The sequence below is a fragment of the Mytilus trossulus genome, chromosome 1 (genome assembly GCF_036588685.1).
Source record: "Mytilus trossulus isolate FHL-02 chromosome 1, PNRI_Mtr1.1.1.hap1, whole genome shotgun sequence".
Lineage (NCBI taxonomy): Eukaryota > Metazoa > Mollusca > Bivalvia > Mytilida > Mytilidae > Mytilus > Mytilus trossulus.
In genome coordinates, this window is record NC_086373.1 from 80,654,233 (window position 1) to 80,798,411 (window position 144,179).

The 144,179-nt window shown below is 32.2% G+C and overlaps 7 protein-coding genes across 12 annotated transcripts; 5 read left to right on the plus strand and 2 right to left on the minus strand.

Moving 5' to 3' along the window:
* Positions 1–12,166: 12,166 nt before the first annotated feature.
* Positions 12,167–72,215, plus strand: LOC134686734 (protein phosphatase 1H-like). 4 transcript variants are annotated; one of them, XM_063546446.1, is made up of 12 exons: positions 12,167–12,270; positions 52,958–53,195; positions 53,819–53,954; positions 55,349–55,447; positions 56,249–56,392; positions 56,929–57,041; positions 60,766–60,850; positions 61,583–61,701; positions 62,246–62,309; positions 63,873–63,980; positions 65,520–65,665; positions 68,746–72,215. In XM_063546446.1, the coding sequence occupies exons 1-12, from the start codon at positions 12,264–12,266 to the stop codon at positions 68,888–68,890; spliced, it is 1,404 nt and encodes a 467-aa protein (XP_063402516.1). In that variant the 5' UTR covers positions 12,167–12,263; the 3' UTR covers positions 68,891–72,215. The 4 variants fall into 4 exon arrangements, with proteins under 4 accessions (XP_063402516.1, XP_063402542.1, XP_063402533.1 ...); XM_063546472.1 differs by lacking the exon at positions 12,167–12,270 and adding an exon at positions 51,143–51,182 and having other exon boundaries at positions 68,746–72,214; XM_063546463.1 differs by lacking the exon at positions 12,167–12,270 and adding an exon at positions 51,145–51,440 and having other exon boundaries at positions 68,746–72,214.
* Positions 13,760–16,181, plus strand: LOC134698405 (3-[(3aS,4S,7aS)-7a-methyl-1,5-dioxo-octahydro-1H-inden-4-yl]propanoyl:CoA ligase-like). The gene is made up of 3 exons (XM_063560489.1): positions 13,760–14,877; positions 15,285–15,365; positions 15,402–16,181. The coding sequence occupies exons 1-3, from the start codon at positions 13,953–13,955 to the stop codon at positions 16,127–16,129; spliced, it is 1,734 nt and encodes a 577-aa protein (XP_063416559.1). The 5' UTR covers positions 13,760–13,952; the 3' UTR covers positions 16,130–16,181.
* Positions 36,560–43,873, plus strand: LOC134686725 (uncharacterized). Its single transcript, XM_063546434.1, has one exon. It carries the CDS (start codon positions 36,598–36,600, stop codon positions 43,723–43,725), a length of 7,128 nt encoding a protein of 2,375 aa, XP_063402504.1. The 5' UTR covers positions 36,560–36,597; the 3' UTR covers positions 43,726–43,873.
* Positions 72,216–77,149: 4,934 nt separating the features above from the next.
* LOC134686752 (WD repeat-containing protein 82-like) lies at positions 77,150–93,733 on the minus strand. Its single transcript, XM_063546485.1, has 9 exons — positions 93,520–93,733; positions 92,275–92,372; positions 91,671–91,737; positions 87,647–87,746; positions 87,160–87,276; positions 86,600–86,755; positions 85,964–86,033; positions 79,388–79,530; positions 77,150–78,465 (listed from the first exon to the last, which is right to left on the minus strand). Exons 1-9 carry the CDS (start codon positions 93,678–93,680, stop codon positions 78,436–78,438), a joined length of 942 nt encoding a protein of 313 aa, XP_063402555.1. The 5' UTR covers positions 93,681–93,733; the 3' UTR covers positions 77,150–78,435.
* Positions 93,734–94,124: 391 nt separating this feature from the next.
* LOC134686759 (glycerate kinase-like) lies at positions 94,125–109,381 on the plus strand. Of its 2 annotated transcripts, none has more exons than XM_063546498.1 (5): positions 94,125–94,228; positions 99,546–99,977; positions 103,074–103,225; positions 104,214–104,389; positions 107,776–109,381. In XM_063546498.1, exons 1-5 carry the CDS (start codon positions 94,221–94,223, stop codon positions 108,694–108,696), a joined length of 1,689 nt encoding a protein of 562 aa, XP_063402568.1. In that variant the 5' UTR covers positions 94,125–94,220; the 3' UTR covers positions 108,697–109,381. The 2 variants fall into 2 exon arrangements, with proteins under 2 accessions (XP_063402568.1, XP_063402577.1); XM_063546507.1 differs by having other exon boundaries at positions 94,155–94,270.
* A 3,755-nt stretch (positions 109,382–113,136) lies between these two features.
* On the minus strand, positions 113,137–120,029 carry LOC134686775 (UBX domain-containing protein 6-like). Of its 2 annotated transcripts, none has more exons than XM_063546542.1 (3): positions 119,693–120,029; positions 117,722–118,035; positions 113,137–116,114 (listed from the first exon to the last, which is right to left on the minus strand). In XM_063546542.1, the coding sequence occupies exons 2-3, from the start codon at positions 117,969–117,971 to the stop codon at positions 115,009–115,011; spliced, it is 1,356 nt and encodes a 451-aa protein (XP_063402612.1). In that variant the 5' UTR covers positions 117,972–118,035; positions 119,693–120,029; the 3' UTR covers positions 113,137–115,008. The 2 variants fall into 2 exon arrangements, with proteins under 2 accessions (XP_063402612.1, XP_063402602.1); XM_063546532.1 differs by having other exon boundaries at positions 119,697–120,028.
* Positions 120,030–120,215: 186 nt separating this feature from the next.
* LOC134686769 (acid phosphatase type 7-like) lies at positions 120,216–128,430 on the plus strand. Its single transcript, XM_063546518.1, has 2 exons — positions 120,216–120,574; positions 124,334–128,430. The coding sequence occupies exons 1-2, from the start codon at positions 120,350–120,352 to the stop codon at positions 125,663–125,665; spliced, it is 1,557 nt and encodes a 518-aa protein (XP_063402588.1). The 5' UTR covers positions 120,216–120,349; the 3' UTR covers positions 125,666–128,430.
* Positions 128,431–144,179: the final 15,749 nt, after the last annotated feature.

The window sequence follows — 144,179 nt, forward strand, 5'->3', positions numbered from 1 at the left end:
TATGTTATTGTTAATCCTTTAATACTAACAATATTGCAGAATCTACCTTCCATTAAGAATGTTGCTAAAATTTGCCTAAGTTTTGCCATTTGGAAAATATGCATAAATGTTTAGAGAACAGCTGATAATTTATTCTAACATGATGTCCTTATTACGCTTTGTTAACAAAGCCGTGTTCTAATGAGCACAAAAAATATGTTTGACACATGCGCACGGACTTTTTATATTAACGTTATTTCCATCGTTATCCTTTTAAATATTTACTATTAAGCAGCTAACATTAACTTTTATTATATATTTTTATCAAACAACATATATTTACCCTGCTCGTAGATTTTAAACTTATCAAATATGTTCTGTAATATGCAGACTCCTCGGGAGGAAACGGAAACAGCCAAACATTCTTACAGTATTTTCGTACGCTTCGACTTATAAATACATTGTATTTGTCGTGTTAGAATCGAAATAATTCCTTCATGTCATGCTCTATGCTCATTTTAACATGGGTAATGCCTACCCATGTTAAAATGAGCATAGAGCATGACATGAAGGAATTATTTCTTAATTGAAAGCATAATTGTTGTTAAGTGAATACCATTTTCAATTTTGTTACTTTTAACAAAGTAAGCCATTTGACTGTTTCTTATCATTTTCTATATCTAGACTATGCTGGAATTTAGTTAAGCAAGTTTTTTTACTCATCATTTATTGTGCTGGAGTGCTTGAATTGTCATATATTTCTATATATATTATATTAACTCTTTTGTGCAACTTTACAATTATAATCTATTTAAGATAAAAGTAAAGTATTTTTGATATAAATTGCAAAAGTACCATTTATCAGGTTTGTTATAGGTGACTTCGCAAAATTATTTTAGGAATATTTTTTATTTGTTGACAATAAATGTGCAATATATGCCTGTATATTGGTAGCACATCGTTGTCTGTATCGTTCGAAGGCACTTGGCTTCTGGACCATTACTTTAGTATAAGTGAATAGAATTCTATGAAATTTAAACACATGGTTAATTACCACAAAAGGAAGGTTGGGATTGCTTTTGGGGTTGTGGTCTTAACAGTTTAGGAATTAGGGGCCCAAATAAGCATTTTTCTAGTTTCCAGACAATATCTTGTGGAACAGTGTATGGATCTCTCTGAAATTATACCAAAAGGTTCCATACCAGAAAGGGATGGTTAGGATTGGCTTTGTTGTGTGTGTGGGGGGGGGGGGAGCGGTTATGGCTCAAAACGTTTAGGAATTGGGGGCAAAAAAAGCGGAAAAACAAGGGTGTTCTGGTAAATGGACCATATCTTTAAAACTTTTAGTTAAATGTAAAAGTTTGATTACCTCCTTCACACTGCTTTTAAACTTTGAACTGGGTAATAGTGGATGCAAACTTCATTGGAAATTTTAGATTTTGACCAAATCTTGAGTGAAAGAATTGAGTTTCTTTGAAAAAAATTGGGGGGAGTGCACTTGTTTTGAAATTAAATGACCAGAGTAATTTAATTTGATTTCTAGCCATATATCATTCTCATAATTGCTTGATATCAATTTGAGTTTTTCAATTTCAATGTAATACTAAGTAAACTAACAAATATGATGAGGTTTTTTTTTAACCAAGAAAGATATCTAGCAAAATTTGGTCCTCAAAACTTTTTAACCTTTTTCATGTATGATAAATATTTCTTTTGTTTGGTTCATTCTGTTTATCTACATCAACAGAAGAGCAAACTTAATACGAGACTTCTGCTCTGTGAATTAGAAGTTTTGCTAAATTTGACTTCCATTGTGTTGTTGCAAAGTGCCTCAGGTTACATTCTCATTTCCTTGTCCGTTTTATCAAGTTATTTATAATGCAGAAAACATCATGGAAACTAGAAGTACAACATGTATATAAGCCATAGCTAATCAGAAAAAAGTAGTTTCTGTGATTTCTGCTGGTCATCATTGACCTAAATGCTAAAATTACTAATGGCAATGTCAGAATTTCATATCATATTGCAGGATAGGACAACCAAATTAGGGGATTTGTGGTATTACTTATTCATATCAAAATCCATTCAGTATGACACAAGTTATTTCCCTATATTCAGTGGTCATTTTAAACAACTTTCAATTGATGAAATATGACTGTGTTTGATTTCTATGTCATTATTGTGTTGATTATACCTGTAACATCTTGTCTTTTGTTATATGTTTTATTTGAATTTGTATGATATGTTATGGGTTTTTATACCAAAAAATTCAAACATTTTGGTCATATATTGGTATCACGTCGTCATCAGCATCGTCCGAAGACTGATTGTTTCTGGATAATAGCATTTGAATAAGTAAAAAGAAATCAATAAAATGTTAACACAATGTTTATAACCTCAAAAGGAAGCTTGGGATTGATTTTGGGAGTTATGATCCCAAAGGTTTAGGAATTAGGGGCCCAAATGGGCCAAAAACAGCATTTATTTAGTTTCAGGACAAACAGTTGTGTATTAGTATTTCAATTGTTCTGAAATTGTACCAAAATGTTTAATACCATAAGTTGAAGGTTGGGATTTATTTTGTGGGGTTATTGGGAAAAACAGTAGGAATTAAGGGTCAAACTCAAGCAATTTTGTCGAGCCTTCGACTTTTGTCAAAAAAGCGAGACTAAGCGATTCTACATTCTGTCAGCGGCGGCGGCGTCCACAAATATTCACTCTGTGGTTAAAGTTTTTGAAATTTTAATAACTTTCTTAAACTGTACTGGATTACTACCAAACATGGACAGAAGCTTGTTTATGATCATAAGATAGTATCCAGAAGTAAATTTTGTAAAAATAAAATTCCATTTTTTCCGTATTTTACTTATAAATGGACTTAAGTTTTTCTGCCTGAAACATTACATTCACTCTGTGGTTAAAGTTTTGAAACTTTGATAACTTTCTTAAACTATCCTGGGTTTGTACCAAACTTGGACAGAAGCTTGTTTATGATCAAAAGATAGTATACAGAAGAAATTTTTTTTTTTAAATTAATCCATTTTTTCCGTAAATTTCTTTTAAATGGACTTAGATTTTCTGCCAGGAAACAACACATTCACTCTGTGGTTAAATAATAAAAAAAAATAATAACTTTCTTATACTATTTTTAATTTGTATCAAACTTGGACAGAAGTTTGTTTATGATCAAAAGCTAGTATCTAGAAGGAAATTTTGTTAATATTTTGTACCCGTGTATCTGTATTTTACTTATAAATGGACTTAGTTTTTCTTCCAGTTAACATTACATACTGTCTGCAGTTAAAGTTTTTAAAACATTAATTAGATTCATAAACTATTTTGGATTTTTACAAAATTTGGACAAAAGCTTCGTACAATCAAAAGATAGTATCGAGAGGAATATTTTCATTGATTTTTTTTCTCATTGTTGAGCCTGCGATTTTCAGCAAAAGTAGGCGAGACACTGGGTTCCGCGGAACCCTTACAAATTTTTCTATTTTTAAGACAATAACTTGTGTGTAACTGTATGGATCTCTCTGACATTGTACCACAAGTTTCCATATAACACAGGGAAGGCTGAGATTCAGTTTGGGGTTAATTTTCAGAATATGTAGGAATAAAGGGCCAAAAAAAAGCCATTTTCTAGTTTACAGACATTAACTTGTGTTTAAGGAGGCTCGCAGGTATAAGATTTTCCGAAAAAAAAACAACTTTAATTTTTCATTACAAATTTTATTTCCTACCTTAAGTAGTTGTTACTTTATCATATGATCCAAAATTTATTCCGAAAAATCAATTCGTGTTGGCCCCAGGTGACTTTTAAAATGTTGATATCACTGAAAAAGCTCAAAATTATCTCCCTTTGGTGCAAAAATGCCATTTTTTGGCATTAAAATTGAAATATCTTTGTTAACTCATCAGTGACCTATATTTTTTATTGTTGTTTTCGAATAAGCTGTACATAAACTTAATAATTGTAAAATTTAAGCAATTTCTGTAATTTAGTTCTTTTTAGCTCACCTGGCCCGAAGGGCCAAGTGAGCTTTTCTCATCACTTGGCGTCCGTCGTCGTCCTGCGTCCGGCGTTAACTTTTACAAAAATCTTCTCCTCTGAAACTACTGGGCCAAATTTAACCAAACTTGGCCACAATCATCATTGGAGTATCTAGTTCAAAAATTGTGTATGGTGACCCAGCCAACCAACCAAGATGGCCGCCATGGCTAAAAATAGAACATAGGGGTATAATGCAGTTTTTGGCTTATAACTCAAAAACCAAAGCATTTAGAGCAATCTGACATGGGGAAAAAATTGTTTATCAGGTTAAGATCTATCTGCCCTGAAATTTTAAGATGAATCTGACATTCCGTTGTTAGGTTGCTGCCCCTGAATTGGTAATTTTAAGGAAATTTTGTTGTTTTTGGTTATTATCTTGAATATTATTTTAGATAGAGATAAACTGTAAACATCAATAATGTTCAGCAAATTAAGATCTAGAAATAAGTCATCATGACCAAAATGGTCAGTTGACCACTTTAGGAGTTATTGCCCTTTATAGCCAATTTTTAACCATTTTTCGTAAATCTTAGTTATCTTTTAGAAAAATCTTCTCCTTTGAAACTACTGGGCAAAATTAATTGAAACTTGGCCACAATCACCATTGGGGTATCTAGTTTGAAAATTGTGTCCGATGACCCGGCCAACCAACCAAGATGGCCACCACGTCTAAAAAAAGAACATAGGGGTAAAATGCAGTTTTTGGCTTATAACTCAAAAACCAAAGCATTAAGAGTAAATCTGACATGAAGTAAAATTGTTGATCTGGTCAAGATCTATCTGCCCTGGAATTTTCAGATGAATTGGATTATCGGTTGTTAGGTTGCTGCCCATGAATTGGTAATTTTGAGGACATTTTGCTGTTTTTTTTGTTTTTATCTTGAATATTATTATTGATAGTGATAAACTGTAAACAGCAATAATGTACAGCAAAGTAAGAACTAAAAATAAGTCAACATGACCAAAATAGTCAATTGACCCCCTAAGGAGTTATTGCCCTTCATAGTAAATTTTTAATAATTTTCACAAAATTTGTAGATTTTCACTAACATTTTCCACAGAAACTACTGTTATAGATAGAGATAATTGTAAGCAGCAAAAATGTTTAGTAAAGTAAGATCTACAAACACATCACCATCACCAAAACACAATTTTGTCATGAATCCATCTGTGTACAATGTTTAATATTAACATAGACCAAGGTGAGCGACACAGGCTCTTTAGAGCCTCTAGTTTTATTTTGATATTACCGATATTTTTTCCTATTAGTTCAACAGAAAAAAAAGGAAATTAACAAAAATGTATGCTTCTTTCGAAGGCAGATAGTGAGCGTAAATGAACGAATAAATCTGACATGAAGTAAAATTGTTGATCTGGTCAAGATCTATCTGCCCTGGAATTTTCAGACGAATCAGACAATCCGTTGTTGGGCTGCTGCCCCTGAATTTGTAATTTTGAGGAAATTTGGCTGTTTTTGGTTATTATCTTGAATATTATTATAGATAGAGATAAACTGTAAACAGCAATTATGTTCAGCAAAGTAAGATTTACAAATAAGTCAACATGACCGAAATGGTCAGTTGACCCCTTTAGGAGTTATTGCACTTTATAGTCAATTTTGAACCATTTTTCGTAAATCTTAGTTATCTTTTACAAAAATCTTCTCCTCTGAAACTACTTGGCCAAATTAATCCAATCTTGGCCACAATCATCTTTGGGGTATCTAGTTTTAAAAATGTGTGGCGTGACCCGGTCAACCAACCAAGATGGCCGCCACGGCTAAAAATAGAACATAGGGGTAAAATGCAGTTTTTGGCTTATAACTCAAAAACCAAAGCATTTAGTGGAAATCTGACATGGCGTAAAAATGTTTATCAGGTCAAGATCTATCTGCCCTGAAATTTTCAGACGAATCGGACTACTCGTTGTTGGGTTGCTGCCCCTGAATTAGTAATTTTGAGGAAATTTTGCTGTTTTTGGTTATTATCTTGAATATTATTATAGATAGAGATAAACTGTAAACAGCAATTATGTTCAGCAAAGTAAGATTTACAAATAAGTCAACATGACCGAAATGGTCAGTTGACCCCTTTAAGAGTTATTGCCCTTTATAGTCAATTTTGAACCATTTTTCGTAAATCTTAGTTATCTTTTACAAAAATCTTCTCCTCTGAAACTACTTGGCCAAATTAATCCAATCTTGGCCACAATCATCTTTGGGGTATCTAGTTTTAAAAATGTGTGGCGTGACCCGGTCAACCAACCAAGATGGCCGCCACGGCTAAAAATAGAATATGGGGGTAAAATGCAGTTTTTGGCTTATAACTCAAAAAACAAAGCAATTACAGCAAATCTGAAAATGGTCAATTGACCCACTAAGGAGTAATTGTCCTTTATAGTCAATTTTTAACGATTTTCATAAAATTTGTAAATTTTTATTAACATTTTCCACTGAAACTACTGGGCCAAGTTCATTATAGATAGAGATAATTGTAAGCAGCAAGACTGTTTAGTAAAGTAAGATTTACAAACACATCACCATCACCAAAACACAATTTTGTCATGAATCCATCTGCTTCCTTTGTTTAATATTCACATAGACTAAGGTGAGCGACACAGGCTCTTTAGAGCCTCTAGTTTTATTTAATTTTTCTTTTAAGAATAAGTTAAAGTTCGTTTATAGAAAAATATAGGTACATCCTATATTGAATAAAAAAAATGATTTAGACCCGCGATCCCCCTTAAGTGTATGAAACTCTATAAATTTTTACAACAAGATTCAATACCACTTAAATAAGGTAGGGTTCTATTTTGGGGGTTAGGGTCCCAATAGTTTAATTAAGAAATAGGGGCAAAGAGGAGGGTCCAAAATAATCATTTTTGTAGTTTTTAAACAATAACTTATGTTTAAGTGTATGAATCTCTCTGAAATTTTACCACAAGTTTCCATACCATGAAGGGATAGTAAGTATCGACTTTGGGGGGTTATGGTTTGGAATTAGGGGCAAAAAGGAGAAAACTAGGTATTTTTGGTACATGGACAATTAAGACAATTTAAAAGCAGCGTAAGGGAGGTAATTCAAGACATTTATGATACAATGTTGGTTTTGTTCGGATTTACCTCCCTTATACTACTTTTATATTATGTATAAAGAAATGTCAGGTTTTGGACACATAGCCAAAAAAAATGGGTGGGAGTTGTTTTCATTTTGAACCAGATTTTTGTGACAAAAATGTCGGTTATTGATATGGGGATGTACGGCGGGCGGTCGGTCAGGCGGTTAGTCGGTCGGGCGGGCGGCAATCAAAAGTTGTCCGTGCATTAACTCATGAACTGTTCAACCAAAGCTTTTAAAATTTTAATATGTTGTTACTGACAACTAAGTGAAGGTCAAGTTCAATAATGGCGAATTTGACTTTTAGTGTTCAGGTGTTATGGTTCTTAAAAGATTGAAAAATGGAGTTTCCAGTCGTGTCCGTGCATTTACGCATGAACTGTTCTACCAAAGCTTCCAAAATTTTAATATGTTGTTACTGATGACAAAATGGAGGTCAAGTTCAATAATGACGATTTTGACTTTTACCGTTCAGGAGTTATGGTTCTTGAAAGATTGAAAAATGGAGTTTCCAGTCGTGTCCGTGCATTTACGCATGAATTGTTCTACCATAACTTCCCAAATTTTAATATGTTGTTACTGATAACAAAATGGAGATCAAGTTCAATAATGACCATTTTGACTTTTACCGTTCAGGAGTTATGGTTCTTGAAAGATTGAAAAATGGTGTTTCCAGTCGTGTCCGTGCATTTTCTCATGAACCATTCAACCAAAGCTTTTGAAATTTTTATATGTTGTTACTGATGACGAAATAGAGGTCAAGTACAATAATGACGATTTTGACTTTTACCGTTCAGGAGTTATGGTTCTTGAAAGATCGTAAAATGGCGTTTCCATTCACGTTGTTGCATTTACTTATGAACCATTCAATCTAAGCTTTTCAAATTTTAATATGTTGATACTGATGACAAAATAGAGGTCAAATTTGATATTGACGATTTTCACTTTCACCATTCATCAGTAATGGTTCTTGTGATATTGCCAGGACACAAATAAATGTCAATAAATCCGGTTTGCTGTCGTTGTGACAGCCTCTTGTTTTTCTTTCAAATTAATCAAATTCCAAATTTTTGAAAAGTTACAAGAAGAAATCTTTAATTGCACAATATTGCGCAATAGATTTTTGAGATCTTGACATTTGTTTTGTGTCAGAAACTCATATTATATCAAAAATTTGATCACAATCCAAATTCAGAGCTGTATCAAGCTTGAATGTTGTGTCCATACTTGCCCCAACTGTTCAGGGTTTGACTTCTGTGGTCGTATAAAACTGTGCCCTGCAGAGCACCTGGTTTTAGGACCTAATGTAACCTTATAGGGAGTCTCAGGTTATGATGCAGTTATAGATAGACATATATGCTTTGATGGGCTGATTTGCAATATGATTTTATTTCAAGATATAACATATTTTTCATAGGTTTAATTGTATCATGATTAAAATGACTTAAGAAAATAAAAATACAAGACAAGTGTTTGATTTAGATTCAATTGCTAACTATAGCTATGTGAGAACCGTTTAATGTCTGGCCTTGTTATTTTTTACAAAAATCTTCTCCTCTAAAAGTACTGCTCAAAATTTATTTAAAGTTGGCCACAATCATTATAATTGTATACTGTATAGATTTTCAAATTTGTGCAATGGCTGTGTCTGTAAATAGACATGAATGATATGGGTAAAGATGAACATAGGAGAATAAATTGCACATTTTGGCTATCATCTTGAAAGTAGTTTTAAATAAAGAAAATCTTACAGTGGCACAGGCAGGGATATTGAGAATGTTCAGACTTACCTGCAAACTATCTATTTATGTCAAAACTTTTAGATGAATTCTTAAAGGAGTAATTGGCTTTAAAGAGAGGAGAAAGATACTTTTAAAAAAAGACATTCAAAGTTCACTCATAAGTCGAAAATAAACTGACATGCCATGGCTATAATAGAAGAGGAAAAAAAAACTGACAACACAACATAGAAAACTAAAGAATGAGCGACATGAACCCCACCAAACCCTAAAATCTTAGGTGCTCATGTATTCTTTTTTTCCGCTTTTGCTGATTATTTTGAAAAACTATTATACATAGAAACACTTATTAATTAGAAAAAGTCACCAGCAAGACAAGATCTACAGATAAGTCAATCTAATGTATTCGGTAATAACTGTCCTTTCCTGGATTTAGATATTTCGGTTTTAAACGGGGAAACTACACCCTAACATTTACGACGAAAGAGGCGATTTTTCGTTCCCTATTGTTAATTTTCCATTTTTAGATGGTGATGTTCCTTTGGCACCATCTTACTGTGTTTATATTTCACAACTTGTTCGCTATGCCCGTGTCTGTTGTGACGTTTTTGATTTTAACGAACGCAACCTATGTATTACTGGTAAATTATTAAACCAGGGATATCGTTACCATTAATTACTTGAAACCTTTACACAAATTTTTCATAGATATAAAGATTTGGTTTTGAAGTTTGGTTGTACCTGTAGAAAACTTATTTCAAACGGGATAGCACATCCTAATTTTTACGGAAATGTTGTAAATGAAAGGTCACCGTACGGCCTTCAACAAATAAGCAAACAATAGATATGATATACAGGAAAAACGACAACCAGTGCATCACAGACTGTAGACTTTATATGTCGTTACCACAATTAGTTATATCGTTCTTTCATACAATCCAGGTCCAAAGAAAATAAGATGACACATATGACGAAATATGTGTTCCAAAAAGATTAGCAATTCCAGCTTTTACAAATACGCCAACCGTGCGATTTTATGAATATCATGTTCGGGAATATGAGTCCACGAAATATGGAGAAAGTAAACAGCACTTCCAATAACGATTGCACTTGTCAGAACTTTAAAAAGTTAGATAAACATGATAAATCTTCGAAATTTGTTCCAATGTTTTAACAAAAGAAAACTTGTTAATGTTTGTATCATTTTGGTCTTTTGTGGATAGTTGTCTCATTGGCAATCATACCACATCTTCTTTTTTATATTTACTATTATGGGGAAAATGATGATTTTATTGTAAGTTCTTTTGACTTGTGTAGAACAGGTCTTGATACTGTTATTTGATTTCAAAACCGTTAGTTTTTTTTTCTATTTTGTTTTAGCTCCGATTCTGACTGAGACCAATGGTGATATATTATAATGATAATTATATTATACTTGTATTGTAATGTCTCAATGTTGACCTAATTATTATACAGCCCTTTTAAAAAAAAGTGTTGGAATATTGGGTTTTCGGACTAACGGGTTGTCGGAAAAATGGGCTGTGGGACTAATGAGCTGTCGGAATAATGGCGTGAAACATTTGAGCTTTACTTGGCTGTTGACGGTGACCTTACATTTCAGGAAAATAGATGTAAGAAGTTGTGGTCTAAGTGCTTATGAGACAACTCTCTTGTAAATATGTATACTATACATTTTGGGTCCCTACACTCTTATGTCAGAATTACATTAACACAACGAACCAAAACATTCAAATTTAAAAAAAAATGAAGAATTTTTAAATTCTCTCATGCCAATCCAGACCAGTCTCATCATCATACATGTACATTGCATTTCCACCTTTTTTTGTCGAGCCTGCGAAATTTATTAATAAAGCGAGACATACTGATAATAGATTACGGCGTCGGGTTCAACATTTAGATACAGACTTTTGTTTAAGTTTGTTTGAGACATCAGTACCTTTGTCAGCCCTTCATATAATTTCATGAAATTGGACAGAAGTTGTTTATGACCAAAAGACAATATCCAGAGTGAATGTTTGAAAATATTTTTTTTCATTTCAGTCCATTTGTTTATTAGTAAATAGACTTTTTTTTTACAATTAACAAGTAGATTCAGTCTCGGGATAAAGTTTTGCTGAAGTTTTTGAACGGCTTTTTAAAATGTCTGAAGCAAATGTTTGAAAATATATATTTTGCTTCATTTCAAATGATACAAAATAGTATATTTCTGATGAATGGACTTTTAATATAACCAGTTCACATTTACAGAAAGTATTGGATTATATTTGTTGACATAACAAAGTTAACCTTCATGGATTGTTATGGAAATTAGATAGAAGCTCATCTTAAAAACCAAGAAATAACGTATCAGATTTTTTTTATTCTGTAGTTTACTGATAAATGCTTTATATTTTTAGTTAACACTACACTTTAACGCTGACAGCGGCGGCATAACATTTGAGAGAGAAAGGGTTCCGTTTTTTATTATACTAGTAACATGTATTCCTTTTCGGTTATCGTCATTATAAAAAAAAATCTGTGTTCATATCTATATCCATTTTGCTATTTTGCAGATATAAATATGTTTTTAAACCAAATGGCTTTCTTTTAATTGTTTATATCGTTCTTTTCTCATTGCATGTTTAAAACTGTAAGGCACCACTATTTAGGTTATGTTCGGTAATTGTTCCTTTTTTGACTATCGTATCATACTCATTTTCATAGTAATAATAACATTTGCAAAAGCTATTTCTATTCTATATACTAGTAACTATTGGAAACAATTCTAATGGGATTTAGAACCGTTCTGTGTTGTTGCATACCCGAAATTTGATTGTTCAAGTTCCAATTTTATGTTTATTTTTCATCTGTTGATTTCGAGGTTTTGACAATTTAGGCATCCAAAGCCTATAGAAAAAAATTATTCGTAGACTTAAAATATTGGTTAGTACCCAAGAAAGCCATGCAAATTGTTATCCAACGTCGGAACTTAAATATTGAATCCCCGCCGGCACAGTATCAAATTATCTGACAAGGTTTTTTTTTAATAAAATTACCTTTCCCATATCAATATCATGAAAGAGTGCTGTTTTTTTTTTAATTAAGAGCTACTGATAGATTTAGAAAGTTTTAAGTGGCCTCGAAATCAAAAAAAGAAAAATATAATATTTCAACCGGAGTTATCATAATTGGACAAACAAGCACTCCCTGCCAAAAACGCGGACGTGACAGAAGACACCTTTTTTCAAAAATAGTAGCGTCAACAGTAAACATTGGTATACAATTTATTGTCTAGATGTTTTTGTTCATAAATCACCAACAGATGGTTTGGTCCAGATATGTCTGATTGTTCTGTTGAAATAACTTGTTGTACATATGAACTGTAAGTACATAGCACGCAATTTTCTTTTATTTTACTCGAAAGTCAGTGTGAAAGGAGGTCAAAGTTGGAGAAATTTACCAAAGTCGTTTTTTCAAGGTGTTGTAAAAGCGTATCTGCAAACTTAAATATGCCCTGTCTACCACGACGGTAGCGAGATATGATATATGTGTCATTAAAATTATCACTGATTTCAATCCTTTCCTGAAAACCCCTTGTTGGCTAAAAATTCGGCGTCTGTTGTACCCCAAAGTATGCAAGGCGACGGCCATCTTTTGTTTAACGATCGCTTTGCGACAGGTTTATAGCGTTCGTGATTGTACGACTATCGCAAAGTACGACTGTTTTATGAAACGGAATTTTAGCGTTACGTTTGGTTAACGTTCAAACGTACGCTAACGATCGTTTTATGAAACGGCAGCCTGATTACATGTAAAATGGTAACGATTCGGAATGCTGTTTTTTCTGGCAATACACAATACACAAATAAATCCTTCCCGATGTTGATGTATATTATCTGTGGTCACTAAGTGACTCTTCAATTGTACCTTCTTGATAGTGTGAAATATATATTGTTTCTTTCTGATAAAACAAAAATGTTTTGTCTATTAAGGGGGCTCCTGGGTATAAATGATTTTTTTCTTCTTCTAATAATGTTATTTAAGTAACAAAAACTCAAATCAAAACACATGTTGGATGTCAAATACGCACTTTCATGGACAAATATTGTAAAACAATATTGAGATATTAACATTTGTCGTCGACCAGTTGAATATATATATAGCGTATATTGGCGAGTGTGAATACCGTCCGGTCAACTTTTTTTGCTCAAAAATAATCATTTTTCCTCTTTTTTTTATTTTCATAAAATATAATTTAATATCTTTCAGGTTTACAAATATTAAACAAATCTATCCGATAACAAAAAAGTTCTGACTCTTTATATGTCGTCCGGTCAACCGTCCTGTCACTATCCGGGCAATCATCCTGTCATTAGTGCAACCCACAATTTTTGTGTTTTTGCCTAATATCTGAAAATCTGTAATAGACCAGAAAACTTTAAAAGGCTAAAATGATCAACAAGACAAGATCGTCATGGCTGACATCTTTTAGTTGACTCACGATTTGAAATATGATTTTTAGTCATTAATTGTTCCCATCAGATGAAAGAAAAGCAATGATTAATTTCACAAATCGTCCTTAATTGATCTGATTACATGTAAAATGGTAACGATTCGGAATGCTGTTTTTTCCGGCAATACAAAATACACAAATAAATCCTTGCCGATTTTGATGTATATCTGTGGTCACTAAGTGGCTTTTCAATTGTACCTTCTTGATAGTGTGAAATATATATTGTTTCTTTCTGATAAAACAAAAATAATGGTTTGTCTATTCATTTTAAAAATGTAGCTTAACTATAAATTACTTGTGCATCATTATAATAATGTTATTTAAGTAACAAAAACTCGATCAAAACACATGTTGGATACGCACTTTCCTGCTTGTTCGGCCTCAGTTTAACCTTTTGCATCGTAAGTGTGGTATTTTAATAAGATGTCGCAGTTATTATTAGTGCAAAGCCATACACATATTGCATGTCAGTCATGGGGTGAAAGACCTTGAAGAATAACAAGATTCCATGCATGTGCATGCATTCGATACTCTATAATTAGTTGAAGCACATGAAGAAGACGAATTCACTTATATGTGTCATTTTAAGCTTCGGATGTTTTAAGAGAATGGAGCAGAGCAACGAAAAGCAGAGTTATGCATTCACACCAGAAACTTGTGATTTTCAATATCAAGCTCTTCCTAATATTCTGAGAGACAATGCAAAAATATTTCCAGATCGTGAGGCTGTTGTTTTCCTATCAACAACCGGTGAAAGAACTTCCATTAAATATCAAGAACTTTATGATCAAGCTAAATTCTTTGCCAAAGGACTTTTGGAGACGGGAATAAAAAGAAACGATGTTGTCGCAATTTCGAACAAAAACTGTGTAGAATGGGTTATCAGTTCACTGGGAGTACAAATGGCAGGTGGCATGCCATTACATTTCTTTTTTAAGCGTCTGGACGGATCTGATTTACTGGAGACACTTCATGGAATTCAAAAATGTACGACATTAATTATCGACCCAGGTGATCAGGACAAAAATGTTGACATATGCAGAAAATTTGCATGTAATTTCCAACCAGAAGTAAGCAGTTCCATATCAAGTAAGGTTTTGGTGGATTTATACCAGGTCTTGCTGCTGCAACATTCTCACAACGGAATAAAATGTTCTTCTGTTGCAAACATAATAGAAAGGGGGAGAATTGCATTGATCACTCTTCCTTTGATATCACCAGATGACATTGCAGCAATTTTTCTTACTTCTGGTAGTACTGGAATCCCAAAGGCAGTTCCTCAAACACATCTTTCATTGGTACGAAGTTTGTATGGTTTTGGAAAACACATGGAGCTTGACCCTGGCGCAAGATATTACAACGATCGCCCCTTTAGCTGGACAGGTGGCTACCCTGGCGTAAACATAGTTCACAAGACCACGCGAATTACTGCAAGTGATGTAATGCACAGGGACTCGGTTAGCAGATTAAAATTTTGTAAATCAATGTTTTTAATTTATTTTTTATTATTTCCTGTCTATTTGCATTACTATATTAACGTATTTAAAGTTGCCATCACTATTTTCTTTGTTTTCTGGCAATGTGCAGTTTACTATCCATATCCATATACTAAAAAAAACTAGGTTTTTTCAGTATATGGATATGGATAGTAAACTGCACATTTTTTTCAGTATATGGATATGGATAGTAAACTGCACATTGCCAGAAAACAAAGAAATAGTGATGGCAACTTTAAATACGTTAATATAGTAATGCAAATAGACAGGAAATAATAAAAAATAAATTAAAAACATTGATTTACAAAATTTTAATCTGCTAACCGAGTCCCTGTGATGCAATGGCCTTAAAAACGATTGACGATATTAACAGATTCACTGCAAAAGCGCTTGAAGCAGAAAATTGCACAGCGGCGCTAATTATTACCCCTTGTTTACATGATATGATGCATACCAAATTACCGCCATGTAAGCAATGGCCGTTATAAGTGATTGCTACAGGAGGTTTGCCAGTTGAATCATCATGTACAAAGGCGGCAGGAGTTATTGCTGACAAGGTTGTTGTGATGTATGGAACAACTGAATTTGGACTTGGCTCCGCCATGCAAGTTTCTAGTCCAAACGATTTTGAAGATTACGCAATTGGATATCCAACTCCAGGGGTTGAACTGAAAAAAGTAGATGATGATGGAAACATCGTACCAAAGGGAACTTCCGGAGAAATATACTTCCGCAGCAGAGATCGTTTTCAAGGTTACTTGAATAATAAGGGAAAAAGTGCCTTATGTTCGGATAAAGCCGGGTGGTATAAAACTGATGACATTGGAGTAATGAGAGAAAATGGTATCTTTATTGTCAACGGGCGCAAATCCGATATGATGATTATTGGTGGGCTTCTAGTCACCCCTTTGTGTGTTGAAAACATCATTAAAAAGCACCCTAATGTCATTGACGCTTATGTCTATCCAGTCCATGATGACAAAATGTTCCAACGTATATATGCAGCCGTTGTTGTTCAACCAGAAGGGACACTAAGTGATGAAGCTATAAGAAATTATATTGTGCAACAGCAATCTGGAAACCTAGATTCATTTCTGGAAAAACGTTATATTCCAGAACACTTCTTCTTTTACAAAGAATTACCACACACCCACAACGGAAAGTTAGACCGAAAAACTACTGCTTTGATGATAGAATTGTCAACTAAAGCTGAAGGGAGCACTTCAAACTGACTTGGTTAATTATAGTCATATTTTTTTTTAAATCATTATATTTAAGTAGTTAGTAATAATCATTAAATACCCCTTACTTCTTAATATGCTTTGATTTTTATTTTAAAATGAAACATTTAGTTTGTTTAACTTTAATCATCCTTTTCGGTTCTCCCTGGTCGTCTACAGCGCATTACGTGTCTTGCTCGGATTACTGTTTGTTTTTCTATCTCTAACAATTTTCAACAAAAAATAACTTGAATTCAAAAGATGATTAGAAATGTAACACGTCACGTATAGATGTGCGTAATGGTTGAAAATATTTGGTGGCTGTTTGAACCATTCATTTACAGCAATGCTGAGAATTTTGCATTTGTCTTACATACACATACATTACAAAGCTTTTTCCATACATTCGATGAAAGTTAAAAAATGTCTCACCATAGTTTATCATCACCATAGTTTATCATCACCATAGTTTATCGCTCTTTTTCAGTCTTTGTATGTGGTCAAATGTGTCCCTATATCACCTTGATTTCTACTGCAGTTTTCTCGTAGCCTCATATTATATATTGAGGTAATGCAGATTTTACAAATTTTACTTAATTGAGAAGTTGTCCCTAAAATATGAATTGCCGTTATGAAGTTACTCGAAGTTTAAAAAAAATGCTGAATCACCAGTTTTCGATTGGTTGAAATCTTTTGAAGTTCTGTCCCAAGTCAAGAAACTTTCTCCAGCAGTTTTCGAATATCATATCATAATGTGTTTTTTTATTTGGATGATTTTGTTTTACATGCAGAACTTTTTTTTATTTCTAGTTTGATTTTATTTGTCTAGATCCTACAAACTATTGTGAATACAAGACACCCTTATTTTTATATAAATCTCAGTGCGGCATTCTTGAGTCAACATATAGCAGCTTGAAGTAGTGCATAGGGCAATGACACATCATTTGATGGATATTTTCTGTAGCCTTGAGTTAACATAGAGGTACATTAACAAATACAATGAACTATATATCCCATGAACTTGAATGTTTTGTATAAACAGTGGGTTATATTTACTAGTATTTTGAGTTTTCAAGGTACATGAAAAATGGGTAATAATGCTTAGACATATACCTTCTCAGTTTTATCGATAAAATATTCTGAATTACCGACGCTAGTTAAAAATTGTAATTAAAATGATGGAAAATCGCACTGAGTGATTAAATGAGTACAAAGGAATAGCAAAAATACCCATTGCATTTTTTAACATCAATTGATTATCATAATCAATTTAAATTTAAAGTGTGTTTAGTACAAAAAATTAAAAAAAATAAACATTTCCTATTGCAAAACCTGAGTTTATTTGAAATGCATTTTATGCACAAGACTGTTTTGGCGTTCCATAGTATGTATGAAACATATGTGCATGTGACGTCATCTTTCAATTTAAAAACAAGGTATACCGAAAGTAGAAATTGACTTCTGGGAAATCAGCTGTTGATAACAATAATACTGAGTTTTACTGACCAAGGAGATAGGTCTACACGAAGTTTTCGGTAAGATATCATAATTTAAAAAATGCCAATTGGAGCAGGGAGATAAAATGAAAATAACTCAGTTCGTCAGATATAATGGTATGCATCATAAATAAATATGATATTTGATATACTAGTAGGCCTAGATATAAAAAGGTCAAAGAACGTAAGTGCAAATATACAGTTGCAATACACTGTGCCACATATCTTTATTGATCTTTATTCCTAACTCACGAGACAGCTAGAGAGGAAGTCAATAAACATGATCAAACATTAATCAAACAAAAACAAAGAAAAGAGAATAACTGTAAATAATAATTATGATAAGAGGACATGGAGATTTCAAACTAAGATGTTCAACATATTGATTAGTGGTGATTAAGATTCACGTGAGATATATGCACGATTAGGGAGCTACCATTTGATTTTTATGGGGGGGGGGCTAGGATGAAATTTGAAAAAAATAGGCAGGACAGGAGTTTTGAGTAAAAAAAAAAGGCAGGATCTTGGCAAAAAAAATAAAGCAGGATGACAATTTGGGTAAAAAAAAGTCAGGATAAACTAGTAAAAAAAAAGGCAGGACCGAATAGAGTAAAAAATAAAAAGGCAGGACAGAGATTACAAAGTTCTAAAAATAAAGCAGGACAAAATTTTTCATCCTAGCCCCCCATAAAAATCAAATGGTAGCTCCCTTATCTGGATGGGGTTTTAATACAGAATAGAGAATAATAGGCATAAAAGCAAGAGGTTCTCAAGCCTGAATCGCTCACCCGTCATTCAGAGGAGATTTTTAAATGTAAGCAAACTTTGTTGATCAAATAAAATTGTGTAAAATTGTCTTTACAGGGCAATGAATCCTAAAGGGGTCAATTGACTATTTTGGTAATGTAACTGTTTTTGTAGATCTTCCTTTGCTGAACATTATTGCTGCGGTTTACAGTTTATATCTATCTATATAAAGATATTCAAAATAATAACAAAAAAACTGCAACCCAGATTCGTCTGAAAAGTTCAGGGCTGACAGATGTTGACCTATTGAACAATTTTACCCCATGTCAGATTTGCTCTAAAAGCTTTAGTTTTTAGATAATTAGCCAAAACTACATTTGACCCTATGTTCTATTTTTGCAATGGCGGCCATGATTGTCTATCATCGGATCAAAACTTTGGATGCAATTTATAAACAAGTTACCCTAAGGAACATTTTGTTAAAGTTTGAAGGTATTTGGTCTAGTTGTTATACATGTTATAGAGTCGAAGTTATGTAAATGTTAGCAAACTTGATTTTGGTCATATTATTTTTTTTGTAGATCTTACTTTGCTGAGCATTATTGCTAATTACAGTTTATATTTACCTATAATAATATTCAAGATAATAACAAAAAACTGCAAAATTTGCTTAAAACTACAAATTTAGTGGCAGCAACCCAACAATGGGTTGTTCCATTCGTCTGAAAATTTATGGGATGATAGATATCTATCAATTGAATAATTTTACCCCATGTCAGATTTGCTCTAACAGTTTTTAGTACAGAATAAATAATGTGCCGTGCTAGGATATAAATACTAAAGAATAAGTGACAAAAACTGGAATGAAGAAAATTGCCTAAAATGAAATAGAAAACCCATTTCCAGACCCTCATGTCAATAAACTTGACTGTCCGAAGAGACGAAGCAAGTTACAAGAGGAGGAATACCTTTTAATAGTTTTATCTATTATACTAAGGTTCGCCAAAATGAATTGAAAAATATTGCCACAAACTCTTCTCTGAGTTCAGTCAAACTGGTGCATCTAGGAAAGTTTGAAGGCATGGCAGGACCTAAATAATTAAAAGTTGTAGGTAGTTTTATGTTCCGCAAATCAAAAACTTACCTGGGTTTTGCTTTGTTTTTCTTTCCATTTTGCAGAGGACAGGAAAATAAACTAACACACGATTTTCATTTGGTATACGGTCCACTCAGTTACACAGTTTAATCACCTACTGTTTACAGGTGTCTATTGCTCATCTATTGTCGATTCAAATCAATACAACGCAAAACATTTATTTTACAAGGGGGGGTCTTCTAAAAAATCTCTCTCAACTTATTAGGGCCCCGACTAAAAGTCGGGTCGCCCTATAGTGATCAGTCTGTCTGTCCGTCCGTCTGTCCGTCCGTCCGTAACACTTTCGTGTCCCCTCCATATCTAGAGAACCATTATGATTTCATACTTAATACTTAAAATGATTATCAACCAACACCAGAGGGTGTGTCATGTTGTATGTACAACTTTCTAGGTCAAAGGTCAAGGTCAAAAACTTTGGTTTTAGTTGACAACCCCCTGTCCTGTGGTGAAGATCGTGTCCGCTCCATATCTAGATAACCGTTATGATTTCAAAGTTTATACTTGACATCCATTTCAACAACCACCAGAGGGCGTGTCATGATGTATGTACAACTTCCTAGGTCAAAGGTCAAGGTCAAAAACTTTGGTTTAGAGTTGACAACCCCATGTCCTGTGGGATTGTGTCCGCTCCAAATCTAGATAACCGTTATGATTTCAAAGTTTATACTTGACATCCATTTTAACAACCACCAGAGGGCGTGTCATGATGTATGTTCAACTTCCTAGGTCAAAGGTCAAGGTCAAAAATTTTGGTTTAGAGTTGACAACCCCATGTCCTGTGGGATTGTGTCCGCTCCAAATCTAGATAACCGTTATGATTTCAAAGTTTATACTTGACATCCATTTTAACCAACACCAGAGGGTGTGTCATGATGTATGTACCACTTCCTAGGTCAAAGGTCTGTCTGTCTGTCTGTTGGTCTGTCCATCGCTAACAAATTTGATCCACACTATATTTTGAGAGGACATGTACAGCTGTTATTATTTCATACTTTATACCTGACAAACATTTTCAACTTAACATATATATAAACCAACACCAGAGAATGTGTCATAATGTATGCATCCTAGGTCTAAGGTCAGTCTGTCAGTCTGTCCATCCGTTTGTTGTTCTTAACAAATTGTGTCCGCTCTACCTCTCAAGAACCGTTAATATTTCATACTTTATACTTGGTGGGTCATAATATATTGAAGGCATAATTCTAAAAATATGTGACAAATATCAATTGGGCAGCACCTTTAAACATATTGTTCAAACATCAATCCATACATCCAGAAGTCACCTTAGAGTAGTCAACAATTAGTTCACATCATGCAGTCATATCACTATTATACTATGAAAGTAAGATGAGAATATTTATCAGTTTTAACTTAAAATCTTAGATTGAAATCTCACATGAGACTCCTTAGAGTAGTCAACAATTAGTTCACATCATGCAGTCATATCACTATTATACTATGAAATAGTACTATCACTATTACCCCACGTTATAGACAGCGGGGCCCACAGAGATGGCTTCCATCTCAATGATATCTAGTTAATTGAGAATTGATTGAGAATGGAAATGAGGAATATGTGAAAGAGACAACAACTCGACCAAAGAGCAGATTATAACTGGGGACCATGCACCAATGGGTCTTCAACGCAGCGAGAAAATCCCGAACCCGTGGGTGATCCTCAGCTGGGCCCTAGATAAAAATGTGTACTAGTTTAGTGAAAATGGACGTCATACTAAACTCCAAATCATATGTATAAATGAACTAAAGTTAAAAAAACATACAAGACTAACAAAGGCCAGCGGCTCCTGACTTTGGACAGGCACAAATATGCGGCGGGGTTTACATATTTTGTGAGACCTCAACCCATCCCTATAAAGGCAAGAGTTTATTTTAACACCTTCTTCAGGAATATGAAAAAAAATGAACAGCAAAATCCAGTAGTTTTTTTGATATTCTGAAACTTAAAATGCATTTAAATTTTATATATTTTTTGTTTCAGCTTTAACTTTAAGCGTGTTATTTAATGACACTTCAGTTTGTAAAGACCTGTGAATTTATGGTATGTATAGTAGTTTTAATTGTCAACAGGGTGTAAAAGCGTTGACCCAATAATTTTGTGTGCACGGTAAACGCTTTTACAACCCTATGAAATTGATAAAAGAAGCATTCAATACTAATAATAATACTTTTTCGCTATGATTATGGAAACAGGATTACTATCAAGTTTTTATTTTATTAACCAGGGCACTTTATTGTGGAAACGTGTGTTATCATCAATGTTACAATATATTTTCAAATGAAGGTTAATTTCAGAATGACGTAAGATTGCTGTTAGCCAATTAAAATAATGTATTACAAGGAAACATACAGCTAATGTAATTACCCAAATATACGCGTACTGGTAGCTATAGCATGAATAGATGTATAACCAATTATAAAAAAAAATGACTCGATAGGAACACAATTTATAGCCGTCAATGATTAATTTTTCCGAAGTTAGGTTGAAAATAATAATTTTCTAAAAATTCATTAATGTTAGAAGATTTTTCACCAAAACTTAAAACGAGCTAAAATATGGTGTACATACAAGACTTTTTTGTGTAAAGTCTTTAAGAGGAGGCCTAAATTTCTGCTTGGTGTTATTTATAAAAAAAAAGTCAATTGCTCGAGGAACTTATTAATTACCTCACATTTCTTTACTAAAGGGTAAGTTTTTAAAATTTGGAATTTTGAAAACTTAAACACATATCATCATTTTCATAACAGTGCAGACGGACCATTTCTCTGCGCGCCCAGGTTCGTTTGCAACACCCACTAATCATATCGTACTTGTTATAGACGTATTTAAATTGTGTGCTCGCCAAAAATTATAAACGCCTTATTCAAATAATACAATAACACTAGCAGAGGACTAAACCTTGTGTGTATTTTAATTTTGAATGTCCAGTGCACGATGTGGTGACAATATCGCCGATATTGTCAACTTCGTCCATGATTTTATACCTGCTATCAACATTGTCTATATCGTCACCTTTCCTGTCTATACCGATGACATCGCCGACATCGTAACGACATTGTCTACATAGTCTCCCTTTCTTGTCTACATCGTTGGCATCGCCAAAATCGTGATGTTGACAATATCTTCTACATCATCCCTCTTTCCTATCTATATCGTTGTCGTAGCTGACATCGTGATATTGACAACATCGTGACGACATCGTCTACATCGTCCCCCTTTCATGACTACATCGTTTACATCGCCAACATCATAACGAAATCGTCTACATCGTCCCTCTTTCCTGTATACATCGTTGATATCGCCAACATCGTCTACATCGTCCCCCTTAACTGTCTATAACGTTGAAATCGCCAACATCGTGGCGATATCGTCTACATCTTCCTCTTTCCTGTCCCCTTTCCTGCCTTCATCATTGATATCAACAACATCGTGATGTTGATAACATCTTGACGACATCGTCTACATCGTCCCGCTTTCCTGACTACATCATTGACATCGCCAACATCGTGACGATATTGTCCATCTTTCTTGTACCCTCTCCTGTTTTATTCGTTGATATCGCCGACATCGTGATGTTGACAACTTCGTAACACCATCGTCTACATGGCCCCCTTTCTTGTCTTCATCGTTGACATTGCCGCCATTGTGATGTTGACAACATCGTGACGACATCGTCTACATCATCCATTTTCCCTGTCCCCCTTTCCAGTCCACATCATTAATATCGCCGACATCATGATGTTGATAACATCATGACGTGTTGATAACATCATGACGACATCGTCTATATCGTCACTCTTTCCTGTCTTCATCGTCAATATCGCCGATATCGTGATGTTGACAACATAATGACGACATCTTCTACGTCGTTCCCTTTTACTGTTTTCATCGTTGACATCGCCGAAATTGCGATGTTGACAACATCGTGACGACATTGTCTACATCGCCGACAACGTGATGTTGACAACATTGTGACTACATTGTCTATATCGTCCTCCTTTCCTGTGTGAATCGTTCACATCGCCAACGTCGTGATGTTAACATACATCGTGACGACATTATCTTCATCGTTTTCTTTTTGTCCACATCGTCTTATTAAAATTGATAAATTAACTTATAATATACAAAACTATTTCCGTATTAATTTCAAAACCAATAATTTTAAAAACTGGATGAGTTGACGGGGTTAACTTTCTGTAGTTATTCAAGTATTTAGTATTGTAATTTTCATTCATTTTGTAAGTGATTTTACAACAAGTTTTTAGTTTTTTTAGTGTCTGCGCCAACGTGACCCAGGATTTTTTTTATTTCAATGCCATGAGAACTGTTTTTGTATATTTTTATCCGGGTCACGTAAGCGCACCCTGATAAATTTTAAGAAACAATGGTCAAAAAACGTTATTTTCCCTTCTTTTTACGTTTTTGGTGCCCTTTCACCCCCTCACCTCAACCATATTAAGAAGCTAATGGTTTTGAAGTTCATCAAAAAAAATTCAAACATAAGGGACTATTTTATAAGTAGCTTTCCAAAACAAAATTTAGAAAATGAGGAAATAGGGGGACGGAGTACGGGCCTTCTCGTGCCTTGTCAGTTGCAGATTTAAGTAATTTATTCATTAAAGCATCTTCTTCTTCCAGGTAAGATACCGGATTCATTGCTGAATGTTAATGGTTCCGCGCGAAAACTTTACGCAGTGTCGGGCAACACAGAAAGATTTCTCTTGGCTATTTACAAATTACATTTAAAACGTTCGCAAAAAAAATATACAATTAAAATTATTTACAACTGGTTTTCCTACTTCCTTTCAGAGCATGCCTTCAGGGCAGCTCTGAATCCCTCAACGGTGTTGGTCGCTGTAACTGTTGTTGGTAGGTTGTTCCAGTCCCTGATTGTCCTCGGGAAGAAAGATTGGCCATAGGTGTCTGTACTTGTTCTTTCTTGGAAGAAGCGGTTTTTACCTCTGGTCCGGTTATCATTCGGGGTCAAATATTGGTGACGGTCTATATCAATAAGTTCATGCTGGATCTTGAATAGCATGCACAATCTATTTGTGCATATCATGAATAGCATATCATGAATAATGTCATAAACTAATAAATGTATAATATGTCAAAGCAGTTGGTTGTTTGTATTAAAACCAAAAAGGTTTTAGTTTATCAATGCTGTGATAGGCTACACAAACAAGCTCGTAAGTCCAATAGTATTCCAGATCTGAATAAGTATAAAAAGCAAAGAAATAATGTGAATAATTTAAAACGATACACAAAAGATCAATTTTACTTAAACGCAAATAGTTTGTTGGACGAGTTTGCATCTGGTAATTCTAAATCGTATTGGTCATTAATGAAAAAATTAACTAAGACATCGGGTAATTCTACTCATATCACTCAACTTAAAAATGAAAATGACGAATTAGTCACTGAAAATTACGATAAAGCATGTCTTTTGAATAAGTATTTTTGTTCCATATCTACTATAAATGAAAATAATGATAAATCTCCGGAATTTCTGACTAGGTCAAATTCTAAAATAGATATTTTCTTTATAAACTCAAATCAAGTCATTGATATTTTGCAGACTTTAAAATTGGGAAAAGCATCAGGTAATGACTCAATTAGTCACCAAATGCTAAAAAAGACAAGTTATACTGTCAGTGTACCCTTATCATTGTTATTTAATTTGTCATTTGAAAAGGCAGAGTTTCCTAGTCAATGGAAAACAGCTATTGTCATGCAGTTATTCAAAACCGGAGACAAATCAATGGTTTCCAATTATAGACCAATCTCATTATTATCAGCAGTGGGTAAAGTTTTTGAAAGAATTGTGTTTAAAAATGTATTTAATCACTTAATAGCAAACAGTTTATTATACAAATTTCAATCAGGTTTTATTCCAGGTCATTCTACCGTTCACCAGCTAATAGAAATTTACTATAGGATATGCATGTCACTTGATGATCGCTGTATAACATCTCTTATATTATGTGATATCTCGAAAGCTTTTGATAGGGTATGGCATAGTGGCCTCTTAATAAAACTAAAAGTGTATGGTATGGATGGAAATCTTTATAAATGGTTTGAAAGTTATATTTCAAATAGAAAACAAAGCGTTTTTGTTTCAAATGCCTATTCGCCTTTTGATAATACTAATGCAGGAGTTCCGCAAGGCTCTGTATTAGGTCCCCTACTATTTCTTATTTATGTAAATGACATAGCTGATAATTTGACAAGTCTAACTCGATTGTTTGCTGATGATACATCTCTTTCTTATTCCAGCAATAACCCTTACACTATAGAGGATGTCTTAAACAGCGATTTAGAACAAATTTCAGTATGGTCTAAAGATTGGCTTATTAACTTTAACCCTAATAAGACAAAGGCTATGATATTCTCCTGCCATACTTCTCCAGATGATATTGAAATAGAATTTCAAAACCAATTAGTAGAATTTGTCTCCTGTCATAAACACTTAGGGATTTCTTTTGATTCCAATGGTAAATTCCATACACATATAGAAAATATTTTAAAGTGTGCAAGCACAAGATTAAATGTTCTTAAAAAATTGAAATATGTATTGAATAGAAATTATCTTGCTCGTATATATTTAACTTTTATAAGACCCGTTATGGAATATGCATGTGAGTTATGGGATGGTTGTACTCAACAAGAAGCCGACAATTTAGAACATGTTCAGTTAGAAGCAGGGCGGTTAGTAACTGGGTTGCCCGTGTTTGCTAGTCGGGAAGCTATATATTTTGAAACTGGCTGGCAATTGCTTGTGGACAGAAGAAAATCCAGAAAGCTCAATATGTTCTATTCTTTACATAATGGGACTGCCCCTGATTATCTCTGTGATTTAATGCCCCCACTTGTTGGTCAAGTATCTAACTACGATTTGCGAAACAGTAATAATTATGTAGTACCCGGTTATAGACTAGACATAACTAGAAAATCCTTTTTCCCATCCACTACTATTGAATGGAATAGCCTTCCCCCCGACATACGTACGTCCAAAAACATAAATATTTTTAAACGAAAGATGAAGGCCAAATTGATACAGCCACCTTCCTATTTTAGTTGTTGTGATAGAAAACTTAATATCATTCATACACGTTTGAGACATATGTGCAGTTCTTTAAATTCAGATTTACATCATGTTAATATTAAACCAAGTCCCGCATGCAGCTGTGGCCACCCTGTTGAGGATAGTATACACTATTTTTTAGAGTGCGCTCTTCACAACGAAGCAAGGGAAATACTATTTTCAAAATTAGAAAGCATACCCAACTATATCAGTCCTATTCAGGACCGATAACTCTGTCGATAGATATTATCGGGTAAACAATATTGTTAAAACCAGACCAATCGTATTATACGTCTCTGTTGGAATGTATACAATAACTTTTTTTTACGCAATTTAAACTTTATATCGATGCATTGCCTGGATTAAGCTTTAAATATTGAATTAAAAAATAAATAATAATAAAATCATATTCAATGATCGAAATTCATTTAAATTAAAATTTGAATCAGAATATTTCTTTGAAATAATTATAGAAACAAATAAATATTTGAATGCCTTTTAAGCAATAAATATTTTTTTAAAGAAATTTTCATAATATTCATATTTTCCTGAAGTTTATTATGAACCATACTTCTTCTGATTTGACACGGGAAGATTTGTACATTTATGAAAACATTTGTATATCACAAAATTTAAACTCTGGTAAAACATGTATACACACTGACAGGATGTTGAATGTCACCTGGTTGCTTTTGGTTTGCACGTCTACCTGACAATATATTATGATGTAACATTATAATCCAAGTTAGATTTCACCTGTTCGGTCAACGAATCAAATTTTGAAGGTATAGAATATTTATATATTATAAATTAATTGGACATTATTTTTATTTCTCTTAGGATGAAATTTTTTTATGTTTTTGTTTTAATTTAATAGAACACAGCAATCTGATTGGTCGAATTCATCTGGTTACCTGTTTATTTATACTAGTTACCAGAAACCAGAAAAATCTGACCATTGGGATTGCTCAGTTTTATTAGTTTCCTTAGTAAACCGGAAGTTTAGTCCTTCCAAATTCAATGGTCCGGAAAAAGGTCAATAATTCTCATCTCAAGTGTGTTATACTGTTTGAGGGGTATTCTCAAGGTACGTGAGAGTGGTTTCATTGTAAAGATAATTCAATTACCGACAGACTGGTGTACTTTTATTCGTGAAAGGGGCAAGGGAAAGTAATAAAATATTGGTTGAAGCGAACCAATTGAAAATCCCCGTTAGCTACCTTGTGTTTTTTTTGTACTGGTATGGATAGTAAACCCCATATTGACAGAAACAAGTGCCTGTGCTCGTTCTGTCAATAAACGTCGTGTTATATTAAATATGATCGCAATTTTAACCGAAAATGTGTATATCGAAAGGAGTCATGACCACTGACCCAAAGGAAATGAAATATTTTTAAAAGAGTTAGGAATGGGGTTCCTCCTAGAGTAATCGTAGGAACATCGGTAATAAGATACGAAGTGAAATGCCTTATCTCACTCTGAGTCTCTGGTGTGACTGTTGTGGAAAGTAAACTTGAAATTGATAGTACGAAAATAAAACACAACGAGTACATTGTTCATACACTTGTATCCGGGATTGAGTATTTTGTAACTTCAGATTACGTAAATTACATTTTACATGTGCAGTTGAATTAGTTTTGAAAAATAAAATTATCAAGCTACATGTATACATGTGTCAATGAAAACAATGGCAATCTTCTTCTTCTGGTATTCTTTTTCTACCTCGTTGGGACAACCTCAATTGAGTAGAATTTTCTTTCTTCAATATCTACAGACAACAATAATCCGTCATCACAATAATGTCAATAATATCCATCACCACAATAATGTCGATAATATTCATCACAACAATAATGTCGATAATATCCATCACCACATTTATATACACTATATATAATATAACTCGTCTAAACATCAACCCAACAATGTTAGATCTGTAAATTTGCTTTCGCAAATTTTTAGTTCTTCCCTCGCCGGGATTCGAACCCATGCTACTGTGATATCGTGACACCAAATCGCCTGCAATGCATCCGTCCCGCTAGACCGCACGACCACCTGGGCTCTACAAAAATAGAGCTTTCGCTGGCCGTGTGTTACCTTTCCACGTCAGTTTTAATCTAGCAGCGTACTGCAGTACATGATATATAAATTATAAGGCATGAAGATGTTATATATATATATATGTGCACCATTGGTTTTTGATGGCAATCGTATCCCTCAGAGCAATCTGATCTTTGATTACCTGTATAAGCATGATTTTTTTATGGAAAGAGTCAATCAAATGGTTTACCTTTGTTTCACTATCAATGTTGACATTCTTTCCTCTTAATGGCTGAACATGCATGTCTTTTCAAAATTATATGAGAGTTTGGTGCTTCCAAATGTTGAATATGGTGCTGGTATTTGAGGTTGCAAAAACTTTTCTTTTATAAATGCCATCCATAATAGAGCTTGCAGATTTTTTCTTGGAGTGGGTAAATATACTCCAAATGCTGCAGTTGCAGGGGATATGGGGTGCATACCTATCTTTCCAAAACAATGGCAATGCTTAATTCGGCTATGGTGCCGTTTGAACAATATGAGTTCTGAGCGTTTAAACAGAAAAATTTTCATATGGGCAGACATTATGAGTAAAAAACATAAGTGTATAAAAAATTGGATTTTTTATGTAAGGAAAACGTTTTCTGAGTATAATGGAGAACATTTGTGTGTCATTACAGATTATGTTGATAGTACCTCAGTTGTCAATACTGTTATGTCTAAAATGTTTAGTAAATATGTCGAACAGTGGCAAGGCAATTTACAATCAGAGATAGCTTTATCTGGTAAAGGTGGTAACAAACTTCGTACATATAATCTATTTAAGAACAGTTTTGAAACGGAAACTTATTGTAAAATTCCAATGCCATTTTCGCAAAGGAGTTCTTTTGCCAAATTTTGATGTGGTGTAGCACCACTAAGAATAGAAACGGGGAGATTTGAAAAATTAATTTTAAAAGATCGAGTATGTGATAATTGTATGAATATTTTAGAAGATGAAGCCCATGTTATTTTATCGTGTCCTTTGTATGATGATTTTAGAACAAAATTATTTGATGAAGCAACACATTTTAATAGTGATTTTATGTCTTACGATGATAAACAGAAATTAGTGTTTTTATTTACAGATAATAATATGATTCGTAGCTGTGCCAAAGCCTGTAATCTTATTTTAAATAGACGTAGACATGTTTTATACTGTAAATAATGTTAATGTCAATATGTTTTATAATAGATGCATTCTTTATATAATTTTAAATGTTACTAGAACACACCCGCGATATTGCGGGTCCGTGACTGAATAAAAGTATATAACTATGCGTATGCCTTATTTTAGTATTTGTATTGTCATCTGATGCACAGTTTTCTCTGCTTTCAAAATCTGTCTGTTTGAACCCGTCGACCTGGAACTTATCAATTATTGATAATATTAATAATTTGGAAAACAAAAGAGCCTGGAATAGAGTATTTTTTACTCAACAGTATACAGCAATATTCTAAATACACCGTTTGATGGTGTGCCTGTCAAATGCGGACATACAGATAAGGTAATAGGTAACAGGTGAATATACTATTGGTACCGGTGTCGGACTCGATCCGGAACTTCTTAATTATTGGCAATATTAATTACGTGGAAAACAAAGGGACCTGGAGTGGTGTAATTTTTAATCAACACCATTGTACTATATTAGTTGTATATAAAGTTGAATTCTTTGATTCATCGTTTTTACGTGATGACGGCTGACAAATTGGACCTCGTAATTTTAGTATTATAGATAGTCTCTTGTAATGCTGTACAGAATGGCTCTCTTTTTATATTTATATATCTTTACATTTAATGTAATGTTGTATTATTGAGAGATGAAACTTAAATGAAATATTGAATTGAATTGAAATGCATAGTTTTGTGCGTAACCCATCTCTAGCCATGGGGCTAACTGATTGAAGATCACCACAAAGTCAAACGGTTTACTTGTAGGTTAATTAAACTGATTGCTTAAAGCGAATTTGAACTTCACTTTTCACTACCATTAATGATTAGACAAAATAAATCAGATATATTTTGTTTATCTAATAGCAATTCCCCTTTTCAAGAGATGTTTTTCATACAACGGAGAATAACTTTAATATGTAGACCCACAGAAAAAAAAAATGAATTACAGGCGGTTGGGTTTAACATCCTCATCCTTTTTTTAGCTCACCTGGTCGAAAAGATTCACCCATCATTGCTGATATGGCTAAAACAGAACATAGAGGTAAAATTCAAGTTTTGTCTTTTATCTTCATACCACTGCAGGTAGACAAGATCTGTCAGGTGGTTTAAAAAATCGATAACACATACTTGCAAATAATCGTCATTCAACTCCTTATTAAAGATAATGTCCTATTAATAGATTTTCCCAAATCGTTTGCGTTTTGGGAAACTTACGCATCAGCGGCATTGTTCCAATACCATTGACCAGACCAACAGGAAGTCGATTATTGCCTCCGCCTACCGCACTCGGTTTCATATTTCCTATTTTACAAACTAACTGGTATCTGCTTGTATTCCGCTACACTCGAACAAAGTGTTGTAGTCAGACGGTAACCAGTTTACATACTTTATTTTATTTACAACACAAATGTTGACCTGTCCATAGAAAGGCTTGTATAGTTCGCGTTTTTATTCTCCAAAATTGGACCTTCCAGAGGGGGTGCGGACTATAGAGTACAATAAGCAAGAAATAAGAGAACAAGTTCAATATCGCGGCGAGGTGGTTTGTTTACGTTCCGCCATCTTTGTTATTGATATTGTAGAGGGCGCTCTCATCATTTTTCAAACTTATAATTTTAACTCATCCATTAATAAGTTATTTCTATTTAATATCAAATTAAAACTGATAAATATAAAAACTAAACCTTTCATTACAAATTTCTCGTTTCTTTTCAATGCATTGAAATAAACTGGTATCTACCGTAAACCAGCTTAGAATTTGTAAACTACAAAACGTAATCGGTCATTGTTCATTCCGTTTTGGTGTTTCATACCGACTTATATGGCTTGTATAAGCTTAAGACCCATCAAACATTAATGTGATAGGTATATAAAAGACTGTTTTACAAAAGGATGGAACTGTTTACTTTCAAAGTCGTGTTATGGTGATATCTTTCATGTACGGATTTCGACTCTCACCGGTTAATTTCTTCTTTGATATGTGCTGTTTAAACTTCCTGTTTAAACACCGCAAGTTTCAAAATTGTTTTTTTCAAGTGAACTAAACTTATTTTAACAATCATGAAGCGTTCTAGAATCATTTTCAAGCACTTTCTACTTCTGTTTGATGATGGAAAACAGGTTTTCTCAAGAAAATAGCGCAAACGATCGCAGAGAATTTGAAATGTACAATTCAAGTCGGCACCTGGTAAAATCGGCACCTATTTGAAGTCAATGTGGATTCCAATTTTATTTTTTATAATATTTTCTATTCAATTAATTAATAACTTTTACCAAATACATAGTTTATATGTTGTTGTGTATAAAGGTAAACAACGAAACCCTTACCCAAGCTGTTGTTTTAACAATGAGACAATTAGAAAAATAAAATGGAAAACTATCAGTCCCTTTCAATAAATCAAACTTTCATGCCAAATAATTAGCAAATTTAAGGTGTTTTTTTGTTTGTTTTGGAAAGTTTAAACAGCATTAACCCAACAATCCTGTAAAATGCCGAACTGGTTAAAAAAAATGCATAAAAAATGTCCAATACCTCATATATATGATTAAAAATACACATTTAGTTGAGGAAAATAAATATATAAAATATGTACACGAACCCTCAAAAATGTGAAAGTTAATATTTTAAGACATTCCTTTCCTTCCTTCTTTTTATACGACCGCAAAAATTGAAAAATCTTTAGTCGTATATTGGTATCACGTTGGCGTCGTCGTCGTCGTCGTCCGAAGACATTTGGTTTTCGCACTCTTACTTTAGTTTAAAAAGTAAATAGAAATCTATGAAATTTTAACACAAGGTTTATGACCACAAAAGAAAGGTTGGGATTGATTTTGGGAGTGTGTTTGTTCCAACAGTTTAGGAATTAGGGGCCAAAAACGGGCCCAAATAAGCATTATTCTTTGCTTTCGCACAATTACTTAGTATAACTAAATAGAAATCGATGAAATTTTATAACACAAGGTTTATGACCACAAAAAGAAGGTTGGGAATGATTTTGGGAGTTTTGGACCCAACAGTTTAGAAATGAGGGGCCAAAATAAGCATTTTCTTGGTTTTCGCACAAAAACTTTAGTTTAAGTAAATAGACATCTATGAAATTTTTACACAAGGTGTATGACCAATAAAAAAGGTTGCGATTGATTTTTGGAGTTTTTGTTCCAACAGTTAGGAATAAGGGGCCAAAAAGGGCCCAAATAAGCATTTTTCTTGGTTTTTGCACCATAACTTTGGTATAAGTAAATAGAAATCTATGAAATATAAACACAAGGATTATTATCATAAAAGGAAGGTTGGGATTGGTTTTAGGAGTTTTAATCCCAACAGTTTAGGAATAAGGGGCCCAAAAGGGTCCAAAACTAAATTTGTTTGATTTCATAAAAAGTTGTATAATTGGGGTTCTTTGATATGCCGAATCTAACTGTGTATGTAGATTCTTAATTTTTTGTCCAGTTTCCAAGTTTGTCTACATTAAGGTCCAACGGGTCCAAACTTAAACTTTTAACAAAAATTGAATCCTTGGGTTCTTTGATATGCTGAATCTAAAAATGTACTTAGATTTTTTATTATTGGCCCAGTTTTCAAGTTTGTCCAAATCGGGGTCCAAAATTAAACTTTGTTTGATTTCATCAAAAATTGAATAATTGATTGATTTATTGTTGGTTGCTTTACGCCGCATTAGCATAAAAAGGGTATATCAAGGCGAAATTGAATAATTGGGGTTCATTATATGCCAAATCTAACTGTGTATGTAGATACTTAATTTTTGGTCCCGTTTTTAAATTTGTCAACTTTAAAGTCCAAAGGGCCCAAAATTAAACTAAGTTTGAGTTTAACAAAAATTGAATTATTATGCTTCTTTGATATGCTGAATCTAAAAATGTACTTAGATTTTTGATTATGGGGCCAGTTTTCAAGTTGGTCCAAATCAGGTTCCAAAATTATTAAAAGCAAGAAATTTTCAATTGCACAGTATTCAACAATAGCAAGAAATCCTCAATTGCATAATATTGCGCAATAGCAAGAAATCTTCAATTGCACAGTATTGTACAATAGCAACTATTTTCAAATGCACAGTATTGCGCAATAGCAAGACATATCTTCAAATGTAGTCTTGATCTATTCATTTGTCTGAAAAAAAAACCCAACCAGTTGTCATCTTCGCTTCACACACACACATATACGAATATCCATTAAATGCTAACGAGACATTTTGCATTTTAAAACTAATTATGATATGTGAAAATTAAAACTTACATAAAAAATATCCCAATATAAGAGACAGTGGCGTCATTTTTCCTCAGAGCTCTAAGCTCTTTGATTTACCTTTTACTTTTTAAAAGACTATTGCTGAAATCATCAGTTGACCCTTTATAGGAGTTTTTCCTTTTTATAACTCAACTTCTGCCTTTAAAATAAGTGAACTTGGCCGAAATCGTTATAGTATATCATAGATATGAGGTTTGGTATTTTGTACAAATGACGAGCACATCGCCTACGAAAAACCGTTCAGTGACGCTCGATTAAAAAAATAAAACCAAATAAAGTACTTAATAGAAGAGTCGTTGCCCAGGAATGAAAATTTCTAACTTTTTTAACGATAATGGCTACAGAATCTTTAAATAGCAAGTCAATAATGATATTAGTGAAATCGTTGGTCAAGAAGTAAGTTCTTAAAAGACAATATTTACTATATATTTTGGGGCTCAACATTTTAAAAACTTTAATCGATAGATAGAAACTGTATAAAGTAAAAATAACATGACAAACATTATAATTATTTTTTTAGGAAGAAGACATTGATTGAAAAGACGACTCCATGAATTTCTTCAGAAGAATCGTGAAGCACATAAAGGGTGAGGAAAATGCGACACAAGAAATTGATGAAACTCGATATAACGACCCTTGTACTCCTTCAATCACAACACAGTACTACAGGAGGTCAAGAAATACTTCAGATGAGGCTTTGATTAATGCACGTAGGGTGTCTTGCGTCCCGGGTGATAATGATGTTCATGGGATATCCCTAGATCACACTTTAAAAGTTGCCGAATCTTCCAAAACTACATCTCGTACCGGTACGTCTGATTTATATGATCTCGATTGGTCTCAAATTCTCATTAAAGAAAACTCCAATGAAGATACACTAAAAAATGGTAAAAGCACTGCATCTGGACGCACAAATTATGTTTCAAGTAATGTGGATAATAGTTATGACATGGGATATGGAGCATTTGAAAATGACAAAACTAACATAGAAGATCTTAGGCATTCAGAGTCAATACTTACTTCGTCCCAAAATGACACACCAAAACAATTAACAACTATAAAAGATGCAGTTGAAAACAAAGAGCGCGATAAATTTGTTAAACTGTTAGATGCAACAACGTCTACGAAAACGAATGTCGAAAGTTTTCATGATCGTTTCAAAAGATCAGTTCCCCAAGAAAACCAAATAGACGAAATACCAGGGGAAACAAAGTCATATATATCAACTGGTGGTAGAATATCAAATGACATCAACTGGACATTTCAGACAGAAAGAAAAACTCATAAATTGACAGAAAGACCGAATGAGGTGACGTATCATTTACCAACAGAAACAGATCGTGGTGACGAAATCCCTTTAAAGAATGTTCCACTTGTGAATAATGATAATGTTACAAGTTCAACAAATGTCAAGCTGTTGAAAGAAACTGAAGAAACAGGAATGAAATATCCTTTGAACTTAAAATCTTCTAGATCGAAGGAAAATGTTGAATTAGAATCAAGGTTGAACTGCAGAGGAGAACATGAAGTGTTCTCTAGCAATGACAATTTACCTAACACATTCTATGATCAACTCTGGTATTCCACTTCAAAACAGAATGTATCTGATGAACGGACTAGTACATGGAAAGAGAAAGAAATTATTGCAGGCATTGGAAGGTTGAAAAATGACATGGATTTATCTTATGGAAGGAAGCAATCAAATGTGAAGAAAGCTAATGAAATATCTGATTTGAATATAAAATCCGATAATACAGAAAGGAACAAACACGTCAGGAAGATGTATTCACAAAATGAACTCGTCAGCCAACTGAAAACGGAAGAAGACGATTTCACTACAACCAATGTTGAACATTCAAGTCATTACATTTCCGCCCAAGACACCAACAGTTGTATCAGCTCACAGGATGATCATTCATTGGAGACTGAAATAAAACTTAACACATGCGTAGATATGTTTAAAAAGTTAGATTGTCGTTTTGAAACGACAGAAGTAGAGGATGTTACAAAGACTTCATGTGACGCTAATAGTTGTATCGAAAACAATGCTGTTCAGTATCAAGAAACAATTGTTGATATGTCAGGAGTAAACACGAGAGAAGTTGGAGTTGGAATGATTAATGGCAGAAAAATATCTCAAAAGGAAGAATATTGTGTTAAACCGAAAGTAAACATGCGTGATTCTACTACCACTGATCGTCTTGAAAAAAGATCGCAAATGTCACTAGGCAAGACTTGTAATGAAGTAATGGATTTAGAATTTTCTAAACTCGCCATAAGGGACGTTGTTGCTACTAGTGATCTTAATGCTAACATTCAGCCGCCTACTGAACATTCACAGCTTGATTTTGATCATGAGAGGGATACTGGTCATAGCACTTTAAAAGAAGAATTAGATCTAAATGAACATGGTGCAGTTACTTTAGGTAGAGGAAATATAAACAGCGGTGCGGATAAAATGGTAAAAAGCGTCAAAGACAATTTAATAGAAAGGGAAATATCTACTGAAAATGCATTATACAAAAATGGTTTCGAAATAAGCAGCACCATTGAAATGAAAGAACCAGAACACAAAATTTTTAAAGAAGAAAGTTCTAAAAATCCAAAGCAAAACACGTTGGCACAACAATCTAATACTACCAAAACGAACTATCTAAGTATTGTAGCCAGTTCTGAAAGTGAAAGTAAAAGCTCACAGATTAAGCAAGAAATAACACCATTTAAAGGCAATGATCAACAAAGCGATGTATCTGGCATGTTGAATAGTGCATGTAGAAAGCAAAAGTCAATTGAAGAGGTTTTGACTGCGGAAAGTGATGTTCATGCTGGCCCTCGTGTCAAGGAACAGTCAAGCTTGAATAAAGCTTATACAAAACCACACTTGAATGCAATGTCTGTTGACATAGAAATGAAAAAGCAAATGGAGAAATTTGATCTGCGAAACGAATCCGTAAATAAATCTAAACAGGATCAACAACCTAAAAATAATATTTCCGCTCAAGACACTCAAACTAATATCAGCCCACTGGATCAAATTTCCTGTAAAACTAGACAAAAACCATTTTCCATGAGAGATGAAATACACCGAACTGTACTACAACCGTGTAAAGAAGTGGTGAATAAAACAAATCGCTATTTGACAACTGAGAACGTCGCAAAACCTAAACATGATGCCAGCAGTTGTATTGAAACACCTTCTGTCGGGTGTCAAGAGATATCAAGATCATCTAATATAAGTGAAAAAGGTTTTCGAGTGAACATTGATGGTATAATCTATCAAAATCATGAATGCAATAGTTTATCGAATTCGAAACCATATGATGTATCCAATCAGAAGTTATGGGTTGAGGACTTAACGAACATGTCAAGTGGTCAGGTGTCTAAACACGTATCTGAATTTAAAATATCTACCGATGAACGGAAGAATGTTATTGCGTCTTGTGATCATGACAGTACTGTACAAACGTCTGTTGTACAAAAACCAAAAGGTAGCTGTCTGGAGTATAAAAGACTGAAAACAAAGCCATCAACAGCAGAATCGACTGTTCAGAAGGAGCCTGCATCTACAGTTACTATCACTTCAGAAAGTGTAAATATAGTTAAAAAAACTGAAAAGAAAAAGAATTCTGAAAAGGACGAACCAATAAAGAAAGAAACAACTACTGAAAATGTTAGGAAGCCTCAAAAATTAATTCTTGAAATTTTCAATTGTGATAAGTTTGACTATCAAAGGTTTTTAGAAGATAGAATAGGAATTCCGGTTGAATATACTATTGAAGACATTATTAAGAAACAAAATAGTATAAATCTTATTGTCAAATTTCCAAGTAAAACATCGAGCAGAAAAGTCACTGAAATATTGCATTTGAGTAACCGTAAGTGCAAGACTATGGTTATGTGTTATGTTTACGAAGAAAAAAGTACAACAAACAAAATGCAGAGAAAGGTGAAAACAGAAGCATCACGCAAAAATAGTTGTGAAAAATATGTCACTAGGGGAACAACACCAGAAAAGCAGAAAAAGCCAACAGATCAGAGTCGGAATCAAACGAAACCCTTGTCAGCAACAAAATCAACTGCTATCAAAATTGACAAACAGAGAACCGATACCAATTTCGAAAGCGCAGCAAGCGGTAATCATGCAAACATAAAAACATCTAATGGTGGAAAGTGTGATATGTTTTACGATTTAGTTGACGAACAAAGCGTCCAAAAGAATACCAAAATAGAACCTGAAATCAAAACTCAGATTTTCGAAAAGTCAAGCACAACAAATGTGCAAAAACAAAAATGTATATCCATTAATCAAACTGTCACAACCAAAAGAGGAAAACAATTAAAAGAAAAAACAGATAATGAAAATAATGTTGGAATTAAAAATTCCATGAACCTGACTGAGGCAAAGTCGAAATCCGGACATGTTGACACAGGAGCAACCTTACACACGAAATGTCCATCTGATGAAATAAAAGTTAAACAAAACATGGATATAAGTGAGGCACATAGTGAAACTACACTTAACACGCCCTTGACTGTTAAACTCGCTGACAAAAATAAAATTAAGAATCAATACCCTTCGGTTAATGCTGTGGCAGAAAAGAAAGTGATTGCCCTAGGTCAAGGCAATAACAAATGCAAACCACAATGTATAGAAATCGAAATCTATAACCTTTCAAAGAGAGAATCGAATTTAGAACATTTTTTGAATTTCCGACTTCAAAAGAAATTTGAATTTAGCATCAAGAGTACGGAAGAATTGCAAAATGTTATTTTTCTGTCTGTGGAATTCCCCAGCACAAATTCTTCAAGGAAAGCTATGGTTTTACTCGAGAAGAGTAACACACTGACTGGAACCAACATTAAATGTCATATCGATCAGAAAAGAAAACAGGAGATTCAACAAAAGTTGCGAAACAAAAGGCTATCGGATATGGCAAGCCAACACGCAGACGTTGCAAAACAATATATTGACAATCACGATACACAACTTAAAGAATTGACAGAATGTTTAGGCAAGTTTACGGATAAGAAACCCAAATTTCAATCAATAGACAACTTTAATAAAAAGAAGAAAGAGAAGGAAACATTAACTTCAAAAAAGAAAGAAATGGAAAGTCAAAAATCTGAATTTCTATTTTTTATAAAGTCATTCCTCTGCAAGTTAGAAAAACTTCAAAACTCTTCCTTTGATGAACAGGAATTGTTGGAGCTCGAAACCTGTTTTAAATCTGAGTGTAACAGATTTGCCGCTGCACTTCCCATATATGCATGCAGAACAGGAATTTGTACAACGATTAATACAGATCAAACATCCGTTATTTTAGGTGAGACAGGATCAGGAAAAAGTACACAAGTCGTTCAGTATCTTTATCAAACAGGCTTGTATTCAGAAGGAATTATTATTTGCACCCAACCCAGAAAAGTAGCTGCAATTAGTCTGGCAACTAGAGTGGCAAAGGAGATGTCTTCAAACGTAGGTAACTTGGTAGGATATCAAGTCGGTATGAACTCCAAAAAATCAAAAGATACCAAAATCCTATACGTCACAGACCATGTACTTCTAAATGAATGCCTGAGAGATCCCAATCTAACATTGTTTTCTTGCATAATTATCGATGAAGCTCATGAAAGAAGCATATTCACTGATCTTTTACTAGGAATGATAAAGAAATGTCTGCCGTCTAGGCCAGACTTGCGTGTTGTAGTAACATCTGCTACCATCGACCCAGATGTTTTTGTTCGTTTTTTCGGTGAATGTCCGGTATTGTCTGTTTCCGGTAGAACTTTTCCTGTCGACGTGGAGTGGTCAGAAGAAGCATTTGATGATAATTATGAAAAAAGGACATTAGAGAAAGCTATCGATGTCCACCTAAGAGAAGACAAAGGAGATATATTAGTTTTCCTAACGTCTCCATTAGAAGTAGAAAAAAGTTGCAAACAATTTGAAGAAAAACTTCGAAACTATCATGATTTTATATGCCTTCCTTTACATGGAAAATTACAAGCAAACGAACAACAACGAGTGTTTACCCCTGCACCACATGGAAAACGAAAAATTGTATTTGCCACTAACAGTGCTGAAACTTCCATTACGATACCAGGAATCAAGTACGTTGTAGATTCCGGTCGAATAAAGGAAATGCAATTTGATCCTAAAAAGAACATAAGTTCATTGGTTGTTACATTGGTGACACAAAGCTCTGCAAATCAAAGAAGTGGTAGAGCTGGAAGAACCGCTCCTGGAAAATGTTTTAGGCTTTATTCAGAGAGCGAATATAAAGAAATGAATGTATGTTCTACTCCAGAAATATTACGTGTTAATTTAGGACAGGCAATTCTAAAGCTAATGGAATTGGGTGTTGATCCTATTTCATTTGATTTCGTAGAATCACCTCCAAGGGATCAACTGACAAATGCTATGGAAACGCTTGTGTCAATTGGTGCAGTAGCAGATGGGATACTGACAGACGTTGGAAAATGGATTGCAAAGTTACCTTTTGATCCTATATTTGGAGCATTTATACACGATGCAATTGAATGTCATGTTGGTATCGAAGCTCTAATCTTGACGGCTTGTTGTGGCTCTGGAGGGTCGCTCTTTTACCGATCTGGTAATCTAGAAGAGAAAACAAATGCGGATAAAATGAAAATTAGATTTTCTCATTTAGGTGGCGATGTCATGACAATGTTAAATGCATATAGAGAATGGCATATCCAACCGGAGAATTCTAAGGGTAAATGGTGTGCAAAGAACTATGTAAATGGGAAAACAATAAAAGCCGTGAGAGAAACTGCTACCGAAGTGCTTTCAATTCTTCGCAAGGAATTACAAATCAAGTTGGAATTTAAGTTAAGTGATCCAGAAAAAGTCGACCTCATGTTACAAAAAATGATTTTCAAAACTTTCAAGCACAATATATGTCACTATTTAGGACACGAGCGAGCTGGTTATCATGTCATACATAAAGCACACGATGTTTGTCTATTTCCATCTTCATCCTTGCCTTCTCTGGGACTGAAGCCAGAATGGTTAGTCATTGAACAAGTTTTACATATAAATCGAGACTATTGTGTCAATGCTACACCAGTACCAGTTGAGTGGATTGAGGAAGGATTAGAGGAAGGTTGGCTGAAACCGTTTGATATGGAACGAGTTGAAAAACAAAAGGTAATGTGTCTTGGTGCGTACGGAATGGGAGAACAAACTTTCAGAGATTTTGTTGGACCTCGCTATGCAAAACTAAAGGACTTCGAGACACAGCTTAAGGAGATTGCGGATGGAAGTTTTGTAATACTTGATACAGATGGTAAAACGGGCGAAATTTGTCTGTATTCTACAAAATATGTAACGCCAGTATTGATTCAGCACGTCGACAACGCATTGAACGCATTGAGAAGAAAATTCCAGGATGAAAAAAGTGAACAGTATTTGAGTTCTTCAAATCAAGGAACTCGTATCGTTATATCAGCCGGTTGTAATGTAGCAGATGTTCTCATGCCAGACGAGTTTAAAACAGTCATAATAGTCGGTGATCCTCTCAACACGCAGTGGCTTACTGAAGAAGATATAAGAAATGAGTTTGAGTTATATGGCCACATTGAATACATTGAGAAGTTTTATTTTACCAAGAACAAGAGAAATTGGGGAAAAATTACCTTTACGACTACTACAGAAGCTGAATATGCAGTAGAAGAAACAAAAGAAGAAGAGATTCGTGCTCTACCAACTGGAAATGCAAGACTCCAAAATGAACATCGTTTTCGTGTGAAATTCGAATGGTGTCGTCGTAAATCTAAAGGGTCTGCCTTTGTAGAATTTAGCGAACAAAGAATTGCTTATCATATACTCCAAGACTGCAGAGCATTGATGATAGGAGGAACCAAAGCAAAACTTAATCACAGTAAAAGAGGAGGAAGTCAGATATTTATCAACAATTTAAACAGATTTGTGAATGAAGCGGTATTGAGACATAGCATTGTTACGAACTTTGATATTGATGATGATCATATTGTTGCAGCTTCATTCATTCGCGAGAGAGTTCAGACGTCAAGAGCAGAACTAGACTTAATCCAACAACGACTCCGTGCCCATCTACAAATGCATGTTAAGGAAGGAAAATATGATCTTTTTGTAAAACCACCCAAAGATCAAGATTTCACCTTTCTTGCCTTTGCCTCTTTTTCAAAGATAGAAGAAGGACAAAATGCAAGTGCGTATGTGCAGGAAAATTTTAGACCAAATGAGGAAATTATAAATACATCTATAACGCTTCAAGCCTCAATACTTGTTTACAGAGCCATATTTGAAAAATGTAACGACGTACTATTTAAAGCTATTACTACTTTGAATCAACAAGAAGGGATCGAAATTCGCCATAAAATATTAAGAAACGGAAACTGTAAACTTGATATGAATTGCGATCATGTTGACACATTACGAAGGGTCAGACGAAAACTTGACAAAATTGTTCAGGGCAAAAGAATGACAAAACAAGACTTTCCAAATATACAGGAACTTTTCACGAGAGCCGGGAAGTATGAAATACGGAATATCATGTCACGGACAAGCTCGTTGATAATAGACGATTATCGCATACTTGAAATATCGATTTACGGCGAAAAGGAGCAGCAAAACGACACGTTTACATTTTTAAAAGAGTACTTGTATAAATTGAGTCAAGGCATTAACCGAAATTTATCTCTGAAAGGTGCAGATAAGCCATTCGGTGTTATAAAAGAAATGTTTTTACGATTTGGTATAGATCTAGGAAAAATGAAACGTGATATCAGAGGTCTTAACCGTTTACAGATTAATTTACGTCATCATAGTATAGATATAAACGGCACGTCTGAAGCTGTTGAAAAGACAGTGGTCGAAATAAATGGTGTGATTGATCATTTGAGAGAAATGCAAAACTGTGAGCACATTGAGAACGAAGAACACCAATGTGCTATCTGCTTCATGGAAATAGAAGATGGGGAAATGTACCGTTTAGAATCTTGCGGTCACCCTTTCTGTAAGACTTGCATTGTTCCACAACTTGAATCAGCAGTTGGAAACAGTGACTTTCCCTTGGAATGCTGCAAAGAGAGTTGTGGTGAATTATGGTCATGGAAAGACATTACAAAATTATCATTGCAATCAGGAATGACAATTAACAACGTAGTCAATCGAGCCACTAGTTCTTATATTGCAAGAAATTCAAAGAAATATAAATATTGTACTTCGCCAGAATGTCCTAGTGTTTATCGCGTGACAAAAATGATCAATGAATTCAGTTGTGGTGAGTGCGGGGTGAGGATTTGTACAGCTTGCCACGCCCAGTCCCATGATGGTCTATCATGTGACAATATGAAAGAATTAAAGGAGGATACTTCTGGAATAGCAATATGGCTAAGAAAAGATCCCAAAAATCGTAAACTTTGTCCCGGCTGCGGTTTACCAATTGAAAGGTCATTTGGATGCGACCATATGGAATGTACCAAGTGTCGTAGACATTTTTGCTGGGTATGTCTAGCACATTTTAGTTCTAGTGGGGATTGTTATGCTCACCTTCGTAATATACATGGTGGGTATGGAGGATGATACTAATTTGTGTATTAACTGTTATTGTGCAAACTCTGTCTGTGTGGTATTTTCAGAGATCAAAATCAGTAAACGTATTTCAACAGCAGAGGAGAGTTATGACATAATTATTGTAACCAGAGATCTATATAAAATGTGACATCTGGTATTTTTTGGGCACTGTTGTAGAAAGTGTCTTCTGTAAAATTTACATTCATGATTTTGTGTCTTTATGAGGTTTGTTTTTAGCGCAAAGATATTCATCCCGAAAAATTGCTATTTACGCAGTGTGGTAAAATGCTTTATATTGTCATTTTCGAAATTCGTGGGAAGGTATAAGTTTGCATAAGAGGCATGGCGAATTTCCCCTGTATTCATTTTTCTCTAACTGCCGGGTTAAAAGCGAAAAGTATCTTGAACGTTTTGGAATTTTGAATTCTAACGTTGGACGAAATAAATTACAAAGTCTTTTTAAACAAGTTTATCATATTAAAGACAATTTTGAAACAAAATATGCAAATCTTAAGGGAATGTCTTTTGCGTAAATTTCGGCATTTCAAAGACAACAATATAAACCAAAATGAATTTGAAATTGAATTTGCAACACAGAACACATGCAGCAGATCTTCCGATTTTGGAAAAAAACCCAAATATTATTATATTATTATTATTTATTTTTAAGTACATTGTGTGACTTTGACTTCAGTCTTTTCCCACCTGTCTGATTTAGTCAAAACTGTTCGGAAATACTCCCTGCTGTTTAAAACTGCAAAGTACAGACATAAAGCTGCGATATTGTCAATTTAAGTAAATATTGAAAGACTATTTTATTTTTTTTTATTTTGTGAAACGAGTTCATGGGGAATGTCACCATATACTTGCTCAATCATTTTGAGGGTTTTACGGATAGGAGTCTGATGCAACTAAATTTTACCACATTTGGTAATTGGGAAATTTCTGTTTTTTTTTAAAAACACCGGTTACTTGAAATCACTTTGAAGAAGTGGGTAATTGAGTGGATTCTATTTCATGTTCGAATTTGCTTTTTGTCCTAAATATTTTTTCAAATTTTTCTATTTTCTATTTGTCTTAAACTTTTCCTTTTTGTTTTTTATTTGACTTCTTGTCTGTCGCTATCGTTTTGAATTGCTTTTTCCATCTTAATGTTGATTTCTGTCTGATGCTTTTCGTATGATTAAATTGTGTTCAAAACATTTCCTACATAATACCATGATTGTTTACTATTTTTTTGATGTTTTTCTCACGTGGATAATATAATGAAAAATACGATAAACATTGAATGTTTAAGAGTTCTAGGGTAAATAAACTAATATTGAAAATTCGTATGAACAATAAAATTGTTATCACAAAATTCAGTGTAGTTAGCTAATAGATATTTTTTATTCAGGAGTTTTTGTGCGGAAATTTGGTTGTTCCTACCTGTGAATTTTGTATTTGACAATTTTAACATTTTTATAATTGTACCACGAACAGTTGAATGAAAGAAATAAGTTACAGCAATCTTAAAAATATGTGTCCACGATTAATAAAACGCAAGGAATGCATTTGTTACTTAAAAGGTCGATAAAACATTTAAAAACAATCAAGAACATTTGGCCTAGAGACGACGTGTTTTTTTTTTAAATTCCAATTTCAATTAAAGATTTTGTTTAACTTGAACCTAAACATCAAACATTTAATTTAGGTCAATTTTCAAACGATCAGAAAAGCTTAATATCTGATAGTTTGTCGTACATATGTTGATTTCAAATATAAAATAAAAAATTAAAAGAGTATTATAATGATTTATAAGAAGAGGGTTGATTTAAATAAACCTTGAATTTCAGCATATAAGTGCCTGGGTGTCATAATTATGATCAGTTATTAATTGCTTTTGTTTTTTGTAATAAATTATGAAAATAACTAACACATCATGTCTTGTTTGATGAACGCCAGATATTGACTAATTAAGTTGACTAGCGCATTCAGAAACAGAGACCAAACCATAGAACACAAACGATCAATATAATACTAATGTCCGTTGTATATTAACATTATTAATGTTTTAACGTTAACAACAACATTTCTTTGTTTCTAGCAGATAAGCAATGTGCAGTTTTATATCTATATAAGTTTACTGAAAAATCCGTCGTTATAAGTACGATGTCCTTGACCTCATTTTTGTATGATTCAACGACTTTTGAAAAAAACAATTTTTTTTGTCTTATGAATTTTTCTCTTATTATGAGATAAAAAGATAGTCATATACTGTATAAAAGTATCCTTGAAACGTCTGCATGTCCATCATACAGGATTCACTTGACCTCAACCTCATTTTATGGATCAGTGATCAAGGATTAAGTTCGTGATTATAGGTCCGTTTTTCAAATGAAGTATATGTGGTGTGGGAATAACTATAAAGGGTATATGTCAGTCGGGCAGGATTCAGCTGACCTTGACCTCATTTTTATGGTTCATTGGTCGTTCAAGTTTTTGTATTTTGGTCTGTTTTTAAAGTACATGTACTATAAGCAGTAGGTAAACTATATTTGATGTATGAAAATTAATTGTTGTAATGTTTCTAGCATTTATCATCTGACCTTCATCTCATTTTTATGTTTCATATGTCACTGTATTATTTTTCGGTTTTGGTCTGTTTTTCAATTATAAGCAAAAGGTCAAATATATTTTGTGCATAACAAATTGTAAGGAATATAAAATGTCTTTCTGACAGCATATGTCTAACCTGAGTTTATATGATGCTTTTTAATGCTTTTTTTCTTCAAGACTTTCAACATAAAAACAATGGTCAGTAAAGCAAGCGAGACATTTCAGTGTGTGGACTCTTGTTGCTTTTCAAAAGCTAACGATCTATAAAATTCGGCACCGTACCCGAAATTCGAAAACAGCCTGAGTCTTTTTTATCAACAATAAAAGAATGAATATTTTTTGGTCGAATTTACCTTATGGATTCGTAACATATATTTATTTGTATATTCAGGTGAGTTAGAAAATTTCATGATACATCATAAGAAGGACGAAAATTATCCTACGGTCCCAAACAAAGATATACACGACGAGTTGGAAAATGTATACACCATAACAAGGGCTTAAATGATCCTACGGTCCAAAAAAAAAGAGGAAACTTTACAATAGAGAACGATAGTTCTTGTCTTTTGACATAAAGGAGTAGGTTCAGTAAGACCCCTTTTTGGCCCAAAAATAAAGCAGGTTTACAAAATTTTGAAAATGTAATCATTGAGCTATTTACCGGAAAGTAGAATGCTTCTGCTACATAAATACAGAGACATTTAGTATACATATCTCTGATAAATATGGGCTGGTTTTGACGATACAATGTACATATATCGGGTACTAGCATCATTTAGTAATCAAAATGACTGAAATCTGCACAATTTTAGCATTTTAGTTAAATTTTAGACGGTTTCCGTCTTAAATGAAAGTGGCCGCATTCGAGTTCATTCATAATATTGAAATGCAAGTTGTATTTGGTGATAATACATAACATATATAAAGGTGGATGATAAACACGGATGCGGCCACTTTCATTTTTGACAAAAACCATCTGAGAAGTGACGTTTTTTGGAATATTTGACAGATTTTTCATATTTAAGCTTGAATTGGGGCGGTTTTAATGACTAAAGCAGTTAAAATCTGTCTCAAACACTAATTTAATCAATTGAAATGGACACATAAGTGTTTAAAAAGTCCCAAATCTTTCGTTAGATGAACTTGACATTTGAGGCCAAAATCGGTCCTCACCGGACCTACTCCTTTTTCTAGAGATTGTTTTGTTATTGAAAAAATGAAATATCCAAATCTTGGAAAAGGAATGTTATTGCTGTTAATATTACATTTATCTAGAGGAAATGTCCTAGGTTAAATTAATCAGTTTAGTGAGAGATAGTTGGAATTTTTAGGGATGGGGAAAAAAAGCACCAAGCCGGTAACGTTGAGCGTTATTGAATTTGTCAATTATTAAATGAAATTTAGACGGATCTTTACTGAGTTTGACCAGAGACATATTATATACACAGTATAGTATGTCTCTTGTTTGTGTATATATGCATCTGGGTTAACCAAGTAATTATATGTTAAATTTTTAAATGGTGGTGCTTCTGAGTGGAATTTTCATTTAATGTGGCTTCTGCCATTATTCTTCTGAACTACTCGATTGTATCTGACAGTGACGGATCCAGAGGGGGCGTAGAGGGCGTACGCCCTCCTTTGCTTGGACTTTTTTTGTTGTTAACTGATTTATCAGACAAGACTTCGAGAACTTTGCCATTTCCCGTGTATCTATTTTTTATTCTTTTCTATAATGATATGTTTGCTGGTATTTACTGATTTATGTCAAACTCATGTGATTCGCTAGTGTGTCGTTGACCAGTTCGCCGTAAAAACGTCACTAAGTCATTTTGAAATTCAAATTACAATAACACATGGATAGACTGAGGATTGAGCAAGAACGTATTGACTTCTATTTCACAATTCACGAGACAGAAAGTTATACTCTAGTCTATTTCACTTTTATGATACAAATTTCCACAGCAATATTATTTACCTACGAAAACATGTTTAACCCCAAACGCCCCAGCCTATTTTAACTAGAAATAACATAGCTGAATGATGATCCCTAGTCAGTATAAGCTCTAGATAGATTTTAAGTCTAAGGAACGAACTATTAAAAATTTGTTTGAGGAGGCAGTCTGAGATATATATTTGAAAAAAAAGAATCTGACTCTGGTTTTTGCCTTTTAAGAACAAAAACTCTGGCCGTATCTGGATTGAAAACAATAATCTTGCTATTAGAAATGAAAGTTTCCAACAGTAGTATTTAGCATTGAATAAACATTATGAAATGAAAAACGGGTGTATTTTTTTTGGGGGGGGTAGGTGTTTTCATGTGTGATATGTTAAATACTTTTTTTAAGACCAAACTGCAAACGGCTGCTGGATGTGGCCTTTATGTCTCTATTTGTCGACCGTCATTCATGAACTCGTTGTTATTTTAGACTCAATCGTAGCCTTTGGATAATTTGGAACCCCTCACTTCCCTTAATTTTGTTGGGTAAGACATATCAACCAAACATTTGGATAAAAATTGCTTGTGTGTCTTTCTAAACTCGTGTCGGTCGTATTGTAAATTTCATTGAATAGCAGTGGAGGATCAGAACTTTTCCTAAGAAAAAGGGGGGCGCTCCAGTCATGCTTCAACAATGATTCCCTATATTATCAACCAAATTTTCCCCACAAAAGGGGGGGCCTGGCCCCCCAGCCCCCCCCCCCCTGGATCCGCTATGAATAGGCCGGCGTATATCTGGTTTACAAAAAAAGAAACATATGAGGTTATTCTAACTTAACATACAACAAACGAGAATTTTCCATGTCTATTTTTTACTGACAATTCCCACATGAATACTGCAGAACATTGCTTGGGATCCATACTATCATTTTATGATAGACAATTAATAGGAAGAATACAGAATAAAAAATGTCCAACCCTTACACTTTACAGCAACTATAAAATATGAATGCCCAAATTAGAAACCGTTTAAAATGTGCATTTTACACTTATTTGATGTTTTCTAGCTCCTAAAAGGTCCCAGAACTTTTTCGCCTCGCTCAGTTCGGCAATCTTTAAAAATTTCGTTCACTTTCTAAAATCCTGGATCCGCACCTGGTATCGAATGATACGTCGTCCTGTAAATAGCCATACCAACAAGTAATGGCCAGTAATTTCTATTTCTTAAAAGAACGAAATACACAAAAGAAAATACAATCTAATACGTTTATACTACTAATAAAACTTGAAAATGAGTTCATATCATATGACATTTTTTTTTAATTCCAAACAAAGACGGATGTACAGATACCGTTGAAAGATACAATACAGTTCAGTGGCGTAGCTGGGTCATTTTTACGTGTACACCCGAACCTTGGCGAGGGGTATGAGGTTTCCCAACCGCTCAATGATAAAGCACCTGCTGGTAGTGGGTTCGAAAGGGACGACGCCCGCGAAAGCTATGAGAATGAGATACCAGATACCGTAATGATTCCTGTCAGTAAAAAATCATTGATAGCACCATACTTTTGAATGTAAATGGTTTATTTGTTTTTGGTTAAATTTTGTAATTTGTTAACTTTATAATCATCGTGTTAACCTGGAAGCTAGCATAATGGTCATTGGTTTTAGAGAAAACGTCCAAACTAATATTACTTTAAAATAAGTTTAAAGGGTGCAGTGAGTGAGCATACAATCGACAAAAACACCTTTTAATGAACACTAAGAGGTGCAATATGAAAAATTATGGAACACCTAGGATTTCTTCCCACAAAAAGTGAATCAAAATATATCGTTGATTTAAAGGGATTTAAAAAAAAATCTTAAATTTTCTTTTGATATTTTTTTCTTGATCTGGAATATTTCACGACAATCTATGAAGGTTTATAAATAGAGCATGTAAAACAATTAATTGCGTAAAGAAAAGTCCGGCTATCTGTCTATCAGAAAAGAACAGAAAAATGAACGAAAACAAATGCTTTCCAAATTTTAGCTTTATAGACATTAGTCATAGAAAAAGCTTCTTTGGCATTTTCATAAAATTCGATGAAGGTTCGACAAGTAGTTAATGTAATTGAGAAATAACTAAATGTAAGCCCAAACTGCGACCACTTATTAATTGCAGAAAGAAATACATTTTGTCCTTAAAATGCAGGAAAATTGAAGATATAATTGCAATCTAAATATTGACGCCGCTTTGTCTCTCTTTTGGGACATAAATCACAGGGTCGACAAAAATACAAACAGAATTTCAAATCTGAGCAGATAGTGAATTGCTTTAAATATAAGAAAAGTACGTAGAATTCATAGTTGATTTAGACTTTTACAAAAGATTCGAACAAATATATTAAATGATCTATTTGAGAAAAATTAGTCCCTTTTTATTCAAAATTTCAATCCATTGAAAAAAGAAGCACAAGGCTGATGTGCTTTTGACCAGCTTTCTTATTCTAGGTCGATTATTTTTTTTATTTTCAAAATTCAAGTGTACGCCCGGGCGTTTTGACGTAAACGTAAGACAATAATTTACCATCAAAGTTTATATGACTTTTACCTGATAAAATTATATTTGACTATCAATTAAGTATTTCGAAAGGTATTTAAGAAGATTAATTTTGACGATCACCCATGACGGTCTAAAAACTGATAAATCATAAAGAACAATAGTTGCAGTTACAATAGAAAAGTTCTGCTATTACATTTAAACAATAGTAGCATCTGCAACAAAAATAAATAGCATTTAATCATCTATAATTAACATAAGAAAAACAATGCACTGCAATTTTCGGTTTCTACGCAGTTTCTGTCATTTATGGAACGTGATGGGTTGTATATTACAAACTTACTCTTCGGTGTTAGTGTTGATTGATTGTCAGAAGGAAGGAAATCGAAAGTAGGCTTGTGCATCAAACTTATATATAAATAATACAGGAAATCTTATTGGTCATTTGATGTGGTAAACAACAGAAGTACACATCCTTATGTTGTCTAGGATCTTTATAAAGTAATTTTCTCCATGCTTGTTACATAACATACAACAACTCACTGACAAATATAAAATTAAATAGGTTAAAAAAGAAGGCGTCAAACCAAGGACTTAAATAGATATATACGTCCCTGGTCAAACGTAGAAGACTTTTAGTAAATAAATGTAAGTGTGCAGATATTACTTTCTCTATTAATAAATGGATAACATTTCATATTGTTTACCACAAGCAGCTGTATCAGTAAATAAGTTAACATATTTACATAGACTTATCTACTGAGACCAGATTATAAATGAACATGATGAACCACAGGCACTTGTTTCTTTCCATAGGAAGGTTGACTATCCATATTTATTATGGATAGTTGATCTTCCTAAGGATGGAAACAAGTGCCTGTGTTATTATAGCACTGAAAAGAACAGACCATACTCATTGTTGAAGGCCTCACAGTGACCTATAGTGGGCCACCTATAGTTGTTAATTTCTGTGTCATTGCCTCTTATGAAGAGTTGTCTCATTGGCAATCATACAACATCTTTATTATGTATCATAAGTTCAAGATAATCATGATAATATATCATTTAACTTCTTCAGAATAATGAATTTTATCAAATTATCATGTACTTAATATATTTCCTTAACTTTTATATCACTTTCAAACTCTAAATGGTGCACATGATGTTACTAATTCATTTATTATGACGGTAATGTGTTGCATTTCCATAATTGACATATTTGACCTAGATAAGACAACCGTTCATGCTGGCTGTTCAAACCCCTTCCTCTGAAAAATCACAGTGCCAGTAGTTTGCTTCTTTACAAACAAAAAGGGAGGTTCATGGAAGAGCCTACACAAACGCTTTTACACTTATACTTATCCGACATAGAAATAACCTTGATTATCCTAATCAGAATCAAAATAATTGATGCAAGCTATACTTTATTGTAGTTTTAACATTCATGTTATTTAAGCCCTCATTCTTGCTTGGGAAAAAATAATCACAAATATAATGCCTACCCATGTTAAAATTATAATAAAGTATTATTTCGTAAACAAAAAATGAACGGCCTAATTCATGTACAAAATAATGAACAAAAAAAAAACATGTTGCACAGTAACATAGGACAACCACAGGCTCCTAACTTGAAATGGGTACATGTACATACAGAATGTGGTGGGCTAAACTACTTTGTACGCAGCACACCCTTCTAAACCTCCCTGGAACAATGGTGTAACAGTGGAAATTAAGAACAAACTATAAAAATGGGTTGAAAAAGGCAGAACCTATCTCAGATGGATACAAATAGAAATACATCATATTTTTTTTTTTTTATATGTTACTTATGTATATATATAGTACTTAATCTCAAGTTATTTATTTAAATTTACTATTATTGCAAACAAATGTACAATTTTGATGTCTTGAAAATTTTCTTATATGTCTTGAATTTATTGTATCAACTATAAATTCTTCACATTTTCATACAATACATATGACCTGGACATGCATGAAATATTTGCCACTGGACATCAATCAACCGACCATCAATCATCAAAATAAATGTTAATGCAACATTTAAAACCCCCCTCCCCATACAAAAAAAAGAAAGAACAGACCTTACAAACAAATTACAAAACACCTTATAAATATAATATATATATATTGATCTTTCTTTGCAGATGATTTGATAACGATGTGGGGGAAACTACAAGGTGCTATTGACAGGTTTTCTAAGATTGCACAACCTGGTGAAGAACAAGAAGCAACAAACAGTAAACCAAGAAAATTCACTTATGGCCGTCCTGAATTCTTGCAACTTAATGATGATGAAGTACAAGTTTGTCAAGATATCTATACACGACCTATTATTGTTCCTAGAGATGAAATGCTGTTACTTAGGACATCTGGATATGCTGAGTAAGATTTTAATCATAGATATATTATGACTTAAAAAATTGATAGCATTTAACTGCATGAGCTGGATTCATTGCCATCTTAAGCTTGGGCATCTGTTCTTACCAATAAAATATTATTAGAATGAATCTGACTTCAGATCAGTAATTTAAAAGTCATTATCAACCCTAGTGTTAAGTAGAAACAGACTGAAATTTTATTTTTTAAAAGTTTATGAGCAATTTCATATCTCCAGGCTCGTGTACAGTAGCATCATGTCATGTTTTAAAATGTATATAGAGCAGACAGAATGTATCTTAATATCTTAAAATGGTTGAATTTCATGTTTAGTACATTTCTTACAAAACTGATGATTAAATATCAGTGATGTTTGACCAATACTTTTTGGTTAAATCATTGGCAACTGTCAGTTTGACTTATTTGTTTATCATGGTTATAGTTGTGTTTTAGGTTGAATTTACATGTAGGAGCAAATTGTAATTTTAGGTAAAGCATCTCTTTTCTAAAGACACACCATTCAGTTTTCTTAAGAGAAGTTTAACAGTTAAAAATTTTATTAACATTTGTAAATACCTTTGAGTGTTGACAGTTTATAATCAAGATATATTCTTTTGTTCCAATCACAGGGTTATAAATGGTGGAAAAAGTAAATTAAATGAAGACCAATCTACATCTAAACAATTTTTTATCAAGAAGAAATCAGTAAGAAATGGTGCAGCATCCACAGAAATTCCACTGGAACCAATAACAGATGGGGGACCAGTAAGTCACATGTCTAATATCAGACATTTAGTCTTATTCTAAATCTGTTGATGAATGAAAGAGAGAGGTGGGTTATATGTGAATGAGAAATCCTAAAGACAAAAACAGACATCAAGAACTTCATTAATGATTCAACAATACTAGGGACAAGCCTGTCATAAAAAAAGGATATGGAATTATAAAATCAGTTAATGCACAACAAAACACACTCAAAAAGCAAAGGAACAGAGATTTTATTGTACTCTCTATCCAGATTTATATTGTCTAGAAACGGATGAATAAATTCAAAATAACACACAGATATGTGAATAAATTCAAAATAACACACAGATATGTGAATAAATTCAAAATAACACACAGATATGTGACTAACTACAAATAATTTGAGTGACAAAGACAACTAAGGAATAAAAAGTGACAATCACTGAAAAGTTTTTGACTCAGAACAGGCAAATTAACATTTTGTGTGGTTAAACTAGTTTTTGAATACTTAACCCTCCCCATCTTTTATCACAGTCTGTGTAATAACAATATGAACACAGATGAAGATAATCAATTCAGAAAAAAAAACATTATGGTGGCTCGGGCCTATTCGAAGTTTCTATCAGAAGTGCAGTATTTTTGTTATTTTATTCTTTAAAGAAAATGAATCAAATTTGTTGAAAAAAAATAGGGGGTCACGGACCATTTAAGCTCAAAATTTTACTTTTAAACAGGTATGTTAAAGGGACCATTTTTCAATGAAATGATAGGGAAAATAAAGGTGTTGACATATTTTTATCAGAATATCAAAAAACCGTTCTAGGACAATTGGTCCAAAATTGTAATATGAAAAGCTGGAATATAGCTTCAAAGAATGAGCCAATAAAAAACATAGGTCACCGATAAGGAAAAAAAAAATTTGGTCTTTTAACCCAAATTTTGGCGGGAAAATAGTGAAAATGGGTGAAATGTCATTTTGACCCTTTAAAAAATATGGATCATAACGAAAATATTCTATTAGTCACATAACTACAATGATTAAACATTTCTAATCAATCAAAATAATTCAAAAAGTTATATCGAATATACGACAAATACTTTTGTAATTTATGCGTGATATTATGCGCAGTTGAATAGTCCTGAGCCACCAAATTTGATACAATTAAAGGAAACTGCGTTCTTAGACTGTTCCTTTAATAAATGATAATTACGAATCAATGATAACAAGCCAAAAAAATCGTCAATTCAGTTTCAGATCATACATATAATGATGATTTAAGTTTAGGATCAATACATGTACATGTAATAACTATTGACTAATAACATGACCTTTTGATGTAAGCTTTGACAACAGTTTATTCTAAGAAACAAACATGACAAAGTAATGAGTTTTAATATAACTGTCCTTTCAGATGAATGAGATTCCAGTGACCTACTTTGCAATATTTGATGGACATGCTGGCCCTGATGCTGCAGTGATGGCTTCTAAATTGTTACATAAACTTATTGAGGTAAGATGGCCTCCAGGTATTTAAAGAAATATATAGAGTTTAATGCAAATGTTGGGAATTTAGACTGAAATGTTGCTTTAAAAAATAAAACAAAACATATTATTCCATATTGATAAAATTTTAGTAGGTTTTTTATATGAATGGATTTTGAATAAATAAGCATATTCACCTACAGAAAAAGTATAATATACACCGTGCAAAACATCACATGCTTTTACATGCATAATTTTGGTAAAAAAAACTTTTGATGTACAATTGCTTTTGGTAAATAATTGCAATTAAATGCATTTCTCTCAGAATATGGAATAAAACAATTACTGTCTTTTGTTTCGGTAAATATGTGGTTTAATTGACTTTGAAAAAACTGATACATGTATTCACTTCGGCTGTTGGAAGTTCAGTTCAGTTGTTTTTGTAAAAGGCATAACAGTCACGGAACTAAAACACATCTGCACTCACTTTGTTTGTGTTATATCAAAACTATAAAACAGAATTCACATTCAATTGAAGATTGATTGGGATGTTTTCCTGTCTAGTGATTAGAAAATCAAAGGGCATGAGATATACATTCATAACAGAAAATCAGTACATGCGCAGCAAAAAACACACAGAAAGCAAAGGAACAGTGCTTGTTTGCTGTTCTTTATCTCAAAGTCACAGTGCATGTGAAGCAAATATATTTAAAGTTACTGGTTAAAAATCAGAAAATATAGAGCAACAAATTTGTTGTAAAAATAAAAAAATATGAAAGGGATGTTGCATACTGATTGTAATATTTAAACAGTTACTTTTATTTTGTAGGAAAAGTTGAATGGTGTAAAAGACTTTATTTTTGAAATAGCAGGTCCTACCAAAGGACAGCTTGGAGATTCAAAGCACGATTCAAAATCCATATCTATCCATAGTTTAGTCATTGGTGCACTGGAACAATCTTTCATTTCAATGGTAATATTCACTTTTAAAGTCATCTGTTTTCAACCATTTCACGCTGTGCAACTGACCTATATCTTTTTACAAACACCAATGAATACTATCAATATTTGCTGTAAACTTGAAGAATGAGTCTTGTTTATAGTGTAGAAAGAGACACTTTAATTTTACAGCAATAAGTTAAGATAAAAGCATTCAATTAACAAGCATTTTAATTTACATGAAAACAATTATTGTAGTTATATTCTATCATGGTTTTATTTAAAACACACACAGAGACTTAGAATATATATCATGTACTTGAGGTGGGTTTTTTTCAGAATAAAATGTATTAACAAATAAATTGTATGTTTAAAACATAAATAACAGGTAGAATAATAGTTAAATAATAGTGTTTTAAAACCCTTAATGATACTTTTTTTTATTACAAGAAAGTTTTACAGATAAAGACCTAAACATCATATAAATGGAAAGAAATTATAAATTAAAATTTCTGCAATAGAATACCAAAGCTTTGTATCTTACTGTGTAAAAGTACTATACCATTTCAGGACCAACAAATAATAGACGAGAAACAGAACTATACAATATCAGGAGGTTGTGCTGTAATTGTTGCTTTATTTTTACTGGGTAAACTCTACATTGCCAATGCTGGGGATTGCAGGTTGGTTTATATAAATTAAATCAAATAACTTCAGACCAGAATATACTTGCTTAAGTCCAAACACTTTGCTGGCTGTTTGTAAAATTGAGAATGGAAATGGGGAATGTGTCAAAGAGACAACTTCCAACTTCTTCAGCTGGCCTCTAAACAAAAATGTTTACTAGTTCAGTGATAAGGGACATCATACTAAACTCTGAATGTACATATACATGTATTGATGATGTGTATGTGGTCAGGGTATTGATTTTTATTTATTATTGCTCTTGTTGAATGTTGTACTCTCTGTAGATTTGTGGTTATGATTTAGAATAAATATAGAGATATATTTTTGAAAATCAAAGCAACTGTTTTTTTTTTGTCAAAGTTAAATTATGATATTGAATATTTATAGATCAATTTATCTCAAATACTTTCAAAAGAAATGAAAAATTGTCGAGCCTTCGACTTTAGTTGAAAAAGCAAGACTAAGCGATCCTACATTCCATCGTAGTCGGCAGCGTCAACAAATATTCACTCTGTGGTTTAAGTTTTTGAAATTTTAATAACTTTCTTAAACTATACTGGATTTCTACCAAACTTTGACAGAAGCTTGTTTATGATCATTAGATAGTATCCAGAAGTAAATTTTGTAAAAATAAAATTCCATTTTTTCCTTATTTTACTATAAATGGACTTAGTTTTTTCTGCGGGGAAACAAAACATTCACTCTGTGGTTAAAGTTTTTAGAATTTTAATAACTTTCTCCAACTATCCAGGGTTTGTACCAAACTTGGACAGAAGCTTGTTTATGATCATAAGATAGTATCCAGAAGTAAATTTTGTAAAAATAAAATTCCATTTTTTCCGTATTGTACTATAAATGGACTTAGTTTTTTCTGCGGGGAAACAAAACATTCACTCTGTGGTTAAAGTTTATAGAATTTTAATAACTTTCTTAAACTATCCTGGGTTTGTACCAAACTTGGACAGAAGCTTGTTTGTGATCATAAGATAGTATCCAGAAGTAAATTTTGTAAATAAATAAATCCATTTTTCCATATTTAACTTTTAAATGGACTTAGTTTTTCTGCGGGGAACCATTACATTCACTCTGTGGTTAAAGTTTTTAAAATTTTAATAACTTTCTTAAACTATCCTGGGTTTGTACCAAACTTGGACAGAAGCTTATTTATGATCATAAGATTGTATCCAGAAGTAAAGTTTGTAAAAAGATTACTCTGTTTTTTTCTGTAATTTACTTTTAAATGGACTTAGATTTTCTTACAATCATAAAATAGTAAGAAGAGGAATATTTTTATTGATTTTTGGAAAGATTAGAACTTGTTCTAAATCTTTACTTAGGCACCACCCTCCCTAACAACAGGACAGGTTAGCTACTGTTACTAAATGTATTCACACTGAAATATAGTTCCCTATGGTTCTCATGTATGTGCACATAATACACATATAAACTGAAAAAATCTGGGTACATTATTGGAACAGTTCATTCAAGAATGTATGTCATTTTAAAAGGTGTGTTGATGTGCAGTCTTTTCAAAAACATTTTGATTAGGTAACTGGGTATTGATTCAACTAGTATGATTGACAACTGTCATTATCACTAAACAATAGGAGACCAGGTAGATCTTTAATTACAATGCCCCACCTCCTAAACTGCCAATCAAATTGACCACATTACCTATCAACCTCAGTCTGGCATAATTATACAGACCACTCAATACATATATAATTCTTAATACACAAGTGTTTGACCTCATAATTGAATACACAAATGTGTATATTAGATGTTTGATATTTATAAGGATGATAGATTTATTTATTGCCAATTATTACTTTTGATCTACATTACATAAAGTGATTCTGTAAATTATATCTGAAAGATAAATGATGAATGGATTAACAAGATCTCAAAACAATGAAATATGAATATAAATATGATTAAATAAAAGGTATTCAAGTAAGGCCTATAATTTACTTGATAAATTTCCAATAATCATCTTTAATTAATCAACAATTAAATTAGTACACTTTTTTTCAGGAATTGGCTTGAAACAGTTTAGAAATTTTAAAACTTTTAGTTATAACAAACCATTGTTTATTATACAATAATTCAAACTACTCTTCTAATCTTTCCATGAGTGATTTCCATCACTTTGATTTTCCTCATTGTTGTTGAGCCTGCGATTTACAGCAAAAATAGGCACTGGGTTCCGCGGAACCCTTACAAATTTTTTAGTAAAGCAGACTAGACATTTCAGCATATGCACTATGTGCAGTTGATTGTGGTTTTGATTTTAGAGACATAACCAAGGATCCGGAAATTTTTCCATGTCATTTCGGTCATTTTTTTTGTGTGATGTAATATTATCATGAGTATCATGATGCACAATAATGCATGTTTCTGAGGGTGACAAGTCTTGCACAAGAACAAGTAAAGACCTTTTCTGTGAAATATTACTTCAAACAAGTGTAACTGTACCTTGAACTATCAGTAACAGTGATGTATTTGATGTACAAACTACTCGAGGAGACGTTTTTTGTTGTGTATTGCATTTCTGAGGTCATATGCATAACCCTATAAATTTGCATAAATTACTAGAGGAGTAATTGCGGCATGTTTCATCATTTTGAAATAAAGTTATATAAACCAATAAATAAACTGTGTTATGTTTCTTATTGTATGTAGATATATCGTTTATTTTGTTCAAATTGTTGCTGTTTGGATGAGTGTAATTGATTACTTTTAAATACACAACAAGATAAATGTGTATTCACCTGGTTTACGATTCGAGGATCAAAAAGGGGAAACTTTTCTGTGAATTTTTATTTTAATTCATCATTTCTATAAACTATATGCTTTACCACTTTTGCAAATCTTTTAATATCTTTAACTACCATACCCGACCGAAAAGTTAACAGTAAAATCAATCTCTCAAGTAAGATAATTATCAATTAACCCATGTTGATCCCCAGTTTTCGTGCGCAAACTCAGTAATCATAAATCTATATTTAACCAACAGTGTCCAAATCAGCTGATCGACTATAAATGGATTATACATGTTTTATTTGGATAAATATAGAAAGATTCTCTAGTCAACAGTGTCATTTGTCTTCTTTAATGAATAAAAAAAATGACAAAATCTAGGTCAGAATGGTTAAAACGTTAAGTTTGATGAACAGGAAATCGCCATATTGTTTTTATTTCTGAACAGGTGTTTCCAGGTGAGATTTGTGTACATCGCCTTTATGGCTTTAATCAAGACAATAACGACACCCAAGCCGAATTCAAACTTCCTGGACATTGATTACTATCCTCAAGTGGTGATAATTACTATGAAAACAAACCTAGTGGCTTCAACCCAGACTTACCCCACGCTGTGACTCGACAGAGTCCTGTTCATTGTTTTCACTTATATTATAGAATAAACAACAAACTAATGATAAATATTTATTAAAACACAACTCAAATCAGCAAACATTTTATTTTGTCTCAAACAAATCTATTTTTCTTGATGACCTGAAAACGAAAATAAGTTCAAAATGGCGACCGAAAAATCCTGATCGTAATGAAATGACCGAAATTATTTCTGTAAAAAAAAAAAAAAGACCAAAATCCCAATAAATCATTTCGGTCTTCTGAGTTTCCAAATCGGTCATGACTGGCATATATGACCGTTTCCGGACCCTTGGACATAACAATACATATATCTGTGCATTTTTGTAGAGCAATCTACTGTAACAAGAAAGTAACTGTACAGTTATCCAATGATATGACACCTCATTATGAAAGACAGAGGATAATGATACAGGTAAGATTTTCAAAGCTAGGTAGAGTCATTCTGACATTAAAGAAGACTGAGATGCTAAACAAGGTAGGTAACTCATCCATCACAATGTCAATCAGTGGGATGATTGCCATTGAGACAACTCTCCTCAATAGACCAACTGACACAGAAATTAACCACTAGCTAATATTTATTAAGATTTATGAGTATGTAAATTTGTTCATTAGTCAAGTTTGTTTGTTTATGGTTATGTTAAGGAAATGAACTTACTAACCAAACTTATGAAATTATCAGATTTCAAGATAAATGTGTGTCAGTCATGTTAATAAGTACACAATTCACAGTTGGTTAAGTTAACAATTTTAATCTGAAAAAGGAGTGTATGAAATATTCTCAAAAAACAAAAAAGTACATGACTAATAAGCTTTTATTAACATACACATGTTGTACATATGAAATTAAAAGCAATTATTGTAGGCAACAACCACTTATCACTGGATTACATGCTCCTGACTGGGGACCGGCATGTGAAGAATATGGTTATTAAACATGTTTGTGAGTGCTCAACCCTCTCATATCCCAAGACAATGTTGTAACAGCACATCATATGAACTTGATTGGAAAGATTTGTTTCTGTTTTTCTTGCTTTCTGTAAAACTGTTAATTCATATGAAACACAATACTTTTCTCAGGATATCTTTTTAAAATTCTTATGAAAAGAATTAATTTTTAAAACATACCTTTACACTTGTTCAGGCCATGACACGTCCAGAATTAATTGGAGAAGACTTCACTTACAACGAATATACAAGACGAATAACCAGGAACGATATTGGGAAAAGAATACTGTATAGAGGGCCAATGATGACTGGATGGTCAGTAAATACTTTTGTATTATGTTTGGATACAAGGTAGGGGGGATTATTGGTCATTTATTGACAGATTCATACTCAAAGGACTATAAATTACACAAAATTCATTCAATACAGATATATTCTTATTATGAACAAAAAAGAAAAGTAATTGAATTCAAATCAGTGATAGAATTAAAAGTTAAGTTTCACTGGCGAACAGTTTTAAATCAACCGATGGAAAGATATGGAAAATGACTATCATAAATGTATTTCTGACACAAGTGATTTCTGATCATGTCTTGGAATGAATTCCAATCATGGAAAAGAATTCTTGAAGTTTCTTACAATATCAAAGATGGTAAATGTCAGTTGCATTAAATTTTTAGATCTTGATTGGACAGCTAATAAAAAATAAATTTGCAACATGATTGATTATCAATTATATATGTTTGAAGTGACAGTTTTTGAAGTTTAACAATCAAATAAAAGATACCAATATTGCAGGCAAATAAAAAAACTAAAAATGTACAAAGTATACAATATAATTGATTTTGTATTTTTTAAGGTCTTACAAAGTAGCTGATGAAGATGATTTGAAAGTCCCATTAATATTTAAACTTGGAGGAAAGGTAGCCAATTATTTTACTAATATTTATTTAATTTAAAAAGGGAAATAAACAGATATCTGTACATTTGTATTAACTGGACATCGGTGAGACTGCATATGTTTCTCATTAGACAGGTATTTGGTTCATTCACAATCTAAAATGCTCTTTTAAAGTGAATACCAGAATATGTCCACAATAAAAGATTTTAAAATCAAGTAAAGCCTTTTTTATTTTTTATGGCTGTGCCACGAAGTTGTCAGTGCCAGGGATGATGTAATCGTAATCTGTAAACGTAATCAATTGTTATTGATTACTTTTTTCACCTGTTTTCAATGAGTAAAAACAATAAAACTAACTCAAGTCAGTATGAAAGAAAACCTTTAAAACAAATAAGTGCAGTCTAGATGAAATGTGATGACATCTCTCATTCATGTTTAAAGTAAAAATTTCAATATTTTAATTTTTTTCTGATCCTCAGTAACGTCAGAGATACCATTTTGAAAACAACTGTCAACTTATAATTTGGAAACAATACTTTAAATGCTGTTTTTGGTAAAAAAAAAAAGTTCAATACTTCACTATACAAATGTTGAGAAACATAGTTGTGTTTAACTAACTTTACTTTTTTGTTGCAATTTTGAAGCATGTAATTGTCAGATATTGAAAAGTAATGTAATTACTGTTGATAAAGTAATCGATTGCAATCGATTCTATACAAAAATCTGAGTAATCAATTATTAATCGATTGCACAAAAATCACTCATGTTATCAATTATTAATCGATTACATTTGTCAGTAATCATGCCCATCCCTGGTCGCTGTGGTCGGTGACATTTAGTTTGACCCTTTTTTGTAATTCCGTCATTCCATAATTTTGTCATTCCGTCATTCTGATATTCAGCAACAAACCATTATACAGAGTTTTTTTATGGCCCCGCAACGAAGTTGGCAACGAAGTTGTTGGTGCCATATAGTTTTACCCTTGTCAGAAATTCCGTCATTCCTCAACAAATCATTATACAGAGTTATTTCTAAATGCCTTCAGATATTAGGCTGATATTTGGTATATGAGTTAACTATGATGAGTTACAGAACAAGTTTAAGTTTAGTTCCGCTCCGCTAATTTTTGCCGAAATTACGGGCTTTGGACTTTGATAAATTGTTGAAAATCACAGTTATACAGATTTTTTTCTAACTGCTTTCAGATATTGGATTATTTTTCCAAGTGTCCACATACAAAAATATTTTTGAATAATCTTCAAACTTGTGGACTTTGAGGGAAAAACTAACTAAAATTGATGCCTTAATTGGTCTTAACATTTGAGTAGCATAATTTAAAACATCTGCAATGTAGAGGAGAAATATTTGTATGATAAATATCCATGATAAACTGCACATGATACTGCACAAACTTGACATCACAAACATTTAAGGTTGTACACACACACACACACACACTATCATATAAAGTATTTAGTTAGTTAAACATTGTGTACATATCTTTATGCCGATTTCCTGACTTAATAAAAAGAGAAGAAAACCTATTCTGAGAAAATTTTCGAATATTTAAAGTATTTTTTTTAGTCGAGACTTATGCAGACCATTGGTGTTTCTAGAGGTTTTGGGGACCATGATTTGAGAGTTTTCGATTCAAGAATATATTTAAAACCACTTTTGTCTGCTGTTCCAGAGGTAAGTTTGCTAATCAATGTTTTTTTAATAAGAATTTTATATCTATTGGACATTTTTATTATAAAAAAGAAGTGGTATGATTGCCAATGAGACAACTCTTCACAAGAGACCTAATGACAAAAAAATTAACAGCTATAGGTCACTGAACTGCCTTCAACAATAAGCAAAGTCCATACCTCATAGTCCCCAATGACAAATGTAATGTTTTCGTGCATTGTCATTTTAGGAGAATACTTGATTGATAAATAATGTATCCATCTTTTTAGACCGAATGGATTAGAACATTGCACTTTGAGTCTTAAACAAAAAAGAAAAGAGAGAAACAGTAATAAGTCCAGAAATTGCTTGATTTTATGTCAAGCCTGCGACTTTTGTCGCAGAAAGCTCGACATAGGGATAGTGATCCGGCGGCGACCTGGATGCTTCATACTTTGTATATGTATGCCTCATGTTACGAAGTTTCTGTCAGTCACATGTCCAATGTCCTTGACCTCATTTTCATGGTTCAGTGACTACTTGAAAAAAAGTTAAGATTTTTTGTAATGTTAAATTCTCTCTTATTATAAGTAAAAGGATAACTATATTTGGTATGTGCTTACCTTGCAAGGTTCTCTTGCCCGTCAGACAGTTTTCACTTGACCTCGACCTCATTTCATGGATCAGCGAACAAGGTTAAGTTTTGGTGGTCAAGTCCATATCTGAGATACTATAAGCAATAGGTCTAGTATATTTGGTGTATGGAAGCACTGTAAGGTGTACATGTCCAACTGGCAGGTGTCATCTAACCTTGACCTCATTTTCATGGTTCAGTAGTTATAGTTAAGTTTTTGTGTTTTGGTCTGTTTTTCTTATACTGTATGCAATAGGTCTTCTATATTTTGTGTATGGAATAGTTGTAAGGTGTACATGTCTACCTGGCAGGTGTCATATGACCTTGACCTCATTTTCATGGTTCAGTGGTCAAAGTTAAGTTTTTGAGTTTTGGCCTTTTTTTCTAATACTATATGCAGTAGGTCAACTATATTTGGTGTATAGAAATATTTCATGATCTACATGTCAATCGCACAGGTTTTATTTGACCTTGACCTCATTTTTTATGGTTCATTGCTCAATGTTAAGCTTTTGTCTTTTGGTCTGCTTTTCTAAGCAATAAGTCAATTTTATTTGTTTTATGGAAGAATTTTTAGCTGTACATGCCTACCTGGCATGGTTCATCTGACCTTGACCTCATTTTCATTGTTCAAAGGTCAATGTTTTGTTTTCTTGGTTTATGTTAAGTTTATGTGACAGTTGTAATAAAGCTTTATTATTTATTAGGACTATCAACATAATATCAATGATTAGTAAATAAGGCGAGACATTTCAGTGTGTGCACTCTTGTATGACAGGATGTAAATATAATATAGATTCAAAACATCAACATGTATTAACAAATTCAAGGGATTTCCAAAAACATCTTTTTGCATTCTTACCTCAGTTAATATTTACGTATAAGACAATGCAATTACATAGCAGGAGATATCATTTTATGTTTTTTAGGTAAAGGTATTTGATCTGAAATCCAATGTAGAAGATGCTGTATTAGTAATGGCGTCTGATGGATTATGGGATGTTATAACAACAGAAGATGTGAGAACTACTGTATATAATGTGTTGAATCAGAGTAGGAAGGATGATCCTAAAAGGTATACATGTTTACAAGGTTTAAACAGGTTAACTTGGGGCTTCCAAGTCAGTCATATTTTATGGACAAGTCTGATAAATTATATATTAAATGACTTGTTGTGCCAAGGCTGAAACAGTCATTTTAATATAGTTTAGAAAAGAACAGACATTTAAAATATAGTTTAGAAAAATATTGTAATTTATGCAATCTTTTTGACCTTACCTTTTGCCTTATTCAGCCACACATTTCCAGTCATATAAGTGACATGATTAATAATTACCCCTACTATAATACCTTCTCATTACAATCAAGATTAAAAAGTTCTCTGTCAGTTGAGTTTACCTGTTCAGGTGACAGGTTAACTATTTTTTATACTGGACATTGATCGGTGTAGTATTAGAAGCTATTTTTAACAGGATGTTTGTGACAAAAATGTTGGTTATTGATTTGGGGATGCTCGGCAGGCGGCCGGGTGGGCGGCCTTGCGGGCGGCCATCAAATATTGTCCGTGCATTAACTCATGAACCGTTCAACCAAAGCTTTTAAAATTTTAATATGTTGTTACTGACAACTAAATGAAGGTCAAGTTCAATAATGGCGATTTTGACTTTAACCGTTTAGGAGTTATGGTTCTTGAAAGATTGAAAAATGGCGTTTCCAGTCGTGTCTGTGCATTTACGCATGAACTGTTCTACCAAAGCTTCCCAAATTTTAATATGTTGTTACTGGTGACAAAATGGAGGTCAAGTTCAATAATGATGATTTTTTTACTTTAACCGTTCAGGAGTTATGGTTCTTGAAAGATTGAAAAATGATGTTTCCAGTCATGTCTGTGCATTTTCTCATGAACCATTCAATCAAAGCTTTTCAAATTCTAATATGTTGTTAATGACAACTAAATTTAGGTCAAGTTCAATAATGATGATTTTGACTTTTACCGTTCAGTAGTTATGGTTCTTGAAAGAACGTAAAATGGCGTTTCCAGTCGTTTCCGTGCATTTACGCATGAACTGTTCTACCAAAGCTTCCCAAATTTTAATATGTTGATACTGATGACTAAATGGAGGTCAAGTTCAATAATGACGATTTTGACTTTTACCTTTCAGGAGTTATGGTTCTTGAAAGATTGAAAAATGGTGTTTCCAGTCGTGTCCGTGCATTTAGGCATGAACTGTTCTACCAAAGCTTCCCAAATTTTAATATGTTGTTACTGGTGTCAAAATGGAGGTCAAGTTCAATAATGATGATTTTTTTACTTTTACCGTTCAGGAGTTATGGTTCTTGAAAGATTGAAAAATGGTGTTTCCAGTCATGTCTGTGCATTTTCTCATGAACCATTCAATCAAAGCTTTTCAAATTCTAATATGTTTCTTAATGACAACTAAATTTAGGTCAAGTTCGATAATGATGATTTTGACTTTCACCGTTCAGTAGTTATGGTTCTTGAAAGATCGTAAAATGGCGTTTCCAGTCGTGTCCGTGCATTTACGCATGAACTGTTCTACCAAAGCTTCCCAAATTTTAATATGTTGATACTGAAGACTAAATGGAGGTCAAGTTCAAAAATGACGATTTTGACTTTTACCGTTCAGGAGTTATGGTTCTTGAAAGATTGAAAAATGGTGTTTCCAGTCATGTCCGTGCATTTTCTCATGAACCATTCAACCAAAGCTTTTCAAATTTTAATATGTTGTTACTGATGACAAAATAGAGGTCAAGTTCAATAATGACAATTTTGACTTTTACCGTTCAGGAGTTATGGTTTTTTAAAGATCGTAAAATGGTGTTTCCATTCACGTTGTTGCATTTACTCACAAACCCTTCAATCTAAGCTTTTCAAATTTTAATATGTTGATACTGATGACAAGATAGAGGTCAAATTTGATGTTGACGATTTTCACTTTCACCAATCATCAGTAATGGTTCTTGTGATATTGCCAGGACGCAAATAAATGTTAATAAATCCGGTTTGCTGTCGTTGTGACAGCCTCTTATCTTGAATTTCAGCGGTTTGTATCTTATAGATTTAGTCAAAAAGATTCTGATTACAAGAAAATCATATATAAATATGATTTGATGAGAGATTAAAAAGGTAGTAATAAAGGTTTTATGACAAAAATCTTTAGAACCATGTTGTTTGAACTAGTACACTAGTGCGCAGGTGTGAGATTTCATTATGAATATGAATTTTCAAAAATGCAAAAAATAACATTGATACCTACATCTGAAATTCTTGTCATGTCTTCTCCTGTAGAAAAAACGTGGAAAGATCTACTTAAACTCAATCGTGCTCTGTAAATGACACAGATTTTACATATCTCTCTCTGGTCTGTGTATACCATTGTCAAGTCAACATCCGGTAATAAAAAAAAGTACTTTTTTATAAAGTGAAGTTATTGACAGCGTAATTTTGCACCTAAAATTAGTCTTGGACAGACAATAATACTCTGATATTGCACAATGCAAATGGTGCACTGTCAATTTAACAGTTAGTGCCAGAACAATGAATTTATATTAAAAATCTACAAGTTAAATACTGTTTTTATGTCAATCAAGGAACCATAATTCAAATGATGCCCAACTGATAATGATTACTATGGATGCCTTTTGTTACTAAGTCTTAAGGGATTAAAATTGGGATAAGACAAAAATGTCTGGCTAGCTCAAATATTTTTGGAAGTCTGGTACAAAAAACCCAACAATTTTGAGAAATGAGGTTTGGTAATTCACTTCATCATAATTAAAATACAATTTCAGGTTTGTCTTTCCCACTGAGCTTAATGTGCCCTAAATCTGCATTAAGATATATCCAAAATGCTTTATGACATGCCTATTTCTGATGTTAGAATCATTGTACATAGTAGGTAAGCTTTTAATATTTCCTCTTCTCACAGCAAAATGAATATGTTGACATTGCAGTGAAGGATTAATTATGAAAATTATTTTCCAGAAACCTATAAAACCTTCTCTAAATAGAATCCATAGAATAAATTTGTAAAAATATTCATAGAAGTTGAAATTTGAGTATAAAACATGCATGATTTATGACCTTTTCCCCCCTAATTCCACAGTAGTTTAAACGAATTCTGTGTTTTATAGATTTAATGCAGTTGCTCAAGAATTAGTGATGCAAGCCAGAGGTACCCCAATCCATGGAATGAATGGTTGGACTAAGAAAGATGGAACTGCTGGATCTTTTGATGATATTACAGTATTAGTTATACCATTGGGAGATGGGGTGTAATTTTTGTGCAATCAAATTTTTATTGGACTGGATGGATATTTGATGTACAATTGTGTATCCAGGTGCATATAAAATGAAAAAATGTGTTCATATAAAGATGTGATGAAAGTCTAGTCAACATGAGAATCAAAACTTCCATAGTATTGCCCTACTGAAACTTGATGTTCTATATTACCTTAAAAATGTCTTGATAATTGTTTTAATGTTTTCATATTTTAAGCATTCCAAATAATTTGATACTTTAAATAAAGTCTTGTTCCCAAGGGTCTTATAAGCAAGTATACCTACATAAAACTAAAGAATGATGATAATACTTGGTATACAGTTGTATGGTCATTGGCAATTCTCATTCCTAAATGGATCATTTAGTTCATTGTCTTTAAAAAGTTTTTCATTGTAACAAGTTAAAGTGTTGCCATTTTAATTTCTTCATTTGCATTATACTGTCAAAGCTACATATATGCCACAGTGTCAACAGTTTATTACATATTGGGATAATTTTAGATGTTTAGCAGTACTTTTTATGTAGGGTGTCCATTTATTTTCCAATTGGACCAATTTTAGCCAATTTTGCTCCTCAGACTTATTGTTTGTGATTTTTCCAACATGATTGGATATAAACTTTTCTTGCTGGCATTCAAATAGATGCTGCCTAAATATTAGATTCACTGCACCTGCTTTCTTCACAGCATGCTTGGCTTAGCACAGATATTTGTTTATGAAAATGTTAACCTTGTTGATGTCATACATTTGTTATACTGGTTTATTCTTCTAAATATGATAGTATTTATTGATTGTGAATCAATCCCAATGTATGGTTGGTTGTGATTTTATGCATGCAAGTAACAAAAAATATTAATTAAGCAATTTTTCATTTTTTCTGCACCTTTTTTGTGTGCAATTTAAAGCATACACTGAAATATTTCAATCCAGCACAATTTGTTATAATGTAGGACCTAAAGATGCTTAAGGTCAAGTGTAGTTTGAACTGTAACATGATTTCAATGGAGAAGCTGAGTTATATTGTAATTTACAGTTTAATTATCAATGATTATGTTTGTTAGAAGAAAAATTTTTGGTAAATGGAACCTGCAGTTTGTTTTTGTTTTTGACACAAGTGAAAATTGTTTCTAATTATTGTTGGGTTTTTTAAAACCACAAGAAACCGTTTTATATTTTCACCTTGATTTTTACACAGGATGGTGTGTTAAAAGAATGTACAATTTTATCCAATATAGTGCCAAAACTTAATTGTGCCAACATTTATTGATATGCAGGCAATCTTTATTGTCTTAACAACATAAATTACTAATTAAATTATAATGTGATTTCTGAAATGAGAAAATACTTTTAAAATATCTACAATTATAAAAAAAGGTGTTTCTAAAAATATGAATTATGTGGAATTAAACAATTCGAAATATCCTATTTCATTATTAATTTGCCGAATAACATACTTTAGAAGTTCATAAGACATTACAATGTATCACTTTTAATCATCAATAATTTGTGTTTATACATGTTTAAATAAGGGCTTTGAACCTTATGCATTTTGTGTCAAACTACAAAACATTGCCATTAATTATATTTAGATGTGATCTAAGGCTTTACTCAAAGTATATTTTGGTGGGAGATGTAATTTTGATACCAAGATGCAAATATGTGTAAAATATCTTTTTGTTTTCAGCCTTGTCTCATATCTATTTTGACCAAAAACCATTTGTTAAATGACCATAATCGGCCAATATGTCAATTTTTACATGTTAATGATATCATAGAATCATCGCTAGTGACCTTTATGCACTAAAAGTATAGCAACATGTTCATTTATGCATAATATTAACATAATATAGAAAGTCGTGAATATTTTTCTTTTTTTTTTTCAATTTAAGGGGCCAAATAATGAAACTAATCATACCTTCTTCTTTAAATCTTCTTCAAAATTGTTATTGAGTTAGATTTCCCTACCCATGTTATGGGCACAAGACAGGTAGTCACTTCACCAGTCGGCATACAAATTAAACAATTTAAAAAAGAATGGTTTGTCATTGTCTGTAGAAACACATTTGGTTAAAACTTTTAACTTATAATCAACAAAAACTGTTAAATAACCTTTTTTAGATCTTGTTATTACTATTAAGAAATGATCAACATATAAACCCCAAAAGATGTTTTGCTTCAAAATATAGTTTACATAAATGTTAATGTTAAAAAAATTCAGGGTAAAACTTGCTCATAGAAATTTTGACAAAAAACTATGCATAAAATACACAGGCAGTTGTCTCAAAAAAAAGAGATGAATGCAAAAAAACATCCCATTGACAGACTTCTGAGGCCTGCTTCTAATGATCCTGACAACAATGATAGTCGTGTCATATACCATTGTGTAGATAAATCAATTTAGATATACGGCATATGAAGTTTAGGTAGGTTTGACAACCGAGAAATAAAAAAAATAACGGAAATTTGGGACTGGGTGTCATTATTCAAAAAAATAGTTAAGTACCTTGTGTTATATTAAGGTATATAGGGGAAAAAAATTGAGACAAGTGCCTGTGATGAAATAGCCATATAGATCAAATACATAAATTTCGACATTTTTTTTAGTTATATCAGAAATGACCTTTCTGCATTAATGTGTCCAATTTTATTTTAATCTCTCCAGTTTTCTATAACATACTTTTGAAAGGCTTGAATAGATTAACTTTTTATTTTGCAATTAAAGGAGCCAAATAATTGCCCTGATCTTTTTTCCTCCTTTTTCAAACTAGGATATTCTCTCATATGTACATATGTATACACCATCAAAGTTACAAAAACAAGGTAATAAAATGCTGATAAGTAGACTAGAAAAGGATTAACCAATTTAAAGGTTCCACAAATGAGATGAATATCTGTTATTTTTGCATTTAGAGATTGTATCGTTAAGAGGATCTATCCACATAGTGTCAGTTTGTTATGTTAACTCTTGTTTCATTTCAGTAGTGGTTATTGTTATTTCATCATCCATTTTTTCCAGTATTATTTAATGAGTAGTGTAGTTATAAATTCCCATTGGTGGCCATTGGCTGTTTTCTGTTTTCTTTGGTACGGTTGATCTCTCTTTTAAATCATTCCCAGTTTTCATTCTCAATTTTATTTCATGAAGCAGAAGGAAATATACAAATTTGTATATGGCAAAACATAATTTAAAACTTTTAGATTCATGTTGATATACATTTAGGAGATGTAAACCCTTTGACATTCACAGTGTATTTCATTCTATATGGAAACTGCCCAGGGAAAGTCATTTACAGTCTCAAAATCACCGAATTATATCTTTTAACAATTTAAGAAATAATTGTTGTATATTATATATTATCATACTCATTTTCATTACATTTGTATTTAAATTTGTTGACCAAATGTGAGAGTTGCATGTTATTCTTTTTTATTGTTAATTTATTTGAATTCAAAGATATTGATTAAATTTATTTATTTTATCAGTCATATTAGTTTGATTTTTATGCCCCACCTACGATAGTAGAGGGGCATTATATTTTCTGGTCTGTGTGCATACTTCCGTCTGTCCGTCCGTCCATTTGTCTGTCCGTCCGTCCCATTTCAGGTTAAAATATTTGGTCAAGGTAGTTTTTGATGAAGCTGAAGTCCAATCAACTTGAAACTTAGTACACATGTTCCTTATGATATGATCTTTCTTATTTTAAAACAAAATTAAACTTTTGACCCCATGTTCATGGTCTACTGAACATAGAAATTAAAATTGTGAGTTTCAGGTTAAAGTTTTTGGTCAAGGTAGTTTTTGATGAAGCTGAAGTCCAATCAACTTGAAACTTAGTACATATGTTCCTTATGATACGATCTTTCTAATTTTAAAACAAAAAGAAACTTTTGACCCCATGTTCATGGTCCACTGAACATAGAAATTAAAATTGTGAGTTTCAGGTTAAAGTTTTTGGTCAAGGTAGTTTTTGATGAAGCTGAAGTCCAATCGATTTGAAACTTAGTACATATGTTCCTTATGGTACGATCTTTCTAATTTTAAAACCAAATTAGACTATTGACCCCATTTTCATGGTCCACTGAACATAGAAATTAAAAGTGTGAGTTTCTGGTTCAAGTTTTTGGTCAAGGTAGTTTTCAATGAAGTTGAAGTCAAATCAACTTGAAACTTAGTACACATGCTCCCTTTTGGTTGATCTTTTTACTTTTAAGGCCAAATTAGATTTTTACCCAACTTCACAGTCCATGGAAAATGATATTGCGAGTGGGGCATCCGTGTACATTGGACACATTCTTGTTAGTTATACAATCGCCATTTTTATTTGTATACAATATTGAAGACAAGAATATATTTTTTAAGTTTGTTTAAATACAGTTCAAAGTGATCTATTCCCATAACTTGGCGTCCATCATCGTCAACAAACTTTTTTCAAGGATCTTCTCTGAACAATTCAACCAAACTTAGTAATGATCCTATGGTATTTGGTATAAAGTTTGAGTTCTTTATTCTGGTCAGTCAACAAACATGGCTAAACAGAGATCATAGGGTAAAATGCAGTTTTTGGCTTGCATACAAAACAAGGGTGGACACGTTGAAATGTCTCACCTTCTTTACTAACCATTGATATTATGTTGATAGTCCAAAATATGAAACTTACCTACAACTACATGTATCAGCATAAACTTTACATGATCCGAGAAAAGAGGTCAAGGTCAGATAAACCAAACAAGAAATACATGAACACCTTACAATCATTCAATACACTAAATATAGTTGACCTATTGTTTATAGTTTCTAAGAAACAGACTTAAGGTAGCACAATACAAAGATTTTTTTACTTCCAATCACTAACCTTTGAAATGCTGTAACTTTCTTATGAATGCATAGAAAATAATAAAAGAGGTATATATAGATAGATAAAAGATTAATCTTTTAAATGAATGCAATATTTTTATTGTGCAATCATTATGTAATCAATTATTATGTAATTAGTGTCAAAATCTCGGTAAGTTCACTTGAATGAATTTAGCTCTGCCATCTTTTTAACTATAAAGAAAATTTTAACGAAATCTTAATCAACACATCATTGGCTTCAAAAGGGTGTCTCAGATTGTCTCTATGGTATTCCATTCTCTCATAAATCTCTAATTAGTGTAAACATCCTTACCACATAAAAGAAGAAAATGTTTAATTAGGTGTAAAATTTGTTCTATACATTCTATCTGAAATCTGAGACTTCCTTTTGTAGATAATGGCCATAGGAACAACATATGATAAAATCAACCCTCTAGGAATACCTATGCAAAAGCTAATTTCATTTGAAAGTGGAAATTTGGTGAAAAATATTTTAAACACATTTAACATTATAATTGGTTACATAATTGTTGCATCATACTAAAATTGCATTAATTTGAAAGAGTAATCTGTAAGCTATCCAAAACTACCCATTTTATAAATTTTCAAGCATTATTAAGAAAGTTACGGCATTTTAAAACTTGGGAGATGGAGTTATAAAATCTTTGTATTGTGCTACCTTAACCAAGACAGTGCACACACTGAAATGTCTCACCTTCTTTACTAATCATTGATATTATGTTGATAGTCCTAAATATAAAGCTTTATTACAACTGTCTCATAAACTTAACATTAACCAAGAAAATTTAACATTGACCAATGAACCATGCCAGGCAGGCATGTACAGATAACAATTCTTCCATACAACAAATATAGTTGACCCATTGCTAATAATATAAGAAAAACAGACCAAAAAAGAAAAAGTTAACAGAGAAATGAACTGTGAAAATGAGGTCATGGTCAAATAAAACTGTGTGACATGTACACCTTACAATCATCCCATACACCAAATATAGTAGCCCTATGGCATACAGTATAAGAAAAACAGACAGAAAACACAAAAACTTAACTATAACCACTGAACCATGAAAATGAGGTCAAGGTCAGATGACACCTGCCAGCTGGACATGTACACCTTACAGTCCTTCCATACACCAAATATACTAGACCTATTGCTTAGTATCTGAGATATGGACGTACTTTAACCTATAATGGTTTACTTTTTAAATTGTTATTTGGATGGAGAGTTGTCTCATTGGCACTCACACCACATCTTCCTATATCTATTGACCACCACAACTTAACCTTGTTCATTGATCTGTGAAATGAGGTCAAGGTCAAGTGAAAACTGTCTGACAGGTTAGGGGATCTTGCAAGGTATGCAAATACCAAATATAGTTATCTTATTACTTATAATAAGAGAAAATTTAATATTACAAAAAATCAGAACTTGTTTTTTCAAGTAGTCACTGAACCATGAAAATGAGGTCAAGGACATTGGACATGACAGAAAATTCGTTACATGAGGCAGCCATATACAAAGTATGAAGCATCCAGGCCTTCCACCTTCTAAAATATAAAGCTTTTAAGAAGTTAGCTAACGCAGTTGCAGCCAGACCACTATCCCTATGTCGAGCTTTCTTCGACGAAAGTGCAGGCTCAATAAAAACTAAACATTAATCAATGAACCATGAAAATAAGGTCAATGTCAGATGAACCATGCCAGGCAGACATATACACCTTACAATCAATCTATGCATCACATATAGTTGACCTATCGCTTATTGTATTCAAGAAACAAACTTAACCATAAAAACTTATGATTGATCAATGAACCATCAAAATAAGTTCAAGGTCAGATGATACCGGCCAGACAAACAGTTACAGCTTACAATCCTTCCAGACAACAAGTATAGTTGACCTATTGTTTTAAGTTCACATAAACAGACCAATACACAAAAACTTAACACTGAGCAATGAACTGTGAAAATGAGGTCAAGGTCCAATAAAAACTGCAAGACTGATGGTTGTAATTTCTTGTTTCTTATAAGTCTCCTACAGACTAAGTAGTAGGGGACTTTAGGTTTGCACTCTGTCTGTCTGCCTGTCCATTATTCAGTCTGGCAAATCAGTTTTGCACACTTTTTTTCATGCTTGAAGATACTGATTTGATATTTTGTGTATTGTTGTAATCATGAAAAGTTACTGATCAAGTTCATTTTTTGTTCTGGTTTGATGATTTTGTGCAATAATGGTCCTTTGACATAGAAAATTCATTTGTATAATTAGTTTTCCTCATGGGTTTTCATCAGCATGATGTTAGAAGATGATCAATGGATTAATGGTATATAGTTTTATCATGACAAGTTACAGGTCAAGTTCAAATTTTGCTCAGAGTTGTTGAATGGATAATTGGTATGTAGTAACTACATGTTAGTTAGCATTTTGTTCCAGAACACTTATTTTTGAACCGCACAGGTTCTAACATCAGACTCAGACTTCTTTTAAAGTGAGTTTTACCGTGCATATTGCTCTGTGTTTGAGTATTCCACACTGGCTGGAGGTATAGGGGGAGGGTTGAGATCTCACAAAACTTGTTTAACCCTGCCATATTAATGAGCCTGTCTCAGGTCAAGAACCTATAACTTTTGTTTGCCTTTTGTGTTTATTTAATCACTCAATTTGAAGTCATTTTGATTGATAGTACCTGAGCAGTAAGATGGAAATATTTGTTTGATGCACAAACAATCAGATAGACTAACAAGTTCAATACAATATAGACCCCACTCCAGTATAACAAGCAAATGAACATATTACAGTTAGAATAATAAACCATGCAAACCAAGAGTTTAAATGCCTTGCTTTCAAACTTTGCTTGGTTGTTTGCTCAGGCATTGCAATAAAGATTGACACCTAAATTCAATGGAAAGGTAGAGTAACAATTAGTTTACTATATAAAAAAAGAGTTGATTGGACAAGTGATATTATATGATTCAAAACAATTTTGATATTAATTGACCAATCAAACCTTTGTGTAAACAGACTTATACTCCACCTACCTATTGAATTTGTGTGTCAATCTTAATTACAATGTCTGAGCAAACAACCAAGCAAAGTTGACAAGCAAGGCATGTAAACTCTAGGATTGCATGCTTTATTATTCTAACTGTAAGGCACTGTGCAAATACAAAAAGATGTGGATGTGTATAATCATACTTGTCAAGTCGGCTTTTTTTTTTTATCAAGAACATAGTATATGGCTTATGAATCTACCTACTATCATGGTCAAAGAAAGATTTGTCAAATTATTTGATACAGGCTTGAGAATCAACACCAAAAAATAGACAGAATATCAACTCCATCTTCCAAAAATAATAACACAATTTTAAGTTTCTCTTTTCTTAAGATACAAAATTGTTATTTATAATGGTACTGTTAGGTAGGATGTCATATGAGAAACCTGTCACACAAACTTGTAAAACTGATAATACATATCCTTCATCACACTTATACACACACATCACAATACACATCAGTGTTGGCAGTGAATAACTTCTTGGTCCTTTCTATGTATTTATACATGTGTTACTATGTTACAGTTACCTACATTGGAAAATAATACCGGGTAAAACAGTCTTTTAAATGGGGCATTAAATGATCATATACACTTAGTAATGAGGTTTACCTGGATTTACATTTATCACAAATTATTGACATAACTGTTACAAGTAACTTTATGAAAAGTTAGTCTTTTTTAGTCACAGGATTAATCTCCCGTTTTGTAAGTACACAACAAAAAATGGTTATGTAAAGGACAACATTATAGGAAAGAAAGTGATGATGACATTGCATTCAGATCTTTGGATAGCTTAATTTGAAATAGTGTTTGTGTGAATTACAATTCTTAAGGTTTATCTGAATTAAACATCTTCACATGAATGAAGTATGGATGAGTTGTATTCACAATAGTACAATAAACTGGTGGGCATGTATAATGGTTCAATGCCCACAACTGAAGCAAATATAAATGTGGCAGGAATTAAAAAAAATAAATAATAAGAGTGAAAAACTCATAATGGTTAAAATACTAAACAGACAGACTGTAACATTCATATGTTTGACATATTTATGTGTTTTGTGTAGCATATACATTGTGAGATTATTTGCTGTAGATTTTTTTTCCATAATTAGAATGTATAAAATAAAAAAATTGTTTGAACTTAAGTAACTAAGGTGTGTCTTTTTTAAAACTAATGTTTATTTTTTTTCTTTCTAAATTTCAAATACATGATAGGAGTCTTTTAAAAACACTGAATAAAAAAATAAAATAAAAAAAAATTGCAAAGCAACATCACTTTAATTTGACTGTTCAAAAACTATTAAGTCTTTCATTTTAAATCAAATTTAAATATCAAAATATGTCTTGAATATGAAGTAAAAATATTTAATATGTCTAAACCTTAAAACAAGATACAAATATTCTGAGCCTGTGTCTCTTGCACTTAAAATTATTTCAAACAAATAATGTTTATGAGATTGCACATTAACAGTGAAATAAACAACAATTGTATATAAAATGCATCTTTCATAATATGTCTCAGTCATATACAACATTTATAAAACATTCATCACTATTCTTCATGTCTTTGCTGCCTCCAACGTTTGTATGAAACCATTTCTTAATCACTCAATCATCAATGTAAGGTAACCAAAATGCCTAAATAAGGGAAATTAATAATTTAAAAAAACAGTAAATAGCGTGGAATTCATATATAACAGTAAAATAATGCATGGATAGGTTAAAGATGATCATCTTATAAAAATAACCTATACTTTGATGGATCATCTTATCTCGGAACAAGGACAGGTATTTGACCATGACTAAACATTAGATAAAAGGCTGATAACTATCTCACAAAACAAACAAAAAATGTTTAATTAAAGGTTTACCAAAGAAATATTTTAATAAAGTCTTTTTACAATATAACCATACATCCTTATCTTATTTTCCCAGCGAGTCAACACTTATGTATCTCAGAATCTTAAAGACAGTAATTGCCAGTTTTCCTGCTGCAGATCATGTTACTCTAGGGCACTCCAGCTTCCAGCACCAACAAAAGCTGGCCACTGAGATAAAGCCAACAGTGCAGAAGGGGTGTTTAACACCATAAAATCGATCATTCAACTTTACTTTTTGCTTTAAACTTTATACTTTTTCTTTGGCCCTTATCATTTGTATGCCCCATTTATGGACATTATGTTATCCAGTCTGTTTGTCTGTCCTGCTGCAGGTTAAAGATTTGGTTAAAGTTTTTGTTCAAGGTAGTTTTGAAGAAGTTGAAGTCCAGTCAACTTGAAACTTACATGTAGTTCACATGTTCCCTATGATTTGACCTTTATAATTTTACTGCCAAATTAGATATTTTCACGGTCAACTGAACATAGAAAATGATAGTGCTGATGGGGCATCTGTGTACTGGAGACACATTCTTGTTCGATTTGAGCGTCAATGATGAGTCTTTTGTAGACAAAATATGAGTAAAGGGCAAATATAAAATTTCAATCTAAGTAACTATGATGAGTGTATCTAAATGGTACAGATTCCTTGAACCAGTTATGAATTTTATGTAAATATTTACCATATTTGTACAAGCAGTAGCTAACATCATTAGTTTAGGATTAAACTGAACACATTGGACTGGTCCTGGATGATCACAGTTAAACACAGCCACCCTCACTCCAGTGTCTGTATTCCAACAGTTAATTTTACCATCAGTTGAACCTAGGCAACACAAATTAAAAATTTAAACATAAATACTACACTATAGGTATGTCCCAGTTCCAAAAATTGTACTGCGACAACACTATGTGTTCATGTATTGGTAATATTAATTTAATGGTCTGTTGACCCTAGGCCTAGTATTGATTTCAAGCTAACTAATACTAGCTTTGTTGGCTGAATAGTCATGCAATTGTAACATAGCAGGGAAGGCAGCCAAGGCACTGGTTTCAATATTGTAGATGGAATACTCATTTGCACTGACAAATTAGTACAACAGATAGGAAGATTAATTTACAATTTTTCATATACAAATATTCAATTTTTAACAAAGTTTTTATCACAAATTAAAGAACCCACAAAAAAACTTGAGTTATAAAATAGACAGAAATATGTCTCACCTTTTTGTCATTTTGATAGTAAATTGCAACTGTTGAAAAAGTTGACCTATCACAAGTGGTACCCCATAAACTGACCTAATCACAAACTAGAACATGTAAACTCAGCAAAATTTTCAATGTCAATTAGACCATAACTGAGTCGGTGGAGCCAACTAATCTCCATGACCTAATCACAAGGTGATACATTGATAGATCATGGTATAAATAATGCATCTCAGGTATCAAGATATGGTTTGACACATTTTATAAATAATGTATTTGTTTCATTATTTCATTACTAAAATAATTGACCAGGTTTTATAGTATTGTTCACTTAAAATTTCAATCAACTAGTATTTGCCAGTATTTGTCAGTATTTACCAGCGGCTTGATCAATATTTACCACTTTTTTGACAACCTTAGATATATGGCATACATAAACAAGAGGCTCTCAAGAGCCTGAATCATCGCTCACCTTAATTCTTTTGGTTAAATCTCTCATCAATGATTATTTTGGCTTTTCAATTTATTTAAATGTTTTTTGGATCGTCCTATTTTCTTCAAAAGCCAAAAAAAATAATCATTTTCTCCTTTGTTCTATTTTAGCCATAGTAGCTATGTTTCTTGACATAAAAGGAAATAAAATATAAAATTTATACTAAATACTCTGAAACTCATTTAGCCTAAGTTTGGCTGAAATTGATACAGCAGTTTCAAAGGAGAAGATTTTTTAAAGTAAGTCAACATGATGAACAAATTGCGAAAAAAGTCCTTAAAGGGCAATAACTCCTTAAGGGGTCAATTGACAATTTTGGTAAATTGACTTAATTGAAGATCTTACTTTGCTGAACATCATTGCTGTTTACAGTTTATTTCTATCTATAATTATATTCAAGATAATAAACAAAAACAGCAAAATTTCCTTAAAATTATCAATTCAGGGGCAGCAACCCAACAACAGGTTGTCTGATTCATCTGAAAATTTCAGGGCAGATACATTGTAGATCTTGACCTGATGAACATTAAACCCCAGGTCAGATTTGCTCTAAATGCTTTGGTTTTTGAGTTATAAGCCAAAAACTGCATTTGACCCCTATGTTCTATTTTTAGCAATGGCGACCATGTTTGTTGATAGATCATAACTTCGGATACAATTTACAAACTAGAAACCCTAAGGAACATTCAGTTAAAGTTTGGAAGTATTTGGCCCAGTAGTTTCAGAGGAGAAGAATTTTGTAAAAGATTTTTAAGATTTACGAAAAATGGTTAAAAATTGACTATAAAGGGCAATAACTCCTAAAGGGGTCAACTGACCATTTCCGTCATTTGACTTATTTGTAAATCTTACTTTGCTGAACATTATTGCTGTTTACAGTTTATCTCTATCTATAATAATATTCAAGATAATAACCAAAAACAGCAAAATTTCCTTAAAATTATCAATTCAGGGGCAACAACCCAACAACAGGTTGTCTGATTCATCTGAAAATTTCAGGGCAGATACATTGTAGATCTTGACCTGATAAACTATGTAACCCCAGGTCAGATTTGCTCTAAATGCTTTGGTTTTTGAGTTATAAGCCAAAAACTGCATTTGACCCCTATGTTCTATTTTTAGCAATGGCGACCATGTTTGTTGATAGATCATAACTTCGGATACAATTTACAAACTACATACCCTAAGGAACATTCAGTTAAAGTTTGGAAGTATTTGGCCAAGTAGTTTCAGAGGAGAAGAATTTTGTAAAAGATTTTTAAGATTTACGAAAAATGGTTAAAAATTGACTATAAAGGGCAATAACTCCTAAAGGGGTCAACTGACCATTTCCGTCATGTTGACTTATTTGTAAATCTTACTTTGCTGAACATTATTCCTGTTTACAGTTTATCTCTATCTATAATAATATTCAAAGATAATAACCAAAAAAAGCAAAATTTCCTTAAAATTACCAATTCAGGGGCAGCAACCCAACAACGGGTTGTCTGATTCATCTGAAAATTTCAGGGCAGATAGATCTTGACCTGATAAACAATATAACCCCATGTCAGATTTGCTCTAAATGCTTTGGTTTTTGAGTTATAAGCCAAAAACTGCATTTGACCCCTATGTTCTATTTTTAGCAATGGCGACCATGTTGGTTGATAGATCAAAACTTCGGATACAATTTATAAATTTTGATAAGGACGTTTCTACCCGAATATTTCGCTTTGAACGACCCAATTATATAACTGCAGTTGGTAATTACTATCTATTTCAAAAATTCAAGGTCACCGATTCTTTTTTTTTTTTTAATTCATTTACTCGTGTTTATAAGGACATCATTATTTATAACTTTATTCAATTAAATAAATTCAGTATTTCTTATTTTTTTAACCAGAAATATTCAGCGTTAATAAAATATTTAATTAAACTAAGCTCATGGAAAATATTAAGATTCCCCCGTTTATCATTCATACAAAATGTTGTTCACACCTAGAAAAGTGAACCGTGATGGCTTAAATTCGCCGAGTAAAGATCAAAAGATACAAAATGTTAATCTTTTAATTAACTTGAATTTAACCACGCATTCAACAGGTAGTAACTTTATGTAAGTGTCAAAGTACAATACACATTGTATTTGCGGGCCGTATTTGGACACTATGTAAATGTACGAGCAGCACATATTCACTAGACTGACGTAAAAGGTAAAAAGTACAAACATGCATTTTTAAAATACTTTCAGTTATATATGTTTGTTCAAAATATTCGTCGGAAAAAAAAATCATAAAAAAATATTTTATACGATTCACTTGTATCACTTTAATCATTACAGAAAATATTAAAATATAAATCGTACATTCTAATTTCGAGATGAGCGCTGTTCCATTTTTATTATTAGTTGGTTAATAGCTACACCAAACATCGTCGATGCGCTTTAAATAGAGATATAAGATGATTAACGATTAAGATTTAAAATGAGATTATTTTCACTCCCGGCATGCTTAAAGACTTAAACTACGTCACATAAGTCAGGAAGTTTGAAGAAATAAAATTAATAATTCTTAATTTTCTCCTTTATTAGATTTCATATCAAAATAAAACTTGGTGAATATGTTTTTTATGGTATTATGAACATAATAAGATGAAAAGTGAAAAATCGCGAATTATCCCTTTAAGGAACATTCAGTTAAAGTTTGAAAGTATTTGGCCCAGTAGTTTCAGAGGAGAAGATTCTTGAAATAGTTTACGACGACAGACGACGGACGACAGACGACGACGGACGCCAAGTGATGGCATAAGCTCACTTGTCCCTTCGGGACAGGTGAGCTAATAATGTATAAATCTCTGGTATCCAGATATGGTCTGTCACATGGTATACATAAATAATGTATGAATCTCTGGTATCAAGATATGGTCTGTCACATGGAATACATAAATAATGTATGAATCTCTGGTATCCAGATATGGTCTGTCACATGGTATACATAAATAATGTATGAATCTCTGGTATCAAGATATGGTCTGTCACATGGTATACATAAATAATGTATGAATCTCTGGTATCAAGATATGGTCTGTCACATGGAATACATAAATAATGTATGAATCTCTGGTATCAAGATACAATGTATGGTCTGTCACATGGTATACATAAATAATGTATGAATCTCTGGTATCAAGATATGGTCTGTCACATGGTATACATAAATAATGTATGAATCTCTGGTATCAAGATATGGTCTGTCACATGGAATACATAAATAATGTATGAATCTCTGGTATCAAGATACAATGTATGGTCTGTCACATGGTATACATAAATAATGTATGAATCTCTGGTATCAAGATATGGTCTGTCACATGGTATACATAAATAATGTATGAATCTCTGGTATCAAGATATGGTCTGTCACATGGAATACATAAATAATGTATGAATCTCTGGTATCAAGATACAATGTATGGTCTGTCACATGGTATACATAAATAATGTATGAATCTCTGGTATCAAGATATGGTCTGTCACATGGTATACATAAATAATGTATGAATCTCTGGTATCAAGATATGGTCTGTCACATGGAATACATAAATAATGTATGAATCTCTGGTATCAAGATACAATGTATGGTCTGTCACATGGTATACATAAATAATGTATGAATCTCTGGTATCAAGATATGGTCTGTCACATGGTATACATAAATAATGTATGAATCTCTGGTATCAAGATATGGTCTGTCACATGGTATACATAAATAATGTATGAATCTCTGGTATCAAGATATGGTCTGTCACATGGTAGAAATAATGTATCTCTGGTATCAAGATAAAGATATGGTTTGATACTTAGTATACATAATGTATCTCTGGTATCAAGATAAAGATATGGTTTGATACTTAGTATACATAATGTATCTCTGGTATCAAGATAAAGATATGGTTTGATACTTAGTATACATAATGTATCTCTGGTATCAAGATATGGTCTGTCACATGGTATACATAAATAATTTATAAATCTCTGGTATCAAGATATGGTTAAAAACATGTTAAATAATGTATCTCTGGTATCAAGATATGGTTTGATACTTAGTATATATAATGTATCTCTGGTATCAAGATATGGTTTGATTAAGAAATAATTCATGGGGGCTTGAATATATTGTGATTTTACCACGGGATGGCCCTTTATGACAAATATTTTTCCCTGAGCATTATGGAGGGGTAAAATATGGGCATAAAGGGACAACCCGTGGTAAAATCTAGATATATTCAAGCCCCCATGAATTATTTCGATTCTAATAGGACACATATGGCAATTCTTTTAGATCAGAGCGCTCGTGGAGGCAAATATTTGCCGTTCTCATAAATAAACTCACTATTAAATTCACGTAAAAGAGCAAACTGAATTAGTGACATGTTTTAACTATTTAAAATAATGTATTTAGATAGTTTTGGATGAATTTAAATGATAATTTACTTATATGTCTAACATGTATGAAAAATGGCTTATACCACATTTTAGCATCGTTTGTTTACGTTTCCTTGTTGTGATGATTTGTGGATCCACAAGCATGAATTTTCCCCTAAAATGTTTATATTCTTACATCATCGTTCTATGACGTCTGGTTCCTCATTCATTTGAAAAAAACATATGACGTGGGGGTAAAATGAGAACAGCCCATGAAATATATTCATATTTTACCACAGGTGTGTACTTAAAGCGTTTGAAGGACGTCATGTTAGAATACATGGTATTTAATGTATCTCTGGTATCAAGATATTGGGTTGAAGTCTTTAAACTTTGCTCAGTGCTCAAATCAAACATTTTGAGTGGTTGTTTTTGGAGTATGAGTACAAAAAACTGACTCAAAAGTTTTATGAGTTCAAGGCCAGGTCTGACACATGGTGTAATTGATGTATTCTGGTATTAAGGTATGGTCTGACACATGGTGTAATTGATGTATTCTGGTATTAAGGTATGGTCTGACACAGGGTATAAATAATATATCTCTGGTATCAAGATATGGTTAAATACATGGTATAAATAATGTATCTCTGGTATCAAGATAAAGTCTGATACATGGTGTACATAGTTTATAAAGATCTAAAAAAAGAAATGAATTGAAGTTAGACTGAAGGCAATAATTAGAACAAAGTTACCAAGAACAAATTTGCAGAGCAACATACTGAAAATAGCTGATGATTTGTAACAGTTGACAAATATGCAGGTTGAATGTTGCCAAACTGAATCAGTAAATATTTCAATTCAACATTAAGGTATGACCATCAAATATAAAAAAAGACTTTTGTACATAAATAAGTCCATATTTTTCTTGTTTGAATTGTTTTCCATTTGTCTTTTTGGGGTCTTTTTTAGCTTACTATGCAATAAGGGCTTTACTCATTGTTGAAGGCAGTACAGCGACCTATAATTGTTTATTTCTGTTTCATTTGGTCTCTAGTGAAAAGTTGTCTCATTTGCAATCATACTATACCTTTTTTATATTGACAAAACAATACCTGACCAATGTAATAGCGTACAGTTAATTATCCCAATAGAAATACTTACCAACAAATGCAAACTGAGAATCTGGACTAAAAGATGCTTCCAAACTTATACCTTTAGTGTTCTGAAAGCCCTGTGAAAAATAAGTATGTTTCAATAATATATCAAAACTACTATACATCATTTGATATAAAAAAGAGAACATTTATATAAAAATCTTGCAGAAAATACCTGTTATATTGAAGGTTAAGGTTACAGATGAAGGTTATGGTGGTATCTATCACACTTTCATCCCTAGTTTTTGGTGGGGTTCGTGTTGTTTATTCTTTTGTTTTCTATGTTGTGTCATGTATACTATTGTTTGTCTGTTCGTCTTTTTCATTTTTAGCCATGGCGTTGTCAGTTTGTTATAGATTTATGAGTTTGACTGTCCCATTGGTATCTTTTGTCCCTCTTTCTTATTTAACACATTCATACCAAATATCATAAGCAAATATCACCAATGTCAAAAGAAAAAAAAATTTGGCCAATGAATAGTTGTATGCGACCCAAAAGTAATTTTATTAACTATAATTTAAGAATAGGCTCAAGTTGTCAAATCTTTTGTTTTAAGATAGGAAGCTGTTTTGATAAAGTAATCAAGTTCCATAATTCTAACAAATTCGAAGTGTATGAATTTCAGGAAAATCAAGAAATTACCATAAATGTCTGTAATGGTGTTCCCTGGAAGGCATCAATCAACCTGACAACCTGTCCATTGGTAGATATCAGTATCATTTTACCATCAGGACTAAACTTCATTCCAGTCCAGTCACAATCTTTATCTTGAGCTAGTTTAAATGTGGCAAATGGTCCCTGTAATGAAACACAACTATTTATCTACAAATGAATTAACAAAACTTTGAATAATACTGTCAAGAAGTCCATTTACTGACACTGTATTGCAAAGAAAAAGTAAGTTTACTTATCAAAATGCAGTAACTGTTAACAGTGATATGTTTTGGCTGTGAAAGAAAAAGCTATGTAGTAATGAGAGAAAAATGGCACTCTGGAAAGGACAGACGGACCACCCTGTGAAAGGGGCCTAGCTGGAACACTGAGTGTCAAATGATATTGTGTTTATAAGTGTATTTCTAAACAAACTGTACAGATTAGCATGCAAACTTATACCATTTAAACAAACTACTGACATAGGAAGGCTAGGGACAATGTGATAGTTTACCTCCTTTTAATGTTATCAATCAGATATTATAGCTTACCCTATCAAATGACCTCAGATCATATAATTTAACACATTCTGAGTTGATACCAGCAGCAAAAATAAGTCCTTCTGGATCAAAAGCTGCAACAGGCCGACCTGATAAATGCATTAATCCCTGAAATACATGTTACAATATAAGTTTAATTCCAGTTATCAAATATGAATCTGCCTACCATTGTCTACAGCCAAGGTTGGTGGATCTCCATGATTTACATTAGTATTTGATATTTTAGAATTGATTATATTATCATGGATGATTTATTTTAATTCAGTGATTTAATTTCTTTCTATAAACAGGAATGCTACTAGAAAATATTACATGTACGCTCTTGATTATAATCATAAAGTTTAAATAAAATCACTGTTTCTTGCAAAAGTAGTTTATTCAAAGCTGTTCAACATCTTTGACCTGAATATTCATCTCTAGTTTTCATACTTGAAGGCTTATAAACTGTGAACCAGCCTGTTCAATTAAATAAACTTACCTGACAATTCTGTGAACGCAAATCCCATAATCTTAGTGTTTTATCTAGAGATCCTGAGAGGAAAGAATCATTTATTGGTGACATGTTCAATGCTACAACCCTGAAAGACATAAAACAAACATAATTTAGAACTGCATGATATATATAAGTCCTGGTTTTCTCTGATAAGATATGGTTTATTTTAACAGGACATTAGAAATGTGATTCTATTAGCTACAGTACAGTTTTCACGAAAGCCATCCCATACTCCATACATCGAGTTTTTTCCTGGTGTAACACCAGGAAACTCCAACATCACTCCCTAAATTCTCGGAGAAATTTGGGAGTATTCCCTCCGACTTTCGCGTAAATCCGTTACCTTTTGTTTATTGTATTAGCGACATCTCTCCCAGTCTGGAGTGACGCGGTGTCACACCAGGTAATTAATTGCCCTAATCCTTCTGATCTATGCCGGCGGCAATGCGAGATTTCTTATGTAATTAAACAATTGCATTTCCTGTCTATTGATTATCAGTTTATATCTGATTGCTTGATACAATTGAAAGATTAAATAAAAATCAAAACGTTGTTGTTAATTCTTTTAATTGCACTGACTCTGTACATTTAAATCAAGTTTTAAAAACAAACTATATTTGATTTTTGACTTCCGTTTTTTATCAGTTAATAAATATTTATTTTACTAAAAGAGATATAATTGTGTAACACTAAACAGAGACTAACGCTGAATAAATTAGGGCAGTGTTAAGAAAAATTACAGGTCTCAAAATTGTTTATACAAGTAAAAAAGAAAGTATTATTCACTATCTGTTATGCTAATAAGTCTATGCAATTTCCATTTTACGATTACAAAATAAAAGTTTTAAAAAGCAAAAGGTTGTTGTTAATGCTTACAATTACAATATACTTAATTATGATCTCGATTTATTTTATCGGTAATTTATATAACTTAAGTTACGAAAAGAGACATACTTGCGTGAAAATAAACGGAAATTAACGCTGAAGGTATAAAATGTGAGAAAGAAAGAAAATAACGTTTTAAAACTTGTATATGCAATATGCAAGAAAAAAAGAAAAAACTATTCACCATTCCTTATGCTTAATAAGTCTACGGCATTTTCTCTTCACGGTTTGTTAGCATTACTTTAGGATAAATAATACATTTCGGTTACAACAGGATTACTTCTATAGCTGCATCAACTCGTCGTTGCATAATATTCATTTATGCACAATGAATGTGAACTTTTGTGTTGTATTTAGAAGAGTGATCTTTAAATATTTTTAAAGCAATAGACAACTTTCGAGTTCATCCGTCACCGGAAAAAACTCGTCAATTATACGCGCCTTTATCGCAGTCATCTGTGCGTTTAGGGGCGTCGTCACTTCCTTACAAGGTTGAGCGAGTGGTTGGAAAATTATAATTCTATATTGTACGAATTATTCGGCAAATTGAATTCTAAAAATAGACAATCAACACTGCTGTCATTAGGGAATTGTCAGTAAGTACCTACAGAGCAACCATTATTTCTAGTTTATCCTGCACAAAAACGATCACTAAGACGCTTGATGAACGTAAATAGTGCAGGGATACAGGCAAGCCCCTCTATCTGGTAAATGACGTCAGAAAGGCGTGCATAATTGACGAGTTTTTGCCGGTGACGGATGAACTCGAAAGTGGTCTATTAATTGCCTTGGGAAGAAGATACGCATCTCAGTGATCAACAGTGCGTAGTTGAACTTGAACTTGACTTCGCTCACAATATTGAATGCTAAAAATAGTGACATCAATTTTGTCCACGAGATTTTTATTTGGCGGGAAATAGTATCATGTAACAGTAAACTCAGGTGACCTTTCTGGATAACCGTGGGAAAGTTCATTCAAGGTTTAAACTTGCTTTGTGAATAATTGACATAAATGTGTGTGCGTTAAGATTGAGGCTCTAGAAGGTCCTTTTACAATTGATTAACCGGATTCTAAATTATATTCCTTTTCTGAATAAACCAACATCAGTCTTTTATTTTTACGTTTCTCAGTCAACAGAGGACATAAAACCGGACATTATTTATACGTCCATAGTCAACACTATATATTAATGGTAGATGAAAACAGGATGCATATCGTTCAGTTCCTGATGGGCGTTGGTAGAGATCCTCTGTGAAAATTTGTCGATATTGTAAAAATCCGATCCAATTTTTTTTTTTACATATTTCTTTCTTGAAATACGATATAATTTCATTTTAATATTCTATTTTATAAATTGTTGAAATACTTCTTTTTATATTTCGCCGAGGATTTTAACAAGCAGTAAAATACGGACGGATTGCGCTTATCCAATTTTATTTTGAATAATTAAAGATCAATAACAGATTATTACGGATAAAAAAACACATGATTTTTTTCTCCATATAAATAAATAAGGTTGTGATAATTGTGTTGTGTCCAGGCGGCGAATGTATCTCAGTATTTATGAATAAAGGGCTGCCACATAGCATACATACAAAACTATTTGTCACTTTACAGTTTCTTTTTTAAATTCAAATATTTCAAGCCGGTAATCTACCGAGGTAGTGAAACATAATATTTTACATTTCAAAATAGATTGAAAGTATTAAACAGAGTTCACTTGTTGATCTGATAAATTAACTCTTGGGTTTAATTTAGATTGAACATATAACCATAAAAACATCATTCTGTTTTAAGCCAGTTGATATTAATTATATAATATTGAACTATTAATGAACCGAATATTGCTCATACATATAACCGTAAAAACATCATTTTGATTTAAGCCAGTTGATATTAATTTTTATAATATTGAACTATTAATGAACTGAATATTGCTCACTGAGTAGGTCATAAAAGGTTCTGATTGTGGTAAAATCATCTTTGTTGAAAAAACAAAAATTATGACCGGATCAGACTATAATGAAAATTCAAAATAAGTGTTTTATTCGTATTTTTATACGTTGTACGTTGCATTTCATAAGACAATGACATGGGCATATACATACAAAAATAATTATTTAATTTTAAATAAAAATGTCACACTTTTATCTGACACTGAGAGGACATTTAAATACCGTATTTTAAAGAACACAGGTGCAATCAAGATCGATTAAATGTACAAAGGTAATAAATCTGGCTAATCCGATGATGTTGTCACGCGTCATTAATTTTCAGTTCATACGATGGGCAATAAACCAATTAACAGCCACGCGGTGTTGGGAGAGAATCTTTAGAGGAAATTGGGAGTATAATCCGTGATTCGCGGTGTCAATCCGCTACACACGGAAATCGGTGATTAGAGTTCGCGATTACATACTCTCTGGGCGTACTGTAAATTTCTATCAAATTAAAACTTATTCTCTTTTTTGGTTGATTTCTAACAAATAAATATGCCAATGTAACAGTAATTAGAGAAAATGATTCTAAATACATGTATTTAATAATCAAAATTTTCATGAAAAAACACAAAATATACACATCAAATATAGAATTTATAAATTAGTTTAAACTGATTATTTTTCACTCTTAGTCATAGCCTCACCTGAATTCATATAATAATGAAAAAGGGTAACCATCTGAATATACATGTACATGATGTATGTAATTAAATGCTCTCATTTTAAGGTCACATGTTATATTTTCATAAGATTATAAGATAAAAGAAAATGTGGTAATAGTGCTAACATGACAACTCGCCATGATTACACAAGTTTTTATATCAAATATTTGTACCAGCAAAAATACATGGTATTCTTATTAAAATATTTTCTTATTTCATTGAAACTTACTGAAATTTCCCAATTGTCTCCCTTGACCATGTTGACAAAATGTTTGAAGCTGGTCATTTGAGTTATATTTCATTTGTCATTTCAGAGCATTTTTTAACTTACTGTGCAGTATGTGCTTTGATCATCGTTGAAGGATGTACAGTAACCAATACTGAATAGTGATGTACTTCTATGTCATTTACTCATTTATTCTTCTTATTTATATATAACTGAGATGTGATAATCTACTTACTTTTTAGTGTGGCCTGGAAAGTATCTAATGTATTTATTGTCATGAAGAGACAGATATCTGATGGTATCTAAAATAAACAATCAACGCAAACATAAACATGTTGCATATATATCATGAAAACTGTTGTAGGTGGTGCATAATAATTTCTAAAATGTTATAAATTTGACATCATTTGTAAACTATTGTAATTTCACACTATCCTAATCTATTTTTCAAATTGAACATGACTGCATTGTAAACTACCTTAACCAAAAACTTTCATATGTTACACGATAAGACTATATAGCTAACAGTACAGATAGACAGAACATGAAACATCAAACCTCCAGACTACCATTGATTTCTACTGTATGTAGAGCATAACAACTGTCTAAATTTTTTTTACAAATAATCAATCAGCTGTAGACTTTTTTTAAATGCTCATTACTTCTCAAATTATTTAATAAGGGCTATGAATTTCCTGTACATTTGTATGTTCACATGAATTTACGCTATGCATACACAATTTGTATATGAAATTCCTCTTGTGAGTTTACATGTCTCCAATATGAAGTTGTAAACAAAGAACCCCCCTCCCTCTAAAAAAATATAATAAAATATATACCATCAACTTTGGTTGAACTGTGTAATGCTGTGTTGACTGCGTGTGTATAACAAATCAAATCCACACCATACTTCTTACTGTTTAAAGTTTTCTTAGGCCTGTAAATAAAATCATTTCCTATGATACATGTACATGAAGTTATAGATATTGAGTTTATTATCATGATTATAAGTACATATTATACAGATATTAAATTTAAAATCAATTACCACAGTTCATTATACTGTGTAGTAAATAGATATGCTTAAGTTATTAAAAGACTTCTCCGATCAAGAACTAACAGCAATTGAACAACGAATTGTGCTAGCTTTTTTATAATTCTCAGATCTGCAGTGACATCACAACATGTAACTGACCAATCAATGATTAGCATTTTTGTTATGTAAACAATGTTGAGAGGTGATGCGGATAAAATTCCTCTAGATTTTCCATAGACTTATTGCAAATTAATTTAATTGATATATGTCGTAACCAGTTGAATATAGTAATTTTACTCTTTTAATACTTTTAAAGACACTATATAACATTTCTATTTTGATTTTTAACATACTATAACCTCTGGTTAAAAAATTATCGGCGATATAAATAATCAGTAATCCCCTTCAAATCTGAGAATACCAAAAGATCAGAGTACTGACATGAAACGCAGTGAATAAATAATGGGAAACACATAACATGCACATCTTACCAAACAAGAGAAAACGTCAAAATAAAACGTCAAAACATGTGAAATAAAAAGGATGAAAACTTTGCATGAAAATAACCCTGTACCACCCTTTTTTTACTCATAGCAAGCTACATGCATGATTTATTTGCATCAAAGCAATTTAAAACAACAAATTAATATTTTACAATCAATGAATCAAGACTTTCTGTCAATAATTTAACTTGAATTTGATGCAAACATATAGGCATGTCGGTTGTGAACAGACATTATTGGCTAAAGTGTAGGGTGTGAAAGTGTATAAATTTGTGGGCAAACGGATCTGATAGGGAGTGATACTGCCAAGGGGCATATTGATTGGCATTGATTTTCATACAATTCTGTAGTGGTAAGCATAATTCATAATTGCACATGTGACATGTGTGAGCGTGCAATCAAAACCAGATAGATGCATTCTAGACGGAGAATTTTTTGTCCCTTGCAACGCGTCGAACATAAGACTATAAAACCAATAAGTGATAATTATGCTTGCAGCCAAATTATTTATGAAGGAAACCAAAAGCCGGTTCTTGTAAGCTTACGTTCCATTCTGGCAATCGTATATGACGATAGAGTCATCATCACTGCTTGAAATAAGAGTTTCTCCGTTTGCCGAAAAGTCTAAATTATTTATTCGTTCTGTATTTTCCCTAAATACTTTAGCAACTCTGAAGTTTCGAACAACATTGTCAGTTAACTTCATTTTGTGAATTCGTAGGAGGCGCTGTTGTTTATTTACTCCGTCATATTGTTTTAGTATCACGAAACACCCAAAATGCTACAAAGCAAACCATTGCATAAATAAATAAAATAATGATTTTTGAAAAATACACACACTAAAATAATAAAGTTTTTCTATATTTCTAAGTAAAGAATGAAAAAAAAAACCACAGAATATAACACCAAAATCATGAATAATATACATCACACCGAACTATTTATTGCCGTTGTAGTGCAATTTAAACCTTACTCTAATTTGGTATTTAGATGTTTCTGAATTAATGTTCATATTTTAAAAACAAATCTAAGTGTTAAAACAATTCTGACCCCTTTACATATTGCTAATCGCTTTATTGTCATTTATCTATTAAAATAAAGAGATTCGAACATGTTTAGTCTTTTGTTTTAAAGACTTCATTAACTGCGGGACAAGATTTGAGGACACCTTGCCTAGCAGACGAAAAAAATATTTAAGCTAGATATACATTGGTCTTGTTATCTCTGCTATGACCCCTTTAAAACTATGACACGGTAATATACATTCATTTGTTTCCTGTCGTCTTGTTCATAATAGTAGGTGCATTCGAGTTTCCAGTGGCGTAGCAAGATCATTTTTACGTGTACGCCCGAACATCGGTGAGGGGCCGAAAGGCCCTATTGGGTCCAGGCCAATAAACCAGCTGGTAGTAGATGAGCGGGTGCGAAGCCTCCTGAAGTTTAAAAGTTACCGAGAATGACATACCATTCCTGTCATTGAAAACTCATATCAGTAACAACATTCTTTAGATTCAAAATGGTTATTTATTTATGTTAAATCTATTCAAGGTTTATTTAGAATCGTAAATGAACATGAAATGATTAATTTTCTGAGTTGTTCCGGTGCAATATTAAAATGAGAAAAGGGCTCTCTATGGAACCCTGGTTCTCGACTGAAATTTCTCCCCGCGAAAAGGTTATTCATTTATCAGTCCATTACAGGATTTAAACAAATTAAATATTTTCATTTAATTTCTGCACAAGTTTCATGACAAAATATGGAGGTTTATAAAATCATGTAAATTAACTCGACAAAATTGATACCAGGATGGAAATTTATTCTTGCAACATACACGTTTTCTCTAAGAAAGTTTCATTAACTTCAACCAAGGTTTTACAAAGTAATTTATATGTACCAAATTTTAACTTCAGAATGTAAATACTTCAAGAAATTCCTTTTAAAAATCTATTAATTACGGGAAAATTCATCATATATAATTTCGTCGTCATGATGCGCTGGTAACTCTTTTAACCATAAACAGTTTTGTCCAGCTATCGTAAAATCATACGAAGGTTTGACAAAGTTATTGATATCTTAAAACTTTACCCACATAATGAACCTACATCTACACAGTTATAATCAAATACAAATGCAAACCACATTTCGTGTTTAAGTACATAAGATTGCTTTAAAAAAAGGAAAGCGAGTATCATAATTCACTGTAGATTTAGACTTTGACAGAAAATAAACAAATATATAAATATGACACCAATTTTGTCATTTTTTTTTTCGAAAATTCAAGCCATTGAAGAAAGACCTAGAAGGTTGATGTACTGTTAACCAATTCTTTTACTAATATGTAGATGAAATTATTTTTTTTACCAAATTCAAGTGTACGCCCGGCCGTTTTGACGTAAACGTAGCTACGCGCATGGTTTCTATCATAAAACTTTAATGTTGCTTCTTTCTGCCATATCAAAATTAGAATGCATGAATGTAATCTTCAAAATGTTGATGATTTTCTGTAACTGAAAAAGAAGATATTTCAGTTTACTCTGGCTTCTTACTGCCTTGGAATAATCAAGGATTTGTATAGTTATACCCTTGGAATAATGCATCAAATATCTTGTCATGTCAAGATATATCATTTTGCTATTAAAAACAAGCTTTATTTATAGTCGGCAAAGTATACAAACTGAGACAACATAAGCTTTATAATGAGCTTTTTAAATATCGACAATCGACACAACATACAAGATATTTATAACAATATTTTCCTCTAGGTGAACGGAGGTGTGCCTTGATTGGCAGAATTATGTTAACAGATTACAGAATACATGACAATTATAACAATACAACACATGATACACATACATTGCTGTGACTTCTTACTGCCTGATTTTCCGTGTCTAATTAATGCATCAAATCTCTTGTCATATTAGCATGTCAAGAGATATTGTTTTGCACTATTTTGCTTTCATGCCTTAAACGAGGGTGGTAATACACCTTATCGCTATTTGTCTGCCATTACTGGATATCACACAGGTTCTCATAACATTTTGATGTCATTAAACACCTGAAACCACAATGAAAATTGATTGTTATAATTGCGTTAAAAGTTCAAGCTGCCAGGTCAGCCGGGATTAGCGATAAGGTGTATGCCCTTTACCGTCAGGCGTTCAACAGTCATTTTTGGCGAGGGTTAGCGTCGAGTTGGTTTAAATTTTACTGTGATTCGTCAATATATTCAAATCTTGATTCATCATTCGTCTCAAAAAATTATCGTTACTGTTATTTTTGGAGAAAAAAATAGCGTGATTTGTCAAAGTCAGCTGATTTTTTTATCGTCTGAAAGAAAGTGCATATTTTATCGTCATGCACTAAAAATTACTGTTAACCGTTAACGTCAGTTGGCAAGAATTTTTACCTTTATACGTCATGGAGGTACCCCCATTACTACCCTCTATAAACACAGACGTCCCTGTAAGGAATCAAAGCAAAAAGTGTAATAGCCTTTCAAGACGTCATAATTATTTGGACTAACTTAGATTGAAGTTCACATGAATAAGGATTCAATCAGGTCAAACTATTCACTTGCAACTAGCAATTGTGAATAATTCATTACTAATGTTTCCTATCATATTTTAACAAAATGGAACCATACTCGTAACTGGCTGTTTAAAGCAAATTATTATTTCACATTTCACTTTCATTAATGACAATGAAAGATTGAACAAACAAAAATCCCAATTTAATTTTTTTAAGTATCATGTACATGTACCTAACATGTGCCCCTTTAATAATACATCAATCCATGCCAGTATATGTATATGGACCATAATTTGCTATTGGGCTCGTTTCCTATAACTATAGAAGTGATAAAAATGTGTATTACTGTAAGAAAAGTCGTAACTACGTCTAAAGAAGCCTTTACTTTTATCAACATACAAGTGTATGCTACTCTTCCTTAGAAAAAAAATTGAAATTAAAAAATTTCAAAGATTATACGACCGTATTTTTGTGTCGTTTCTCGCGTTACTTTTCGCTTCCGAAGTGCATAACGCTGACTGATTTATAGATAATCGTCACCGGCAAATTTGTAACTTTTGCTTTCAAATAATAAAGAACATTGACCAATAAGAATAGTCAAAGAAAATGCCGAGAATTATAAGTATTTCTGTAGCAGGTGTAAGAACAGTGGCGTCACTTTGGAGTCCGATTTCGTAACGCAAATTTTAGATGATGCAATCTGCTTTGTTGTTATAGAATTCTTCATAACAATATGCAAATATAAACTCTCGCGAGATGTTCAAACAGGTAAATCAGAGAGGATTTACATTCTAGTTCTGTTCCTCGTAATAATTAAGTTAGAAAATGACGTTATCGTTATGCGTTACATTTCACACAAAACAGAAGTCCAGTTATTTCCTTTTTTTAATAAAAATTGTTTGTCTATTCATTTTCGGTCATACGTGAAACATGCGACTAACATGTGATCACGCCATTACGGCCGGATATACGAAATTCTAGGTCTAAACGTTGTTTTTGTTTCCAACGGGATGTTAGCAAACATAATCTGTAGACTTGTTTCGTCTTGTTTAAAAGAGATAAATACAATTTTCAAAGAGATTGCGCCGGGGGTCTATTATTTTTTCCTATGTGCATAATGTTACATACGATCCTGTGTGAAAATAAATGCCCAATGACTTGACAAAATCGATTTCAGATTTGACAGACGTTAGAACACACTTTGTTTCCCGATAACGATGTAAAGAGTCCTTGGAAAATTCAATCGAAATTACGTCTCTTATCAATGTACCAATGCTCTTTGGATTGATTTTACTTTAGCAGTAAATATTACTGGATATTTTAGGTGAATAAATATAATTTAATAAAAAATACATGTTAATATACCGTTACACTTGGAATGTACAAAGTTGGCATCTTTGTCACAATTTTTAATGATTTTTTATATTCATGTTCTGCAAACACTTATCAGAAACGCAATAAACTTGTCAAAGGAGAAGTAAACTTTTATCATGCATGACTTGAAAGGAAGTACTTTATTGATTTTAGCCCATTAAAGTAGGTTAAAATGAGGAAACCATGTAGATGGTGTACAGGTCACAAATATCACATGGTGCCTATTTTAAAGATTTTAATTCCAAGTTAAAAGTTTTTTTCTTTACTGGATTTAAAGAATTTTACATTGCCAATGATTTGGAATAAATTGTATATAACTGGAATTTCAAAACCAAATATAAATACATTTTTTTGGCTTAAAAATCAAGATACAACGATTATGGTATCCTGTATCAATGGAAAAAAAATTGGAAATTTCTGAATAAATTGTACTAATTGTTTTCAAAACAAGCACATATTTAGGAGTTTTATAATACTGTTACATTAAAGATGAATTTTAAGAAAAAGCAAACTGTTCAGATTATTTTAAGCAGATTTTGCAATAAAATAAAACTTAAAAAATGCTTTTGGTTTCTTATGGTTTCCTGTCGCGTTTAAAAAAAACTTTAATTTAACATTGAAAATAGATTTTAAATATTAACATGAAGCAAGTAACACTAGTAATGGTGTTCATTTATGTCTTTTGAAATATATTGTGCAAAATAAAGAAAATAAAGATTGGTTTCCTGTTTGGTTTCCTGTCACGTAAACGGTGAATCAAAATGTATTAATTTTTTCTTGAAAAACTCAATTGTTCCATTAATACTATTCTAACATCAACACAACCCACAGAATAAAAGTTAAAGTTTTAGAACTTATAAAAAAGGATGCCAAAAGAAACCAAAGGCCGAATACCAAATTATGGTCCATATGCAAATATTGTTTGCTGTGATATCTGACTCACTTCTTACTGTCATTGATGGACATGTTTATCAGAAGGATTTGACAAATATAATCCTGTTTACATAAAATTTAATGTGAAACTGAAAAAAGAAACCATGAAAAATTTAAAGCATGACTGGAATTTGACAAAAAAAAAAAATTATTGTTTTAGAAAATCAAAAACTTGACAGGATTTTAAGAAAATCAAGTGCCAAAAATCAACTAGAAGTTTAGAATATGTTCCAAAATAAATCAAGTTAAAAAAATTTAACATATTTTTTGTGGAAGCTAGCTATATATATATAGGGTTCCAGTATTTTTAAAAGATCACTGTCAGTCATGCATATTTCAAAGCACCATTATTTTTTTTATATTTGGGGTTTGCAATAGAATATTTTGGCAACTTGAGGTTTCATGGTTACTAAAGCTTGTACACAGGTAAAAAAGAGTTGAACATTTCATTGGTTAGAATTTAACTTCCAGTGATGTTTTTTTTCTTAAATGCGATGAATTGTTATGTGAAATTTGTCTATACAGTGTACATTGTACTGGACAGGACAAAATTTACTCGTGCCAAATGTTTTCTGCACAATTTTTTGAAAAGGGCAAATTTTGAATTTGTTTTTATTTTGTTATCCCTTTCCTGTAATAAAACTGACACTCCAGTACAGAGTTATACCAATAAATAAAAAAACAGCATTGGCCATTGTTATAAAAATGTATATTTTTTTCTTTCTAATTGAACAGGTACGTCAGTAGGCTTTGTCCAGTCTGTAAATTTATTTCACCACACAGACAACCTAGAGTATTGACACATTTACCAGTCAATGGATGGACGTTTAATTTTTACAAATACTCATCTAACATCAGTTGTATAAGGAGAAAGGACACTGCTGAGATGGCCAATCAAGATGTTGTGTCTATATTTTCATCTGCTGTTAATTCTGTACTGCCCCATCATTTGATACGAAAACATATACAGTTGGATCACAATGGAAAAAGTTTGGTCATAGAGGATAAGAAATATAAGTTAGATAACAATGTTTATGTTGTTGGTTTTGGGAAGGCTGTATTGGGGATGGCCAGGGCAGTAGATGATACTTTATCACAGCATATAGTTAAAGGTATTATTAGTGTACCTACAGGAATTCAGGAAAATTTCAGAGATGCTGGCAAGCTGTAAGTGTACAATATTTAATGCTTTGATGAATTATGTTTTTGTATTGTAGTATTGACACATGCATGGAACTGAACACTGTCAGCTGTTCTCATCTGTCTTTAATCGTTTTAGGCAAGCAATTATAGGAAAGCTTATGGCCGTCAACAAGGAGAATTACCCATACATTACTGGCAGCTATAATAAGCCAGAAATGAAACATTTGAGACAGTTTCATTGATAATACCGGCTGAATGATACATACCAGTATATATAAAACCAATAACAAAAAACCAAATATGACAGACATTAACCAACAACAATCACTGATAAACTGTAAAACAAGCACAATTTTTCTAGAATATATGTATAGGGTGTCGTTAAACAATTGGTTTTTATACGACCGCAAAATTTGAAAAATTTTTCGTCGTATATTGCTATCATACTGGCGTCGTCGTCTGCGTAGTCATCGTTGTCGTCGTCTGCGTAGTCATCGTTGTCGTCGTCGTCGTCCGAATACTTTTAGTTTTCACACTCTAACTTTAGTAAAAGTGAATAGAAATCTATGAAATTTTAACACAAGGTTTATGACCACAAAAGGAAGGTTGGTATTGATTTTGGGAGTTTTGGTCCCAACATTTTAGGAATTAGGGGCCAAAAAGGGCCCAAATAAGCATTTTCTTGGTTTTCGCACTATAACTTTAGTTTAAGCTAATAGAAATCTATGAAATATTGACACAAGGTTTATGACCACAAAAGAAAGGTTGGGATTGATTTTGGGAGTTTTGGTTTCAACAGTTTAGGTATTAGGGGCCAAAAAAAGGGCCCAAATAAGCATTTTTCTTGGTTTTTGCACCATAACGTTAGTATAAGTAAATAGAAATCTATGAAATTTTAACACAAGGTTTATGACCATAAAAGGAAGGTTGGTATTGATTTTGGGAGATTTGGTCCCAACAGTTTAGAAATAAGGGGCCCAAAGGGTCCAAAATTAAACTTTGTTTGATTTCATGAAAATTGAATAATTGGGGTTCTTTGATATGCTGAATATAACTGTCTATGTAAATTTTTAACTTTTGGTCCCGTTTTCAAATTGGTTTACATTTAGGTCCAAAGGGTCCAAAATTAAACTTAGTTTGATTTTGACAAAAAATGAATCGGTTGGGTTCTTTGATATGCTGAATCTAAAAATGTACTTAGATTCTTGATTATTGGCCCCGTTTTCAAGTTGGTCCAAATCGGGGTCCAAAATTAAACTTTGTTTGATTTCATCAAAATTGAATATATGGGGTTCTTTGATATGCCAAATCTAACTGTGTATGTAGATTCTTCATTTTTGGTCCTGTTTTCAAATTGGTCTACATTAAAGTCCAAAGGGTCCAAAATTAAACTTAGTTTGATTTTAACAAAAATTGAAATCTTGGGGTTCTTTGATATGCTGAATCCAAACATGTTCTTAGATTTTTGATTATGGGCCCAGTTTTCAAGTTGGTCCAAATCAGGATCTAAAATTATTAAATTAAGTATTGTGCAATAGCAAGTCTTTTCAATTGCACAGTATTGCGCAATGGCAAGAAATATCTGATTGCACAATATTGTGAAATAGCAATTTTTTTTTTAATTAGAGTTATCTTTCTTTGTCCAGAATAGTTTGCAAGAAATATCTAATTTCACAATATTGTGCAATAGCAAGATTTTTTTTTAATTGGAGTTATCTTTCTTTGTCCAGAATCAACAAGAAATATCTAATTTCACAATATTGTGCAATAGCAAGAATTTTTTTTAATTGGAGTTATCTTTCTTTGTCCAGAATCAACAAGAAATATCTTATTTCACAATATTGTGCAATAGCAAGAATATTTTTTAATTGGAGTTATCTTTCTTTATCCAGAATCAACTTAAATCTTTGTTATATACAATATACAATGTATATTCACTTTTTACTACCAACTGATAAATTAAAATAATCTTTACCATTCAGTGATAACAAGCAGTTTTTTTTACATCTTAATATATTATGATGTATTTAAATGAGTAGTTATTGTTAGAAATTTTAATTGAGATTAGTTTTGGAATAAGGGAAAGGGGGATGTGATTTAAAAAAATTGGGTTCAATTTTTCTCATTTGAAATTTCATAAATAAAAAGAAAATTTCTTCAAACATTTTTTTGAGAGGATTAATATTCAACAGCATAGTGAATTGCTCTAAGAGAAAACAAAAATTTTAAGTTCATTAGAACACATTCATTCTGTGTCAGAAACCTATGCTGTGTCAACTATTTAATCACAATCCAAATTTAGAGCTGAATCCAGCTTGAATGTTGTGTCCATACTTGCCCCAACCGTTCAGGGTTCAACCTCTGCGGTCGTATAAAGCTACGCCCTGCGGAGCATCTGGTTATATTATTGGGTATATATTTTTCTTATGGTAAAAGAAGGTAGTATTTTTATATTATACATTTATTACCATATAGACTTTACTTACAACAATATGAACTAGCTTTTGCTAAGCTAGAAAGATTAAATAATAGGAATTTATGGTGATGAACAATCTTTGGTTAAAGTGGATTATGTTTTTTGAATTTCATTTCTTTTTACCAGTACCACTCACTCTCACACAAAATGTTACAGGGGAGATAATCTAAATTACACCATTACAAGTTGTTAGATATAAATAATATCATTAATGTTTCACAAGAATCCATAATTTGTTGCAGACAATATTCATAAGGCATTTATTTTTTTTTCATTTTATTTCCTTTAATGACTGCATGCAAGTGCTCTGAATGACAACAATGCACAGAAAAAACCAATCTGATGGTTGAGGCATAAAATATAATCTATAAGTATTGGATGCTTCTTTTAATAATCTTAATTGCTAGTAAATGTGTTGATCATGTACACATTTTTGGATTAGAATTACAAGGACTTAATTTATTGTATTAACCTGAAAAAAAACAAGAACATACAGTATGAATGCTTGTCTTTAATTTGTTTTATTGTGATGCTTGCTTGTTGTTCGGTTTTAACATGCATATACATTCATATAAAAAAAGTATGTCTTTATAAAAAAAAGCAAATTAACTCAATTTATTTATTTCTGTTATAATCTTTTGCAGTGATATGTTACTGGATTCTAACAGCAAAATAGAGGTGAGAGAAGGATCTAAAAACAATATGCCAGATAACAGTTCTTACCAAACTGCTGTGAGAATTCAGGATTTGGTTTCTAAACTGAGGGAAAAGGATCTCCTAATTGTCTTGATATCAGGTATTTATTGAGAAAATGTTTAAGGAGTCTTGTCACTTGTCTGCCATATACTAAAAAAAAATGTTGTATGATTGCTTATGATACAACTCTTCACAAAGACCAAATGAAACCAAAATAAACAACTATAGGTCACTCTTACATACAGCCTTTACAATGAGCAAAGCCAATACATGTTACTTGATTGTCTTCTGTTAAGTTCTTCTTTTAAGAATTCTTTCCTTATTTGAGTCATCCATAAATCCTAATTTTTCAGCCACACTTAAACATATTTAGGTTGGTCCAAACCCTACCGAAAGGTTGAAACAGTGGGTGGGGTAGGTAGGTAGATAGGAAGGCATTTTTTTTCAACAAAGAGAAATTAAAGTGTCAAGGTTTTTAAAGCTCCATGCCATCTAATTAAAAAAGAAAACTTTTTCACATCAGGACAACAAAAGATTTTGAATAGGCAGCTATTTTTGGGGTAGGTACTAAGGGTTAGGACAAACAAACAAAATCTTTTTTATGGCCTTATTTGTGCCAATTTTTATTATAACTCAATGAAATAGTTCTAAGCATATTACTTTTCAAAACAGTGTAAGTTTGGCTGATATGCAGTCAAACATCAATTAGCTCTCATTAAACAATGTTAAAAAATAAAATTAAAAAAATAAATATTGAAAAACCTTTTGGCAATACATGTACTGGGAATGGGAATACATTTGTATGTCTGAGAGACAACAACCCAACCAAAGAGCAGATAACAGTCAAAGGCCACCTATGGGTCTTCAACACAGCGAGAAAATCCCTCAGCTGCATTTAAAAAAAAACTGTTTATATTTCTTTTCTTTACTCCTATAATAATCATTCATTGTAATGACATTATAAACTTGGAAAGTCCAATACATGTGTCTCTTTTAATTAAAATAAATTGTTGAGAACATTAAAAAAAAAGGTATAGTGCACAATAATTAAAATGAATTTATACATTATTTTTATTTTAATAATCCAGGAGGTGGATCTGCCTTGTTGCCACTACCAATACCACCAGTTACACTGGAGGAAGAATTGGAACTTACACAGATTTTGTCTAAAAATGGAGCCACCATTGATGAACTTAATATTCTCAGGAAAAATATTGAAGTTTTGAAAGGAGGAGGCTTGGCAAAACAAGCATTTCCAGCAAAGGTGTGGTGATAAAAGATTCTTCTAAATTTTTCTCTTTCCAAATAGTATAATTTTCAGATTATTTTATACTTTGGGTACTAGCAAACAAAAAGGCTAGGGTATTTATATCATTCATTTCTTTTGTCAGATCAGTTATAGTATTAGATTTTAACGAGAGAAATTTATGTATTACTGAAAAATTATTACATCAGGGTTTTCAATATCACAAACTAGTCAAAACATTTACTAAATTTAATCATCAGTACAAGGCAGATTGTAAGCTTAAATGAACGGTGACCCCATTTTTTATTTCATTTTTCTATTAAGGATAAGATAAAGTTCATTTATAGAAAAATATAGCGAAATCCTATATTAAATTTAAAAAAACGTTTAGACCCGCGAGCCCCCTTAAATAGACTTTTTAAGAAGGGATATAGTTACGATACTGTTGTCAGGTCATTAAAGATTGCATATTTTGGCGTTAATATTGATTCACTTATAGGTTCTTTGCATTGGAACTAAACACATTTATTCAAAAAACAGTTGTTGGCATGACACGGGTTATGTTCTTCTCATATTGCTATGATGGTATGAAACTAAACCCCTAACGGGAAGGATTGTGCCTGATATTCATATGATGAAATCATAATCTTTCAATCAGTTTAATTGAAGTCTGGAGCTGGCATGTCAGTTAACTGCTAGTAGTCTGTTGTTATTTATGTATAAATGTCATTTTGTTTATTTTCTTTGGTTACATCTTTTGACATCAGACTCGGACTTCTCTTCAATTGCATTTTTAAATGTACGTATTGTTATGCGTTTACTTTTCTACATTGACTAGAGGTATAGGGGGAGGGTTGAGATCTCATAAACATGTTTAACCCCGCCGCATTTTTGCGCCTGTCCCAAGTCAGGAGCCTCTGGTCTTTGTTAGCCTTGTATTATTTTAATTTTAGTTTCTTGTGAACAATTTGGAAATTAGTATGGCGTTCATTATCAATGAACTAGTATATATTTGTGTAGGGGCCAGCTGAAGAACACCTCCAGGTGGGGGAATTTCTCGTTACATCGAAGACCTGTTGATGACCTTCCGCTGTTGTTTTTTCTATGGTTGGGTTGTTGTCTCTTTGATACATTCCCCATTTCCATTCCCAATTTTATTTGAGATATTTAAAAATAAACAAGTTTGAAAACCATTTGTTCAACTTTTTTGATTATTTGGCTTTTTTAAACTTTTTTGATTCAAGCATCAATGGTTAGTCTTTTGTAGACTAAACACACATCTGGCATTATACAAAATTAAAACCAAAATAAAATTGCAAGCATTTAAAAATTGATAAGATATGATATTTGAGGTCCTCAACATTCTCTTAAGGGGGTACAGAACACCTAAGAAAAGATAACTCTTACTCATAGTCTGATTCATTGCTGCGTTTAAAAATCATGTGCAATATGCAAGCTTTTAAAAGATCATGATCAGAATGTTTACATATTGCTAAGACCAGCTGTACACCCTTTGTTATTCATTTAATCCTTAAAAATCATTTAAAGCTAATCATTTTCAATAAATGAACCTTCAATTAGACATAAGAGGGAAATTTCAAAGTGAAATAAATTTACCAAGAGAATACAAGGACGTTTGAAAAGGAGGGAAACAGAAAGAGAAGGGACCATAACTGTTTTCGTTTTTTACTTGGCAATGCCTACATGTAGGTCTTAAATAAAATGAAATAAAGTGCAAAATGTCTAAGGATGCTACCATTTGATATTAAAGGGGGGGGGAGGACTAGGATTTATAAAACTTTGTCCTGCATTAAACAGTAAGAATCAATGTATCTTGTAGATCCAAAATTATGGTATTTTTACATGATATTATAAAGTCTAATTTTAAGGACTAAATATAGATCTTCCTAGTCTTCTTTAAGTCAACACTTTCTTAAAAAAAATGTGTTTCTATTATGAGTTTAAGTATACAGCTTTTAAAATTTAAACAATTAAAAGAACCTATTCCTACACTATTACAAAAAATGTATAACTTGATAAGATTTCTTTTGTCTACCATCTGGAATATGTAAGGAAGATGAATTCCATGGTAGCTACCCTGTATTCTATTACGTTATTTAAACAATATTTCATTCAAAATAAATTGAATTAGAGCAAGATTGGGCAACTAGTCAAACTAAGCCCACTTTTTGTGGTTGCCACCTGTTTTATGGAGAATTTCTAGTCTAGATATCATAATGATACAATTTGATAATTTTCAAAACTGAGATGTCAGCATATCTACTGTAAATTCAGAAATCAATGCGAGGTTTTTATTATTGCGAAAAATGCGAATGAGTTGTAAACGCAATAATTAAAACTCGGATTTTGAAATATTTTATATGAATTTAACAGGATTTTTCTCAAATTCGTAAAAATTCAAATCGCATTTAAGTCTAAAATGACAAAATCGCAATAATAAATGCACGCAATAATTTCTGAATTTACAGTATCTGTTTATACTTTATAGTCATTGTACATATAATCAGTCTGCGCCAAAAACTTTTTCATCTACTAGTCTGGACCCTCTATAGCAGGAAGTGTCCCTATATGACTATATAAAATTCTGAAAATGTTCACTAGTCTAAATCAATATTTACTAGCCTGGGGCATCGGACTAGTGGCTAACGGTGCAGACTGTATAATCATGAACATTTCTTTTAATTAAAAAAAACCAAAATACTTTCAACTAAGGACCAAGAGACAACAATTAAACTAACTAAGAGTTGTTCCGCAATAAATTTTTATTTCATTATTTATAATTAAAAGTTTAAGGGCGCTCCTGGGTTTAAATACATTTTTTTTCTAATAAAGGATTTTGCTATATTTTTTCATAAATGAACTTTATCATATACTTAAAAGAAAAATGAAATAAAACAATGGGGTCACCGTTCATTTAAGCTAAAATCTGCCTCTGTAAGAAGCATACATTTTTTTTAATGTCCTTTTTTTCTGTTGAACTAATAGCAGAAAAATAGGAAATATCGAAATAAAAAAATAACCTAATATAAGAAATTGCTTAAATTTTACAATTATTTAATTTATGTACAGCTTATTTGAAAACAATAGTAAAAAATATAGGTCACCAATGAGTTAAAAAAGATATTTCAAATTTAAGGCCAAAAAATGGCATTTTTGCACCAAAGGGAGATAATTTGGAGCTTTTTCAATTTTTAAAGTCATCTTTTTGGGGTTGTTTTTTGTACCATATCATAAAGTAACAACTAATAGTGTAACAAATAAAATTTGTAATGAAAAAATAAAGGTTTAATTTTTTGCTAAAATTTTTGTACCCACGAGCCACCTTAAATTGGTTATGAGTTAAATTAAAAACTTTATTTAATTCAGTTTTGTGTATTTTGTAGGTTGTTGCCTTGATTGTGTCAGATGTTATAGGAGACAAGCTGGAGATAATAAGCAGTGGTCCCACGGTGGCTGACAAGTCTACCCCACAACAATGTCTGATGATTCTCAAACAATTAAATATACAAGACAAAATACCAGTATCTATTAACACTCTTCTTGTAAGACGTACAAGGGAAATAACTAAAAGTACAGGTGCTGTGGAATATACTGGAGGAACACAGTGGGAACATGTTCAAAATGTTATCGTTGGAAATAACAGAATGGCGCTGGCCGCAGCCTCTATGAAGGCAGAACAACTTGGTTTCCTGCCTATCATTTTAAGTTCTGTCTTAGATGGTGAGGCAGGTAAAGTTGGTGTGATGTTTGGAATGCTTGCAAGATATGCTGCACTCTCATTTGGGTACAAAGTATCAAATCCAAAAAGTAGTGACTATGTTCAGTTGGAATTAGATCTGGTGTCAAAAGGGGTTCCGAAGAAAACCTTGAAAAAAGTAGTTGCTCTGGCTCACCATGCTTATAATATCAAAAAACCCATCTGTATACTGACTGGAGGGGAGACAACTGTGCAAGTAAAAGGTTCAGGAAAAGGAGGGAGAAATCAGGAGATGGCTGTTGCTTGTGCTTTGGAAATAGACAAACAATGTCATAGTGATACATCAGTTCTGGCTAATTTTGATTTAATATTCCTGAGTGGTGGAACAGACGGTATAGATGGACCAACCCCAGTTGCTGGTGCAGTGATAGATCAAACATTTATACAAAAATGTAATGACAATAATATGGATGCATTGACCTACTTACGAAACAATGACACATTTAATTTATTTGAGAAAATAAGTGAAGAATGTTTTATACTAATTGGTCATACAGGTACAAACGTAATGGATATACAAGCTTTGGTGATTAAGAGCAAAAAATGAAATATTTACACCAAAGAATGAATGTTTATCCTCTAATGCATATATTTTTCATCAAAATGAGTTAGCAATATTTTGTAAATCAGCAAAGTTTGAGTCATTCTGGGAACTTTTTGAGAAAACACAGAGCCACCTAGTCACATTAAAGATGAAGAAACAAATTACCTAATAAGCTTAAGGGTTATTTTTAGATCCTTTTTATATTTGTATTTATATTTATATATATATCTATACAGAAATCCAGACAATTTGTATTCAATACCATATTTGTATTATGTTTTGTTAAAATGAAAATAGAAATGTAAAGCACAGCTTTCATATTTAATAATTAGGATTTTTTTACTCGCATTTATATCGGTGAAAGATAAGCATTAATAGATATGTTTATTTGTTCCTTGAAGAACCTTAGAAATACAAATGTTTTTTTTCATCAAACATACAGTTTAGGGGGAGGAGGGTATTAGATAGCAGTGCAAGTTTTTTATAATCATTGTTTGTTGAATGCTTATTTTCCCTGAAAAACATCAGCTGCCAGTATAGGAAATATTAGCTGGTTTAATACTTTGATTGTGTACAGTAAAGGTCCGTGAGCTTTATTTAATACAGTATTTTTTGTAACTATTTTGCTTGTTTGAAAGTTTTATTATACTGTTACATTTGTATTTAAGAATAAAGTGCTTTTCTTTTACTGATTTTTCTAATATATATTCTTTCATGCACTGTTTGTTATTCTTAGCTGTTGTTGGGATCAAATAAATGGAAAATGTGTCCATGTGACAATGTTGATGGCCCTGCTTGCACATACTGTGAAGAAGGGACATAAGTAGAGAATTGTAAATTTAGAGAACAGAAACCAAAAATTCAGCAATTTTTCCATTTACAAAAGGACATAACTGTAGAAAGGTAAAAAACAAACCACCCAAATTCAAAACTGAGTTTTGTGGTAATACACATTTTGTATAAGTTTCATAACATTTGATTGCAATCTTAGTAAGAGATGAAAGCTTATATTGTAGTGTTTACCATGTATACAGATGAATGGAATGTCCCCTCAGTTGTTGCAGGGGCTTGAATCAATTATGTTTAACCTGCCATCTTCATGCCAACCTGATCAGTGCTTTTATTTTGTTTTTGCTTATTTTGTATGGCCCACCTACAACAGTAGAGACGCCATGTGTTTTCCTGTCTGTCTATTATCTGCCTTCATAGTATGCCAGACCTAGGGATTACAATAGTGGTGTTAACTATTTGTATAAAGCTTTATTTTTTAGAAGGTAGTAGACTTGGAGCTTGATACCTGGTATGCAGAGACCTCATGTTACAGAGTTTCCTTCTGTCATATCAGGATTTTCCTTGAAAAAATGATAAAATGACTTTTTGATAAAAAGCCATATGTTTATTGGCCATAGGAAATACTCTTTATTCTGAGTACATGTGATAGAATGATGATGATGGAAGTCTTTAACAACCTTGACTGGCTATACAGCCCTCACACGGTCAGTGTAATAGAATCACTATATTTGGTACATAGATTCCTAGCAAGGTCTACATGTCTATTGGCAAAGGTTAACCTGACCTCGCCTTCATTTCATGGATTCCTGATGTGTTAAATTTTTGTTGTCAAGCCAGTTTCTCAAGATACTACAAGAAATAGATAAATTTTTGATGTTGTATAGAATAATTGTCAGGTTTCATTATATGACCTTAACCTCAAGTTCATGGTTCATTAGTCAATGTAAAAAAAAATTGTGGTTTTGTCAGTTTATCAAATACTATTAACTACCAGTAATAGGTCAACTATTATATGTCAGACTGGTTGGCTTCATCTGACCCTACCCTCAATTTTATGGTTGATTGGTAAATGTTTAGTTTTTGTGGATTGAGCTATTTTGTTGATACCATAAGCAATAGCCATAAGAGCCACTATATTTTGTGTATGGAATGTCCTCCACTGGCAGGTTACATTTGACATCATTTCAATGGTTCACAGGATAGTGTTAAGTTTTTGTGGTTTTATCTATTCTAGCCATAAGAGCCACTATATTTTGTGTATGGAATGACCTCCACTGGCAGGTTACATTTGACACCATTTGGATGGTTCACTGGATAGTGTTAAGTTTTTGTTGTTAGGTCTATTTCTTAAATCTATAAGCGAATAGGCCACTTTATTTTGTTATGAAATGATTGTAAGGTGTACAGGTCTATATGACGGGTTTCATATGATGTTGACCTCATTTTCTAATTTCTTGTTTTTGTTGATGTCAGTTTGTATGTTTTTGGTGGGATTAGTGTTGATCAGTCTAAATAGGTATAGAAAGATGTGGTATGAGTGCCAATGAGACATCTCTCCATCCAAATAACAATTTATGAAAGTAAACCATAATAGGTCAAGGTAAGGCCTTCAAAACAAAGCCTTGGCTTACACCGAACAACAAGCTATAAAGGGCCCCAAAATTACAAGTGTAAAACCATTCAAACGGGAAAACCAAAGGTCTAATCTATATAAAAAACTGAGAAACAAGTAACATGTATAAATTACATAAACGAACGGCTGTTAACGTATATTTGTTCCACCTAACAGAAGTTCCAGTGGAAACTTTATTCTAAACAATGTCATAATACCTGTACCTGTTGGAACAAATATTCTATACTATTTATTCCGTTAGGAACATCTACTGTAATATTTATTCCTGTGGAAATAATATTCCAGAATATTTTTTCCATTCGGATTTTATATTATGAAGGAGCTTCTATTCCGTGACACGACAACTACTGTAACTCAGATTCCTGACTTAGGAAATAGTCTTCTTCATTGTGTTTTGAGTACTGTTGTTTGTACTATGGTGTTTGTCTTTCTGCCATGTCGTTGTCAAATTGGACTTGAGTATGAATGCTCTTTGGTATCTTTTGTCTCTCTTTTTAAGTTTCTGTAATAGACTTTATTGTTGCTTTGATAAATGGATATATATGTAATTGATTTGATGGTTTGATATATCATATCATATCCAGAGAAGTTGAATTTTAAGACTTTTTGATTGATATATAAACCAACTTCATCACAAAATAAAGCTAACTTCCAATGTAAGTGAGTCATCACTAAGCAGCTTTGTGTAAGATTTGTGTTCACATCTTTATTTGGAAGGTTGTTATGCACTTTGTTGCATACTATACTTGTTATAAGTAAAGTACGTACCGATTATCAGGTTATCTGCATGTTGATATTGTAAAATATCAGCAGCGAGACATAATATGAAGCTTTTTGTCGAGTGAGCGTAGCGAACGAGATCAAAAAGCCTTCGAAAAATGTCAAGCAGCTGATATTTTACAATATCAATATGCAGATAATCTGATAATCGATTTATCGGGCTATATTTGCGTGTTTCAGAAGTGTTTTCTTTGTTTCACCAGCACACAAAAGATGATTTGATAAGTTCGGGTCAAAGTTATTAACGTTGGTTCAAACATTATGACGTTGCTGATATGTCCGGGTCAAAGTTATTAAGGCCGGGTCAACGTATTTGACGTCACAAAGACATGATACTGAATAATATCAAGAGCTGAACAGGGTGATATAGACAGTGGGACGACCAATAAATGTATTTATATATATATATATATATACATTTGTATATATAGACTTTGCTCATTGTTGAAGGCAGTAAGGTTACCTAGTTGTTAATTTCTGTCATTTGGTCTTGCATGGAGAGTTGTCTCATTGGCAATCATACAACATCTTCTCTATATATACTGAACAGCAAAAGAAACATCGTCTTTTTTGAAAACCCTTATTTTCAATTGTATTGAAAAAATTATTTATGTAGTTTGGTTTAGGTAAATAACCTGCAAATAATGCTAGGATTATGTCAAAATCTCCGTTACAGCTGACTGCGTTCATTAATTTGGGTGTTCTTATAGTGGTCCGGATAGGTCTGGGGGACACATTTCACATTTCATGATGATGAGATGCACGTTGAATCCGTGCCTCAACAAGGGTATTTTAGAGGTGCAAAGTTTGTGTCATCATAATCTGTTTGATGCAGTACCAATGCCACGACTTAACCCATGACAAAGAGAACAGGCAATAGGATGTTTAAATGCTGGACAACGACATGAGGTCATTGCAAATGCATTTAACTGCAAAGTTTACGTGAACGCCACAATGCAACAAAGAGTACAAATGACCATCCAAGTACTCAACACTAATGGCGGACACACAAGCTACTGACAGTGATATGGTAGTGAAAAGCTTTATCAATGAACAGTAAATGAACTGAAATGATGAGAATTTGTTAAATAACAAGGATATTTATATGCCCATTCAATAAAAAATATAGCATTTATTCTTTCTTTATGTTTGCCTTAAATTTCTGTTATGTTTCTTTTGGGGTTCAGTATATATAAAGTCTCTAAAGTACTTATAAAAATGATAAATGGGTAAACAGATTTTGCATTTTTTTTTTTTAAATGTATGTATTTCCACAATTACTTCATAGGATAGCTAATTTAGTTTCTTTTTGTTGAAACATTCAATCAAAGAAGTCTATCTTTATAAAACATATTGAATTCAAAGTTAATATCCAGGAAAACGGCTACAGTTTATATTTATGTATGTTGTATTCAATACGACTAGAATTACTTCAACAGAAACAATTTATTAAATTTTAAACAATCATAGATACTTAAATTTCAAAACACTTGCACAACATATTCAGAGCATATAACAAATGGAATACCTATATAAAACATTTACTGTATTAAGAATGTATAATATTAAGAATGTATAATCACTAACACTATTAAAATTGTCATCATAAATGCTTCTGAATAATTTAGAAAAAAAATATGTTTATTACATTATATACTACTTTGTATTCTACTGATAAAGTTAAAAAAACAAGAATGTGTTCTCAGTACACGAATGCCCCACTCGCATAATCATTTTCTATGTTCAGTGGACCGTGAAGTTGGGGTAAAATCTCTAATTTGGCATTAAAATTAGAAAGATCATATCATAGGCAACATGTGTACTAAGTTTGAAGTCGATTGGACTTCTACTTCATCAAAAACTACCTTGACCAAAAACTTTAACCTGAGGTGAGACAGACGGACGAACGGACGCACAGACCAGAAAACATAATGCCCCTCTACTATCGTAGGTGGGGCATAAAAACTACATGTCATATGGTAATAAGACTCTTGTTAAGTAGTAACAATCATGAAAAGTGTTAAATATTGGATGGAAAGTTGCTAAACTTCATACTATGATCTGATCTTTCCATTTTCTATAATTCTTCGTCAAACTCTTATATTCAAATAATACTCTTTTTAAAGTACTTTTTCCAGTAGAACAAACTGGAAGTAAACCATGTTAACAGGGAAGTGTATTATTTTCCATCCAGAATATACTACAAGGCATGTTTGAATAAAATCTGTTTATTTGGATCTGTTGTACATTGTAGCACTGCAGATTGTTTGTAAGAGATTTAACAAGTTAATAGGAAATAAGAGAAATGTCAAGTTAATAGGAAAAAATACTCAAGTTCAGTTCAGATTATCATGCCATTTTGAAGATTTTTAAACGGAAGTAGGAGTGGGTGTCATCTTAAATTACCCCCCCAAAAAATAAGCACCAAATCCCTATTTTTAGAAAAATAAAGCATTCTCTCGAGCTCCCTGATTTAATTTTTTTTATTCCATATAGGATTGAATCATTAAATCCCCCCAAAATAAAGATTTTAACCTGAAGTCTAGATAAGGGTCCTTCTAGATCTGTACATGTACATTGTACCTCTAAAACAAATTTCTTTGATTTCACATATATGACATATTGTACACTGAAAGCCATTGCTTTAATTCAGATTGGATATTCTTAAGTTATGCCAAAATCATGTAAACATTTTGAATGAATCAGTCTGCACCAAAATCTTATCTGACTTCTTGTCTGAAGAACAATATTTTTCAAGGAACAAAATGCCAATATTGATTATCAAGTACAGTCAAAGCTGCACATAAAAGATAACCATGGACACCGAGAAAACTGACCTTATATAAGAGAGAGGTTCAAAATCTATAATATAATATTCCACAACATGACAAGAAGAACGTGACCAGATTGACTGGGCAGGACAAGTTTTCATTTAAAAGAAATGAATTTTTTGCTGGTTTGACTATGTCACAAAAAATTTGAAATTACCGGTAATATAATAAATGTTATAGTATTCCCTCAAATATTGTTGTAAATTTGTAATATTAAAAAGACTGAATAATATATATATGATAATTATGCAATTTAGAAGAGAACTTTTTGCTGCTTTTTTATAATGACTGAATTTGAGCCATGATATCTGGTTTTAAAATAGAACTTGTAGCTCCTCCTCCTTGTGCTGCATGCACATCCTTCATTACAGATTCATCCCATACAAAATGCAACACAACTGCAGGACATAAACCAAGCTCAGCCATAGTTTTTGTCTCTTCTGTTAACTTACTGCCATTGCTCGTTTGTAAAATAAATGGCATCCAGTCATTCTCTAATGATGATCTTATAAAATCATACAAACAAGATAATTTTTCATTAGCTTTGAATATTCCTTGAATAAGAATACCATCTGGTAATCTAACTCGTACAAGAGTGAAACGATATTTACGTAGTTCCTTCATTTCATCCCTTTCACGCATTGCCTTGGTACGTAGCATGCCCAGTTTTTCCACAGCTTCTTGCCTTCTTTGTTGTTCTTTTTTAAGCTCTTCAGGATTTATAGCGTAAAATTCTTCAGGAATGTCAAATTTGGATGAACCGGAAGATTGATGAAAAACTTTTAAAGCACGATCAAGTTGACATTGTATTGGTTCAGCTGCACTTAACACTTCTTTTATTCCATTAAGCCTCTCAACATTCTCTGCAATTTCCCCCGACATTACATAGAAGTTTTCTTCTTTATCTTCAAATGGTAGCTGTTTAATTTCAAATCCACAAGCTTGTAAGAATTCATCTGTTCCATTTAACTGAGATACCCTTTCTTTAAATGCTTTATTTGACATCCTTATTTTTCTATATTTTTCTTCACCAGGATTATTTGTTATATTGTCTAAATATTTAATTAAAGTTTCTACACAGATTTTTACCTTTTCTTTGTCTTTATTTAAAGTTTGAATCATAACTGCAGAGGACATTTCTGGTTCTTCAGCAAGCTGAGTAAGAAGGAATTCATGAATATAAGCATCTATTTCGTCCTTTGGAAGTACTGCTGGCCCAATATCGGGACAAGTATATAAAACATGACGTATCACAGGAGAATGATCTTTTTCTATTTCAACTGGTCCTTGCATGGCTTGGGCTTGTGATATCATTTTTTCTGTGGCCTTTTTTTCTGCCTCCATCTCTCTTCTCATTCTAGCTTTCATTGACATAATGTTTTCATCTGTTAAAAAACAATAACTTATAATGCTATTAAAATACATTACTGAACAGTCCTTCATTAAGTTCAATAAGGCAAACTAATCTTGTCGGATGAAGACATCTATAGAAATATGACTCTACTTAAACTGCATTTCCTGTACTGTTTTTTATTGTACAAAATTGTATATGTTCTTTAGAAAATCTATTGTTAGTCCACTGTTTGTCTGCAGATAAAGATTGAAAAGGGAAGTGTGACATAATTCTAAGGTTGCTACATGTACATACATTTGGTTTTTTTTTTAAATGCCTTTCTAACATGTCTAATGCCCATGTATTTTTTCTTATGTTAGGAAATTTTTGTATTGATTGCAGAATCATGTTTAAGACAATTTCTATTTAATTTATTTACAACTTTTTATATTTATAAACTTTTGATGATTTATACCTTTCTAAGGATTATAAAAATCAGGCACATGTATACCTGTTTTTTTGTTAAACTGTATGTTACCCTCTAGATGTCTTTTTGATAATTTTTTGGTGTCATTAACCCCACATATTTTGGGGAGCATTTTGGGCATGTCTCTTATAAAACTGTTAAGGTGGTATGGGTGTCTTTCGCCATCTTGGATTGTAAAAACAGAGAATCTAAGGTCCATACTTTCTATCAAGTTAGCAAAATTTGATGCAGGAATGCAATATTTAATGTGAATTTTCGTTTAAAAGAACCAATTTATAAGAATATAACTTAGAAATATTAAATTTTTAGAAGTGTAGATTATTTTGGGTTGTTTTTTGAATATTTTCAAATTGGCATTTTAAGGGGAGGTAACTCTAAAACAGTGCATTTTCTGTTGGACTCTACATGAAATTTTCCTATTTTGTCTTTTAGCCGGAAAAAACGTACGGTGACCCTATCTTTTTTTTTGATATTCTAAAAGCATTGTCTGAAAGCTATCTTTTTCTAATTTATTATACGATTCTATCATTTTGTTTAGTTTCTATTCACAAAATGGTGCTTTTTCCTGTATAATCCATACAAAATTTGTCATTTTGTCACAACCTGTAGCTTGAGAAAATGCGCGGTGACCTATCATTTTTATAACATTTTTGATCATGTATCAATAGATACTACATTTTGACAAAGTATGAACAAATTCTATCATTTTTATTTTAGACTCCCATACCACCTTAACTCTTTCCTCCAAGGATCTTTTTTTATATTCTTGATTAGCATAGGACTTTTTCAATAAAAAAAAAATCATCAGTTTTAAAGTATTGATGCATTGCAAAAACGAATATTTCATCAATGAAATTCCAGTCAGATATATCCTTTTTATATTAGATACAAATTTGATTAAATTTGATACAGATTTTTAGTTGGTAAGACGTTTCAACTGAGGAACTACACAAACATCGAAAGGTGTTGTTATGGAGGAAAGGGTTTAACTACAATCATGACAATGGTTTATTTCTCTGATATCATATACATGTACATGTACAAAAAAAATATTTGCCATGTTGAAGTTCCCCATATTATTTCTTTTTCATATATTAACAAAAGCTGATTGAATCTAATCCCAAAATGTAGGAATGGTAAATTATAAAACAAACAGATAAACCAATCATTACCTTGTTTAGATTGTTTCTCTTTCTGTTCCATTCTTGCCAGTGCTGCAGCCGCTGCCCGTTTCTTCTCCTCTGACACAGCAGCATCTCCCCTGGGAGAAATTGATGGTTGACTACTGGTTCCTGGTTGTGGTATAGGTCTGTGTATGGGAGGGGGTCTTTGTGCGGGCTCATCTAATTTATGTCCCTCACCGTACTTTTTAAACTTAAAGTCCATCTTCTTCTTCTGAAAAAACTTCTTTATTGCCGACATCTTGGTGTTTGGCTTTATTCCCTTTTTAAGTGTAGGTCAGGCCTTACTGTAGTCCCAAATAAATCTGTTTAAAATAATGATGATAAAATTACAGTATAATTTGCAATAATCACAATAAACCAAAATTTATTGATATTTACAAATGAAGTCCATTTCTTTTGCATGTTTAGCCTGGCATGACTTTTGATTCCAAATATACCCCCCCCCCCCAAAAAAAAAAAAAGTTTGAATATAATGTGATTAAATAAATAATTATTACCCCAATATACTCAAATAAAAAGTTTCAATATTATACAATTTTCATGTAATTGGCTCAACATTTACAATTAGGCCATAATAAATAATAGGTTTGTCCTGATTTAAAGAAGTTTTCTTTTTTAATCAAATAGGCATGAAGACTAATAAACATCTGATACTTCAATTTCTTTTTTTGAAAAAAGAAAAGAAAATGCCTTCCTTCCTACCCACTGTCTCAACCTTTGGGTAGGGTTTGGGCACACCAAAATATTTTCAAGTGTGGCCTTAATTTTGTATATATATATATATACATGTATTTCAAATGTTTCTATCTTTCACTAAGTTAGGACACTGGTCAGCTTAACATGAATAAACAATGAAACTGTGAAGAAACTGTTTGTTTGGGTCTATAGGGGGTAAAAAGAAGCATCCTTAATACATGTAGGAGCCTGTTGTTCAGTGGTTGTCATATGTTGATGTGATTCATAGGTACATTGTATTTCTTGTTCCTAGTTTTTTTTTTATAGATTAGACCATTGGTATTCTTGTTTCAATTGTTTTATACATGTATATATATATGCTTGTAATTTTGGTGCCTTTTACAGCTTGCTATTCTGTGTGATGGATAGACAGCTGTCTCATTGGCACTCATACAACATCTTTTTTTTATGTTAAATTTATATATAACTGTGAAAATGATTTCTCCATTGTATGCTGAATACTCAATTTTTTTCTCAAGTTTCATTGATCTGTAGACATTAAATTTCTATCTTGTACATGTTGTAGGTCCTCCTTCATCAGTAGTGTTAGCTTATAGTTAACATATTGAAAATTGCATATCTAAGTGTTCTCCCCAGAATTTTCAAATAGCACTGTGGAAATTAACTAAGCACTCAGGTTTTCAAAAAGTAATCTAGTGATTGCAAGACTGGTTATGTGTCTAATATTGTTGTAATGTTATAGATAAGGTCACATGTGTCTACAATGAACTATTAATCAATTGAAACAAGCACCTGTCACATGACTTTTAGGTACTTTTTAGTGCCTGAGAATAAAATGTACTTTCATTTTGACAATGAAAAAAATATTTAGTGGTCGCTAGTAATGCATCTGATTTAAAAAAAGATATGAAAGTACTTATATGCTATTAATGAAGAGAGCAATTAATTTCCTGGGAACAATTTCATTATTACATAATTTAAATAATATCCAGGCTGACTTTGAACAAGTCCCTGTCTACAATTTAATCAAATGCGGGACAAGCACAAGAAATAAGGAGTACCGACACAATACACGAAAAATAAATAAGGGGAAACACAGAGAATGCACATTGAACCAAACAGGAGAAAACGAGAAATAAAACATCAAAACAGGCAAACACATGAAATAAAAAGGCAAAAATTGTTGAATGAAAATAACCATTTTAATACCACCCTCGGATATAAATTAGGAATCTAGAGAAAGTCTTTTTTTTTGTTACTTACTAACCCTGTCTTAAAAACTTTTCACAAATGTGCTGCCCATACAATGACCATGCAATCTTTATAAGGATAATGTTGACCAATAACCAGGCTAATAAAAAGAGCAGTATGGTGCTTTGCACATCTCCAACATCAATTTTTAACCAGGATAGAATTTCGATTTTCACTTGCTGAAACACTGAACCGATATAGTCTGACGTAACTGTATCTTTAAAATATGAATAGAATGTTTGGTCACTCATCACATGACAATTGTTAACAATTATGCTACTGGCAAATAGCAAACTATTTATGACTGTGACAGTATTTGCAAATCAAAACCGGTGTCAAGGGAAAAATGGATCCGGAATTTTTTAACCGGAAGATCTTTTATAAGTTAATTCTCTAATAAAAAGTGTTCTGAATGGGAAAATGTCTTGCAAACAGAACATTTTTGAACATTTTATTTTTAATTTAACCTGATCAACCGTTATATATGTTGTTGCAATCGTTAAACAACTATCGAAAAATCGGAAAATGCAGCTCAAAACCGCATCCACACTGACTTCCGGGATAAATAATGACGTACAAATGCCAAATGAAAACAGAAAAAAATATTCAACTATGAACATATCTAATATGCCAGCAATCTCGATGTGCTTCTTATTTTTCAGTTAAGGAATGATGCATTCTTCAAAACAGACATGGCTAATATACTTTTTTTTGGTTTATGTTACTGCATGCTTGGGAACCTTTGTAAAGCCAAAACCAGCTGCTAATGTAAATGAACCACAGCAAATCCACATTGGCTTTGGTCAGCGATTAACTGACATCATTATTTTATGGTCAACTAAAAACAATGATTCGTCAGTTGCAGAATATTATACAGGAAACACAAATTCAAAGGTATTCCAAAAGTATTTGTATTATACATGTAGTTATCTTTTTTATAGTCATTCCGTACTATAGTAGTCTCAGTTCCGTACAAATAAAAGAGGGTGGTAATCAATGGGGGAATCTCCATGACAAATCATAGTAAAATTCTTGCCAAATGACGTTAACAGTTATGTTTGATGCATGACGACAAAATGTACACTTTCTTTTAAACGACAAGAAAATTGACTGATTTTGACAAATCACTTTAAATTTCCCCCCAAAATGAAGGGAACGATAATTATTTGACCTCTAACGATAAAGATAAGGATAGTTTGATGAATCACGGTAAAAATATAATCAATTTGATGCGAACTTTACGGTAGCGGTAGCTGAAAATGACTGTTTGACGCCTGACGGTAAAAGGCATTACTACCCTCTGGCCTCATAAAACTAAAAGGCCTTATTATTTGGTCATATACATGTATTTCAAGAAATTAGTGCTAAATATTTTAGGGTACCAGGTCTGTTCTCAAAACACATTCACATCCTACACATTGGCTTCCAACATATTTGTACCTTGTGTCCTTTTCAACCTTTGCATTCTTCACTTTTCAAGAATTATAGTTACATTTTTTTGTAAATCGGCATCTGGTAAAATTGGCAGATACATGTATGGTAGCAATACACAGTTAGAAGTTTAGTTTTGCATGATGGCCTCTTTGAATTTTTTAAGGATGAACATTTTTGTACAATAAAATTGATTTTTAGATAATTGTAGAATAATATAGCCTTCTTAGTGGGTTTATATGAACATTTATATTGTTTTTAGCATGTTTTATAGGCCATTTATATGATTGACAGTCCGTATTTTTCTATCCGTACCGTCCATAAATTATTGTAGTGTTTATCAACAAAGATTTTGCACTCAATCTTTTCAATTCAATTTTATGGAAAAATGAGCAGAAATGTATATATATATGATTTTTTTGGACCACTTGATAGATATAAACCTATGGATTCGGGAAAGGTATTACTGTAATTGATTGCAATTTTCTTTTAGACCAAATTTAGGAGACTTTTGTGACATGTTCACCCCCTATTTTTGCTATATTTTGTATCTAAGAAATGCAGATTCTTGCCATGGTTACACCAAAGATGGATTATATTTCACCCTTATGACCATTAGAAATCAAATCTATGGAAGATTCTCTTTCTATAAGTATATACATGCATAAAAAGGGAGAAGGTTTGGATCCATTAAAACGTTTAATCCCGCTGCAAATGTTTGCACCTGTCCTAAGTGAGGAATCTGATGTACAGTAGTTGTCGTTTGTTTATGTAATATATACGTGTTTCTCGTTTTGTTTATATAGATTAGACCGTTGGTTTTCCCGTTTGAATGGTTTTACACTAGTAATTTTGGGGCCCTTTATAGCTTGTTGTTCGGTGTGAGCCAAGGCTCCGTGTTGAAGGCCGTACTTTAACCTATAATGGTTACTTTTTAAATTGTTATTTGGATGGAGAGTTGCCTCATTGGCACTCACACCACATCTTCCTATATCTATAACACACATATAAAGCCTTCTTTGTAAGAAAGGAGGGGAAAGAGGGTGTTTAAAATTATGAGTGTTAATTTTAAGTTTTTTTCCTAACTGTGTATTGCTACCAATTGTCATTTTGGCACATATGTTAAATATCTTGAATATATATCTCTTTTTTCTGTATTTTAAGCATAAAGAATAAAAAAAGGAAGGGGTGTCCAGAAATATTCAGTTATTTGAGACAATATCTGAAAAAGTATAACTTTTTGGCAATAAGAAAAAACAAGACCCAGTATTTTTATAGCACAAATCGAAAAACATACATTCAGGATCTAGGAACTCTTGTCTGTAATTCAAACAGTTGTTAAATGTGGTAAAAATGGCAATTTTAAAAATGGTACAAACAAATTTTAGTTCTTTCCTGTTACCTAAGTCATGTAAGTGATTCAATTTTAAAAAGTTTCTAATATGAATACGAAATAAGTTGTAGACACTATTTTTGGTTTACTAGTAAATCCTGCAATAGTTTATCAAATGCCAATTATCGATTTCAGCATTTGCAATACAAAACATGCAAAAGGTTTAGAAATATACTAACATATAATCAGATTTGTTGGTAACATAAAAGAATCGAGTAACAGGACAACGCTAACAGGTCAGAGTTGGTAACAGAAAGATTTTTTTTCCACAAAAGGTTATCAGGTTATAGTTTAAGAAAAATACATCATTTCATATTGGTCACAAGATAACAAGATAACAGCAAACAATGTCATTTATTCTTTAAAACTGTATTTGCAAGATGAAAAATCTACCTAGGTACATGTTAAGAAAATTCTTAAATAAATTGATAAAATGTTCTCTGCTGTTATCAAAAGCAAAAAACCTATTGATTTTTTTCATTCAATATATATACTGTATATTATTTTGAAATTTATTTGATAGGGTGATGATAACTTGTCTTATATTAAATAAAATGGTTGGCATATAGTAGATTAACCTTTTGATTCATCAGTGAAATTGTCTTTAAAATCCTTCCTGTTGCTGATTATGGTTATGCTGTTACTTTTTATCAGGTAACATGACAGAACATAACAGAAAGGAATTATGCAGTACATTTTGTTCATTTACTCCAATTGTGTAGAAGTTTATTTCAATGATCTACCATGTCTACATATCAATTTGATAAGATACTATAAAAACACATGTATTGTTATACATGTTATAGTGCTGACAATGAAATATTCTCAAACATGACAAAAAGGCTGTAACAGGAGGGAACAACAAAATTATTTTTCTCAAAATTCTGATCTTTGGGGAGTTAAGATTTTTCAAACTGGCTGCTATTCACCTAAACATATGGAGTCATACATTTTTTTTACATTCAGGAAATGATGCTTTTCACATTGCATTACAAGAAATAATTTTTGGTCTTTCAAACATGTCCTCAGGTGGAAAAAACCCAGCAGTTACAGGAGGGAAATTACCCCTGGGGACAACATTTAAAAGACCCTTAAAAATGCTAAATGTTCTTAGATGCTTTAGTTATAACAAAATCAGACCAGTAATGGAGATTTTTTTTTATATAACATGTATAATCTATCAGATTTGTGAAAATCAGAAGGCTGTTTACATATTATTTAGATATCTTTGAATGATTTAATAAATTTCAGAAAAAAATAGGGGACAACATCATGAACATGATTTTTTGGGGGGTTGGCCATTTAAATTATGATATTTTATTAGAAAAAATATTAAAAAGAATGTTTAATTCGGTGCAGTTGGTATATTATATACTCTAGTTAATACTGAAACTTAAAATTTTCGAAAAAAGATACCTGAATAAAAAAATAGTTGCTGATGAAAGACAGGACATGGGAATTAGACTTTTTCAGATAGTGTCTCATTTACATTTTTGGGCGGTTTTTGTATATCTTTTTTTTTCGTTCAAGTTTACATTTTGTATGTGTAGTCAAGGTATTTGGATATTTTTTATGAATATTTTAATTAGGGTGGTAAATGGGGGCTCTGAACACGGAAACACATGAAATAAAAATCGCTTAAACGTTGCACAGTGATGATGCATGATGCCAGTCCACCAAGTTATTCCTTCAATTTTTAAAACCTGTTCAATTTCATGGAATCCTTGGTGAAGTGATTGAATCTGATAGGTAAGATAGAAATAGGTACATATATAGGAAAGGATTTCTGCAATATTCTTACCAGCACACGTTTTCATTTCTCATTTCAGGCTATTAAAGGGGAGACAATCCATTTTGAAGGAAATCCATTAGGATGTCAATACCTACACAGAGTATATATATCAAATCTAACTCCTGGTAAAAAGTACTTCTACAAAGTTTTTGGACAGGATTCAGATTCTACAAGCAGTCAATATAGCTTTACCATTCCAGATGTGACGAAACCTCTGACATACATGATTTATGGAGATCTTGGTTTACTTTCAGCAAACCTTCAGTTTCTGAAACATGAAGTTATTCTTGATCCACAAAAATATAGTGCTATCTTTCATATTGGAGACATTGCCTATGATCTTGGTAGTGATGGAGGGAGAAGGGGGGATAAATTCCTAAATGCAATTCAACCAATGGCAGCTCATGTGCCATACATGACCATTCCAGGAGATCATGAATTGTTTCCTGGAAGTAAAGACCATTATAGATTTAGGTTTTCAACTCCTAATGCTGGTTGGCCAATGCCAATGTACCAGTTATGGTATAGCTTAGATGCCGGCCTGATACATTTTGTCTGCATTTCTACTGAAGTGTTTTTCCAAGATAAAGATAATATTGATAGACAAATGAAATGGCTTGAAGAAGACCTGGAAGCAGTAAATGAGGATCGGAGTAAGCATCCATGGATAATCGTTTTGGGACATAGACCTATGTATTGTAGTGTTAATGATAACAGTGAAGATTGTCGGAAGACTGATTCTGTTGTCAGAACGAGGCTTGAGGATGTATTTTACAAGTACGGTGTTGATCTCTTTATAAGTGGACATCAGCACTTATATGAGAGAACTTATCCTGTGTACAAAAATAAAGTTCTGGCCTTCAGTAATAGGAATCCAAGAGCCACAATTCATTTCACTGTTGGTTCTCTTGGGAACCAGTATTTGACTGAATTTAGCTCTAAGCCAGGTGGACCTTGGTCAGCCAATGTTGTTTCAGCAATGGAGATGGAAATCTATGGTAAAGTGAAAGCTTTTAATGACACCCATTTATTCTGGACTGCTAATAAAGCTATGGACAATGGTGTGGTGGACAAAGCATGGATAATACAGAATCAACATGGGTCTTTTGATCAGGTCGTCATTCCAGATCCACTCGGTGCTGCAGGAAAACAATGGAGGAAACACAATCAAGAAGATGATAATACTTTTATCAATTTGAATTTCTTCTATGTTGATAAAGACGATTACAACACAAGAGTGACAGTGCTAATGTTTACTTTTATTTTTCTTATCTTTGGCATTTGCTTTCGAAAGAAAATCTTAAACAGTTTCAGATATTGTTGTATTAATCATGATAAATGTAAAAATGGCCAGCTCATTCCAATGTAGATTTATTTTCATGGCTTACTAAAATCTATTAGTTTGTAAATAATGAAAATGCAAAAAATATTAATATATAATATGCAGCTAAATATATATAGATCTGAAACATGTGCTATGAAACCTAGATATGAAACCAACATTTTGGTACTAATGCACATGCCAAAATATTTGGAACAACTGGACTCTGTTTAATAATAAATGTTCAGTGTATGAATAAATGCAGAACATGATTCAACAACAAATTTTACTATATTTGAAGATTAACTATTACAATCTTGTTTACTTGTAACTTTGAAACATTGTATAAATTCTTATGTTTTTATCTCGTACAGTTGTCTAGAGTTATCTCCCATATGATATGTATTTTTTTTCTTCTTTTTATTTTATCATGTTTATTGTCAATATACATTGTAGTTGGACAAAATATGTAGGGTTAGCCCAAATGATAAAGTATTCAACAATAGACAGTATCTATATGAAATGTCATATTCTTCTCCTGTTTCTAATATAATATTTGTGAATCAATAAAACAGAAACACTAAATTCTCTAAATAACAAAAAATCAAACATTGACATGATTTCAATATGGTACAAGTACATTAATTAGGAACCAATTTTATTATAGAATTATCACATTGATGAGCATTTTTTTATATAAAAATATACATTTTATTTTGATTTAATGGTAGCATTATTACATTTTTGTACTTCATGCAAGTTCATGGTGTCATGATTCGTGTATAACTATTAGATAAAAAAAAATTACAGATCTGACTGGTCATTAATTGTTGGATTAGAATTCATTCATTTAATTTATTATCATCATTTTGTGGCATTGCATTTAATATCAATCATGTTCATAATTTTCTTGATGACTATTTTATTTGAATTATCATTTGGGATTAATGTCAATTTCATCATCCATATGTGCATATACATAAATGGTGTTTTAAAGGAGTTTTCCTTCAAATATTTTGTTGTAAATATGGGAAAAAACTTTATTTTTTATTCCTTAATATTCTTTGAACTTTGCCTGTTAACTCAGATACTTTGATAGACATGATAGAAAGGAAGAAACTGTAGACATTGTAGTCAAAATCGAATCTAACGTTTTTTTACAGGTTTTTTTATTTCATGCATGTTATTGCATATTTCACTTGTAAGGCATTTGTAATTTATTTTTGAAACTATTTTCCCAACAAAGATCTAGAATGAACACCAATTTAGATAACATTTTTTTTTGTTGATGACAAATTAAAGTTCATTTCCAACCTTCAGTGTCATAATTTTTATAAAAAATAAATGTTGAGGTAGAAAAATTGCATACCTATGTTTAAAAATATAAATATAACACTGGTAATTTTTTAGTAAAATAATAATGAAAATGATGGTGTTAAATTAAATTCTTGTGTTGTCTGGTTTTTTTTTTTATAAACATCTATAATACTAAAATTACGAGGTCCAATTTGTCAGCTGTCATCACGTAAAAACGACGAATCAAAGAATTCAACTTTATATATAACTAATATAGTACAAAGGTGTAGATTGAAAATTACACCACTCCAGGCCCTTTTGTTTTCCATGTAATTAAAATTGCCAATAATTAAGAAGTTCTGGGTCGAGTCCGATGCCGATACCAATACCAATAGTATATTCACCTGTTACCGATTACCTTATCTGTAAGTTCCGCATCTGACAGGCGCACAACCAAACAGTGTATTCAGGATTAATATGCTATATAGTATTACACGGGTGATAATCACAGGGTTGACACTACTTAATTGTTAAATTGTTACCTATTGTAGTATTTTGATCAGTTAGACTTTCTAAGATAACAATACGAATACTAAAAATCTGGACTAAAAATAAGGCGTATAGGTATAGTTTTCAATTTGTTAACGGACATGACGTAAAACAGCGAATCAAAGAATTCAACTTTGTTTATAACTAATATAGGACAATGCTGTTGATTATAAAATACTCCATTCCAGGACCTTTTGTTTTCCAAATAATTGATATTACCAATAATTGATAAGTTCCATTTCGACGGGTGCAAACAGAAAGATTTGAAAGCAGAGAAAACTGTGTATCTTATAATCGGCATGACTTTATCAAATGACAATACTATAGTTATATACTTTAATTTAGTCACGGACCCCCGATATCATGGGTGTGTTCTAGTATGATATAAGATTGTACCTTGGTTTCTTTTTGGATTGAAAGCAAAGTAATATTTTTGGCCAAAACAAGTTATCCAAATCAAAGTTGTAATTGTTGTCTCTATAAAATGTCTTCCATCTTATGGATGATTATACTGTAAATATGCATTTTCAATCAGATGACAAAGTATTTGGTAAACATTTTCATATATAACTTTCATATATAACTAATTTATATAACAGAACTACAATTATTTTATTCTAGATCAAAATGTTATTTACTGGTAATTTTATAAGTCTTGCGATTTTTTTGGCTGATATTTTTACAAATGAAATATTTAGTAGACAAAACTAAATTTATGATTTGCTTCAATCATGTTAATTGATTGGAGTTTATAGAAATCAGTGCTCTTTCTTCATTAATGTCATTGTATAATTGTTAGCTATGCCTATATTGATGATTGTATCTGTATAATTGGATGTATTTACATTTGTTTATGTACATTTTATTGAAATTTATATGGAGTATTTGTATTTTTTATGAGATTTTGAATTTTGTTAATTGATAATTTGTCTGGTGTAGTACACTGCCATTAAACACTATACATGGAAGTCTAATCTTTTTACTTCTCTGTGATGATATCAGTATTTGAAAATATTTTTTTTTATTTTTAATTAGACAAATATAAAAAACAGACACTCTATCAGAAAAGTGCCATTTGGCTGATTGTAACTTCACTTGACAAACAGGAATTATGTGCCATAATGTGATAACATTAATCCTGTCTTATTATAAAATTAGGAGAAATGTTATGAGATATCTATCCAATAGAGTCAAAATGAAGCAGATTTTAGGAACTTTAGGTCACCTCATACAGTCCTCAGTTATGAGCAAAAATACCCATGACAAAATGTGAAAGAATTCAAATAAATAAATCAGTAGACTGGTTTATGACAAATCAATTAGATAAAAACAAATAGGACAGACAGCATGATTGCAGTATTCTTATGCTTTTTAATTTATTACCAAAAATTACTGAAATATAAGCAACTTACAAAATTTCTTTGGTCAAAATAATGATTGATTGATTGTTGCTTGCTAAACATCCAGTGGCAATTATTTCATAGATATAGGAAGATGTGGTGTGAGTGCCTACGAGACAACTCTTCATCCAAATAGCAGTTTAATAAAAGTAAACCATTATAGGTCAATGTATGGCCTTCAACACAGAGCCTTGGCTCACACAGAACAACAAGCTATAAAGGGCCCCAAAATTACTAGTGTAAAACCATTCAAACGGGAAAACCAACAGTCTAATGCATATTTCTGACATTTGACCAATATTAATAGACCAGAAAGAAATCATTAATGTTACACAAAGTAATGAATACTTTTGTTTGTTGGTGCTTTACACAACTGCCGTCACTATTGGCTATATTGTGACAGTTAGTTTAAAAAAAAAAAAACTTAAAAAGAATCTTATGGGTAATACTAATATGTAAATGAGACAGCAATCCAACAACATGAAAAACAAAATACAATTAGAGAACCAAAATACAATTAGAGAACCAAAATACCATTAGAGGTGAATTATACAGTCTACAACAGTAGATAGTTGTCTATACATTTCTAGATCCTAAAAGGTCTTGGTTAAAAATAAAGAAGTGAAATACTTTTAACAGAGATTATCAAAGCGCTGCCACAAGGTTTAAATAATGCAATTCCCACAAAAAATTACATATGACAGAGTTGAAATAGTTTTTGAGATCTTTATGCTCTCTATACTTAGTCAGGAGCCTGCAATTCAGTTGTTGTCGTTTGTTTTTGTGTTATAGCTGACTTTGTAGTATGGTTTTCGCATTGTTGAAGGTTGTACAGTGATATACATTCTACAGTTGTTAATTTCTGTGTCATTTTGGTCTCTTGTGAAGAGTTGTCTCATTGGCAATCATACCACAACTTTTTTATATTAGCTCACATGGTCATTCCATAAATCAGGATGTTAGGGATGACATCAAAAGTTCAATGTAGAATAAAAAAAAACTTAATTCACATAGTATTTTAACTGACCCCCATATCCTCCCTCTTAACTTAATTAAGTGAAAATTGATTGACCAATAAGGACATATATAAAATCGATGTCAATTAAACAAAACTTGCAGCAATTTTGAACCCACCCCCAAACAATTTGAATTAAGGTTTTTTTGCTTCATTGGTTTTTTGATGTCGTTCCTTAAGCAACCCACAATCAATCAATCAATTAATCTACCAACCAACATGTTTGCTGTTGCTAAAAGTAAAACATATAAGGACAAGTCTATTCTCACCTTTTATTTTAAAGAATCAAAACACCTAAAAGTAAATATGGCCATATAAAAGTAATCAGCAGGTCAAAGTATTTCCCAAAAGTTCAAAACCCATTTAGAATTATTGGCCCATGTAAGATTTTGGCCAAGTTGACAAAATCCTTAACCAGCTATGGGGTTATGGAACTTAGGTCGGCTAGTATAAGTGGGAGTCTAATTTGTAAAGATCCATGAAACTTCATAGAAAGATTGCACATACGCTGAAGTTATGAACCTGTTATCAAATTGTTAAACGTCTCATTTTGCCAGATTCAAGTAAGCTCATTTTTCAAATATTCAAATTTCCGTATATATCATTCTCCATTGCTGAAATATACAAATAAAGCAGCTTCAGCAAATCTAACATTGGATAAAATTAGTCAGCAGGTCAAGATTTGTCTCCAGAACAATTTTCAGACCATAATAAGTTTTTGGCCTTTTTAAAAAAAAAAATGTAATTGGTTTACGTAATTAGCCATTTTTTGATATTTTTTTCATAACATATAACAGGTAGAGTGAAATTTAAAACAGTAAAAATTACTTAGATATGTTAAAAAAAAAGGTTAAAATTCGTCAAATGATCAGATAGGAGTGTATTGCCTTATTGCTAAGATAATCTGTTATATGTCGCTAAATTGCAAGCCTTTTTTTTGCACTGAAATCCTTAGTATCTTATTACTTTCATACGACCGCAAAACATTTTGGCGTTGTATACTGCTTTCATGTCGTCGTCGTCCCAAGACGCATTTAGCTTCCAGACAATAACCAGAAGGTTCAATACCACTTAAGGAAGGTTGGGATTGATTTTTGGGGTTATGGTCCCAATAGTTTTGGAATTAGGGGCCCAAAATATGCATTTTTGTAGTTTTCAAACAATAACTTGTGTACAAATGTATGAATATCTCTAAAATTGTTCCACAAGTTTCCATACCATAAAGGTATTGACATTAGGGGTTGTGGCTCAAAAAGGTTTTGAATTAGAGGCAAAAAATTAGAAAACTAGGTTTATCTGGTCAATGGATAATTAAGACAATTTAAAAGCAGTGTAAGGGAGGTAATTCAGAAACATTTATCATATAATCTTAGGTATGTTCGGATTAACCTACCTTACACTACTTGTAAATTATGTATAATAAAATGTCAGGTTTTGGACTTATTGCAAAAAAAAAGAGGGTGGTAGTTATTATGTCACTGTAGTTTTATTTCTTTTTTCTCTAAATTTCTCAAATTCCATTTTTTTTTTAAATTTGAAGAAGAAATCTTTAATTGTACAATATTGCACAATAGATTTGTAAGGTCTTGAAATTCGTTTTGTGTCAAAAACCTATATTATGTAAAAAAAAATATAATAAAAAAAATGATCACAATCCAAATTCAGAGCTGTATTATCTTGAATGTTGTGTCCATACTTGCCTCAACTACTAGTATTCAGGGTTCTGCGGAGCACCTCGTTATTTTCAGTATGGGGAACCTTGACACAGTTATTAATTCTTTTTTCTGAGATGGCGTTGATTTATAAAACATACCATCTTATTGCTCTTCCTTCTTTCACTCCATCAAAATTTGATTGTCAATGGAAATAAGTTACTACATATAACTAAAAGGAAAGATTGCTCAGCATTATTCAGACGCATAACCATGTAGCATTTGTTGTAGAAATACATACAGAGGCAGTATTTTCCTTTCGTCTATAGTTGATAGTTGTCATTGTCCACATCTCCTTATTTTGTTATAGAGTAATACAAAAACCATTCAACTAAATTGACTCTGAAGTTAATTGAAAAATGAAATATCAATCCAAATGGAACTAAAATACATTAATCAAAACATGGCAGCATAAAAGTTTCCTAAATGAATACAAACGATGAAGTTAATTTTCTAAATACTCTAAGATTGCATAATATGAGAGAATTAATACGTTATTGAATAAATTTATTACAGCATTGACGATTTTTTCAACCATTAATGAAACAAATTCCTGGTAGCTGCGAACATTAAAAGATTATTTTATTTCAGTCATATATCGGCCTGTTAAATCATTAAAATGCAATATTTCAGAATTAAAAAAATAACATTGGTCGTATTCTGTTTGAAAATGGAAATCTTGTCTGGATGACAATTTTTGTCAAAAGTAACGTCACATAAACCCTACTGATTTATTTCGAGTTTACGAAAATTCTGTTTTATTTTCAAATATCTTCCTTTAGCGTTTATATTGATCCTTAAATCGTAAAAAAAAGGAATTAATGAGGGGATAGGAGGGGTCCTGATACCGAAATCCCAAGCTTAAAAACGCGAAATCCTGAAATCCCGGGTTTAAAACCACGAAATCCCGAAGTCCCAAAATTCGATATCAAGAATTCCCGGATCCCGAAAGGGTCAATCCCGAAATCCCGAGCTTAAAAACACCCGATCCCGGAGTCCCGATATAGGTCCTATCCCCCTTATTAATGTTTCGAGAGACACTCTTAACTACAAACTGGTTAAGATGTGTCATATATAAGGTTTTTATATATAAGTTCAATAATAATAACATTGATGATATGCAGACCATAGTTTAAAAGTGAAGCCAACATAAGAAACTTCAATAGACAAAGAGGTAAAGTTTGAAATAACAATTTTATAGTAGCTTCATGTAAATTTAAACAAACAAACGACTGTTCAAGCGATGGGAAATAAAGGCAAAACAGTTTTTGTTGTTGATTTGAAAGCTACTGGTAACACACTGATCATCATAAAATAATTTGAAATAAAATATCAGTAGAAAAAATCACACAAAGTGGCAATATATTTTATCATATCAATTTTTTTACTAAATGCACACGAATGCAGTTGACACTTGCGAATCAGATAACCAAACCTCCCGCTTATATGTCCTCTAAAATGGCAACATGACGTGACAGGAATAAAGTACAAATAATTGCAAGAATATTCAGGAAAGAGAAATACATAAATAGATAATATAATAGTACATTTCAACATATAAACCATAGAATGACAACGAACACCTAAAATTAATTTACGACAGAACACAAATACAGCACAAAAGAATAATGAACTGTGCGTCACGAGAACAGTGGCGTCACAGGTACATTTAAAAAAAAAAGTTTATAATGGTGTTATTTGATGTATTTTCTAGCATTTACAAGAACACTAGTATAGAATTGTCTTAGTAATGGTGTAATTAGTTGCATTTTATAACCATGGCGATTTTCTTGTAATTCAAACAGTGTGAAACAAATAATTGCAGAAATTGTGATCTATAAGTTAGCAGTAGATCTTTAGAATTACATCTGATTGACACCACTGGTGGAGTATATCTCATCACAATGTTTTTGAAGTTAGCCTAATCTGAATTTGATTTTAAAAGAATAACACATGGAACAGTTATCTATTTATAAATTAATTACACCGATTGATGGAGTACACCCTGGTTGTCTGCAACAATTATCACTGATACAATCGATTTTAAAACATCCATTAATATGAAGAGTAATTTACCAAGAAATTCTATAAAAGCTTAAGGATAATCAGCTGAAGAACTAAAAGATACAAGCTATTAGTTAAAGCATACACTTATAAAATTTGGGGTTCCGATTACCAAATACGCATTCAAACATGGCTGCTGAAACATTTATAAACAAACTCGATATCTAAAAAAAAAGCAGGAAAAAAACCCTATAAAAGAACATTATAAGTATTGTATTCAGTAGTCGTTAAAACTCGTGTTGTTCTCCACAATAGTGCACTTGCTGGTAATAGTTAATTCTATTCAAACTTGAAAAGAAAAGAGCAGGGATCAGAATTAAATAAAGTGTCGAAATACGCCGTCCAATCTGTTTATAACAGATACTTTTTGACGTTGCAATATCTGTTATTGACACCATGCAGAATAACATGTGTTTCCACATCTGTCATTCAGTTTTATAGAAAGATTTGCGGAAACGATGTTCATACGAGTTCTGACAACGTCGAATCTGCTTACATACGCTGTTACCACAATTGGGTGTAAGTAATCGGTTTCCACTCATTGACTGTTATTAAAATTTTATAACAAGCAGACTTATTACTTTAACCAAAGAGACAAATGTTTACAGTTTTAAATGTAAGACAAAAACAAAAAGAACCTAGCTTTTTACAGAGCTGGCATTTGAGATTTATCGTTCTCGAAACACACGAAGGAGATAATAAAAGATTATTATGGTTTTTTTTTTAATTTGTGCATTAATAATTTGATTTGTTTCGTTTTATATTATTAAAGCACAAAGATAAACCGTCGTTACAACTTTTGGGGAATAGACCACAAGTAGTATTGATCAGTTGGAATATAAATCAGATACGTCATCCGAATATATACAAAATAGAACTCATTTACCTATACTGAAAGAGGGGCGAAAGATACCAGAGGTACAGTGAAACCCACATAAATCAAATAAACAGACAAATAATAGTACACAAGTCACACCATAGAAAAATAAAGACTAAGCAATAATAACTGTTCTTTTACTCGAAAGATTCGAAAGTTTGTTATAAGAAGAAACAGATAGCGTGGTTGATATCTTTATATGCATATGATCGAGCGTGATCCTCATTGTTCTTCCAGTTTCAGGTTTTGTTGCTCCTTTGTGTGTCTTGCATACTGATTGGAATGTAATTAGAAATCTTATCTCCATCTTTCTGTTTAAAATTATTGAATTTATTCTCAAAAGAAATCCTTAACAGCGTTGTTCAATGGTTTCAATGTCACATAAACTACATGTACCATTGTTCTATAGTCTATCTACACGAAAACATAATTATATTGAAAACACAATGTAATCGATCGAATTCATCTCAATGGCTTGGAAATAATTTTGAGAAAATTGACTGCAATTTTATCAAGGTGAAAGAAAACTTTATGTAACCCCGTTATATCCTGACATTAGTCACTTGTAATTGAAAGTTTCTTGAAACTCATTTTAACGGCTACTCCGCCGCCATGCTGATTATTATGTGTCTGTTACTGGGATGCAATCTGAAACGAATTGCAGAATATAGTATGATGAAATGTTCTAAGTGAAATCTAAGTTTGAAATCTATGTGAACAAAACAAAAAGACATAATAGGTAGATGTCAACATAGGGATAAGCAGTCAACAGCGTGATATAATGTTAATCACAATGAAAAGAAACAAATATGTCAACAAATAGAAGAAAAAGGCACATAGACAAGGCACACAAACAAAAACGAGAGACAAAATACACAAACTTTCCAAAGCACAATAACCCAATTATTTGTATTCTTAAATTTTGTTTGATTAAAGAATAAAGTTGAAGGCATCGCATAAAATGCAAATAATTTATGTGGAAAATAGTGGCGACAATTCACTCTGAATTATCTGACATGATAGCAGAATGCGACGTAATTGATTTAAATGACAAATCTTTGCATCATTGGTGACAATGGATGTTCAAGTTCTTCCAGGTGTTAAAAGTTAAAAAGTTATCAAAGGTACCAGGATTATAATTTAGTACGCCAGACGCGCGTTTCGTCTACATAAGACTCATCAGTGACGCTCATATCAAATATTTATAAAGCCAAACAAGTACAAAGTTGAAGAGCCTTGAGGATCCAAAATTCCAAAAAGTTGTGCCAAATACGCCTAAGGTAATCTATGCCTGGAATAAGAAAATTCTTTTTTTTCGAAAAATTCAAAGTTTTGTAACAGGAAATTTATTAAAATGACCATATTACTGGTCACCTGTGGAACCGTTTAAGTCCACAATTCCTCTAAAGTCCACAACACCGCTAAAATCCACAACAATTTTCCGCTAAAGTCCACAACGCCGCTAAAGTCCACAAACTTTCCGCTAAAGTCCACAAAATGACCTCCGCTAAAGTCCACAAGAAAACGCCGTTAAAGTCCACAATAACAAGTTCCGCTACAGTCCACAAAAAAGCACCGTTAAAGTCCAAACATTTTTTTTTATTATCAAAAGATCAATTCGCTGGTTTTATACTCCCAATAGTATATATATCTAATAAAAAGCATGAACCCTTGTTTTTTCAAAGTATTTCTTACGAAAGCGTATTAGGGACATAGTAAACATAAAATTTGTAATGAAATATTTTTCAAAGTCGAAATTTTGACTTCATCTCGAACTTGACCTTCTCAAATTTTTGTATTACGACTAAGTAAAAATTCAAAATTTTGATTTTTTTTTAAAACTCAAAATTTCGCCTTTTCTCAAACTCAAAATTTCTACTTTACTTCAAACTAAAAAAATGACATTATAACGTACACGTATGTGATTTTGATTAGAAAAAAAAAGCAGACATGCAAGATTTTTCATATATCGTTTGTTTTTGTTTTTTAAAAATAATTTCAATATAATGCGGGGTTCACACATTGCCGATTATTGCTCCCGTTTGAGATCAGACAGCGATACGACACGAACAGTGAAAAAGTCGGATTACTATCCTCAATTATCTGGAATGTCCTATCATTGTCTGAACGCAGTCGTTTAAGTTCGTAACAGATTCCTACCGGTCGGGAAGGGTCCGAATAGTTCGGCGAAGCACCCCGACGGTTAGCTGCGTCCCGTAACATTTGGGGAAACTCAGCCGATTTAGTCTAGTCGGATTACAATCGTGCCTATGTCGTGACAGATTCTGCTGTATCAGGTCAAAATCCTAACAATCTTCTGTGTATTCTGGACGGTGTCCTGTGGAACGGGAATGATCTGGAGAAATTTTTCATTGCTGTTTTTCTGCCGATAGAGTCCAGATTGCATCCCGATCTTGTCGATTGCGAACCGTTTTTGCCGAAACCGTTCCGGAACAGTCCCGTTATTAATACGAAATTCGGCAATGATACCCACGTCAGAGTCCCGACAATTACAGAACACAATACGAATGAGACCAGACAAAACCGTTTGCAATGCGATAGAGCGGACCGTGATAGGATTGCGTTCCGACAGTACCTGCTCATCCCGATTATGCCGACAGTTTTCGAACGGATAACTTCCGTCAGCGTCGGTTCACTGTCTGGTCACTGTCTGATATCTGTCGGATTACATTCGGTAGAATCGGGACGCAGTCGTAACAGACTCGGTCGAATTTTACCTTGCGAATGATACAAATTGGATTAGAAGCGGATTGAGAACGGGATTATCGGGATAAATTCGCTTGGAAACGGTTGAATATCGACGCTTCCTGAACAATATCTGATTGTTGTCGTGATTAAATTATTTGTTTTACAAATTTTAATTAAAGTTTTAATTTCCATCCACGATACACAGGATCTTGATCAGACTTTTGACAAATTTTAATCAGGAATGGTCCTGTCAAGGACGGCAGTAAAAATCGTAAATGTGTGACCCCAGCTTAAACGATCTTGAAGACCACACCACGACCGTGATACGACCTTACTGCGATCTACACGATCGTACTACGATCATCAAAATTTGCATTTTTTTCACAGATCTTAGTGCGATATTAATCATGCTCATACCGCGACCTCACCACGCTCTGATTTTTTTTTAGAAAGAGGTGATCGTGGTGCAATCGTGGTCTAGTGGGACTGGGGCTTTAAGCTGGGGTCACACATTCACGTTTTTTACTGCCGTCGCAGTTTGACGATAAAAATTTGTCAAAAGTCTGATCAAGATCCTGTGAATCGTGCATGGAAATTCAAACCTTAATTAAAATTTGTAAAACAAATAATTTAATCACGACAACAGTCAGATATTGTTCAGGAAGCTTCGATATTCAACCATTTTCAAGCGAATGTATCCCTATAATCCCGTTCTCAATCCGCTTCTAATCTAATTTGTATCTTTTAAGCTAGGGTCGCACATTTATGCAGCTAAATATATATAGATCTGAAACATGTGCTATGAAACTCAGATATGAAACCAACATTTTGGTACTAATGCACATGCCAAAATATTTGGAACAACTGGACTCTGTTGAATAATAAATGTTCTGTGTATGAATAAATGCAGAAAATGATTCAACAACAAATTTTACTATATTTGAAGATTAACTATTACAATCTTGTTTACTTGTAACTTTGAAACATTGTATAAATTCTTATGTTTTTATCTCGTACAGTTGTCTAGAGTTATCTCCCATATGATATGTATATTTTTTTCTTCTTTTTATTTTATCATGTTTATTGTCAATATACATTGTAGTTTGATAAAACATGTAGGGTTAGCCCAAAAGATACAGTATTCAACAATAGACAGTATCTATATGAAATGTCATACTCTTCTCCTGTTTCAAATATAATATTTGTGAATCAATAAAACAGAAACACTAAATTCTCTAAATAACAAAAAATCAAACATTGCCATGATTTCAATATGGTACAAGTACATTAGGAACCAATTTTATTATAGATTTAACACATTGATGAGCATTTTTTATATAATAATATACATTTAATGGTAGCATTATTACATTTTTGTACTTCATGCAAGTTCATTATGTCATTCGTGTATAACTATTAGATAATATTTTTTTTTATCAGATCTGACTGGTCATTGAATGTTGGATTATAATTCATTTATTTAATTTATTATCATTTTGTGGCATTGCATTTAATATCAATCATGTTCATAATTTTCTTGATGACTATTTTATTTAAATTATCATTTAGGGTTAATGTCAATTTCATCATCCATATGTGCATATACATAAATGATGTTTTTAAAGGAGGTTTCCTTCAAATATTTTGTTGTAAATATTGAAAAAAACTTAATTTTTTATTCCTTAATATTCTTTGAAGTTTTCCTGTTAACTCAGATACATTGATTAACATGATAGAAAGGAAGAAACTGTAGACATTGCAGTCAAAATCGAATCTAACATTTTTTTACAGGTTTTTTTATTCCATGTATGTTATTGCATATTTCACGTGTACGGCATTTGTAATTTATTTTTGAAACTATTTTCCCAACAAAGATCTAGAATGAACACCAATTTAGATAACATTTTTTTTTGTTGATGACAAATTAAAGTGCATTTCCAATAAAAAAAAATTCCTGCACCAGATGCGCATTTCGACAATACATGTCTCTTCAGTGATGCTCGTGGCCAAAATATTTGAAATCCAAAACTTATAAAAAAGATGAAGATCTGTATAATCCAACAGGTCCAAAAAGTATAGCCAAATCCGTGAATGGAATCAGAGCTTTGCATGAGGGAGATACATTCCTTAATTTATAATAATTTCTAATATTTTGTAACAGCAAATTTTAATAACACAAAAAAATCCGTATTTTCATGCCAGTACCGAAGTACTGGCTACTGGGCTGGTGATACCCTCAGGGACTAATAGTCCACCAGCAGAGACATCGACCAAGTGGTAGTAATAAAATTAACGGTACCAATTTTCCTGCACCAGATGCGCATTTCCAACCTTCATGACCTTCAGTGTCATAATTTTTATAAAAAATAAATGTTCAGGTAGAAAAATTGCTTACCTATATTTAAAAGGGAAATATAACACTGGTAATTTTTTTTATTAAAATAATAATGAAAATGATGGTGTTAAATTTAATTCTTGTGTTGTCTGTTTTTATTTTTATAAACATATGGTATAAGATTGTACCTTGGTTTCTTTTAGGATTGAACACAAAGATATATTTTTGGCCAAAACAAGTTATCAAAATTAAAGTTGTAATTGTTGTCTCTACAAAATGTCGTCCAAGAGCATGGATACATTGTTTTTTTAGTTTAAAATGAGATCTGAAAAAAACCTCTGTCTACCTGCATTAGCTAAATAATGGCTGAATCACAGCACTAGGAATGCTTTTATCTGTTGTCTAGGTTTTAAATTGTGATGACTTATAGGAGGAGGCCAATTTGAAAAAAAGAAGGGTTTGGGTGGAACTTTAAACATTTTGATTGCGAAAAAGTAAAAATAAATATAAAAATGTCATATTTTTGCACTGCAAGCAACTCAGGCATTAAGAAGCATTTTTTTTTAGTTGTCTTTTTCTAATTCTGTTTTGTAATTTGCCTGTACATATGAAGTTTACAGACTGTACTATCATGACTATAGATATCATGATTATACTGTAAATATGCATTTTCAATCAGATGACAAAGAATTTGGTAAACATTTTCATATATAACTTTCATATGCAACTAATTATTACAGAACTACAATTATTGTATTCTAGATTAAAATGTTATTTACTGGTAATTATATAAGTCTGGAGATTTTTTTAGCTGATATTTTTACAAATGAAATATTTAGTAGACAAAACTAAATTTATGATTTGCTTCAATCATGTTAATTGATTGGAGTTTATAGAAATCAGTGCTATTTCTTCATTAATGTCATTGATAATTGTTAGCTATGCCTATATTGATGATTGTATCTGTATAATTGGATGTATTTACATTTGTTTATGTACATTTTATTGAAATTTATATGGAGTATTTGTATTTTTTATGAGATTTTGAATTTTGTTAATTGATAATTTGTCTGGTGTAGTACACTGCCATTAAACACTATACATGGAAGTCTAATCTTTTTACTTCTCTGTGATGATATCAGTATTTGAAAATATTTTTTTTAATTTTTAATTAGACAAATATAAAAAACAGACACTCTATCAGAAAAGTGCCATTTGGCTGATTGTAACTTCACTTGACAGACAGGAATTATGTGCCATAATGTGATAACATTAATCCTGTCTTATTATAAAATTAGGAGAAATGTTATGAGATATCTATCCAATAGAGTCAAAATGAAGCAGATTATAGGAACTTTAGGCCACCTCATACATTTTCAATAATGAGCAAAAGTTATTCTGTATACCAATGACAAAATGTGAAAGAATTCAAATAAATAAATCATTAGACTGGTTTATGACAAATCAATTAGATAAAACAAATAGGACAGACAGCATGATTGCAGTATTCTTATGCTTTTTAATTTATTACCAAAAATTACTGAAATATAAGCAACTTACAAAATTTCTTTGGTCAAAATAATGATTGATTGATTGTTGCTTGCTAAACATCCAGTGGCAATTATTTCATAGATATAGGAAGATGTGGTGTGAGTGCCTACGAGACAACTCTTCATCCAAATAGCAGTTTAATAAAAGTAAACCATTATAGGTCAATGTATGGCCTTCAACACAGAGCCTTGGCTCACACTGAACAACAAGCTATAAAGGGCTCCAAAATTACTAGTGTAAAATTATTCAAACGGGAAAACCAACAGTCTAATGCATATTTCTGACATTTGACCAATATTAATAGACCAGAAAGAAATCATTAATGTTACACAAAGTAATGAATACTTTTGTTTGTTGGTGCTTTACACAACTGCTGTCACTATTGGCTATATTGTGACAGTTAGTTTAAAAAAAAAAAAAACTAAAAAAGAATCTTATGGGTAATACTAATATGTAAATGAGACAGCAATCCAACAACATGAAAAACAAATACAATTACAGAACCAAAATACAATTAGAGAACCAAAATACAATTAGAGAACCAAAATACAATTAGAGGTCAATTATACAGTCTACAACAGTAGATAGTTATCTATACATTTCTAGATCCTAAAAGGTCTTGGTTAAAAATAAAGAAGTGAAATACTTTTAACAGAGATTATCAAAGCGCTGCCACAAGGTTTAAATAATGCAATTCTCACAAAAAAATTACATATGACAGAGTTGAAATAGTTTTTGAGATCTTCATGCTCTTTATACTTAGTCAGGAGCCTGCAATTCAGTTGTTGTCGTTTGTTTTTGTGTTATAGCTGACTTTGTAGTATGGTTTTCGCATTGTTGAAGGTTGTACAGTGATATACATTCTACAGTTGTTAATTTCTGTGTCATTTTGGTCTCTTGTGAAGAGTTGTCTCATTGGCAATCATACCACAACTTTTTTATATTAGCTCACATGGTCATTCCATAAATCAGGATGTTAGGGATGACATCAAAAGTTCAATGTAGAATAAAAAAAAAACTTAATTCACATAGTATTTTAACTGACCCCCCTATCCTCCGTCTTAACTTAATTAAGTGAAAATTGATTGACCAATAAGGACATATATAAAATCGATGTCAATTAAACAAAACTTGCAGCAATTTTGACCCCCACCCCCAAACAATTTGAATTAAGGTTTTTTTGCTTCATTGGTTTTTTGATGTCGTTCCTTAAGCAACCCACAATCAATCAATCAATTAATCTACCAACCAACATGTTTGCTGTTGCTAAAAGTAAAACATATAAGGACAAGTCTATTCTCACCTTTTATTTAAAAAATCAAAAATCTTAAAAGTAAATATGGCCATATAAAAGTAATCAGCAGGTCAAAGTATTTCCCAAAAGTTCAAAACCCATTTTGAATTATTGGCCCATGTAAGATTTTGGCCAAGTTGACAGAATCCTTAACCAGCTATGGGGTTATGGAACTTAGGTGGGCTAGTATAAGTGGGAGTCTAATTTGTAAAGATCCATGAAACTTCATAGAAAGATTGCACATACGCTGAAGTTATGAACCTGTTATCAAATTGTTAAACGTCTCATTTTGCCAGATTCAAGTAAGCTCATTTTTCAAATATTCAAATTTCCGTATAGATCATTCTCCATTGCTGAAATATACAAATAAAGCAGCTTCAGCAAATCTAACATTGGATAAAATTAGTCAGCAGGTCAAGATTTGTCTCCAGAACAATTTTCAGACCATATTAAGTTTTTGGCCTTTTAAAAAAAAAATGTAATTGGTTTACGTAATTAGCCATTTTTTTATATATTTTTCATAACATATAACAGGTAGAGTGAAAATTAAAACAGTAAAAATTACTTAGATATGTTAAAAAAAAGGTTAAAATTCGTCAAATGATCAGATAGGAGTGTATTGCCTTATTGCTAAGATAATCTATTATATGTCGCTAAATTGCAAGCCTTTTTTTGCACTGAAATCCTTAGTATCTTATTACTTTCATACGACCGCAAAAAATTGTGGCGTTGTATAATGCTTTCATGTCGTCGTCGTCCCAAGACGCATTTAGCTTCCAGACAATAACCAGAAGGTTCAATACCACTTAAGGAAGGTTGGGATTGATTTTTGGGGTTATGGTCCCAATAGTTTTGGAATTAGGGGTCCAAAATATGCATTTTTGTAGTTTTCAAACAATAACTTGTGTACAAATGTATGAATCTCTCTAAAATTGTACCACAAGTTTCCATACCATAAAGGTATTGACATTAGGGGTTGTGGCTCAAAAAGGTTTTGAATTAGAGGCAAAAAATTAGAAAACTAGGTTTATCTGGTCAATGAATAATTAAGACATTTAAAAGCAGTGTAAGGGAGGTAATTCAGAAACATTTAACATATAATCTTAGGTATGTTCGGATTAACCTACCTTACACTACTTGTAAATTATGTATAATAAAATGTCAGGTTTTGGACTTATTGCAAAAAAAAAGGGGTGGTAGTTATTATGTCACTGTAGTTTTATTTCTTTTTTCTCCAAATTTCTCAAATTCCATTTTTTTTTAAATTTGAAGAAGAAATCTTTAATTGTACAATATTGCACAATAGATTTGTAAGGTCTTGACATTCGTTTTGTGTCAAAAATCTATATTATGTAAAAAAAATATAATAAAAAAAAATGATCACAATCCAAATTCAGAGCTGTATTATCTTGGATGTTGTGTCCATACTTGCCTCAACTACTAGTATTCAGGGTTCTGCGGAGCACCTCGTTATTTTCAGTATGGGGAACCTTGACACAGTTATATATTCTTTTGGCTGAGATGGCGTTGATTTATAAAACATACCATCTTATTGCTCTTCCTTCTTTCCCTCCATTAAAATTTGATTGTCAATGGAAATCAGGTACTACATATAACTAAAAGGAAAGATTGCTCAGCATTATTCAGACGCATAACCTTGCAGCATTTGTTCTAGAAATACATACAGAGGCAGTATTTTCCTTTCGTCTATAGTTGATAGTTGTCATTGTCTCCTTATTTTGTTATAGAGTAATACAAAA

Excerpts from the sequence above, each read along its gene's own strand:
- LOC134686725 (XM_063546434.1), top strand. The coding sequence starts at position 36,598 with ATGGTAAAAAGCGTCAAAGACAATTTAATAGAAAGGGAAATATCTACT.
- LOC134698405 (XM_063560489.1), top strand. The coding sequence starts at position 13,953 with ATGAAGAAGACGAATTCACTTATATGTGTCATTTTAAGCTTCGGATGT. Across the intron at positions 14,878-15,284 it reads GGTTAGCAGATTAAAATTTT|CGCTTGAAGCAGAAAATTGC; the intron begins GTAAATCAATGT and ends TCACTGCAAAAG. Across the intron at positions 15,366-15,401 it reads GCATACCAAATTACCGCCAT|GTTTGCCAGTTGAATCATCA; the intron begins GTAAGCAATGGC and ends TTGCTACAGGAG.
- LOC134686775 (XM_063546542.1), bottom strand. The coding sequence starts at position 117,971 with ATGTCGGCAATAAAGAAGTTTTTTCAGAAGAAGAAGATGGACTTTAAG. Across the intron at positions 116,115-117,721 it reads AGAGAAACAATCTAAACAAG|ATGAAAACATTATGTCAATG; the intron begins GTAATGATTGGT and ends GTTTTTTAACAG.
- LOC134686769 (XM_063546518.1), top strand. The coding sequence starts at position 120,350 with ATGATGCATTCTTCAAAACAGACATGGCTAATATACTTTTTTTTGGTT. Across the intron at positions 120,575-124,333 it reads CAGGAAACACAAATTCAAAG|GCTATTAAAGGGGAGACAAT; the intron begins GTATTCCAAAAG and ends TTCTCATTTCAG.
- LOC134686734 (XM_063546446.1), top strand. Across the intron at positions 53,196-53,818 it reads AGGACATCTGGATATGCTGA|GGTTATAAATGGTGGAAAAA; the intron begins GTAAGATTTTAA and ends TTCCAATCACAG. Across the intron at positions 53,955-55,348 it reads CAATAACAGATGGGGGACCA|ATGAATGAGATTCCAGTGAC; the intron begins GTAAGTCACATG and ends CTGTCCTTTCAG.
- LOC134686752 (XM_063546485.1), bottom strand. The coding sequence starts at position 93,680 with ATGAAGTTAACTGACAATGTTGTTCGAAACTTCAGAGTTGCTAAAGTA. Across the intron at positions 92,373-93,519 it reads TACGATTGCCAGAATGGAAC|GCCTAAGAAAACTTTAAACA; the intron begins GTAAGCTTACAA and ends TTTTATTTACAG. Across the intron at positions 86,034-86,599 it reads CACCATTACAGACATTTATG|GGCTTTCAGAACACTAAAGG; the intron begins GTAATTTCTTGA and ends TATTTTTCACAG.
- LOC134686759 (XM_063546498.1), top strand. Across the intron at positions 99,978-103,073 it reads TTCAGAGATGCTGGCAAGCT|TGATATGTTACTGGATTCTA; the intron begins GTAAGTGTACAA and ends AATCTTTTGCAG. Across the intron at positions 103,226-104,213 it reads CCTAATTGTCTTGATATCAG|GAGGTGGATCTGCCTTGTTG; the intron begins GTATTTATTGAG and ends TTAATAATCCAG.